General features: G+C 40.9%; 2 protein-coding genes across 3 annotated transcripts; both read left to right on the top strand.

The window, feature by feature from the left end:
* Positions 1-1127: 1127 nt before the first annotated feature.
* LOC122401322 (dnaJ homolog subfamily C member 9) lies at positions 1128-14610 on the top strand. Of its 2 annotated transcripts, XM_043403394.1 has the most exons (4): positions 1128-1302; positions 1422-1736; positions 1811-1977; positions 14138-14610. In XM_043403394.1, exons 1-4 carry the CDS (start codon positions 1209-1211, stop codon positions 14384-14386), a joined length of 825 nt encoding a protein of 274 aa, XP_043259329.1. In that variant the 5' UTR covers positions 1128-1208; the 3' UTR covers positions 14387-14610. The 2 variants fall into 2 exon arrangements, with proteins under 2 accessions (XP_043259329.1, XP_043259328.1); XM_043403393.1 differs by lacking the exons at positions 1128-1302; positions 1422-1736; positions 1811-1977 and adding an exon at positions 2594-4639 and having other exon boundaries at positions 14138-14273.
* Positions 14611-32413: 17803 nt separating this feature from the next.
* LOC122401304 (sonic hedgehog protein A) lies at positions 32414-107719 on the top strand. Its single transcript, XM_043403369.1, has 3 exons — positions 32414-32797; positions 102367-102628; positions 107040-107719. The coding sequence occupies exons 1-3, from the start codon at positions 32414-32416 to the stop codon at positions 107717-107719; spliced, it is 1326 nt and encodes a 441-aa protein (XP_043259304.1).
* The last annotated feature ends 590 nt before the right edge of the window (positions 107720-108309 follow it).

The following is a 108309-nucleotide window of genomic DNA, read 5'->3' as shown; positions in this document are numbered from 1 at the left end:
GTAAACCATAAGGTTTAGTATCTTATTTGTTGTGTTGGGGATTACTAAATCCATGTTATATAATTTTTTTTTAATATAAACGTTACATTTAAATTCAAAACGTCTTATTTCTTTTAAACTTATCATGGAACGTAGAATTCAAAAATATTTATTGAATGCATGAATCGTAATTATATCTATTTATTTATTGGTAACAGGAAATTATTTACTATATAAGAAAGTATATTACATAAAATATTAAACTAATAAGACGTTGACAAGCAAAGACCCAGCAATTCGAACAATAAAGATGCGTTTCGATGATTCTATAAAAGAAAAAAAGTAGGACGTCGCCGCTAAGAAGAAGCGAGACGAGAAAGAAATCGTGCGCCTGAGGAGATAGACGTTTAGAAAGCTCAACCGATTCGCAGATACAAATTAGGCTTGTCAGGAATACGGAAACGTTCATTTCGTTTAAGTAGTGTCGTATAGATACACGGAATACAATTTCAAAATATCATATTAACGCGTTACGGTTCGAAATACTTTTCGTAGAAGCAATAGTGGACCTCTATGTATTAATAAATTACATTTCATATGTTTAATACTATTTTGCAGGCAAATAAATAACTTTATAATATAGTCATTAATTAGATAGCAAATAATATGAGCTAATGGCTGCAATGTTCCTCGTCTAGTTTAGTATAAATACAGCTTCTTCATTAAATCCAAAACGATCAATACTTGGAACTCCCACCACATTTAATTGTAACTCTTACAGTCGATAGCGTTATAGATTAATTTCATTTCCATTAATCCGTACAGTTTTTATTCTGTTAATAAACAAAAGAATTTCCATAATTTCATTTGCTACCATAATAAGCGCTATGATCTCTTTCTATAACCTGTTGGTAATATTGACACGGAAATGATAATGGGGCTCTAGAGCCCCAAAGAAATAGGCCGAAAAAATACATTGGATACTTATTGATCTACTTACATATTTCGTCTGTGCTATTTGTTGAACTTCAAAAAGTTATTGAATATTGATATTGTAGACACTTCTTACACGTTGGAGAGATTGTAGATGTCGCACTCTATCCATCTCAAGTTAAATGGAAACTAGATGAAAATAAGCGCCAAACATACGTTCTGTGCTTGTCATTTCAGCTACTCCGAAACAAAACTTATCAGTATTTTATAAAAAATTAAAAAAAAAATTAAAAACTATGGCAAGTTTGTTAGATCTCTGTGAACAGTACTTTGGTGCACGCGATTTTTATGAAGTTTTAAAAATTTCAAGAACTGCAAACGATAAACAAGGTAGGCGTTCATAACCTGTATGTACGAGTTACTTTTACTGGATTTAATTTTAATGTATTGCATCTATTAATTGCAATAACTGTTGTACAGTAATCTTACAATATCTTTTATGTTATTAGTGAAAAAGGCATACCACCAACTATCTTTACTTGTTCATCCGGATCGTGTTGAAGAAGACATCAAAACAGAAGCAACAGAAAAATTCAAAGTCCTTGGACGAATTCATTCAATTCTCAGTGATAATGAGAAGCGCAAGATTTATGATCAATCTGGCCAATATGACGAAGAAAGTGAAGAGGTTATGATGAGAAATTGGGATGATTATTGGAAAACATTATTCAAGAAAATAACAGTAGAGGACATTAATAATTATGAAAAGAATTACAAAGGATCCGAGACAGAAATTAAAGATTTGAAACGTGCTTACATGGATAGTAAGTAAATTAATTTTTTTATAATTATTATTCAGTAAACAGAGCAGATATATAGAGTTTAATGACTTTTGTAGGCGAAGGAGATATGGACTACATTTTGGAATCGGTTCCATTTACTAACTGTGATGATGAACCAAGGTTACATAATATTATTCAAAATCTCATAGACAAGGGTGAAGTACCGGAATACACTGCCTTTACCCAAGAAAATGATAAGAAGAAACAACGTAGGAAGCGTAAGGTAAGTGATAGTCCTAGAGTCACAGTAAAACTGTTATTTAGAAAATTGTTTCGTATTGTTTGCAAATCCTACCACAAATAGTACAGTTTTCTTGAATTTGTGTAACTGTTTGCATTACAAATTTTTAATCCAATACATTACTGATGACCGGCATTTCGAATTTACAATGATCGTTTACAATGATTACTAATATTTGTAAAATTTTCAATAAAACTAGTGTCATTGGAAATAATTCGAATAATTTCTCTCACTAAAAATCAGCGTCAAAAAAGTGGGATTATTTAGTATGCTCGACATTAAATGTTTTTATCGTATGTTTCCCCTAATTTTACAACATTGAATATAAGAAAGGTATCGAAAGTGCACAGACGGCGATGGACTCGTAAATTCGATAGTAATTTCTCCCCTACCCTTGCGTCTGCTACATATCGCTTCGGAGATCTGATGAGCAAGCGTGCTGTGCGCTACGCTAAAGCTTCTCTATTTTTATCAATAGATAGTACTGCCTCATGATTGGAAGTAGTAGTAGGAGGCGGACTTATAGTACGAAGAGCAGAGGAGGGGGAATGCTAGTAAATAAGTATGGAGGGAACGCAAGAGCGGATTCAGTCTACAGAACAATTAGACCGGGTCTAGCCCACTGCTAGACGCACTGTAATTTTCGGCTAAAATCCCTACCACAATGACTGTAAACCATTGAGTTAGTTGGAGGATGTGCGTACAATAATGATACCTGCATGCCACGATAATATCGTAATAAAGAAATTTTACAATTGATTGCGCGATTTTAATAATAATTGAACGATCCGATGATTAAAATGGGTGCCATTGTCGGACTGTTGCTATTGACTCTTTTGTGTGCCAGTGTCGGTAGAGTGCAAGGCGAGTGCAGATACGTGGAGAACAAGGATATGGTAGAGTACTCGTGCGTAGGTGGTCAGCTCTCCGATTTGAACGACCTTCCGAAATCTGTTGGAAAGATTCTCATTACAGACATGCCAATTTCTCTGATAACTAGAGACACGTTCTCAAGGTTTCGCTCCAATCTCTGGGTCCTCGGTTTGTCCCATTGTGGGGTAACTGATATCGAGCCGGACGCTTTTCGACATTTCTCGGATCTCCAGCAACTGAGTTTGGAGAACAATCACTTGACCACCGTCAAGGAATCTTGGTTCAGGGGCTTGAATTATTTAACGTACTTGGACTTGAATTACAACCAAATACGCACCATCGAGGACGGTGTGTTCAAAATGTTGCCCAGCCTCATAGAGCTGAGGCTCTCTGGTAACCGTCTGGAATGCTTGAATATCAAGGCTATGTCGCATATAAAGGATCTGAGGAGAATATTCCTCACCGAAAACACAGAGTTCAAGTGTCCCAACGCTGTAAGCACCTACCTCGAGAGCCGCGGGGTGCTCTTCGAAAGGGACCCTGAATGGAATAAAATACCCGACGACTTGATCGAGGTGGAAGCCCCGATCGAGTACAGTATCGAATACGAGGATGTCACTTCGGCTCCAACAACGCCGTTACCCACGCATCGAGAAAGACTGCATCCCACGCCACGGACACCGCGTCCCTCCATGGAATCGACGCCATCTTATCCACTGCCGAGGTTCCACACTACCGAAGAAGTCGTCTATCGTCCGGATTGGAGAACCGTAACTCCGGATTGGAGAACCATGCAAAGACCATCGACGATCTCCTACGAAGACGTTCAACAGCATACAACGATGAGACCACCGTACGACCCGAACAGTGTCTACGTTCCCCAAAGAGTTGTTCCACCTGTCGATACAACAACGGGTTCGCCACCCGACGTGAGACAGTACGACAACTTGGAACCAACCTGGAGACCTTGGCCCAGATTCCCAGAAACCACCAGCGCCACGTCCGAATTCCCGCTTTATCCGTCCCGTGAAAACGAGGACAGACGTTTCAAGCAACCGTATTATCTGAGCGAAACTACAAACCTGCCCCCATTGGCACCTGGCCCGGAAGATCGTCACGAAACGCCACCTTTCGTGGAATCTAATATCGATCACACCGCCTGGCCCGACTACAGACCCCCAGAGTATAGGTCCCCGCCAACGGTCGCCCCAGCGTTTACGGTCAACGTTCGACCTATGTCGCCAACGTCGCCAGAAATTAATCAATCGGTTTGGCCAGCTCCTCAGGATCGCTCGATGTCTTTAGAGAACAGTACACCTAACCAAGGAGTAGCCGCAACGGGAGTCCCGCCAATTGAGACGACCACCGACAAACCATTACCTCATTGTCCGAACAAGAATCTATCCTCGTCGTTGGAACGGTCGTTCGTCGTGCTGGTCGCCTCGGTTCTCCTGGTTTTCCTGGAGCATGTCTTTGTGGAGGGATTTTAGCTAAAAATTTTTGTTTAAGTTCACGTTAACGATAATAATTCTTCATCGACGAAATCACCTCGTTAGCGCGAATCTGCACGGGCATTTACGTTTAACGTTGTAACACGAATCGCGGTGCTAATGGAACGTTGACTGACGCTTATTGAAACGATTGATCGCGGTAATCCGAGTGGGTGATTGAAGTGCAGCTGGTTTCATCGTCTTCGATCATCTTTGATCGCGAACCAATCTTCATCCAGTATTGGTTATCCGGATACCACAGAGCCTGCAATATACACAATGTACGTATATGTACCGACCTATAAGAGGTCATGACCCGGGTCAGTGTTTTTCGTATGGGGAACTGAACGTAAAATGTAGAGTATAATTTTGGGATATTTGTTGGTCAAAGTATTTACTTAAAAAATTGTTTTAGACATTTATGTGTGCTTTGCCTAATGTTCAGATGATTTTTAACTATCACGGTAGCTTGAAACGCCCGGTGTGAGCGTCTGAACTATAATAACATCCGAAAAGTTTGGGGTTCGAATGTTTCAGCTGACAGACATTTGTAATTACATTGACAATAAATTTTATAAATACGAAGAAAGATAGGAAAATTTAATTTTAATAAATATATTACTTTAATTTCTAGCAGTATAATAATAATAACAGCTACACTGTTGTTAAGTCTAACTTATAATCATATAGAGCTGTGATTTCTAAACTAGGGGTGCCTTACAGTTTATTGTTGGAAAGTGTGAATAATTTAAACACATATTTCTATATTGATTTAACAGCTGTAAGAATATATTTGGTATAGAGAATAATTACGAATTAAATAAAGAAAGAGAAAAAATTGTTTTATAGCTTAAGTTGTGTGAAGATTTACGAACGTGCGTTATTCGAGATGAAAGTTTTAGCCGCACGTTTAAATATGAACACGTAACAGATTAATATAGAGTAAGGTGCAGTATATGAAGAATGCATATCAACTAGTGAGACTAATTTAATTGCATTCCATAGATCGTTTTACCGTAACGATGTAGCGGTAATTACGCAGTCTTCTTCCAAGCAATCACATGGGTCAGTCTTATGAAAATTTCATTTTATTGCCTTTTTGTCGATAAAATACACTGTATAATAAATTCTTCTTGTCAATAACAGTTTGATAATTAATTAAGAATACTTATAGATTTATAAGAATTTATTACTTTCAACTGTTGGTAGTCGTAATCTACATAATAATAGCACAGGGATATAAATAAATATACATATCTTGAGCAACAGCGTGAATATTAAATTCACAACTGTAAAATCAAGTAAAAAGAGGGTACAAATTAACACTAGAACTACCAAAGCAGTCAAAATGACCCATTCATAATTTTCAATAAAATTTGTAAAAAATTTACTCGACTGAATTTCTGAAAATTTACATTGCATTATACATTTCTTCGCGTATCTATCGTTTTAATTTCTTTGGTACAAATAAATACACTATAATTGTCGGTAGTTCTAGTGTTAAACTGCTGTTAGACAGGATTTGAACCTCAGCCACTGGACTGATAGTTCAGATACTCACACCACATTATGGCGATCGAACATCAAAAGTAGTATTTCTAAAAATTTACTTTCGAGAAAAATTTTTAGCAAATCTGCTATGATAGTTATAATATATTCTGTTATTATTTTAGTAGAAATACATCTAGTAATTTGAGCATAACTATTCTAGTCAAACGAAATAAGCAAATGAAAGGGTATTTGATAAGGAAATAAAACAAAACCGATTTTTTATTAAGGTTTTAGAGTAGAATAATTCCTTAACTGCACGAATTAAACATTCTCCACGTAAAATCACAATCTTTCCGTGAAACGTACGGCCATCGTAGCGTCGAATCATAGTGTTAGGGATTAAGAAGAGGGTGGGGTATGAACTATAGCTACTCCATTGGTTAAGTGGACAGAAACGGCGATTTTTTTCTAAAAACAGTTTACTCGCTAAACACATTTGAAGTTCGGTTCCGCCCAGAAGGCGCGCGCGTTCAGGGTTGCGACCCTCGTCGGTTCGAACCAGTAATTAATTAACCAAGTCCATAAATTCGCGAGATCGTTGATAAGAACGCGGCAGAACGTTGTGCAACGTTGTTTGCGAATTAGAGGAGCGCCGAATACGATTTATGCGACAGCGCGATGCTGAATATCAATTGAAAGTAACAAGCAACGAGGGCCGCGATGTATCCGGCGTGGTAATGAAATAATTACTAATGTCGTCCAATCTAATGGGTGTTATGTAACGACCTTGACCAGCGCATCTGATCAAGATACCCTGGTTTCTGCGATACTGCGTTTTGTCAGCTAAACCGAACAGAAACGTACGAATGCGCGCGCATCGAAATTGTCCGATGTCAAGTTCGCGGGGCTTTTCGTGTTCCCGCCCCGGCAACAGGTGTACCATTTTCATCAGGCGCCCATACCAACTGTAAATAGCAGGCAGGAATTCGAACGACCTCGCGGGAGTCTCGAAGCGCACCGATTTAAGTTCGTTCTAGGTTTGGGACCACAGCGTGACACACATTTACACCTTTTTTTATTATAACTCTCACATTTTGTAATAAAAATTAAATTTTATACGATAGTGGCGCACAGAGTAAACGAATCTTTTACTGCTGTATTTTCTTACCTAAAAATATTTGTACAGTTCGATAAGAATGTACTATAGTCGAGGAAGCAGAAATGTTCTTTAATCACGAAAGGACTTGTTGCTCGAATAATTACAAGAATATTAAATGGTGTCAATTTTATACAGAACTTAATCGATCGTTTATAACGCGACATTTTGTTGTATGATTCTCGACCATCCTTCGAGTAATTTAAATATTTCTTTACAATAAAACTCGTCGCTTTATTCATTAACGAAAATCCAGATTGCGTGCACGTTTATTTCTTCGGTGTTTCTGGACGATTTTCCCATCGAGAGAATTATTCAATGTACGGAATAAGTAAAAATCTGGTCGAGGAATTCCAACCAAGATGTAACAATTCTTGTTCGGTCGTTAAACATATATGTATAGGGTGGTGGAAAACAATTCCTTTTCTAAATACGAGTGACGGCCATCTTGGTGTTGAACTTAACCTAAAAAAATATAAACGATAATCAGATACGAAGCGACTGTTGGTTGTTAATAGTGAACCATAATGGAGTATCGCCTCGAAGCTTAATTCGCGCGAAATTCCACGGCGATGACACGGTACGAAGGGAATTCGTTGCGCAACAATTGCCTCGAACCCAATGGACCGTTTCAATTATTTCGTGATTCGGATGATTTCCGGAGCGTCAGGCTCGCCGCCAGATGTGTCGCTGAGTCTGGTCAGCGGGAGACGAAGTAATTCAAGGTTGCGGAAGCACATCGATCTGTCGATCTTACGCGCGTATGCACGTGTGTGCATACCATTTGCACGCAGATATTTTGGCACGTCTCTGGTTCGTAAATAGCCCGTGTTATAGAATACAAAGCACGTAACGTTATAAGGGGGACGAGGAGTCAGAAACGAAAGATAAATATCACGGAATTAGATTCGCAAGGAGAGGCTTACGGTCAGACATGAGCAAAATCTTGCTCTAATAATAGATTACCAACAAAACGAACGATTGATCAGTAATATTTTTAAACATTGTGCAATATTTCATTCTGTAATTGAAATTTTTATTCTTATTCGTCGGGAGAGGAATAAATTCCATCCCTTATTCGTTATTCGAAATTTTAGGTAATTTGCCTATAATGCAACAAAGTGTAATCTAACGATCTACGATTATGATTACAGAGTTGTTGCATCAACTTGTACAAGATGGTACGTTATAGATTCCGGTTGCTACGTATGTGCAAAATATTAGATGCAATAGATAAATAATCAAAGTAGTGTAATTTTAAAAATTATTAGTTATGGAACATTTTTTCTTTCACATACACAAAGTGTTCCCTTCGACGTAAGCATTTTTTATGTATCAATTACTTTTAAAGAGACGAGATAAAGTCAAAGGACATATTTTCTTCTTTTAATAAGTAAACTTCTCTTCAAGATCGTCATTTTCTTCATTGGAATGACATATATTAATTAACACACTGATGTAACCCGTGAAAGGAGGTAATCAATTAAATAGAATATGTTGACCTTCAAGTGACCTTCAACTATAAAAGTCAATTTCATGTAGGAAAAGAAAAAGTACAAAATTTACGTGTTTCGATGTAAATATGTACCTATTTTATTTGAAAAAGTGAGCAAATTTATTTTATTTTATTTTTGTTATTAATTGCGATTTTCCACGAAGCACAGCCTGGGAAACGTTGATATAGACTAAGAATATCAATCTTTGTCATCGAAATATCCGTGGTGCAGATGCCAGAAGTATGCAGTTTATATGTTGAGAGGTTTCTTTTGAAATCGTCATAATGATGTGTACAATGTCGAATCGTTGACATAAATGTATTAAAAATATCGAAAGTATCGTACTTGACCCAAATGTATCATAATTCTCTTAGAAACAGAGAAATATTTTTGGCAACAGCTTTTCAGGTGCCGTTAATAAATGTTGTGCAAAAATGTGTCAGTTTTTATTTTTAACGTAGGTTTCTCACCCTGATTTAATCAGGATTGCCGAATAATTATTTGGCGCTTGGCAGCTGATCGGCGACTACACTGAATATTAAATGATAAATACACGAAACAAATGATACTTTTAATTTATAAAACAAAATAAATTCTTATTTTATTCTCTTATGTCTTTTTACGTCTTGCTCCCCGAATCTGAAGAATTATACATTTCTTGTATTTATTATTTAAAATTTCTCAAGCAAAAGAATGAACTTATCTTTATTAATTTACATCAAATGTTTCAATTCAAATGGCACTTATTTTGTTATAACACTTTTTGCAAAATTAATTGTTTTTAATACGTATGTCAAGAAGGGGATGATTCTACACGAAAAAAGCAAATCGAAAATAAAAAATAAAATTCGTTTCATTTGAGGCTTTGTTTTCGAGAATGCGACATACTCTATCAGATAAAGTATGACTTGGACATTAGCGCAAGTAGAAACAGTGAGTAATGGACAGACGCGCCAGGCAAATCATACGTATATCGCATGCGTATTCGACTCAACTCATTTGTTCATGGTTGTACTACGAATACTGTCACATATTAATCACATTAATTTTTCGAATGAAGTAAATAAGTGTGACAACACAAGCAAGCAAGTAGTTTTACGTAACTTCAGTTTCATTGTGTCTTGTGAACGAATTAAAGTGTTGAAAATGCTAAAAGTATTCTCAAATCGCGAGTATACAGATATTCATTTCGTATACAATATGAAGTCAACAATAAATTCAATAGTACGCCGATGCCAAAAATGTCTCAACAAAGGCGAGCCTCACTTTGATATGTAAACATAGGTATATTCAACATCGTTTACATCACATTTCATATTTCTGTCATAACTTCTTAACAAAGCATTTATGGAGTTTTTATTATATAACATTTTAGTCTTAGTTTTACTTGTAGAACACATTGCTGAAATGTATACAGAAAATAACTTAGGAGGTTGTTTTGTAGGCCAAAATAGTAATGAGAAACAAAGATTTTATTTTTATCATATTTTAGCCCTAAACTGTTGCCCAACTGTAAATAAATACTGTGTATATTTGGTGGACTAGATTCAAATTATCAAGCACATAAATTGCTCTGTTTATGAGGTCAGCGCCCTGAACATATTTATAACACAGTTTGTATAGCAAAATATGCAGTTTAGTTACTTATCTTTCTAAAATTAGAAATATAATAAGCACCTAATATTTTCATGTGGTAACCAAGTCTTGCAAAAATAGATTGAAGTGAAAGTTCAAACTAAGTCTTTCCTTTGTGAGTGTAACGTACAATTTTTAAACCTTTTAGTATAATAATAACGTGCATCTAAAAATGATTTGATTCAGTGTATATCGTTCGTATTAATTTAAATTGTTAAAATCAATTTTTCTTGATTTATTACGATGGTGAAAGTATGTTGTCTAGTATAGAGTACTTTTTAATTATTAGGCAACTTTATTTATTCCTCCTTTGTGTTTATTTGTTTTCTTATTAACAAATCGACGACTCGGAGAATTTTAACGATATGCAGATCTCAATTCTCTATGAATTGCATGCTGGAAATAATTTACTGCCCACTAGAATCTTGTAACAGCGCGTATCTTAAACTTGGAAGTATTTATTATACGATGCTTCGTGTTTAATATGTACACCATAATATGCGACTGACTGATGCAATTCAGTTGACACTAACGATACGTCAGTAATAATTTTGCATTTATACAGCTACCACGTGGCAACAACGTATTTCTTTACGAACGGAGGTTGTCGCCGGTGGATAACTCACTTATTGATCAATCCACGTGCGGGAAAAGTTTATTACTTGGCGTTCAGATCAAACTTGCTATCTTTTATTACTTTTCGCAAGTTGAAATTACTTTACAAGTAGAATTGATCAATTTTATAAGTACAGAGTGTCGACAAAATTATAAAAACAATTGTACAAACCTAAATTTAATAAGATGTATGATACTTCTATTTAGAAATTAAATGTCAATGTCAGCTGAAGTAATTACAAGTAATTTTACATTTTATATTTTGTTGGTAAATTTTTAATTAAATATAAATGAATTTATTTGTACTGAAATTCAATACTTTGTGTTATTTTGGTTATGTTTATCAATCGATGACTAATAAAATAGCCAATCATTGCCCAACTCTTGAGACGATGTGAAACTCGTGTCGTGCAGACTCTCGGTTTTGCCCTCGTGACTCGAAAACTAATACAGCGAATAAAGATTGTCATCTCGTGACTCATGAATTAAAGAAACAGCTTACAGATGACACATCGCATATCCGTCAACAATCGATTCCTAATATTACTCTCTCGCCTTGAAAATCACCAGCATAAACAGGGCGTTCAAATGTCTTCGCGCTGAAGGGTTAATAATAGTTCCGTCGGTGCTTGACATTTGGACCGTATAGATCAAAGCTCTTTAAACTATGAATCGCGATCAAACCAGCGATTGCTACGAGGAAATTTTCTCGTTCCTCCCCCGCTCGTTATAACCAAGCTCAACTATATTTCCCCTAAAAAAGAATAAGAATATATCTAAACGTAAAATAACGAATTAGCAATCGTCAAAATTGCGCGGTAAAAAAGGAATAGATTTGTAGTAAAACCCATAGTTGATTGTTTCAGAATATTTTATTGCTAGTACGAAATATTTCGCGCGAGAAACGGATGCTCCCGAAAAGTTCGGGGAAATGTTTACGCGCGCTTTGGTCATCCTTCGCGTAAAAGAGATTTCGCTGTTCACGTTTGCCGATGATGTTCCCTATTCCTTGTGACCTACTCCATAATCCGGCGCTGAGGAAATTCCGTTATTTATAATTTCTGGCAAGTACGTCTAAGAGGCATCCTAATGTTAGGCCCGTTGCACAACGCTTCAACGAAATTCTGAATGCACCCGATTATTAGAATCACGTTCGATCGAGCAAAACAGCTTTTTCGAAGTCGAAGGATCGATACCCATCGTTCGACTGTGACTCGTTCATCCTGTTGCAATTCAGCGGCATCGAAACTTAAGCGCGATTTCAAGAACGCTGGGTCGGAGGAAAGTTTATTCTCGTTGTGTTGGCATCATTGGTATTTTCAAACAGACATGCAAAGCAATTTATCTTGTTAAACGAACGCACGGCATCTCGTGCCGAACTGTGCTCGCGGGACGATATTTCGTTGGACACGCGTGAGTGAATGCAGTTTAGTCTTTGATCTAAAAATACGATCTATAACCGTGAGTTTTTAAGGAAAGATATTCTACAAATCGTGAAACCCTCTATTAAAATTCGAACATGTAAAATATTAATGGTAAATTATATACTCGGTTAACGATTTGAATGATTTATATCAATTATTAACTTATACATAAAATAGACACAAACATTTTCTATCTATAAATCTTGGGTGTAGATATTCTCCTTTTGTAGGAGGACGTCATCCAAAATCTTTTTGTTTTTTCTTTTCATTACCATAGTAAAAGAGTTCGGAAATAAATAGCACCATTTAATAAAATTGAAATAATTTATTTGAGAAATCACAATATCTTTCTCGTCATTGGTTTCTGTACGAGCGATCCATAATTTTCTTTTCGCGAATAATGAATACACACAATGTTTAAAAACTGTATACTGTAGATTAAGATCGTTTAGTAAATCCCAAAAAAACGTAGAAGAAACACATTGTTCCACGCAGCTATATTATTTTTTTTTTTATGAAAGCACCATTTCTGCGTCTGTTCCTATATACCTATATTCCTGTATACCTATAATTCTCGAATACCTTGTTTGATACGAACTATTATTATTCAGTAAGTTATATTAACAAAAAATCTATCTTATCAACGGTGATACTTTTTATGTTTGTTAAGGTAACCATATTTTTATTGTAATATTGTAAATTGCTCGAACGAATTGTTGCTCGTTTCTAGCATACGCGTATTTGACGTTCGTGCCTCGATTTTGACGGACATGGAAATAGAAACCGGCGCGAGAATCCATTGAATCGTGGAGTCGAGCGTTTATCGTGTTTCATTATAGATCGCAAAATGATATGTTTGGCACGTTGCCTTTGTTACTTTAAACAATACGTTAAAAAAACGTCGAACGAACATAGGGCGTTGTCGAACGTCTATGGAATCTGCGAGCCCTCGTTAAAATTAACTCCTCTTAACCGACGAGTTGCGAGTTTAGGAGCCTCTGATGATAATCTGGAGGATCGGCGTATGGCTAAGATCGAAAATAGAGTTACGTGTGTCACGAATGTGGTAGTGGTAATTAATTACGTTAATAAGGGCGCCTGCGAGCTGCACAGCCGTTCGTCCTCTGATTTATCGATCTCTTCATGTTATCTGCTGGCTAATGATCGAATTCCTTCTTCATCTAGGTCAAGTGTGGTGTTAGCTTATCGGACGGAAAACAGTCTGCACGAGTTTCTACAATTTCCAATTACAATAATAGCAACCATAGACGCAATGATTTTTCATGTAATAGTTTGTATAAGTATTCTTGACACTACTGTTTGAACGATCATTATTTTCTATTGCAAAACTTGTCGTCGTACGATTATCATTGCGATTCGACGTAGAACTGTGATTACCGTTCTTAGATCATAAGAAATTAGTACAAAAGTCACTCTTGTACCGTCTATTGGCAAACATTTAAAAGTGTACATAAATTAATGTGTGAAATTCATTACATAACTTGCACGTTTAGTTTTTAAGGTATTATACATATATAACCACTGAATCGTGGACAAATATACATAAGTAAGTAAGTCATTTATACATAAAAAATTGAAAATTTTATCCCTTACTTCATCCTTTTATAATTTAAAAATTAGCCAAAAACTCTGTTACTTTTGTATAATGTTGTGTTTAAGGTTTCATGTGCTTGATCAGGACAAGAAATTATAGTCAAAGTTTTGTTGGATTTTTCCTACTACCAGCTAACATTGTTTTTTTTTTTATTTATTTACACCTCAATACTTATAAATAAATTCTTCAACGATAGAACAGGAAGTGTCATCACAATATTGACAACTATGTATCACGGATCGGTGTCGGTTAAAATTTTGTAAATAAACTAGTTTGTCCCTAAAGAGGTTCCTATAAAGGATCAGTGTATGGTACATTAGCTAATCGAGTAACGTTTTCTTTTGCAGTGGGCTAAAGAGGCACAAGAAGCTGAACGTTTAGAAAAAATGCTAAAAATCGAAAACGAGGAAAACGCAGCTGCCAACAATTTAGCACTAGTGATTCAAAGTCGCAACGAGGCTCGAGCAAGTCAGTCCGATAAATTCTTCGACTCCTTGATCGACAAATACGCAAAGAAGGCGGAAAAAGCAACAAAGAAGAAATCCTCGCCCGCAAGAACCTCAAAAACCACAAAAAAAACAAAAAAGAAGGCATAGAATAGCGCACATTTATACAGAAATGTCCCTCCACATCGGAATATCATTGCGATTTTTGTAACTTAATTATTACTTACCATAACATGCGTATCATTGTGTATAATTATTATTTTTATGAGAAAACGATCATATTTAAGTTTTGTAAATTCAACTAAATACATCGATAGTGAAATTTATTTGTAACAACGTAACTACTTAATGTTCAAATATAAATCTTGAATACACAGAATTTCGAAGTTATTGTCTGGTAAGTCCGAGAGTTCGATTTTATTTTTGGGGAATTTTTAAACAATGGAAATGGAACACGCTTTAGTATTTTGGACGATGATGCATTAATCTTTATTACCTATAACTTCTTGTCATCTTACAGGTCCTTTTTTTATTCGGTGTACAAAAGAACACCGTTTGTGACGCAAAAAAGCTGACTTCTTTTTTGACCTCATCTTTTTTATTATTATTCATTTTTTCCTTTGATACAATTTCTAAAAGCTAAAAGTAAATGATAATTACTGGGCGTAATATTACAGTCTAGATATATGAGTAGACCTTACACCTTATGGACTTTCGTGGTCCAATTTGACCGCCATACTGATGTGAAAATTCGGTGGTGATTGAATACAAAAAAAGAATTAAACAACATTTCCATAGAGCGTCAAACAAATTTTTAAGAAAAATCGACAGGGAGTAGGTGGACAAATTTTTCGTCAAAATTAAAAAATTTCGAATCGTTCTAAAAAAATTATTTTTAGCTGCAAGAGTCAATTACAATCATTTTTTGAGAATGGACATACCCCCGAAATCCTATCCACTTTCGAGAAAAACATTCGAGTAGGTGCGTAAATTTTTCGACGAAAAAAGAAAACTCCAAATCGTTCTAAAAAAGTTATTTTCAGTTGCGGAGGTCAATTACAATCACTTTAGGTGAACAGACATACCCTCAAAATCCTACGCACTTTCGAGAAAAAAATTCATTACCGAAAATCTAATTTGAGTCCAGAAATGTTACCCTGAAATTTCATGTGTTTGTTTAAAACATCATAACTCCTGAACGGATTGGACGATTTTAATGTTTCAAGAAGCAAATAACGCGTATTTTGGTGACGAATATTTAGAAATTCTAAGAATGTTTGAAAAGTGTTTATTCTATATTTGTTTTCATATTTTGTTACGAAGAACAATTTGGTACCCGCTTGCATATATCTTGCAACAACATCCTGTATTACAAAAATTCGTATACATAGAAAATTGATATTTCTTAATAATTTATCAATTTTATTTTAAATTAACGGTTTTCTATTCAACAATCGATATATAGAAGTTCTTTTTTACCATATAGTGATAATATTTCCAAGATATTTCTGTCTTACCTACAGTTTGAAGTAAGATTCCTGTAATACCATGGTAAAACATTTTCAGTGGTTCTCATTCGTCCACCTAAAAATGCATGGACAATGAAATTTATTTACACAACCGTTGATTCACATGACAAATTGCAATAATTGTACCAAGATACAGACTACGATTAAACCAAAAATACATTAGATGCTATAAAGTTACTCGTTAAAATGTAAGCAATCGGTATTGGAATAATAATTATACTTTCATCAATGTCGTTAGTTGTTAGCTCATGTGTCACGTCATTAGTCGTTTTACCACTCACCATACACTCAATATGTATATAGGAAGGAAAAAGTGAGCATGAGAAAAGAAGAAAACCCACGATAGAAAAGAGAGGGCGCTAGACTCTATATTTTCTCGCCCCTTTTAAGGTTGAACATAAAATGATGTGCAATAAACATTTCAAAATGTACAAAACCATATAAAAGTTATAATTCTGAAAACTACATGTTACGAAACGTGAAACCAATGCGAATCACTTCTAAAAGAAACATAAACCAAAACGAGATTGGAAATCTAAAGTATCAGTCCACGAAAATTTATATTAATTGATTACGAAATATCGTATTAACGATTGAGTGTTTATTCAAATTTTTACATAAGAATTTGTCTTGTAATGTCGCGAACGTAATCGCAACGTTTCGTTTTGGCGCGAATTTCGAACGTATCGTCCGTTGCGCGAGTGATCGACGGTGCAGTATCGCACAATCTTGCGAACGAATCCATCTTATTACGATCGGTCCGCGTAAACATAGGTAGCAGAACGTAAACCACCATCATTATTAACAATACGTGTTACAGGAGGCAGGGCTCATGTTCGAGAAAGAGTTGAAACACAATGGGACATTTGCAGCGCAGCTTGGAACAATATTTCCCTACCGCCGGCTAAACAGCAATTAGATCCAGCCTCGATGTTATACTTACAAAAGGCGAGTAATTCGCTGGGCAGTCGATTATTTCACTGTCGTCGATTTGATCTAAATGGAATTACGAAGCGAAACAGGAATGCCCGCGCGCGCAAAACATCCTGCAGGGAACGCTCGACCGAGCAGAAAATAAAACATTATTTCCATTAGTACCATTACTAATTCGCGGGGAAGTTAATCAAAGACGAATTTAATACTTTTGGAGCCATGCAGAATTGGAGGTTCCGGATGAAAGCGTAAGAATGGTTCAAGTGATTGCATTTTAGCGATCGATCGCGTGAAATTGTTTTAAATCGCTTAATTTTTGTAGCATCATCTTTGTTCTTTGTTTTCTTAACGGACAGCTGTTTCAATAATTATTTATTTATTTGTATCAGCAGTTTATTGTGCAGTTATGTGGGAGGAAGCAAGACCAGGTCGTGAGACAATACGGGGTTAGTATTTATTTCAGAGATAAAAAAAATTGATATATGTTTTTTTTATATTTTAGTTCTATTTACACGTTTCTTTTTAACTTTTCTTGTGAAACAGATATTCTAGAACTTTTGATAGAAAAAGTGTCATCATTAAAGTTTATGAAACAAGGTTTATTCGGATTTAGTAAAATTTAATAGAATTTTATCGATTAATAACTTTTTAACATAACATAAAAAAAAGAACTACATAAGACTATACACAAACTGTTTTTGCATGAAGAATTACCCAATTCTCGGTTGTTTTACGGTTTTTGGGGCATCCGATATATCACGATTGCTCGTTGCTGTTGATGGTGTTGGTCATAGAACCTGTTAAAAGATATATTAGTTTCTCGGTGTACGATAAATACACAGTAGCGGCACGAGACATCAACGTTCGTCAATCACAAAACAGTGACAAAATTATGTCAGGTTCGACTAAGGAGTTTTTGTCATGTAAAGTGATGTAATCAGCGAGCTATAAAGAATTCACGGTCGTAAACCATTGTGCGTGTCTCACTCAACGTTTAACTCTCTTGTGATTCGCGCGTAGTTTCTTGTTTATGGATCAATAAATCTGACGTGGCGGAGAGGAATGGAGGAATAAATGAAATCTAACATCGGCCCTGACATTTAGTGAAGTCGCACATTAGAGGCTATCGGTACAATTATAACATTTTTTCCCCCCGTCGCTTTAACTGACTCTTTCGTCGAAGTCTATTTTACTCGCGGAGCAAACAACTCAATTTGTGGCCAACAAGTGTACATCTTCACCATTTGTCATCGTTTAATGTTGCCTTTTTAATTAAACAAACTTCACATCTATTCTTTTGGTACATTTGGATATAATAATAAGTAATCAAATAAAATCGTTTGCCCAGTGCGTGTGCAACAATTTTGTAATATAAAAATATTTTATGCAAATAATTATTCCACAAATATTATACAGTGCAACAATTGCACGTTGAAGAGTGTTCTAAAATGTACCATACGACGATTGATTTGAAATTATAAATAATGGAAAAATATATCTCTCCAATTATATTAAATACATTTCTGTAAATAAAGATAGCCGAATGGAGGTTTAGGAATAAAATACCAAGAAAGTTCTCGAACCCTGAGGATTTTAATTATTCAAAAAAATATATAGATAAAAGTTCATTGAAACGTTCAGCCCAAATTTGGGTCCCAGGGGTTGGTGGTCCACGCGTTGAACAGCGGAGCTACGTTCGTAACGTCGAACGTAAACGAGCATACGCAACGAGAGTTTGGCCGAGGCAATTCCCAGGCCCGGGCCCCGAAAGATCTGCTTAAAAAGATGCACAGGAAGAGCAACAATGCTTAGCAGAGGGATCAGCGCGCCAATATTTTAAACCCCGAGCCTTCGCAGGTCCTCCTTTTCCCATATGCACTCCTAATCACGAGTCGCATCGGCAGATATAGCGTGTACCACGATGCACCCCGTTAAATCTCGGGAGGGAATCGAGAGGGAGAGACGGCGAAAAAGGGAGGAGAAGGACAGAGCTTGAAAGACGGGGTTGCAGCTACGGGACGGAAGAAGAGAGGAGATCGAGAGCCCGAGGAGGAACGGTGGAGCAACGCGAGAGGAGGTGGCGGGTCGTATCGGAGAAGGCGGAGGAGGAGATGGTGAAGGAGCAGAACAGAAGGAGAAGGGGAGAGCGACATTCCAGAAGGCGGCGGCGGCGGTGGTTCTCGTGGGAAACCAAAGAGAGAGAGAGGAGAGAGATCTCGTCTCAAGGAGAGGTTGCGAGCCTTAAGGCACCGTTCTCATCTCCCAACGCGCGACAAGACCGCGAAGACTTCTGGCTCAGGTGCTGCCGACAGTCCACGAATTTATGAATCTGCGTGGACAGTCCTCCGGGTGAGAGTTCGATCATGAACGCTCGATCCTTTTCGCGGAGGGGCCCCCGAACGAAATCTGGCTACGCCGTCCGTGGCATCGACTCCTTTCCGACCGCTGGCCAGGGCAATAGGATTTCGACGAGCGACGAGTGGAAACGCCGTGTAAAGGAAATTTGATACAGCATTGTTTCCAAACGCGTCGACGCGCACGAGTGTATTCGATACACGAACGGCAACAAATGATATCGCGTACGCGTATCGAGCTTTTGCGTGCGTCGTCTTCTTTTGTTTATGCTCGCGGCGTCGGCTACTGCATTATTTTTACTCGATAAAGCACCACGGTAATGCATCGGGGCCCGTGTAACACGAATCCCTGCAACAGAATCGATAGGTGGCGATCACGATAAACAGATAGACCGATCCTGTCGACTCCGTACGCTGGGGAGAAACTTGTTGAAACACGGTTCTGGATGGAAGAATTTCTGCTGAAAAATAGAGAAACGGTCTCCTTCGACGACCAAAACCGATAACGATCGCGTGAATTATCGCGAAGAATTTACTCGAACGGAATCTCACGAGATGCTCTGTGAATCAGCCCTTAGGGCGAATCTTCACGAAGCTAGGGACAAGTGATTTCAAGCCCAACGAACACACGAGGAGAGGATGATGTTAAACCCACGAGGTTTTGGATCATCGCGAATAACGAAAGCTGACTCGTCTCTGAACGCTAGGGACGTTACGCCCTTCGATAGGGAATAATTAATAAAATTAAACGCGGAAAGGAAGAAATATAATTGTACGTACTCGTCGCAATTCGAACGACCGTGTACTAATTGGGTACTTAAAGCGTTCCTGTGGCAGCGTAAGCGACCAGGACTTTTCGAGCGATAATCTCCTTATCTTTCGCTCGGTTGCTCGCCGCGTAACGACAGCGCCAACGACAATGGCTTGTCGTCGTCGTAGTCGGATGGTATATGATGGCAATAAAGTGTCTCATTATGATTATTACCATCGTAAGTTAGAGCAAGCGTCCGAATGCACGCAGTTATAACACAATAATCGCTCAGCGTGCGCCCGGTATCGGGAACACCGTACACGCACTTGGTTCCGCAAAAGGATAACGTCCAATTAAACGGCTCTCAGAAATTCAACACCGATTCACCGACCAAGTATATCCATTTCTCTGACCGCTAACGGCGCACTATCGTACTCCGAGTCCTCGATCCTTACTCTCGTTCATAGAATCGCTCGAATTTGAGAAATTTGATTGATCACGACGACGACTCTACTAGTTCTAGAAACAATACGTAAGGATTTCAGTGTTTACCCTAGTGTACTAACAACTTTGAAATCCTTACATTAAACCACAAGGATGCTAGAATCTCCTCGGAGGAATCCATTTTAGCAGATTGCGAGTATTTCTAAGCTCGGTAAATCCGTGCTACGTAGAGTTTGTAATCTAGAAGTTTCGAGGGTTAGTAACCCATAAAAATGACTCGAGAGTAAGATTCAACGGCTTTAAAAGTCTAAACTATTAATCCCCTGTGGCAAAAGAATGTTCAACGGGCGTAACAGGCTTCCCTGACGGAGCATCCATAACACCCCGTCGGATCCCGAGCGCAGGAAACCCATCGTAGCGCCAGCGGGACACTTCACCGAGGACAAAGGTGTGTCTGTGATCGCGCGATGAAAATTTTCGGCGCGGTTAACAGCAGTGCACACTCACGTCGGGAGGAACACCCTGTATAAGTCAGGGGGCAGAGAGGCACGCCGGTTCGCGAGATGAGAAGAAGAAGGAGGGAAGAAGGTGGAGAGTTAATTGAATCCGAGCAGCGTATAAGTGGAATGGCCTATTCCTCCTCCGGTTCGCTCTTCTTATTCTTCTTTCTTCCCGCGTGCCTCTTCTCCTCCCATGCCCTCTTCCTCTTCTGCCGTGTCTCCCTTGCCTTGCCTCGCGCCGTCCTTCGTAGCTCCTTGTACCCCCTTCGGACGGGGTACCGAGGTGGATCGGTAGGTGGAAGGACGCCGGAGGATGGAGGGAGGAAGCATTCCTTTGTCTCTGCGCGCACGGACCTAGATCACATAGTATATAATGTGTATAATGTGCATGCGGATGTGCGACTACGCGTATAGGAACAGACATCGGTGCATTACGCGTGCCTTCGTGCATTAGGGGGATAGAGAAATGACCAGGAGACGTTGCAACAAGCCACAGAGAGATTCTCCCCTTTGTTAATGTCTTACAGAGTTATAGCTCGACAAGTTTAATAAGATCACCAGAGGTACTTTCAGAAGAGACGAGCAGGGACGTGACCAAGCTAGATTTTGAAGAAGCAAAGTTGCGAAGATTGAGAATATTAACCGACAGGTCTGACCGTGTAACTTCATTATAAGTATGTTAAAGATTTGTCGTAAGTCGCGTCCATTGTGTCAACCGTGTTTAGATATTAGCTACCGGTTTATCGGTGTTATCTCGTTACGGCGTCAACTTACATCGGATAAAGCGTTGACGAAGAATGTAAAAACGAATGGTGCATAATATAAAATGATCGGTCGCGTACATTACCAATTAACAGAAATTTTATACTCAGTCGTAAGAATGGTCCAAGACGCGCGTGACGCGAGTCACGTCCGTACAGTCGAGTGGCGTGTGCAGCAACAATCGCAGTAGTGCACACGTGCCAGTGCGTAGGCTTTAAAGCTGTTCCGTCGCGTTACGTCCTGGAAGAAATCCTATTCTCGCTTCGCGGCGTGGTTCGACGCGAATTCGTACGATCGTAACTCATTTTCCACCGTCGTGGTACCACGGCACCTACGTGGTCGGCAAAAATCCTCGTAACCCGACGCGAGATGATTTTTGCCGATGACAGTCTGGTGGGTTCTCGCCGCGGGTGCTCCGCGTGCACCCCTCGCACACACGCTCCGCGTATTTGCGTACCCCGAAATAGCTGTACTCTCGTCCCTCCTCCGCGAGACAGCGGGAGGACGAGGATGAGGACGGTGAAAACGAAGACGAAGGGACGCAGAGGGCGCGGGGAGGGAAGGGGAAGGGAACGGAGCATGTATACCGCAAAACCAGTTCGCTGGTGAGTAAACAAAAAACGAGAAGGAGCCAACGCCGCGGCGCGGCCTCGTTGTCCGTTGCGAGGGGAAGAGAATCGCTGCTTTATTGCTAATTCGAAGACATTCGCCCGGCAGAAATGAAATTTTATAGTCTCCCCGCGGGGGCAGGGGGACAGGAGACGCTGCCCGCGTCACCGAACATACGTAGGAGCCGATACAACAGGCGCCCGGGCCCTCGGGTACGCTCCTGCCGGGACAAATGCCTCGGCTGTGTTCGAGCACTTTGAGAATCCTTCAGGTTTCTAACCTCTTGAAGGACTCGCCAGTTTTCGCGTATATACCGGCAGGTGAACGGTTCGAAGATCACGAGAGAAGAACTGGTACAGCAGTGACAGTGTTCCCCGATCGGTTGTCTCTCTGAGGTCTTGGTAGAGTTCAAAGTTCGAGGCGCGTCACGAGTCCCGTTCAGGGTATCGTGAAAATCCACGAACGCGGCGAGATTACCAAGACCCAGAGGATGGGGGTTTGAATTACGAGGGGCGGATTACTGAGAAATCTGGCGATTATTTTCTCCGAAATCGTTCTCGGTTCCCAGCGCGCTCTCGTGCTACCCAGCGGGTGGCTCGCGTCACAAGAATGCAGCTCGCAGCGGCTCATTACGGTGGTGTGCGCGTAAGAATTTCGTACGTGGGGACCGAGTCGGTCGGAAATCTTTAAACGTTAAATGGTTCCGACTTGGAAAAAGAAAAAAGAAGCAACGTCGACGAAAGGAATGCTGTAGCGTCGCGCGAACGTCGCGGAAAAAAACGGGACTCGTTTAAATCGCGGTCGGAAGATCGCATGGAGATTACGTCGCGTACGGCAGCCGCTCAAGTGTCGCAGTTGCACGTCGTTAATGTGAGGCAGGTGCTAACGCGGAGCGAAAGGGAAGACAGGGAGAAGGTGGCGGTGAAGGAGAAGAGAGAAGATGCGCCCGGATCCCGTCCTCCCCCTAATTGACAAATTGGAATCTTATTAGAAGCTCGTGATGCCGGAGGTACCCGAGGCAGGAGGAGCCTCGAGGGTCCACTCGCTTGGGCGAGAGAAAGACAGAGAGAGAGACAGGTAGCGTGAGTAGCCATGAAAGACAAGGAGAGAATGAGGGGCATAATGCGCGGATGGTACGACACTAACAGGTTGTACGGCCCACGGTGGAACGAAGAGAAGAAATACCTTACGCTTAGCCTGCCGGCCGGCAGGCGAATGCCACCCAGGAAGCGTTCGCGCGTGCGCGATCTGTGTGGCCTCGGCTGGACTCGACCACCGGGCCCAACCGAGGACGCACGAGCTGGCCCGATTCGGCGCGAGAACGCCCGAAGCCGACGTGTGCTGGCCCACCCGGTAGAGCGCGCGCGTGCCGCGTCCTGTGTGGTCTTACGCTCGCTTCTTCGCTCTTCCTATTCTCCCTTACTGCTCTTCTGTTCCCTTTCTTCTCTCGCTCCGTCCTTTTCTTCTACCGTCTCATGCCCGTACGTTCTCTCCATCCTTTTTCCTTACAGGCTTTTTTTTTCTCAGGGCATTAATTCCGTTTTTCGTCTACCGTTTCCCGGTTCCATTTCCAACGAATTTCACTGCGTTTCCCCGAGATTCGCCGTGATTCTCGTGTACCTTTCCCCCTTTTTTCTCAGCTTTTTGGTCTTCTCGACGCGTCCGCTCTCCGGAGGCTGAGCGTCTCTGCTTTCTCCTGGTCGGAGCGCAGTTTCCTCCACCCTGCATCGCCACAACACGGTCCGTCTCCTTGCCTCTGTCCGGGCCGCGAAGATGAGGTGGCCCAAAGACGAACAGCAGAAGGTGAAGGTGCTGACAGTGGCGTAAGTAACGAAGGATCGTGTAGATCGCGCGATATTGCCGCCGACAGGACCGCGAAATGGAATTCTAATTAGGCGACTGCCTCGTTACGGACATGAAACGGGGAATGGCTGCACTTGGGAATCCGACAGACCGGGCAATTTGTACGCGATTCTCGCGTCTTATGCTTTCCCGTCGCCAATAACGCGATTTTGTATCTTCTGTGTCGTCCGTTCGTTGGAAATGGAAGCCATTTTATCGTTAATCGGTCGGGTATACCTTTCTTCACGCAAGGCGTTTGGTTCTGGCTACTTTTATCGGGGACCGAGACGCCAGACGGCCGCCTCAAAGGGCCCCACGCCTCTCCATTATTACTATTCGTCACGAAAACAGTCTCTGGTGTCACGTTCACGAGGGCCACATAGAATTTTATCTACGTCAGTGGCTAAAGAAAGGAGATGCGGTGGTAAGCCCACTCGACCCGTTTCACCTCTCCTTTCCCGCTTCTCGGTTTCCTTCGCACGGCTTGACTCGACCACGTGCTAACTTACGAGCTACGATCTCTGTACCCTTCCACTTTTCTTTCTTCATCGCTCGTCCCGTTCCCCTTCTTGTCTTTCTCTCTCTCTCTCTCTTTCGCTCTACGACTCTGTTGTTTTATTTTTTTCCTTTTTATCCGCGGTTGTCCTTTTCTGTCTCCTACGGTCTCTCCTTAGCCCGATTCGGCGCAGCGTCGTCTCGCTTTTTCGCTTCCCCTCGAGTTCTCCACGGATTATTAATCCACCGACGGGAAAGGATCCGTAGCGTTCGCGGAGATTACGGGCCCAGAGAACGGCCAAGGTGCTGCTACGTTAACAAGCATCGATAGGCCGACGGGGAGAGAGATCACGGACACTGCGACTCCGAAGATGAAAGATCGCGCTTTGTTGTCTCTTATCCGCGGTACATCTCCGAAGGAATCGAACCAGGAGGCCAGAATTTTGCCAACGCGACGGAACTGATAACGATCCCGCCGAACCTATACCAAGGTACCCTGAAAATCCTTGAAAGCTTCAAAGACACCGATCTGTCAACGTGTTCGGCGGACACCGTAGGTTTCGTAACAGAATTTGGCTAAGTGGGAGCATCGTTTCTTGAAAGGGAACTCAACTGGATTAAGATCCAAGGCTGTGACTATTCGAAAAATTGCATTCGCATATTTCTGTTTCAAAATAATTATATAAGATTGTGTCATAGAACGTTGAGCTTGTTTTAATGCCAACTAAAACTTTGCATTGTGAGAAACAAATGTTAATATGCAAAGGAACGTCGATGACCTTGGAATGATCTTTCAAACGTTAAATATCCCGAAAGATCTGTTTTAGTAATTTTTAAAAAGTATATTTAAAAAACAGTTGATCCTGACTAAAAATCGATTTAATTTTAATGTAATGTTTGTTTTTTGGTTGAAATTTACATAACTTTTACGACAAACATTACACGTAAAATTATAGTACTGGAACAGATTTTTAAATTCAGCTTCTAACAGACTACGTCATAAACGTATTTCCTGCGAAAGCGAGTATAAGCGAGATATCAGACATTTTCTAGGTCGCGTCATCGATAACCAACCCCCTGAGAAATATTTTGCGACGTCATATAGCCGATGAACTTGATCTACTTTAAAGAGACTTTAAAAATTTCATCGCAATCTCATCAGTTATATTTCGAGATAAACAAAAGTACGATTACAAACAAAAGTAAAATTCTATCCGTAGCTATCCATACCAAACCCGGAACGAGCAAATTGACGTTTAAAAATTCTAAAAACATGTAATTCGGCTTAGAAACCATACAAATTACGGCGTACGAGTCGAGATCGTGAAAAGATTGTACGATCGCAGAGAAAAGTATAATTTTATTTATATACGAACGAGGACGGTTAAATTGTTCGAATAGGGAAAAATTCGTCGAGTAGTTCCGATCCGAAACGCCGTAGGTTGCGAACAGATGCATCCCCAGTATGCCAGGGGCGATCGTTGAGGCGCGATCGCGCATTTATCTCAATCGCGAAAACACCGTGCGCGTGTGACGCGAAACTGTCGGGTGGGGGTGCGATGATTGGGGCCCGCTGTCCGTAAAGCGTATTTTCGCGTGTAAAATGTAAATGGCGCGCCGCTTCGTGTTCCTGAGGCCGGCCAGTTTCCCGCTGGTACGTGTGCGTGCGCGAGGAAGACGGGTGGAACAAGGAAAGGAGGAGGAAAAAAAGGAAAGAATGAGGCGAGCAGGGTTCAAAGAGCCGACAGTGGTTAAAGAGCCTTCTTCCTCTCTCCACTTCGACACGCACAAGTACAAGGCGCAACCTTTCGAGCTACCCAGAAGAGTATCATCCTTCTACTTTGCTCCGTCTCTCGCGCTGCACCGTCTTTGTCGCTGTCCCTCTTTTCTCCCCGGCACCTCGATCCTTCTCGTTCCATACTCCGTCGGCAGAGCAAATTTATTTCACGTTCCTGCCTTTTCTGGACCTTTCACAATATTTGGCCGTGCTTTGGCATCCAGCACCGGTCGCGGTGGGCACCGGTCACCAGAAGATACGGCTTTGAGCCCTCGGTGATGGATGGTTCGCTCTCCAGCCCGCCACGAATTGCTGCTTCTACTCTTTGTCCCTCTCTTTTCCGCTTTACGCATCTTTTTCCCTCTCGAGCGTGTCCTTTCGTCTCGCTCGCGCCGATCGCCCCTTCGCTGGCTCCTCTTTCTCCCTTCGGAGGATGCTAGACTGCCGCTGATGGGGCCCAGGGCCGGTCAGTCCCATGGTATATACACGCGAAGTGGTTCCTCGTCGGGATCGGTTCGTCTAGCCGGCTCGGAAAGTTCCCAAGATATCGGGCTTCGAGGTTCGCTCTTCTCGCCGGGCGTGTTTACGCCTCAGGTCGTCGTCCTTTCGATCGAACGCGAGTTGCTTGCACCCACCACGTGGCGCGTTTACGTCGCGAACGCTTTCCGCGATCGTGTAATCGCGGATACGGGGATCTCTGCGCGGCGATAGGTTTCCAAAGGCCAGCATCCGGAGGAGCGGCCCGAAACGAAGAACACGAATCCTCGAAGAATGACCCCAGCATTCGAGTATCGCAGCGAGCCGTCCCTGGGTCCGTGGACCCGCAGCCCCGGGACCGTTCCACCGAGTTCGTGCAGGTATATAAATTCTGGTGCTATTATTGGGGTTTGTGCCTTCTCACAGAGCCCTCTGGGACCCGCGGCGGCCCCTTTGAGCTACTCGTTCTGCCTCTCTCGTCTTCCTCGTCGTCTCCCTCGCTCCGTTACCTCCACTGTTTCTACTCTCTCGACTCCCTGTCCTCTCTCCACCTCGACCTTATCCTACCACCGCCTCCTTCCCCTTGTTCTTCTCATCCTCCTCCGCCTCCACCTCCGCCTCACCCTTTGACTCCTCCGCCCTATCCCCCTGTCGTCCCATTCTCCACCTCGCCGACGATCCTACACCGCCCCTGACTTGTTTGTTTTCCCTCGCGTCGTCTTCCGTTTGCTAAACGCACCTTAAATTACGCGGCCGATGATAAATATTTGAGCCGTCCATTACGCGAAAGGGCCACCCCCTCTGGACCCCTGTCTGACCGGCGTTACCTCCTTGAGCCGACGCAGGTTCCTCGTTGGATCGTGTTACTTCGAAAAAGGGACACCCGAAGGTGAGCTACACCGAGCAATGGTGACCACCGCAACCGGGGATTTTTTCCGACGATCACCGACAACGGAGGATCTTCCCTTGCCATCTTACCACCTTCTCAACGTTCCTTCATCGCGGCGCGCTACTCCACGGATGGGAAATGGGCATGAAGGCCCAATTACACGTACCCAAAACACGTACTCTGAGTACTCCTTTGGCAACCGAAATAATACAAACGCTTGAACAAAATCAATTTAAAAAAAGTGAAGCATCGTTTGATTCATAGACCCCGTACTTACTGAATATAACATTTTGTTAACATTAGAGCTATGTAAGTTCTAATTGTCTAATTGTATAAAATGTTGCATATACGAACGAATCGAAATGAACTTGAACAGCATACGTTTGAAAAATCGCGTGTAATTAAATCGTACGTCGAGGGATTAAGGAGATCGGGCCCCCGAGTGGTCAATTTGGACCCGATAATCGATAAGCGTAGGATCTCGCGTTTCAAGCACGCCTCCTCAATGCGACACGGGATGGCAACGCCGCGCTATTACTTGCACCTCGATAGCGGAGTTTTATTTCCGCTCCACGCCGCCGCAGCCGCCACAAAAGTCAGAGTGCCTCGTAACAGGATTATGAAATGTTCCGGAGTAGCGTTCCGCAGATGTTTACAGCTCGCGAATACTCGTTATCTTTTATTGCCACGGGTGTTTCAGCGATTCTGGCATCGGCTCCGTTAACGAGCGACGTTTATACGCTCATTGGTCAGTAACTCTCCCCCACTCTAGATTTCGCGTACAGAGCACATGGACCATAATGCAGGCATTGTTTTCCCGCGACACTAGCGCCAAATCTTGCGCCTCCGATAGGCTACCCGCGGATACAGGGAGGCATGGAGCTTTCCTTTTTACAATTCGAGCCCCTCTTTGGACCAACGCGTTCCTTTATCGAATGTCGCTGTGATTATGAAAGTGGACCGAGCAAAAAATTTGAAAAAATTGCATATTTAACTTATTCTAATATGGAATAAAAGAAAATATTAAAAATGATAATGACATATTAGGCGATTCACACACATGCTATAAAAATTCTAGCCTGAAACAATATCTTTACTCATGGTTAACCACTATGACGTAATGCGAAGACTTTGGTGATAATTCTTTATTTCCCTTATACATATACATTTATTATATAATAAGCATGGATTTCTTTCTATTTATTATTTCTTTAGAAAAATGGTCTGTCGCTATGTGGAATTGCACAACTGTATACATTATCCTATTGTCTTAGTACATAATGGTTCAATGAACTATAGCTTGTAAGAGACGAAATATGATACTAGTCATAAATATGCACGTAGTGAAAGTGCTAAGAAATCGATAGTTGCTTGATAAAAATTTATTTTTTAGAAAATGGATTCTGAATCGAGCATCCCTATGCTAGGTATTTACTTCGGAAGAGAAAGTTCTTTCACACGAGCAAGCATTAGGGACACTATTCTGGCTCTTGCTTCGACACTTGCATATCATTGTGAAAGAACCTCACGTGAACGTACGAAAAATAAAATATCCTGTCACTCAAAAATTAATTAAAACGATAGCTTTACTGTTTAATTTTTTACTTTCATTGCTTTAGTAAATTTAGTCTCGATACTGTATTTTGGAGAAAATCTAGACTCTCGGATGGGATCAAATAGGGATATTTAATTTCGAATTAATTGTCTAGAAAATTATCCTTTTTAAGGTGACTGTCGATTTTTCACATTTTCGATAACCAGCATGGCGGTCAATGTCCCATCCTGTAGCGCTACTCGACTCGTCGGCGTAGTTTTGTTTGACGATCGCCGTTTTTATCTCCGCAGGTCAGCAAAAGTAATCTCCGATTTTTCTGCTCGCTTGGACTTCGGTTACTCCATCGCTCGGATCATCGAGCAACTGCAATAGAAGACAATTTTAAATATCATTTTCTTTCTTCGAATGATTATGGTTCGTGCATATAAAATTTAGTAAATAATTGCCACCGGTAAAGGTGCCCTACAAAACTATTACTATTATACAAATATTTCTTCATTAGAATTTCTCCAAAACGCGGAGATAAATAAATTAATTCCCACGTAACGCGCATGGTTTATGCATAACGGTGCATCGTTCCATTTCAACCTGATAGCCAGACGCTTCTTGAACGAACGATATTTTAAACATGGATGGGTTCTAAATCTGCTAGATTTTTATTTTCGTAACTGCTCGAAAATATTGGTTTATTGAACATTATTTGGACAATTTTAAAGGTTGGGGAGTTACTGTTTAAACCGAAATCACACGGTGCGCCGCTCTTGGATAGGAAGAATGTTAAAAGAATGTGTTTACACTATAAATTCACACGATGTATGAGATCTTCGATAGAAAATTGCAAATGTGGTCGGAACAACATCGAAACGAACATTCTTCGAGGCTCTGTATAGCATTTGGACAGGATTCCAAGAATGTGTTGACAATGATAGTCAAATCTATTTCTTGAAATAATGCATTCCGTTTTGTTTCTCCGAAACAGTCACTTCCATCCAAGTTTCTTTTTTTCAAGCATCTCTTTTTCTGATTTTATTACTCGTTATTGACTATTCGAAGAATTTACATAAAATCGTTGATTAAAATACTCCGATTCAGCATGGTCCTGTCATAGGTGTCGATAAGTTGGAGCAAAAGTTAACAGAGAACACAACGAGACAAGTAGGTACTCCGATATCGTTTGCAAAAAATAGAGGTTCTCTTTGTGCCGTAAAATTAGGATTGCCTCCGGAATTTCATGGACTCCGGCTTTGTTTATACCGTGTAAATTGGGATGTGTCAATGATAGATTGCCCACTGGCGGAGTGGGGCCGACCACGCATTCACAAAAGATGTTTATTATCAGTAAACCGTACACTTCGGGTAGGCTCTCCGGTTTCTCCCCTCCTTGTCCTTGGACAGACCTCGACTTTCATATCAGTTGGCTCGTAGCTGTGACTGGTGGCGTTTCATCGCGTGCCGCTACTCGTGTCGCGTACCTTGCACAAAAATTCCCCGGCCCGCTTTCTTCGAAGCGTTTTTCATCGCGACGATCGACTGTCAGGTATCGATACGCCTAGCGTCGCTCGACGATCAACGTTCGACGACTTTGGGAGCGCGTAAAGCATGAGAAAAGAGGGAAATGCGGTTCGAAGGTGGAGCACGAAGACGTCCAGAGACATTGTGTTGGATAAAATTCCCGGGGCTCCCGACACAGCGTAGGAATGCGATAAAAATGGTAATCGGGGAGCAAACTCGCGGCAGAAAAAACAAAATCGTAAAGAAGAGCGAAACTTGACGGCTGCCGAAGTCAAGGTCAGCCCACCCCACCGCCAGGTTAGGGTACGCGCGCTGGACTCAGGGGGTAGACGGTCATTGAGAATCTTCTCGCAACCGCCGCCTGGTACTTGGCGTAAGGATCACGGCGAGGAAATCACCAGAAGTAGGAGGTAGGGGAGGGAGAGGGTAGTAACAAGGTAAAACGTTGTAACGACGACAACGAAAACGACGAAGAGGAAGGATCAATCGGTTGCGAAGTGGGGGGACCGGGTGGACGCGTAAAAGAAAGAGGACAGACGGGGCAAGGAAGCCCGAGCGGACAGAAGAGATTCGAAAGGGGAGCAACAGAGAGGCAGACCGATCGAACCGAATCGAACGAGGAGAAAACTAAAAAGGTTTTCATCCTCTCCCTCTTCGCCCTCTTCCGTCTTTCTTCATAGCGTCTCTGTTCCGCGTCGTGCACCTGTCCTCGTTCACCTAGCACACGCCCCGCCCCGACCAATGGAGTCTCGAGGGGCCCGGTGACGTCAGCGTCGGGTACCAGAAGGGCCGTAGTGGTGGGGGGCAGGATCGTCCACCACCACCTTCGGAGGCCGTGAGAGCCCCACGGGGGCCAGCAGCTAGCTGCAACCAGCGCCAGCAGCCCGGCCGGCCGTTGGCCACGTTGGTGGGGGCAGGAAGAGGGGCACCCTGGACCCAGACCAGGCCAAAGGAACAACGTAGGGTACCCACCGAAACCCATCACGCATTTCCCACCACCGACTCGTCCGGAAAACGTGCACTAGAGAGCTTCCGGACCGCGCTCGCAAATATCGAGTTCAGTCAAGTGAGTCAGGTCCGATCGCGGGTACACCTCTCCCGGGAAGAGTCTGAGGCGCGCGCCGGTCACGATCTTTTTGGAGAACGCCGTCGTTTCGATAGCGTTCATAGCATCCCGACGGTAGGGAATCGCGGTGACGATCGCGCGGCGACGATTTATCCGCGGTCGCTACTATGTAGGGAAGCTCCGTTCGACAAATCGGCGTTAAAACGACTTTGATCGGACACCGGAGAAAGGGGACCAGAAGGAGAGAGATTCTCCTAACTCGGCGGGGTCTTACAGCGACACCGTAGCATCGGTTGACGGTTCGTTCACCGTTGATCTCGATCGCGCGATAAGGATCGTTAGCTTACGCGGGTGGCGATACGACGACGCAGCTACGACGGTCGCGACGGTGATAAGAGTGCGTGCAGGGGGGGTGTGTGATGCCCTGGTTATGGTTAAGCGTGAGTGAGGTCAGTGGCAAGAGGAGGAGAAGAAGGACTGGCAGAGGCAGCTCGTCGTCCAAGTCCGCGTCGTCTGGGTCATCGTCGTTGTGTCAAACGTGGAGGAGGAGGATCGGCGGTGGTGGTGGCGAAAACTCGCTGGTACCGTCGACGCGTTCGACGACGACGGTTGCAGCAACGTACACGAGGATCGCGGACCAGTGACCAGAGCAGGGTCGTCTTCGAGCCAGAGCCGCGTGATTATGGTGCACCATCATCATCGTCGTCGCGGCCTTCAGGCGAGCCATCACTGCGTCCTCAGGAGACGAGGCGCGACGCCCTCGCTTCTCCAGGTGCTACTGCTGATACTAGGTCTCTGGCTGCCGGTGCTGGACAACGGCGGTCTCGTCCTCGCCTGCGGACCTGGCAGGGGCGGCGGACGCCTCCCGACCCTCAGGAAGATCACGCCGCTGGTGTTCAAGCAGCATGTGCCTAACGTCAGCGAGAACACGCTGCCGGCCAGCGGGCTCAGCGAGGGACGCGTGTCCAGGCACGACTCCAGGTTTCGGGACCTCGTGCCCAACTACAACGCCGACATCATCTTCAAGGACGAGGAGGGTACCGGCGCTGATCGTCTTATGACACAGGTGAACCAATCTCCGCAACTTATTGCTTCTTTCAGAGTATCTTCGCTATCGCGTCATCGCCCGAACGTGTAGCGAAGAGCAAACCCAACCGTGTATTGTACTTGGCGAAAGAAAGGCGCGATATGTTTTTGGTAATTAGAGCAGCAGGGGCAAGATAGCTTTTTTTAATTGCAGCGAATACCCGTTGAAGATGCGCATAGGTAACACGTGCTGATTTCTCGATCATGTTGCACGAATTTTTGAGTTGGCGAACCTTCAGTGCATTCGTGAAGTGATCAAATTCAGGTGTACGTATAACGTTGGTTGATGAGCGTGACTTGAAAATTGGTTATTTTTTATTAGAAATGGGTGCAAATGTTGAGTCACGACCACCATTGTATGTACACATGCCAAGATCGCATCTCTTTGGGAATGTATTCGACCGATAGCTTTCCAATTATGGCTTTAAATTCGGATTACGTGGCCGAGATACCAGAACGTTTTTATCTAAATTCAACGTTACCTAGAATCGGGCCACGTGACGGCGATCGAAACGTTAAGATACTCGTTATAATATACGTTTTATTGTTTATGTTGCTTCGATTAGCAAAGAAGTACCTCCTTTTATCACTATCTTTTTCATTGTTAATTTTCCCAAGACGGTAATATATTTTACAAATAGTTCGATTGTATATGAATAGAAATTTCATCTGTTGTCCGAGGCCACTTAATGTTTGATGAATTTGACTGTGAAAATCAAATGTTTCCATTGATCGTCTAAAGCGGGTTTTATGTTTGGTATTCTGTAACACGAGTAAGGTAAGACAAACGACCCAATTATCGACACATTTTGCGCCAATCGAAACTTCAGTTGCGCCGTAGTCTAGGATTACATAGCTCTTTACGTTCACGGTTGAGTTGACGCAATATTTAATGAATTTCGACGAAGTTTAATCTTTACCAGACTAGATATTAGCATAATATTAAGTGTAATATTAAGATAAATTCAGTAAAATGTGGGAAAACAGAGATATTTCTGTATTCAACACTAGAAGTACAATAGAAATCCAAAAATTCGGATACCAGAAATTCTTAACAAACTTATTAAAAGATATATCATGAAACGAAACATTATTTTTCTACATATTCTCGTCTATAATGAATTCAAAAGCGACAGAAGTCGCGAAGATTAACGAATAGATATTTGCTTCTCGTTATTCGTATTTTGCAACGTATCATACTATTTTATAAATAATTAACTTCGTTCGTGTATACGTCAGTTAGAATATTCTCGTTGACATATAGTCGTAATGGGGTATAAATACTTGTGCAAATACTTGACAGATACGTTAATTTCGTACGAAATTTCAATTTTAAAACAAGATATGCGTACATAACGATAATTGAGCAATTTGTACTTCGCATTTCTCATTTCCAAGAATCAAAATAAAATTTTGTTTGCCTTCTGATTTTTTTGTAGGCAACAGAAATATGTTAGGTATGCGGTTTTACCCTACTTTTCCCTATATACAAGGTGATTCGTGAATCCTCCACGGTATTTAAGCGATATAAACAATTTGTGAATCGTACTTTGGACAAAAATTAAATTATTTATTGTGAAATGGGAGTGCAAACTAGACTTGAGCATCTTCAGGTCCAAGTAGCTGAATTTTGTTTCTAGGTATAGTTCCTACAGCAACACCTCTAAACTTAGAACCATTAATCAGATCTAACAGTATCGTTCTTGAAGATGAATCATCTTCTTAAAAGTATGAGCTGGATGTTAACATTCGAAGTCTATAGAAAAAAATGAAGTAATGGTCGTAATATAGCATAAACTAGAATAGAATGCTCCAGTATTGTAGTAACACCCCCAAATATCGCATCATTAATCAGATTTATTAGCTTCGTATCTGTGGATGAGCCATCTTCTTGAAAGTATCGTTCACAGCAGATGGACGTATGTTCGATACCAAAGTCTATCAAAAGAAATTAAATAATAATACTAATAGTACAACGCACAGCATTTCTAGGGTAAAATGTTGTTTTCAAGTATAATTTCTTCAGCAACGTCTCTTAATATAAGATCACTTGTCAGATCTCTCAATTTTGAATTCAAAGACGATTATTAAAAATTAAATAATAGCAGATTGGATATCTTCAGAGCCAAGAATCTAAATATTTTCAGATCTATCAACTCCACGTTCGAATCATCTTCTTGAAAATTCGCTGGAACTATTTCGATATCCAAGCCCATGAAAAAACCCGCAATAAATCGGAGGATATCAAAATCATTGCTACGGGCAACGTTACGTGTCCCGAGCGCAAATCGCGATCCTCGTAAAACGATTTACACGCGACCAAGGGTAAAAGTATGGTTGACAGCGTCAACGTCCACCGCCTTCACGGTTTCCTCGAGGCTTCGTTCCTGGAGGATTCGTCATTTCTCGCGAGGGTGTTTTCGTGGAGTGTCAGCGTAGCGGAAGATAGAAGAGCCCAGACCCGCGATAAAAACGGTCGTCCTTGGAGTCGTCGGTGATTCATCGCGATATTTCGCCAACGGTAGCCCCGGGGTATCGTCGAGTCCGATCGATTCGTCGATCCTGATGTCGAGGTCGTCGCTGTTAGCGGACCCTTTAGGGTGAAACGCATTCGCGAGGATCGCTCGTAGCTTTTAGAACGCGTTTCACGTAGGAGTAAGGAACTACAGGATTCTAGAAAGAGTGCAGTCAGTGACCTTTACATCCGATTCCGATAATAGTACGGTGATTCACGCGCGAACAATATACCCAGAACCCCCTTGGTTTGTGTACATCAGCGTACCGCGGGCGTTTAGGAAATCAAACACGTCACAAAAATTGGTTGCTCGTTCGGAGCAGCGATTCTTAACCGACGAGAGGATAATCGTATCGTGCCACGAATGTTTAACGTTGGGTAACAGATCCTATGAAATTTTTCAATGTGTAAACCTGTTACAATTTTAGCACACCTGTGTCGCTATAAATTTTTAATAATCTCAAATCGAATCACTTTATCATAGATTAACGAAATAATTTAATATCGGGTACTGGTTTTCTTGAAAAACCTTGTATTTGTATCAGTGTTATTTATAATACTCGATATATAGATATGAATGGACTATACTTAGCAAATCACATTTTGAGACCTCGAGAAAATCGTCTATTTATTTTATTGATAACAAGATTGTTACAGTTAGTCATTGGTCGATTCGTACGGATAAGAAGAGGAATTTTAGAATTCGTTTAATACCATTGCGTAATGACCTGATTACTTTGTAATGCTTAGCCACAAACCAATCGTTGGCGCTATGGTCGATACAGATCAGTAGCTGTCAAAAATTTGGACAGATTCATCGATAGCAAAGATGAACGAAATTCTTATCTATAAATAGATAAAATTGTTGAGTAACGTGTCGAACACGGACAAAAATTTGAAATATGAATTTAAAAATAATCGTTTCAAACAACGGTAATTGTAATTTCATAAATATATCTAAATAAATGTAGTAAGTAAATCGTTGTAGGATGTTGTTAATTGTCTTTTATTCTCACTAGTCGAACAACGTTTTATCCATCTCTGATTAATAAAGAACGTCCGCGACTTTAAACAGACCGCCATTGGGTTTATTATTTCAACAACGAAAGAATTTGACGCTCGTCACTGATCTTTCCGAATTTCTGCGAGCTTCTGATAATCAATAGCGTAGCCGGGACGAATCCGTCAGAATACTTCTCACCCTGCTTCTTCCACATACATTTTGCTTTTTTTAAGATTATTGAGGATGAAAAGAAAAAACGGTTACCATCTGTATATTTATATTATCTGACGTGCATCGACAACAATAAGTTTTGTTAACAAATAGAATGACATTTAGATAATAAGAGTCCAGGAGAAGTTCGTTAAATTATTGACAAAAATCCAATAAACGGAGTCTACTGTAATGGAGCAATTACACCGGATGCATCGCAGCGGTTAACGATAATTTACGAGTACGTCTCGTAGAAATTAGAATGTTAGAACGCCGGGGGATCTTTGAGATTCTTGATTCCGAAAAGATTGATTGCGTTTCGCGTTTAAAGTGCAGCCTGACGGGCGCGTTAACTGCTGCGACGCGTGTTATTACTTCAACGCATGTCGCCGTGCTCCGCGGCCGTATGACAAATTAGCTACCGCGTGTCGTTAAACGTCGTCAGGTGATTCGCGCGAAATACTATCCGCCCCGATAAGAGTCCTGATCGCTCCTGAATACGTTTCGCGTGCACAGGACCGACATTCGAAACCCGTACAGGTCAAACGTTTCGCGGGGAAACCGCCATTGCGTGTCTGTCTTATCCGTCCGACGCGGAACCAGATTCAGTCAAATTTTTCATCTCGCTTTTGCCTCCGATCCTCACGTGTCACTTATATTTACCATTTCTCAGGCCTAATTTTGTATTTGTCGTACGACTATTTATTTATTCCGAACATATTTTAGCGGCAATTATACTGTTAATAGCCGTGCAAGGTGTTCAACAAGTAAAGAAATATGAGTTAAATATCCTTACAATTGCCATTTCTTTTAGTTTCTTTTCTAGAAAAAAAATGTTAATATTAAATTAGAATTTGATTTCTGTAGAATTCTGATCAAGTTATGAAAATAGAATGAGCAGACCCAGTTAGTCCACAGCCACCATTTTGAAGCGCGGAGAGGGGTCCCAGGAATGAGATCGAATGGGAAATCGAGAAATTAGGAGACACGTTTGAATAAAAGAAATGGAAAACAGTGATCTTCTGTTGTCGCCACCTGTACCAGTCTATAGTCGTTCAGAGTACTCCTCGATATTTATTCCCTGTCCATAGAGCGTCCATTAGTGCTTTATTCATGCAGTTTTTATCGATGTTTGCCTTCCACTTGGCGCCTCCACGATGCGTGAAACGATTCTCCTAACTCCGGGCCCGTTGTATTCCAATTTGTAAGTCCCACGTTCGCGGCGAACAAAAGGGCTGCGCGCGGCGCCGGTTTCCGCTCGTAAACCATCCCCGCTGAAGGATCGCCAGCCAGGCGGTTTCCCTCGGTTGGGCCCGCGTGTTTACCCGCGTTTCGCAAAAAACCGGTGGTAGGGGCAGGGCCCCGCTTCTATCGATACACGTGGCCGCCACGGATGAACGTTGAACCGGCGCCGAATCTCTATCGCCCGCGACGATGGGTTTTCACTCGTTCAAATATTATTTCAAGATTTGCCGTTTCCCGCCGCCGAGGTGCGGATAAAGGTCATCGTAGGAAAATAAATCCCGAGTTTCGCGGAAAAGTACTTTTCGCGAACGATTATTCGATATAAGCGATCGACAGCTGCGCGGTCCTCGTCCAAGTGTTCCGGTATTTTTAGTATTCCGTGGAAGAAATTCTTTTGCGCACATTTGCCATCGAAAAATATACAGGCGAAATTAAAAATCGTTGAGTTAACAGTAATATCTATCGAGTATGTACAAAATTTCATGAGAATGGTAAATGTGTATATATGAGAGTGAAAGTATTACTTTTATTAAATTATAGGGTCAGTTGTCCTAATATGGAATACTTTTTTTTTATACACATGTTTCACTTACTTGCAGAACTTTTATAAAAACTTAAATATTATGAATTTATAGGAAAATGCTCTTTTGACTGGTAGCAAATTTAGTCTTTAGCGAGCACTCATAGTGCTTGTAATATGGAATACTATATTTATATATATTTATATTAAACTAACACAAAACTGTTGCACTTACCTTATTATGTATAATATTAGGTCAAAGATCACCTTGCAAAAACTCAGACTGCGATATTTTCTTCAATATTCTTTTACGAACACGTGTTGTTTCCGTGTAATCGATTGCATTCGTCGCCAATGTATTCCACATTAGGGCAACTGACAATCAATTTCTGTTCCAAGTTGAACGAATAAAAACTCATTTGTTTACTATTTGTAATTAATATTAACATCGACAGTCACCGTATTAATTTTTGTATTTCCATTTTTGCACTTGCAACTGTTGAAGTAAAAGCGCACAGATTCTTATGCAATCATGTAATCGGAGTTAAACTGCTCCGAGTGTCATCGGTGCCATGATGGATGACCATCCAAGTCCCAGATTCTCGAAACTCTTGTTTGCTGATGGTGAATCGGTGATTAGAATCTCATTTATCTTTACACTAGTCTGTTTGTATTAGTTTCTTCGAGTAAATTATACTCGACGGGAATATATAACTAATCGTCTTGAAACAGTCATCTTTAGGTTAATGAATCGATGACAGTTAAATTTGTGCCCGTTTTGCCACGAAATATTTCATTCCGTGATCGAAATTTTACTTTTCGTTTAACGAACAACGAGCGAACGGCTGTTTTCATTCGATATTCGATATTTTAGTTGGCTCGCGGGAGCCATCAGATCGAAGCATGCGCGACCAGGCGTCGATGTCTCCCGGGCGAAGGGATTCGTCGCTGACTTGCTGGCGCGCTCGTTAACGCCGTGTTTTGCGAGCATGAATCTCGTGTCAGACGAGAGTACGCTTGATCCGTACGATCGTAAAGCGACGGTACCTCAGCCAATTAGCGGGTAGCTCGCTCACAAATTCAACCGCGACGCGAAACGCAACGTTTTTGCAACTTTCGAGTCGTCGCGTCGCAAAAACGTAAACGACGCTTGGAAATCGGATGCGTTCCAAAAGTATTCGCGTCGCGTTGATTTACGATCGAGAATAACAGTAATAATAATAATAGCAATAATAATAATACGTCTTCATCGCACACAGATACGTATCAGTCGCAAGAAACGCGCAGCGGCGAGGGGAACAAAATGATAGAGAAACGAAGCGATGACAATGTCGTTTCGATATTCTGCCATTATTTAACTGGAAAATAATTCACATTTATACGTAAAGCTTATGATTTTTGTATAAACTTGAGAATAGAATATAATCTGCTCGTATTGCTTACTGCTGTTTAGTGTTAAACAAACGCAACAAGCAAACAATTATAGTTATGGGGTTTGGCTGAGAACAAAATTTAATGTTTAATTGTTTCGTGTGGAGCGCTTATTGAGTATTTATATCTTAGGTTGGCATTAATTCGATGCTAGGTGGAATCCAGAAGCAACCAAGCGATAAGGAAAACTCAGTGTTCGATATTTTCCTTTTCTACTTTGCGCTCCTGTTCCCGTAATCGCTGCACAAGTAGCCCAAGTCGCGCGGAATAAATAGGGGAAAAAGCGCGTACCGCGCGCCAGCTCTAAGTGATTGTGGGTAGGTTTATGACGGCCATAACCGGTGTTTGGTTTGGCGCGTTAAAGCTCCCCCAATTACGGCAAATAAACCTAATGGCCGTGCTTCTAGTTCTTTTCTTACCTTCCTCTCTCTCTCTCTTTCTCTTTCGTCGACCGACGGTGATGAACACCGTCCCGAAGATCCTCCGATTTCTCGATATCGATCGTGGCTGTCGTCGAAATCGATCGCGCGTTCCGTACCGAGTGTGCCGTTGCTCGTTTTTTATCGTGAGAAAGTTCACCCGGGAATCCCCGGAGTGATAAATGAAACGATAGCGTCCGACGATCGATCGGAATTCGATACACAACGCGTCCATCTATCAATTATATCGATCCGTCGTACTGTAACGAGTTAATTGTCTGTAATTAAGATTTACTTACGAACGCCCGACCAAGGCGTTGAGCGATCGCAAACTAAATACGTTGCTATAGTCGCCACGGTAGGTACTGTTGATAGATTTTTAAATTGGTATATTTTTAATAAAAGAGTTACGATGTTTAAACGTAATCCTGTACTCGTGATTAGGTCCGTATATTTCGATTGTTGATTTTATAGGATACTTTCTAAATACTCGTATTTCATTTTTAGAGTATCTTGAGAAATTTAGCTAAGTGGTACTTATCTGGGACATGGGTCGAATAATGAGTAAGAAGAAACTCTGGGTGGCTAATAATCTTCGTAGATATTTTCGTATCTATCTTCTGCGCTGTATACGTTTATTTAGGACCTAGATATTTACCGAGAATATCAAAACATCTGCTTGTTAGAAACAACAAAATATCGAGGCAATAAAATGTTCCATGTATCCGTGGTCACGGGACAATTTGCCCAAAAATATTATAATCCTTAAGTGGATTATTGGGGCCGCTGCGGCCCTCCGCAAGTTTACATTAATAATTATTTAATACAAGTTAATGTAATTATTTGATAATTTTTGTAATCTTTAAAGGAAAGTTGATTTCTATTTATCAATTTGGTAAAAGTCACCATTAAGTAAAATAATTCAGTTGACATTGAGAGTTAAACCTCGTACTTATGTAACTTACAATATGACGAAATTGTTGACGTACTATAATTTCGACGAGCGTTGATCTTTTAAAAATTATTTTATACAAAAAGTTAACCTCCATATTTCAGACAGCCATAAAAAAATTAATGAAAAAATGGCACTATGTTCGGTCCGACAATGAGTTTCGTCGTTCTTACGCCGCACGAATGGCGCATTTAGGATCGCGAAGAGTCGAGCGTATCGTCGTCGCTGCATATCGCCGTACTTCGTCTTTATTTACGCTGATCGACACCATTGCTCGACAGCGCCATTTCGTCGAACTTTCGCGCCTTTGGACGCCACTGATCGGTTCGATCCCGTATAAATTACGTAATTTCTATAGGAAGTATTGCGACACGGACTTTTTCACGGCACTCGAGGCGTGCTCCCGGATGACTACCCCCTTCAGAGCACCGAAAGAAAAGATCAGTTCCTTCATTTCCATTGAATGGTCGTCAGGCCGCGACGCGACGCGCTTTAAAGTTGCAAACGAGTAGCTCGATGACTGAGCCGATTGCAACGAGATAAGGAATAGCAGACTGAGGCAAATCCAGGTTGCAGCCGGTCGCAGTTACTTACAACGGGTGTCCGATGACGGGCAATGACCAACCGGGTAACCCGATAAGCGCACGTGGCGCCACGTGATACGTTTCTGACCACGCGGGACTAACAAGGGTACCTTACCGTCGTGGAAATTGCTTTTGAAAAGATAGCAGGTGCAAGGTATATTATACAGGGTATTCGGTCTGGGAAAAATTTTAATGGAAGATTCTGGAGGCCAAAATAAGACGAAAATCAAGAATAACAATTTCTTGATTGAGGCTCCGTTGAAAAGTTATTAAAAAATTAAATTTAAAAGTTTCAAATCATTCTAAAAAAATTATTTTTGCTTGCCGGGGTCGATTACAATCATTTTTGGTGAATAGACATACCCCCGAAATCCTACGTACTTTCGAGAAAAAAATTCAGTAGGTGGACAAATTTTTCGGTGAAAAAAAAAATTTCATATCGTTCTAGAAAAATTATTTTCGGTTGCAGGGGTCAATTATTACATAGGTACCAAACTTTAAATGAAAGTATCTCGAAAACGAAGGCCCATAGTGAAGAACTCTATTGGGGTGTTTTGATACTAGGTATACTACATACTATAACTCGCACCTACTATCGTTCCAAAATCAATTTCTACGATTCTAAGGTCTCCTTGTAAGTAGCCAGCAATCATGCCTCACCGTCGATTACGACGTTATCGTTCTCGTCGACGGATCGAAAAACGATAGAAGCAAAGTCAAGGTGAACTTCGCGAGGAATTTGAAACCGTGAAGTCTCGATCTACGTAGGAAAGTGGGGGAGTAAAACGGGAATGCCAAACTGCTTTCGCTTAAATTGTGACTTCGCGAGATTTGCGGTTGACTCGGCTCTGAAAATAACTGTTTCATAACCGACACACGGCGAAGTCGCTCGGTTATCGGTACAGGTATACACAGTAAGGAGCATAACCGAATCGATACATTAATCGTTAGTAGTTTGTTTACTTTAACCGTCGAAAATGACAGTTTATTTGATAACGCTTTATCTTGCAAGGTGGATATTTTTTACTTTAGAATAGAACCTCGATATATGCATGCAAACCTCGTTCGTTGTATTGTGGTGACAAGCGGAAGGGACAGTCGCACGACAGGCGTCTTCCATTTGAGACAAAAGCGAAAGACCGAGGATTAAAAAATTTCACGCTTCCGTGTACATTTTAATATGCCTCGTACGCCGTAAGCACGTTGCAAAGAAGTTCGATTATCGTCTCGTTAGATCGTTATCGATTACTCCAATTCGTAGACCAAATATTTTCTGCGACATCGCTCTCGTGGCTGTCGGTCTTAAAAGACAAACTTTTTTTTTTAATATCTTGTCATGATTAATATAAAGTAGCCTGTTCGGTCAATTAGATAAATTTTCACGCGTATACAAAATTTTTTCGAAGTATGTTCAGCCGTTCTCAAATTATAATAAAACTGATAAATTCATAAAGTTTGTTAACTTTTTGGTGTCACTTTTTTTGGTATTTGAAGAATCTTAAAATTAAAATTGGAATTGTTAATGATTAAAAGCTATAACTAGGTGACAAAATGGAGGATTAATTTAGTTTCTGTCGTTGCAATTTTTGATCAATTTTAAGAAAGTTATGGAAGCTTGTAGTTCGACATTTGAATAGTAATCCAGTATTTGTTTTGTGGGTGGTGTATATGATAAAAATCCAACTTAATTCTTCCCTGTAATATTGGATTACAGTAATGCACGACTATATGCAAAAGTTTTGCCCGGATATATGCAACAGTATTATCCCCACCACAAATTTTTTTCTCCGGCCGCGGAGACCCTTCGACTTGAACAGTCGGCAGCTGTGTAAACAAAACCAGGCTGGTCGGAGCTTCAAAGCGGTCGCCGCGGGCGTATCCGGTGACAACCACTAATGCAAACTAAAAACTATTTTATTTTTCATTGTATCTCCGTGAGAGTATTATTAATGGATCGGTGAAACTTTCTCGATTATAACGAGACTACGCGCGACCGTATTGGGACTATTTTTAACGCGTTTAACGCCATGTTGGTCCCCGGGGACCAACATTATACTCTCCGTTTTGGCGGCGATGGTCTTCGTGGACCAACAGTATCGAATCTAAAAAATATCACCTCACAATTCGTATACATTTTTTGAATGAATTTCATCAAAACATTCTAAACAAAATGCTCGTTTTAAACAATCCATAATTTTTGAAAATTGTATAACAATTATCAATTAATTTTTGAAAGAAGTATTCAACCGACTTTTTTCGACGGATTAAAATTTTTGTTTATATTTCACACGTGCAAATAGTATATAAGAACGCGCGTGCAGTACTACAAGTGTTGAGTTTCGCTGGATAGTAAATATCGAGGACTTCGACTCGAACGCCATTCGTCGTCCAGGACCGCAACACCGTTTTGTCGCAATTTAATTCGACAACGGCTTATTAATCGCGATCTGTGTCCTCGATCCGCGCAACCGCGACAGGCGATGAATCACTCTTGCGAGAGGAAAAACGAACGTCAGGAAAACTAAACGTGCATCGCGTCGTCCGGGACACGGACGTCTTGCGGCTCGTGCGATAATTTATGACGTGCATTTAATACAACCGATTGCACGTTCGGACTATTTATTTTCCAAGCGGAGACCGGGCGAATAGGTGTACCAACGTTGTCCGCCGGACAATCGCCTAACGATTTATCAGCGTGGCGTAACGCATTGGCAAACGCGACCGCGAGATTTCTCGCGCCCGCGATTGGTCGACAACGGACCCTCTGTCCCGCGATCGACATAATCTTGATCGATGGGAATCCAGAACGTAACGATATATTTTGCGCAGTTAGATGTGTCAACCGATCAGCTAACCGCGATTGGGAAAGATTATTACCCTTATTTTGCGGATTGGTTTCTACTTTGCCTCGCATCGGTCGTTGTCAGCGTTGAGTTATGGCTGAAATATCGCAACCCAGGCGCCGTCCGGTGATGGTTGATATCCGACAAGGGTACGACACCAACCGTACGACTTCGATTTTAACGTGCTTTCGCAGAATGATAGTTGGGCGATCCCCTTTGGCGATTCCCGATATATTAGGTGTAGATACTCGACACTTTTTAAGATATGATTAATCAAAGGACAATTATAAGTTAGCTCTGTTCGACTTCGATTTTAACCCTTAAATGGATTATTGGAGTCACTGCGGTCCTCTACAAGTTTAAACTAATAATTGTTTAATATATGGACCGTTCATTTTGAAAGTGGTGTAAGTCCATTTTTGAAAAGAATGAGATATCACGTAATTCATGCTTAATTTAATGTAAATTTTTTATGTATAACTAGTCCGTGTTTAATTTCTTAAAAAATTCCCATGTTTTGTACAATTTAAAAATGATTGGTAAATGAAATTGCATAATCATCGATTATGAAAGTGGTGTAAGTCCAATTGACAGAGGTAGGTGGCTTAGCAGATGGTTGCCGATGGTTATTATGATTATTTTATATATTTTACATGAAATGAAACGAGAAAATTTCGTTTCAATAAAAAATCTTCAAAATGCGATTAAAAAACAGATAAGAAAAAACACTAATGAAGAACAGGTAAATTGGTTGCAAATATGTTGGATGAGATTTCTTAAAAGTGCACCATACACTATTTTATATAAAACATCGATGAAGGACAAAGAATTTAAAACTATAAATTTATTACCTACACGTCATGGAAGACCGCTAAAATTTGAAAAAATCGCCCTGTCGCCTTTGTACCATGATGCCAGGCCTATAACTTATGAAAAATATAAAGACATCAAACAGTTATTACCTTATATACCTCCGGTGCATCATGCATATTTCGAAACACCGCCACATGCAGAGCATAAGTAAATACTATCAATATCTTGTAATTTTAACAATGTAATTAGCGTCTAAAATTAAAAATACTACTTCTATTTTATGTCGTGTCATTATTTGAAAACAAAATTGGATTAATATGAAGTATATTTTAAGTGATATTTGATTTTTCAAAATTGAAATTAAACGACTTTTACAATTGTCTAATTTTGAAAGTGGTGTAAGTCCATTTGCAGCCCGTAAGTATACATAATTTTAGTAAAATACGCCTAAAACAAATTTATATAACCAAATTACATATTGATAAAACAGTAGAAACATTGCCAGACTTCATATAATTTGCCTAAATTTTTTAATTAACAGATATGTTAACCTTTAATTTTCTCGAAACAAGAGAAAATGGACTTACACCACTTTCAAAATAAACGGTCCATATGTCAATTTAGCTATTTGAAAATGTATGTAATTCTCCATTAGTTCATTATTTTTTAAATGCTTTAAAGGAAAGTTGATTTTCATTTATCAATTTGATAAAAGTCAACATTAAGTAAAATAATTCAGTTGAGATTGAGAGTCCACTTAAGGATTAACGTGCTTTTGCAGAATGATAGTTGAACGATCCCTTTTGGTGTTTGAAAAATATTAGGTGCAGATATTCGACACTTTTTAAGATATAAATCATTAAAGTGGAACAATTATAACCCCATCTATTCACAGCATATCTCTTAAAATTCAATATCAATTCAGTTTATAGATTTTGGTGTATATTGTGCAATGGGTCAAATTATTTGAAGAGTCCCAATTGTTACAGTATTGCAACACCAATGAACTCCTACTTGGTACATATTTTCCCCCAATACAAAAATACAGAAAAACATGCAAACTGAATTAATGTTAAATTTCGCGAGACATAGTCGGTTGTACAGAGCCAACTTATAATTGTTTTCAGTTCTGGCACAAATAAATGGCGTCGTATATAGGATGTCGTTTCAGCACAACTGGTTGAACGATCATCTCTCAGGGACCGAGGCTCGAAATGCTCTCACTTCGTGATTTCTCTTTATTCGGTGATCGATCAGGCGAACCGGTCCGCGGGTGAAAAGTCAATACTTGATAAATATCAAAGAGGATCCTGAAAACGCAGTGGCTCGTCGATCTTCGACGATTAATAGTACTCACAATATTGGTCCAACAGTGGAGCCAATTACGATGCTAACACGAGTTTCAAGCTATCACTCTTCGCTTTTAACAAAACCTTAAACTGCGTGTTTATTTTAGAATATTCTTCGTTCGTTTTTCTACCCATTCGTGGCTGGTATTTTTCGCCCATTTTGTAAATAAGACGTTTATTCCTAGCAAAATTTAGAAACATTCGCTCTTTTACTTTGACGTAGAAATTATATTCGAAGTTGCGATGTCAATAAGTCCGACCTTTTAGACGCTCTGAAAAGATTAAATTTTTTAGCTGAAAAACTGGTAAGACTGCTTAGTTTCTTCAACGATTGAATAATTCTTGGGCTACGAATCGGTAATCGATAGCTGGTCGTGATAAATATTAGCTTCCTATTTTTTCCCAGGTCTAGTATGAAATTTATTGACTCTCCGACTACTTTTAAGCAATAATTGCATAAGTTTTGCAATCGAGAGCGTACATAGGTAATAAAAGAGGATTCTGAGAGTGCAGTGGCCGATGTTCCGACAGTTAACTTATTGCCCGCCATTCCTGTCGCGTTTTTAACGCGCACGCGCAGAATTAGCGTCGTTATCCTCGAAGATGTCGCATCAATAATCTTTAACTTTTTAAAAACTCTATAAAGTTTAACGAAAGTACCTTTCCTGACAATTAATGATCGATACGGAAAATAAAAAACAAATTTACTTTTATCTAATTTATTCGTTTCTCTACCCGAGAAACGGGAAAGTCTCTCTAAATTCTTCAAAGGATAAATAATCAATTTTTAAGTTAGAAAATAGCTGATCATAATAAATATCGACTACGCAAGTTTTGTCGGAGTTAGCATGGAATTTATTAACTATTCAACTACTTTCGAATAGTACTGTGCACAAATTTTGCAATCGAGAGCGTGCATACGCGATAAAAGGGGATTATAAACGCAAAGTGACAGATATTTCGATGGTTAACTTATTGCCCGCCATTCATGCCACGTTTTTACCGCGCATGCGCGGGATTAGCGTTGGTTTCAAATCCCCTTTCGCAGCTGTGTTCACTTCGCTGCTCTGACGCAGCATTATCTTCGAAGCTGTAATGTCAATAAGCTTCGACCTTTCACACTCTCTAAAAAGATTACATTTTTCAGCTACAGAACGGGAAAGACTACTCAATTTCCTCGACTGAACGTACAGGCTAAAAATTCGCTGATCGTAATAAACATCGACCACGTAATTTTTGTCAAGATTAGCACGAAGTTTATTAGCTCTCCAACCACTTTCGAGCGGGCAGCGCTCATAAGTGTTGCAATTGGGAGCGTGCATACGCGATAAAAGGGGGATTCTGAAAGTCCTGGGACCGATGTTTCGACGGTTTACTCATTGTACGTCATTCAGGTCGCGAAAAATTCCTTAGAAACTACGTTACGTTCGTTCTAACACTGTATTCGAAAATATTGGGTAACAATAATCTTCAACTTTTAATACATTCCAAGAAATACTGGTACATCATCGTATGTCGTCTTCTTGCCAATTAGTGATCGATACATAAAGCAAAAAATGAATTTACTTTCATGCAATATTTAGGAGAGAAACTTCGATAGTAATAAATATCGATTGTGTAATTTTTATCAGGATTAACACTAGAACTACCGACAATTATAATGTATTTATTTGTACTAAAGAATTTAAAACAAATAAGTGTTTATTCATTCTCTCATAGAAAATTACATTACATTTTGACTGCTTTGGTAGTTTTACTGTTAATACGAAGTTTGTTAGTCCTTCGACTACTTTCGAGCAGTAGTACGCGCAAGTTCTGCAATCGAGAGCGTGCATACGCGATAAAAGGGGGATTCTGAAAGTACAGTGGCCGATGTTTCGACGGTTAACTTATTGCCCCGGCGTTCATACCGCGTTTTTAACGCGCACGCGCGGGATTAGCGTTCGCCTTAAAACCCCCTTCGTTTCATACTCGCCATGGCGCGCCGTTATCTTCGGAGCCCGTAACCTCGTAAATCCAGGGGCATTTGTTTCCCGAGCTCGGACGTCGGGGTTACCTCCGTTAACCTCGATGCGATCGTTCATGCGTTTACAGCAACAAATCGCTGCCTCTTTCTCGTTTCCTCTCCCGGGCAACCCTCTCGGATCCTCTCGCTTCCGTCCTCTTTGTCTTTCGTTCCACCGCGGCACCGCCCGGGTAAGTCGTTTCGTTGTCTCTCGAAACGATCTCGGACTTCATCGACGCGACACGAGCGATCAGCGAAGCCGAGAGTCTCCGGAGGATTCGTGGAATATCGAGTATGCTCGATAATCTCGTTTGATACAGAGCCTCCGTACCTCGACGATCTTTGCACGGTTTAACCCACTTCGCGTACCCTCGTCGAAACTTTGATTCCTTCGGTGTGTGTTAGGCTTTTTGCAACTTCTTATCTTTCACATTCATTGTTCTTTCGAGCACTCAGATACGATCTTGTGTTGGTCCATCTTTTCACAGGTTTGATAAGTCTCTTCTTTAAATGGTATCGATAATCATGGGTACTAATAAATAAGAATTCTTTTGTAATTATGAAACGAATCGTAATCGTAAAGGGCGTGGAATTAAAGGGAACCCCAGGTGATTCGAAAGGAACGTTCATGCTTTTTCGTCCGAGGATCGCACGTCAGATAGGGGTTGGGCCGACAGGCCCAATCATGAGTCATCGTACCTACGAAACAAATTCGTAACTCCCATAGCCTGTGTACTATGGCAATTTCTCGTCGTTAGTCATCGGTCGGATCCAGAGGTGTCTCGGTACGAGGCATGCCTATCTCGATGTGCACGATGCTTAAAGTAGAAACCGCAGACCAGGATGCGTATAGACACCAAAGGAGCACGAAGCGAAAGCCTTCGTATATCCTTGCCTTTCTTTCTCGACGTTTCTCTCTCTTTCTCTCTTCCTTCGCAGCATGTTCGATTATATGTGGGATAATACGGTGAGAACAAGAGAGACAAAGAGACCCACGGGGCGAGGAAGAGCCGATGGAAAAGGGACAGAGCGAGGGCAGAGAACAAGTGAAAAGGGGAGAGAGAAAGAGAGGGACGTAATCTGGTTGGTCCACCGAGTTTCAACGGGGAAAGGATGAAGGAAGGGCCGAGGGCCTCGAGGCGGCCGCCATAATGCATCGTGAGAAGTGTGCATGGGGTCAAACGGGTCAAAAGAACGTCATGGCGCAGCTCGTTTCTATGGCGGACCCGCTTCCAAGCGTTGAAACCCTCGTCGATGTTCGCTTTTAACGTCGAACCCCTCGAGTACGTGACGGCGGGACGACTTCATCGCGATTACGCCGGACCTTGAATCGTAAAAATGGTCGACGCTCGCGGGTACTCTGACCTTGCTTCGCGGTAACACCCTTTGCGTGTACCATGGTAACACCTTCGAATCGTATCACGCTGTACGAACAACGTCTCGAACGCTATTAGCATTGCGAGGCCTGAGAACACGCGTCTGTAGAAGGAACGGTTGCCCTAATTGGACCCTCGCCTACGCCGACCAGCGTCGTAATTCGAGATTTTAGCAGTTTTTGGTTGGTTAGCGATACAAATTGCGTATACTGGACGGAAAATGAATAGTTAAACCTCGATTATTGCTGAAAACAATCCAATGCAATAATAAAGGTTCTGCTGTATTCACTTCGATATGGTAGCCATTATTAGGAGTCTCGATTTGACTGTCACCTACGTTGAACCAATATTGTAATTTGAAATTTTAGGGACAGTTCGTTTCAGGTGATGACACAAAGTACGTAGGGGAGACCAGGGTCAATAGTAACACTTTGACTTTGGAATGCAATAACTCAAAAAGTATTACTACTTACATAATTTCATTCAAAAGGACGAGACTAAAGATCAAGAGAAAAAAGAAGTAGTCACTTGCACGAGGAATATTTATATCATAATTTTAACGCACTAAAGAACTACTATTTTACGACGTCGAAAGGTCATTTCGTTCGATATATTTATTTATTGAGTAACTGTATTGCTAAGGCACGAATACATGTACTTCAATTATAGTATTGTATCATACATATTGATCTTAAATTATTTAACATGTTACAATTGCCCCGTGTTACTATTAACCCCGGTCTCCTCTACGCTAGTAAGAAGACTATGAAACTACTCGTTTCGTTCCGGTAGCCATTATTGGCGAAGAACCACCTCAATCGTTCGTATCAAATAATTAAACGCTAGTTTATTAGGGGATCTAAAATTTGTATTCGTTATTCGAGAATAAAATCTGCCCAATCGCGGTCAAATCGTCGAAGGACGACGTTCCGTACGTTCCTCGGTCATCGAAGCGCGCCGCGAAGAGGACGAGGTTGTTGTCGTGAATGGGGTAGGCAAGCGGGAAGAAGAAAGTTTTGCAAAATATGGGACGGTCTTCGCTGTAAAATGATCTTCCCGACCACTTCCTTCCTCCCGTTGCGACCGGGGATCCGATGACCAGTTTGAGGTCGGCGATGACCGACGTGGGAAAGGATCGTCACTGCCTGGTCTTCCTTTGGCCCTTGTGCTCTTACTACTTCTTTTTTTTCCCCTTTCTTTTTCATCCTTCTTATTGTTTCTCCTCGCTCGCTCATCTCCTTCCACCTTCGTCCTCTTCTCGTACTACTGCTCGGTGATTGTGGTCGTCGTATCTTCTTGGTTACACGTTACCTTCGTATAACTTATTAATTTCTTGCCATTATCGAGTCCCCACCCCCCTTCCCCCTCCTCCCTTACCGTACTTTTGTTAATTTTGCAAATTCGTCGGTCCCCTCGATCATTCTGTAAATCGGTTCCTCGATTGATATTTATATTTATAACGGCCATTACTCGCGTACCCATAAAAATCGTCGTTCTTGTTTGGTTATCGGCCGACGGCGATCTGCTCGCGATACTTAACGCGTGCAAAAGCAAAATGAAAAATCGTCGGCTCGACTCGCGACGAAGGCGGAACGTTAAGTGCAGTGTTTGGAGAGAAGGTAATAGAATGTTTCATGCGGAAGGATCGATCCCCGGACGATCGAAGCTTTTGACGCGTAATAACGGGCTATAAAAGCTCGTTGGAAATTGATCGGGAAGACAAGAGTTTCGCAGAATTTTGTTTGGTCGTTGTCGCGCCTGGAACGCCAACGATTGCCACGGTGAAAAATTATTAACAAGACGCTATCACCGGGCACGGCGAAAATTTCAACGTTGATCGCGATTTTCTTCCTTTTTTTTCGACGCTCGCAAATTACGCCTGCGTCGTCGAATTTGAAATTCATGCGCGCTGGCGGGAAGTGGCGAGGCGACACCTCTTATTTCTTCCGCCCATCGTTCGCCGCGCCGATGACGTTCGTCTGGATCTCGGAAAAAATGCTATAGTAGGTGTAAGGAAGTGGTTAATTTCTACGAAGAGATCGCACGATGCGTTTGTTCGAAAGAAAAATGGTGAAACGTACTGTTCACGCGCAAAATTGAACTTTCGTGTTTTATGCATAGCCTCTTTATCATTAAATCGATTTTTCAAAAACAACACTGTTCAAAAGTTCAAAGTGGAAGAAGTTAAATATTTCTCGAATTTGAAATTCGTGTGTTTCGTGGCAGAAGAATCGAGCAACGCCTCTTATTTCTTCCGGCCATCGCTTGGAGCATCGCTGACGTTCGTTGGGCTGAAAAAATTCGCGTCAATGCGATTTACGCTCGGGGGTTCGACGACATTCTTGCGAAGTATGTAATTTTCTTGATATTAAAATGTATTTCCGACAAATTACTGCGACGGGCCAACGTTGATTTTACCAACGCCGACAAATTGATTCCAGCCAGTTTGTCTCGACGCACGTATTATACGAAACGTGGGGAAAAAAGCATTTTATTTTGGAATAAAAGTTTAGAGGCGTTGCTTGGGTCTTTTCGTAACTTTTTCTATTATCGTTTAACCCATTTGTGCCCAAAGTAAAAATTTGAGATTTAAAATTCAAATTGCTATATTTAAAGAAATTATAACGTAGACGTAAACAATGTTGATCACTGCACAAAGACTCTGTGTATGTATGAATGCAACATAGAGTCGTTCTTTTTGCGAAAGAAAATTTTCTATAAATATTTTTTTTTAGGACTGGTATGTAGAATGCGAATAATAAATTTATAATAGGTTTTACCGTTATATAAATATGTAAATATCGAAGGGAGAATCTTGTTTGTAATATGTAATGTATGTATAATATACAAATCTATTTTCGAAGTAAAATTTACTTCTGAGATTCACAGACTCGTCCAAAAAACAAATACTTAATAATTTAAATTGTACACTATCCTATATTTTTATATTGCAGTTTAAACAATCGAATAATGTTAACTTATGATAAACACGAGATGGTTGAAATGTTTCCCACGCATAAAAGAGTGAAATATTTATTTTTATTTTGAATTTAATTTAAAAACAAACACGCGTTTTGTTGACTGGTGGAATTTCCTTCACCTCTCGGTAGTGAAATGCTGATCTACGTCTATTAAACGTTTTTCGTACATATTTCTGACTACGCGCCTTTTCCACCATTTTCGTAGATCACACGTCGCGGCAATCGCGTTCGAACTAATGGATTCTTTTTAATAGGACAAAGCGCCGGGCCCCGTGGTTAATAAATAAACAAATAACTGTATAATACACGGTACATGCCTATTGTGCATTGTACAGAAGGCAACTCTACTCGGCCGAAGCAAGGGCCCTTACAGTAACACAATGTCCTATCTGTTGCAATGCATTATGGCCTGGGGCCCAGCACGCTGGCCCCGGGTATGCGTATTACACGCAGCGCTACAGGTACGCACAGAATTATTTGCATTATGCGATCGTTATACAACGCGCACGGGAGTAGAATATTCGTTGAACGGGGAACGGATTTCTAAGCGTTTCTCTTCGGCCAACTCCGACAGCAGTATTGCACGAAACATATTATCCTCTTCGGAAACGAAAAATAAATAAAACTCTATCTCCCTGACCGTGACGTTTGCCAATCTCGCGATAATTTTGCCGGGTATATTACACTCGGTGATTTCCACGTTACGATATTTCACCTCCCACTGCACACGAAGTCACTTATGCAATTTGTTTTGTATATTATTAAAAATTGCTTTGTATATTATTGGACAGAAATTGTTAGACCACATCAAATACTATTAAAAAAAAGTAAAACATAGTAGAAACCAATATTTAGCGACACCGAATGTAACTGGAGAATCTGATGATACGATATTACTTGTTTTATTGAAAATATTATGTATTCTTCTAATAACGGTTTCAGGAGGAATAATTTTTAAAATGAAGCGTTAAAAAATAAATTAGAATCATAGGATGAAATCTGATCGTCACAATTTCAAGATTTCCAGTGATATTTACAGATTTGTAATTCTCGTCGACCTGGAATTTTTATAAGCTCGTTTCACTTTTGAAAAGTTTTCGTAAGTTTACGACGTATACAAATTATTAAATATACCAACGCTTTAGCATTTAAACAATTTTCGAAGTTTCTTTGGACTTCTTCGGGAAGAAAATGTATAACTTTTAATTATACAAATGGTTCCACATCGTTGGTTAAAAATTTCGCAAGGAGTTGTACGATGGATAGATCAGCATTCGTTCGTTTTCGATAAGAATTTCGCCAATAATTTCGACGATTCCCGTCTTCCGTGCGCATGAAGCGTCCTGTAGAAGTTCGATCACAGTCTCGGTTTATGGCGCGCGCGTGTTCGGCGTAGGTGGGCAAGTAGGAACAAGCGGCGAACAACGCGCTTATTCAAATACATTCAATTAATTTCCATAGGAAGACAACAATGGCTTCCACGGCGTGTAATCGTCCTCGCCGATATGGCTCGGCTGGTATATGCCTACGTTTCGTGGGACCGTACCTAACGGCATTAAATCTTCACCGTCTTACTTATCTCGAATCTGTTCGCGAAATATTATCCCCCCGCTCGCGTCAATAAACCACCGACCCGCGTCGTTTGTAACTTTGTATGACACGGACGCCGAGGGAACGGATATTTTCAATTTTATCGCCCCTCGCGAATCGCCGCGGAATTTACGTGCACCAGATTGCCTCGCATTATTTTTAATCCCGTCGAAACAAATGCACGAGGACTACGCTGGCCATACTCGATCAAATCGCGATCGAGATCGATTTCATTTACGGCGACTCGGCGATTTGGTCACTTTTCCCAATTTTTACTGTTTGACTTTATTTTATTTTTTATTTTATTAGCGAAACGGAAAAAGAGTTTTTGTTGTTCCATTAGAGGGGAGGTTGGACAAATTATGTTTGCATTGCGATATTTTATGTGGAGCTCGACGTATGATAAACGATTCTACTGTAAAACGCGTTTTTTAATGTTATTTTTGGTATTTTTTTATAAAGAAACTACGGAACTTTTTGAGTCAGCGTTTTGTATATATATTTATTGCTCTTTTAGAGATATTCATACATTTCTACAGCGAGAAATAATCAAAATTAGTGGCAGCACAGAGCCTCGTATGCAATCGCGTACCGAAAAAGTGTTTTGATGGCTTCCGCGATTCCAGCCGTTCTGTTTGTCTAAATCAAACAAATGAAAAAGTTTCTTAACCAGGATATTATATTGTTCTACAGCAGGTAGCAAAAGGACAGAAAAAGATGGGTAATTAAAAATTGACAGTATTTTGAAGTTGAAATATCGATTTTTTTGGTTGTTTTTAGCTTCAGCAGGCTAATAAAAGATAGAAAAATAATGATTTTGACTTCATTGTGCCGCGAGTTATAGCGACACGTGTTCTGAAGATACATGTGTGTTAAAAGAAATATTGATTTTCTCACAATTTTTTGAGATTTTTCCTTCAATTTTCAAACCATTTTATAACAAATAATTATTTTTTAAAATCCGTACATGCAACCAAAGCTACTGTCTTATAGTTTTCAAAAATTGCATGATTTCTTGTTTCAAGCCACACGTTTCTAACAAATTTTAGGAGGTCTCACACTGGTTCCTATTATGATTATAATAATTAATATCTTTGTACAAGATTTTTACAAGAAGTAGTTCAAAAAATGTACTTTCGAAAACATTAAACATTTATCAGAAAAAGTTTCGATAGTTACGTCCAAAAAATTCTCGAAAATTGCCTTTATTTTCAGCCGCCACAGTGGTTTCCCCTCCTTAAATTCTAGTACAAAAATTCTGCACAAACTTATAGAATGGCCTAATAGTATAGACAGGGGATGACCACTTTAAGAAAGAGATTAAACTGGTTAGTACCATTTAGATGGAATTCTTAGAATTAGAACGTGTTTGTACAAATTAATAGATTATTAAAGCTATGAAGGGGGGGGGGTGACGATGAGCGCGAGTAAAGGGAGGAACGAAACGAAAACTAAACGAGATTCGACAAGTACAACAGGTCGAGTGTCCCGGTTTACGGTCGACGCGCCGATTGGCCGCGTAATTGTAGGTAATTCGTAATTAACTCCCTTTTTCTCCGAGCCCGGCCGTTCGATATAATTAATCGCTCGTTGGAACTATCCCGAAGGTATTCCACGGTACATCGGGACGGTAAAAGGAGGAAAGCAGAGGCGAGGACAGAAAGAAAGAGAGGGAGAGATATCGGCGTAGCAAGCTGTGAATGGCTGCGCCCTTGATGGAACGAAAGAGGAGCAACGGGAGGGGAAGTACAAGAGGGGCGGTTAATTAATGGGGCGGCAACCGACCACTTCCCTTGTGAATTTTCTCCTTCTACCTCTTTCCGGCTAGTTCTTTCCTTTTCCTTCTGATTAGTGCTCGGCGGCCACTTCGATTTTCGCGTTCTTCACACTCAAAAAGCGACGACTTCCGATCAAAAGTCAATTTTTCAACTTTCGTACCTTGCCAAATTTTTTCCCCGTCGAAAAAATTAAGATCGTTCGAAGATTCGGATAATTGTAGGCTCGAAACCTTTCTGATAACTGTATGATCAGCACTAGAACTACCAAAGTGGTCGAAATGGCCCATTCATAGTTTCCAATATAAATTGCAAAGAAGTTACTCAACTGAATTTTTGAAAATTTAACGTAGTCTTTTTTATAAAAAAAAATTAATAAACATTTATATCCACTACATTATATATTACTTCAGGTATATATCGTTTTAATTTCTTTGGTGCAAATAAGTACACCATAACTGTCAGTAGTTCTAGTATTTAGTGATTTAAAAACAAAGCTATGAAATTGAAATTACAATAAAATATTTTAATTATTCATTAGACGATACCAAAATCCAAATTGCTACGTTTAAACAAGTGTGAGAACGTATATTATTTGATGATGGTAGAGGCATATTTTAAGAGGCAATGTAAACTTTTAAAAGGAATTTTTTTAACTTCTTTTGTAAACATACAATCATTTTAAACACGATATCAAACATGTAAATACGTGAAACAGATTTTTATCGTAACTGGAAATTTCCGAATGGAATCAACCGTTTTACATAGTGTACAATGGTGGACAGTTTGTAGGTTTCAAGGTAATGTCGTGACAACAGTCGATGATTAAAAGTATTAAATCACTCTAAAATTGCGTCTTGATTTATCCGGTTACTTTCGAGCCTCGTCTTCTTCGTGCGTCTACTACCCTCGAAGGTGACGCCTACGCTGACGCCGTCGCGTCGTTATTTGTCTTCGAAGATACACCAATTACTCATCGAGGACAAACGATATTAAATCGGAAGATCCTTCTTCCATTCTACGCCATTCTACCCTGACAAGTACTCTTGTATTGCTTCGTATAATCGCCCCTGCAATTTTTAATTCAAAATTGTACAACAACAATTGAGCTATCCGGCAGAAAACAGGCACGTATCATGGTATTGTAAATGTGTAGATAAATAAGATTTAAACTGTAATTTTGTCAGTACTTCGACTAGAAGAATAGCAACTAATCTAAATTTATATTATGTTATAAAAATGTGTTCGAAACTGTTTTATTAATAAATTCTACCATAAATGGATAGAAGAAATATTCATAAGAATATTCATAAGAAAAAAGAGTAATAAACCCTTCTATTTTTCTTATAAATAAATTATAAATACATGTTCCTTTTTTACTGACGCTGGTAAAAAAACAAAGAAGAACAAATTTAATTCGAAAAACAACTTTGCTGATTTCTAATCGAAATCCATAAACAATTGTATAACGTTCTTCGTAATTTCAATAATTAAATACATTCTGCAATTTCCTTAATAAAAGTCGTATACGTTATTAGGTAGAATTGAAGCTGCTAAATAGTAGATGAGGAGGACTCGGTTAAAGATTCATTAATATTTACGATCGCCGTTAGATTGGTCGATATTGCCCGTCGTTTCCTCGTAAAATGTATCAAAAATACATTTCCCACGTGATACCTAACCCAAGAATGCTTCTATCCGGTATCATCGGACTCCTCTAGATTCTTGATAACGCCTTTGGAATCCAATGAGCGGTAATTTGTTCCAAGATGACTTCGAAGTCTATCGTTCTCGGTTATCAAACTCATCCGCGATGACCCTCCGGAATCCGTTGAATTTACATTCTTTCGAGCAAACGGACACGTCCATCGGGACCGTCGAAGATTTATTAAACAGTTCACCAACAGCTTTCATTAACTGTTTTTCCAATTGTCCGGAGGATCGATGCCAAATATTGACGTTTACGCTCCTATTCTCTCCGTAACGTCGTATTTTACTTCCGATAACCGCGAATACAGAAGATAAGAAATTAGCCATGTTCTTTGAAATCCGTATCGTTCAATTTTTCTTGGAAAAATCTGTCCTTATTTCTGCGAGGTACAGTATTGTCTAGCATTTTTCTAAAGTTGGTACAGTAATAAAGAACGCTCCAAAATCGACCTACCTCAAATTCTGCTCGTACAAGTTTTCAATTTTGTATTTTTACCTTGTTTGTCTTCTTTAATTATTATTGTTTCTTTTTAAATTTGTACTTTAGTTTGTTGAAAACTGAATTGTGGATATTAATTTCACAATTTTTAATATTATTAGCGAAGAAGAAAGGAAGTTATTGTTGAACAAAAAATTACACACGATCTAAGGAAAGAAGAATTTTCTTTTGACTGAGAATTAGGAAATTAGTATGTTTAGTATACCAACGTTTCGACCACTGTGTCGCGTGACTCTTTTAGAGTTACAAAACCTCAAAAAATATAAAATATAAAAAGTCATCTAAATACAAATATCTTTTGAATTATAAGACCGTACGTTTAAAATCATTAAAATTCTCTAAGATACAATGCATATGAGAGATTATAACTAGTCGAGAAATAGTATTACAATATTATCACAATCTGAAAAGTAATAAAAGGTGTTGTATGATGGGGATACGTAATAAATCAATAATATTCGTTTGGGTGAGGTTAATAACAAAGTATTATATGTCTGTTTGATTAATTGCACAGTGATAAAAGTCATTATGTACAGTTTTAAAAACCGTTTGGGGCGAAGAGGTCGCCTCTCATCTTAGCGAGCATTTAAAAAGCAGAGGCAGTAAAACGTATTTACTGTCGCGAGCACACTAAAAATTTTGGAAAGGTGCAAACGAATGAATTTTATATTTTTTATTGGCGAATTTCACAGAATTTCTACAGATTAAGTTTAACGGGTATACTGTAAACCACGTCTACTGTAAACCACCAAAAAATGCACAAAAAAGTTCACGTATTTTGTTCACGTGTTTAAAATTTTCAACTAATTAACGATTAACTATTAACTCGAACAAACTTTATTAAAAAGAAAGAATAATCAACGAAAACTGACGAGTCTTTTGTAGGGATTATTTAACTTTTATATCACTCGTCTTTATCGTCCGGAAACCCTTTTTATTCTGTTGTTTTCTTTTCGTGTTCTGGTATCCAGACAACCAACTCGACCACCTTCAAAGGCCACATCCAAACGTCAACGCCAACCACTCGCACGTTTGCGTTTTCGATGACATTCTTCACATCGATTAAATTTAAGTATCGATTAAGGCTTACATGATTTTATTTATACAACGTGAAGTGACACGAATGTCGGTAATGAAGATTTTCTAATGATTTACGACATATAAAATAAAATAAATGAAAGATACATTCTCAAATATAAATACAAGTGCAAAGGGTTAAATGACAAAAATTGAAAATTTTAGGGTGGTTTCATAGTTACGACGCGCAGTGGACAAGTATATGACTTTGGTCAGTGAGACCCTCCAACGTCAACGTTTACCGTTTGTCGAATTTCCGTCCTCGAGGACGCTTCGGAGCGCCGTGGGTCGACCTCGTCGGTGCCCATGGAAAAATCACGGTCCCAGGGTGCCGCGCGTTCTCCAAGTTTCTGGTCCGCGAATTCTCGGCGCGCTTTCTAAAAACCGGCCGTATTTTTCGCGGTAGAGACGCGATACACGGGGCCCGTGGACGGCCTGGAATTCCAGGACGCGAAGCCGCCGGGCCCCGTGGGGCGGTTTTTCCCCGTTGACCGGGGGCCCCTTTATTCGTGTTGTCCTAATTCGAAGCGAGTCATCGGAGCGCGGACGGGACTGGAATGCTCGTCGGCATGCGGTGGCACTCGTTCTGCCCTGGTCCCTTCTCCTTTCTGGCGCTGAACCTCCTGCTCCCTCCAGCTGGATACCCACCTCGGAACCCCGGTAATTAATTTAACTTCTTGCCCCGACGATGGCGGCTGCTAATGGTTTTCTTGTACCCTGTGCGAAACTCTCCGCGTCGTCTCGCCTTCGCCTTGCTCGGCCACCGGCCGCTGCGACAACTTGAAATATTCTCCGCGGGCTCATCGCTGTCGCGGTTCCTCTCGGTTTTCGGTGCGTCGGAAACGATTCGTTGTTTCTTTTTTCTTTTTTTTATACCTTCGCGTGGCTCCGTCAGGGGCTGCCCACTGGACATCGAGAGTACGATGCGTATTGACAATTCCTAACGAGTTCACGATGGGCTTCCGTCTTTGAGCCAGAGAGCAAGTGGTAGAATCACCTTTATTTTTTAATTTAGAGGTTCGCGGAATAGCCAAAATTAAACAATTTTTATGAGCAAAGGAGGGTGGTAAAGATAGAACAATTTTAATCAGGGTATGATCCTATAATTCCTGAAGAATATGAAATAGGGGAGTTCCCCTAGTACCGGGCACTTAAGGTTTTTGTTGGTATAGAATTTGAACAGATCATTAGGTGTCCCCTAGTACCGGACATAGCATAAGTTTCAATGTAATTTACAGTGATGGTAAACATAGTTAAATTTTTCATACTTTAGTGTCAAGTATATTATAAAAATAATAAAATTGTGGTTACGTAAGTGTAAGAATCGTCAACCTATGCACCTACATTATGTTGGCAATAAGGAGCAATGTTTAAATGTTTGACCAAAAGGTAATATTATTTGATTTAAAAATATTTAAAAATATACATATTTCGAGGAGTAGGTCATAACGATCGAGACTACCATCTTGGTAACTAATTCGACATCTTCGTTAATTAATTACCGGAACTATAAAATAGATATTGATCCCCAAAATGCCATATTGATTAAAACTCAAATACGTTCACAGCATTCAAACACTGTTAAATATTTATATTATATTATATTATAACTAAAAATCAAAATGGATTAGAAAGTGTTATTAGACATACATGTGGATGTAGAATTGACGTTCTCGCGCAATAGTAACCTTATAGTTTTTTGGATATGCTCGAACCACGACGAACTTGCCTGTTGAATTTCTAAATAACTGATTCGATGATGGATCATCATCAGAAAAAGAAAATATCGAAATACATTGTGTAACTTTCATTTTTTAAAGTTTAATGTGTTATTGTATTATTTGAAATTTTGGGCAACAAAAACATCTTAGATATGAGGTTTTACCCCACTTTTCCTCACACAGAATCCCTTTTTTTGGTGGCACACACGTTTCAAAAATTCTGGATGAAGACTTCTGCGTTTAATATAAAAAATCGTAGCTTTCTCTATTCCATAAATTCTGACCAATGTTATATCTGTCGTGTACGAATTTTCCACCGACGTTGTTCGGAAAGTTAAACCCGTACTTCGCACGCCGACTTAACTTTGTGCGAATATTTTATGTTTGAAAGTGGACTGTATTTAAACTTATGATGGATATGCAATTCGGTGACTCGAAAAAATGAATACTTGTCGGTTTGTTGATGCTCCGCAAAATTCTTGTTGAATCCTTTATTTCTGAGCGAGCGTCGCTCTTTATACAGTTCTATTTGGGCGGTTACTAATATGCGAAAAACACTGATAGGTTACAAGATTTTGTAAGGCGTGAACGGCCAGCCCCGGCAAGAAGGGGTGGTGTGGGTGTCACCAAAATTTTCTGTTTTTGGCTGTGTCGGTGGTCGCGCGAAAGTGATATTGTATCCTTGAAGGTTGACCGTGGCGTGCATTAAAACTAGACTCCTAATTGCTGGAAAAAACGTTTGTAACGGGCTTGACGCACAACTGCTAGACATCTGGTGCGCAGGTATGGAAAGAACAAATTTTGTTATATGACGGTATTTACAAGGCTCTTTCTGAGTTGGGCTCGTTTGTAATTTGACGGTCATACGGAGGGCTCGCGACGCGACAATATCCTCTCCAATTTATGAATTTTTTCGTGTGTCATTTTTGTCGTTGGCCCCACGTGATTCTACTTTAACGCTATTATTAGGTGTGAACGCATGCATCGCCGGTTTTATGCTAAATTGTGACGATCAGAATTAGTTTTCACCGTTATAGTAGAGTGTTTCCGTAGGAGAAGGGATATTCTACAAGAATATACTAATCGTGGTACAAGGTCGACTAATAGAATCTTCGTATAAGAGGGTATTCCGATGATAGAACGTTCGTCTAACAAGGAAGACTCTTCTGTAATTTGTGCGATACAAAATCCTGATTAATGGCGACAAAAATTGTATTTTCAAAGATTCTGATACAATTAATCTAAAATTTAAATTTCATTAAAGAGCCGTCTTCATTAATTCTTCAATACACGCGATAGACCTAGTCTGACTTGCTTTAAAATAATTTAAATATAAATAAAAAATGTACTTTGTACCACCTCTAAATATCACAATGCCCATAAAACTTAAAATCTATTTGATGATCACAATTGCATCCATTAAATCGCCATCAGATAGTCTTAACTTACTAAATTTATTAAATATCAATTCTTATATTCCACAAAGTACGTTATTTATCTCAACATTTTCATAATATATCAAAACTGTCCAAAATTTCAGTAGACACGGACGCCATATTGGTTACAACCAACATGGCGGTTCAGTTGCCTACATCCGCAGCGTCCTCTATACAAACCGATAACTTTATTAAGAAAATGACTTTATTTATTAAAATCGGTATCAATTTTACTATTAACATGTGCACTATTATAAGAAATGGTCAAAAATTGAATTGCAACCCTCTTGATCGCGTATCGGGGCTATTAAAGACGAGGACATCGAAAGAAGTCAAAAGGCGACCGAAACGAAGTCTATGAAATATTTTCCACGACGAGAGAAAATCATCTCCGTATCGCGGTTTCCCCTCGGAACTATTCTCTCCGTGTTCCTGCGCGTCTGAGACCTTCACCTTCGACGAGGGGGAGGGAGAGGGCCAAAGGCGGCCGGTAAATAGCTGCGTGTGCAACGTCCGCTCTGGCCGCGAGGCGTTAACGAGGCGGGCAAACACGAAGAGAACGAGGCCCCGGAGAGGGTGGAAGAGGCGCGCAGGAGGATGGACGAAGAATCGCCGGAGTGTGGAGAGGCGAAGAGAAGCGAAAGGGAGCGAGAAACGCGAGGTGGAAGGAGATCGAAAGCGCGAGGGAAGAAGGATCGAAGAGGGATCGAGGCGGCCCGGCGAGGTAGGATGAACGAAGAAGGAGACAGGAATGGAACAGGGCACGAAGGCGCCTTTTCAAGGCGAGGTGTGAACTCTGCCGCCCTTCGGATCCCTCTATCGGTCTCCTCTTCGTGCATCAACCGGCACGAAAGCGCCTCTTTCCACCTTATTAAGACCCCCGACCCTGCCAGCGTACAACAACCGGACTCTCTCAGGACTCTCGCTCGCTCGTTCTCGTCTTCTGCTTCTTCCTCTTCTCGCTACGCCTCCTTTTCTTCTTCTTCCGTCTAGTTCAAGTTCCTTTGAGCTTACACCGACCGATGTACGTACCGGTGTACCCGCCGAGATTTGTTCCTCAACCGATCTTCCACCGCTAGACGGACATCGACAGTTACGTTACAAGTCCTCGTTAATCCCGATGTGAAGTTAGGTTTTCGTAACGCTTAAGTTCAACCTTCGTTAGATTGTGGATTTGCCTAGTTTTTCTGAGACTGTCCCGACTTTGGAGCAATATAGTCCAGAGTCCAGGGACAGAAGACCACGTATCCCTGTAGACGCCATTTTATATGGTCCAGGCAGAAAGTAAGAAAATTGAATCAAGTATATTATTTTATTTGTAAATTATATTATATTTTTCATTATTTGGTTAGACTTCAACGGTCCCTCTGTGATATGATTATGTTACAAGTCCTCGTTAATCTCAGTGTGAGGTTAGGTTTTCGTAACACTTACGTTTCATCTTCCTCCGTTGGACGATGGTTTCACCTATTTTTTTTGAGACTGTCCTGATTTTACATTGGAGCAATATAATCCAGGAACAGAAGACCATGTACCCCTTTCAACGCTATTTTGCATGGTCTAGGCAGATATGCTCTTGAGGGTAAAACAAATTAGATCCAATATTTATTTTATTTGTAAAATAATACTGCTTTTCCAATAGTTGGTTGCGTTACATTTTTGTTGTACTACTTGATATTAAAAAATCAATTCCTCTCATAAAACAAAAATTTTATATATTTCTAATATTTCATTTGTAAATTATTATATTGAGACTAATATTGGACGTGAAAATTTGTTTTAAGACCCAGAAGATCAACTCTTGTTTACGACAATAACGTAAAACGTTACATACTGTTGCGATCTACATTATTATAAAATAATCGATCGAGTCAGGTTAAATAATCCGATCACTTTATTCCGTCGTTTTAAGAAGGGTACATTTGTATTCGATAAGTTAAAAGTAAGAGTACGTTGTTTTATCACTTCAAAAGGAGTACACGTTCTTTTAAAAGACGGTTGGTAATCTTGCTCCACGGCTCCTTTGTGAACCGGAAATTTGTATTGGCTCCAGGGTCTTTCTTATCTCCGCGGTCCGTTTAAATAGGCGTCTACGGAATGTTCTCCGTTTTCGTCGCGAGACTCTTCATAGACGAGATTTCTTCTTTTCTTCTCACCTGTTCTTTTTCTGTTTGGACACGCGGTGAAACGGAGCCAGATGAAAGGACGCGCTGCTTTCACGAGTAAACGTTATTCATCGAAACGAGTGATTTGAATCGAACAAGAGAAATTAGACTTTTCAATACGTTTCATTTATTTAAAACTCATTATGTTAATTAAGTTACCAATGCAATCTCATTCGATTAACTGTTTTATAAATAAAACTTGAATATCGATACATAACTCATGGATAATTAAAGTTATTCGTCAAAATTATCGTTGGTTTAACCCTGTGCCCTACAATAAAATCTATGATAAGGTTGAGTTAGTAAAATTGTCAAGTAATGAAGTAAAATTAATTAGATTGAGGGCTAATAAAAGTCAATACTTTTTTATTCAGAATTCGATATACTTCTATATTTTGATATAAAAAATATAGCATCCTATTTAAAAAACGCCTCCATCTATAAAAAAAGTAAATGTACTACATAATGTACTCCGTTAAACCATGCAATTTTTCTATACAACATTTTTTCGTGCACAAGTTGCATGGACCACCCTCTATATTAAAACCAACACATTTTTACATTGGCGAGGTATTCGTAAAGCAAATCTGTTCTTTATTCTGGTCACTCCTTCAAGAACAAATTTAAACAAAATTAAATAATGTACATTTGAAAAATTATATGAAATTAAATCCTACGTCAAGGGATTAATATGTCATAAAAGAAATTTATCCTAAGAATTCTATATCACAATACTTTATAATTTCAGTTTTCCTGGAAATCTCAACTTTTCAATTTTCAAAAATGAAAAAATATATTTTTGCTGTACGTAGCGTGGATAATAATGTGTCAGAGTCGAAAGCTTAGCTCCGGGGAGTCCGAAGAATTCGTCCACCTTTTATTATTGGGTTTCGTGGCCCGGTCGGATTAATCGGAACGATCGGTCAGCACAGGAAAATCATTTGTCTCGTCGGTTAATCGAAATAAAAATTCGATCGATCCGGTTGCGTCGCGTGAAACGAACACGCGGGGATGGAAATAAAATGAGTGGAAGTCGATAGAGGGTACGAGAGGCGGCGAGCAGCACCTTGTTTATTTTAATCGGGTCTCGACGTGCCTTCGAGATTGTTTCGTCTCGCGGCACCACGATGTTTAGCTCGCCGTTTAATCGCCGTTAACGAGCGGTTATCGTTCACCAACTGGAAACACGACGATGCTAACGAGGCGATCGGCCGGAAGCACGAGCCCTTTCGCGTTCGCTCGCCACGCAGGATTCTTCTTCCTTTTTTCCCCTTGTTCCTTCCTCCACATTTGCATCCGTATCCTTATCGCGTATTCAGCGTTAGTACTTCGTTCCTTCCACCCCTTGGAAAGGCGTTTTATTTCTTCTGGCAATGGACTAAACGAATCTCACCAACGTTACAGGTTGAAAAATTGTATTTTAAAGACTGTCAGCCTTGCTAATTCTCTTGCAAACAATGTTGAATAGCTTCGATAACTTCTTATACATATACAGGACGTTCGACCACCCCTGGGAAAAATTTTAATGGGAGATTCTGGGGGCCAAAGTAAGACGAAAATCAAGAGTACCAATTTGTTGATTGAGGCTTCGTTAAAAAGTTATTAACGTTTAAAGTTCCGCTTGTAGAACCACAATCTGCTAACAGCTGTAGTGGTTTTCACTCAGCATGAGAAACTCTACTTACTGACATATCGATAGCCTTATACATTAATAACTTTTTAAGGAAGCCTCGAACAACAAATTGGTATTATTGATTTACGTCTTATTTTGGCCTCCAGAATCTCCCATTAAAATTTTTCCTAGGGCTGGTCGAACACCCTGTATAAACAGAAAACAAAGGGCTGCTGCCTTAATTTTTCGTTTCCAAAACCGAGTATAAAGTCTCGTTACTTTTTAAACTGTTTAGGAATTATATAAAAAGAATGTGAACAGTATACAGAAAACAAATACCAACAAATTAGGTAGCAATATTATTATCCGCCATACTTTGGTATTTGCTCACCTAATCTAGAAAAGATTTAACCTAGAAAAGGTTGAACTTACTTAACGTTTGAACCTTTAAAAAATTAAGTCTTTTCTAGGGTTGGGTTTACAGAAACAAGAGTAAAACGCAAACGTTTGCATTTTTAGTAAATTTCGTTTAAAAACCAAGCGGACGAAGGTGCCATGTTTGTTTTTCTTTCGAAGGAGCCTCGTCCCTTGTCAAAAATTCCTTTTAAGGACAACCTCCCGCCTTCTGGCGCGTACGTCACGGACAGCTGACCGATATTCGAAGGTTGTTTTTGTGCCCTTTCTCTTTCAAGGTTTGCAAAACAGAATTCGCGCCACTCGGTCGCAGAAAGGGGCGCCAGGTCGGGCTCCCGTTTCAACTGGATTTTCACTCGCCCGTTGTTGGTCCTTCGTCGAAACACGTGTCGTAAATCATGGAAAGCGACTGTTAGGGCGATTTGTTACGGAAAACAGTGGCAGTATTGCCGGCAATAAAGGTGGCACGGTTGTAAGAACAGCAGGGGTGAAAAAGGAAGTCTCTGAACGAAGCATTTATGTAATTTACATAAATTCTCTTTGAAAGTCTACCGCTATGATCGTCATTTTCTTACAGTCTTCCCTCCATAAATAAATAAATAGAACAGGGTTGGAGGGTGTATCTTCGTAGATAAAAATAAACGCTGTATTTCTTAAACTTTCGATCATATTTAAATAAATATCAATTTAGGTAAACTTAATCTTATAAATTATGTATAGATTCAAGTAAAGTTTAAAAGAACAGTCACAAAAGTATTCTTACTATTAGTATTTTTTTAAAATGTGTACGTCGATCGAAATCTTGATTAATCCAATGCACACGTTTTTATCGATAGGGTCACAATAACATTTATTATAAAATATACGATAATAATAAGGACAATTCTACTAATACTTTATAGACAGTATTTGACGTCGTAAAATGTTAAAAACAATATTGACACGAGAGTTTCGTAAAAGCATAGGATAACTACAAATATGAGAGTTACTACGGATCGAGATTTACGACTCAATCTGTCAAAAGCGATACGATGCACACACATTGTCCCCAAAATTCTATTTATCCATCGACGTTTTTATTCGTCTATTTACTTACTGTGTCGCAGACAATAGCGAGCCCTTTTCGTGCAGCCACCGGTTAAAAAAAAACAAAGTCTGACGGAAAAATCGCGCGCCGTGACCGACGCGACTGGTCACGGGGCCTTTTTCACGGTCCCCTTTCGTTCCTGTGCGCTTTTCGTCCTGGGATTCTTCTTCTTCCTCTTTAACAGGCACGGAAACGTCCGGCGTCCGTTCCAATCGGACGCGCGACTAATCGGGCCGCACAAATATTTAGGGCGACCCGGACGAAGGTCCCCGCTTCTGTTTACCGTTTAACCGGCCGGTCGCACAGTAGTTGGGCCTTTTCACCCTCGACGAGGCCCGTACCGTGAAGAATCGCGAATCTGATTGCGTCCACTCCGCGCCAGGACACCATTCTGAGGCCCGTGACGACTTCCCAATAAATCTGCCTACCCGGAACAACCGCTTCCGTCCTGCTGCCGGAATCCACGAATTCGTTTCACCTCGTCGACGAACACTCTACAGACTTTCGTTTATTCGGTCACGAGAGTGCAGTGGAGGTCAAACTTTAGCGCTGAGACTATTCGAATATTACTTTTTTATTTGATTAATCTGAACAGGCTGTCGCTCGCTTATTTAAAATGGAATTTCGAACCGTTTGACTTTTAAAATCTTAAATGATCGCATCAGGTCTGTTATTAAATCGAAGATGTCTCATTTTATTTAGAGGTAGTAAATTAAATCCATTAACCTTAAAATTGGGATATATAAGGATTTTGCAAACTATTGGTTGTAGAAAAATAGCAATGCCATTAATAATAAAAAGCACGATCGAAAGATTCTATGATAAAAATGTTTTTTCACTGCGTAACTTATTCTCAGAAAAAAGTGGGCATACACTGATTGGCCTCTGAACCGTCCACATTATCGTGCACATTTCTTTCTTATATTTATTTACCAGATATTGTACAATTTTTCGATTCAATTTAATTTAAATTAGTAGCAGTGAGGACACGTTGGGGTTTCTCCACCATTTTTCATGCTGTTGTAGTATAGCTGAGGCATTCAACCTATTTAACAAAATCCTAGTTTCATCGAATAACTGCGGACGAAAGATCCGTTATAACGTTCGTCGCTTTCCAGAAGAAAAAGTGTTTCAGCGGCCAAGTCCCCTGGCCTCTTCGAGCGCCAGAAAAAAAAATAAACATTTTTATTTATCCTCGTCCTTGGTAATGTTTGTCCGAGAGACACGGTCGTGAGTAGATCTCGAGCCTAACCAGGCTGAATTTACAGAGCCCCCGGACGAGACCCGGAGCGCAACCAACGAAGAGAGGTCCCCGTAGTCTTTGCCGAGCTGTCCAGCCAACAATAAAGCCCCCGGGCCCCGTTATGACCGCTGTAAAATCTTATGGCGATCATAACGCGATCATGATGTGCATAACAGCCTCACCCATTTCGATCCTTTGCCTCCTTGATCCTGTTTAGAGCCATCATCCTTTGTATCGCTGTTCCTCGACGACGTTGCTCCGAACCGTAACTGCGTGGCGACAGTCGCGTCTTGATTAATCATTAAAAATGTTACATCGGCGACCGAATCGAATTCACGTCTCAATGAAACGACCGTATCCTCGTGTAGTATCCACCTCGTAAAGCATGGAGATTAATCTGTCCCCGCCTTTCGCGTAAATCAAATCGCGCGATAAAATCGACTACGAGTTGCTTCGCTGATTTGTTGCGTGCTTGTGGATTCGCGTGGAAGAAAAGCGGAAAAACAGGAATCGTATCCTACGTACTGCAGTACCCAGCCTTAAATAAGGCGTTGGTACAAAGGAGAGAGCCTCGAACCGCTCCATTGACGAAAAAGATCCACTGTCTGAATTTTAATCGCGCGTTGAATTTAGATTTTAGATTTCTGGAAGTGGGATTTTGGAATTCTTGAAACCTCGAATTTTCGTTAGTCTCCCTCCTCATTGTAAATAACGATTTATTTTTATCACTTCGTCTCTATAAACAAAAACTAAATAGCAAGAAGATGGGAATATAATTATTTTAAGTATAGTAAGAGTGATCCTAGAAAGTAGGGATTCCAATTTGAAAATTTCAATGTGGGAATTGAAATACGTAAATAGTAAATTCTTAAACCTTCTTTCGTACAATTAAAAATTTGTTTCTAATTTATTTACTGATTTTCTAGTTAGTCTTCCCTACAACTTTTGCTTCTGAAAACTTATGATATATTCCAGAGACATATTACTAATATGAAATATGTACTTTTTGTTATGCACATGTTTCACTTGCTTGCAGAACTTTTATAAAAAGTTAAATAGTATGAATTTATAAGAAATTTTATGCTCTTTTGACTGGAAACAGCCAAATTTTAAATATAATAACGGTTTAGGAAATGTTTATTTTTTTTTATTGAGCTCCTCATTTTCCACATTAGGCTCATAGTGCTCGTAATATGATATATGTGCCTACAAGTTACTATAGTGCCTGGTTTGCAACAAATGACAATCGTAATCGATTGCATTCATCGCCAATACATGACAAAATTCTTTAATATTGGGATGTTCCAAATTAGGAACGTATTCCATATTAGGGTGACTGACCCTAGCATAATCCATGGCCAATTACCATCGAACGAATGAAACCAGTCAGGTGAAACGACACCATGCGGACACGGCTTCACGACAATCAATTTTTCAAGGAAGATTCTGGGGTTCGACGTCGGAGGGGTTGCAAGTTTCGGGGGGCGGGGAGGTACGACGAATTTCTCCCGTGGTCGTCGATCCGGCCACACGACCGTCATTTTTTTATTTACACGTACGTCACAATGGTCGGGCTGGCAGGCGTGATAAATCCCGGTAATGGTCGGTCATCAATCTGGCGGGAATTACGCGCACCGCACGTTCCCTTCGACAATGGGCCCACACCGAGCTAGTACGAGAATGGGCAACCGCTTCGACAATGGGCCCTATTAATAAACCGGCATTATTAACAAACAAACATGGTCCACCGGTTATTAAACGTCTCAAGAGCGTCTGCCACGACCCACGACACTATCGATCTCTCATTGATTTGTCCGACCTTTCCTCGAGGTCTTAATACGTTTCGTTGGCGTTACGAGGCTCCTACGATCTACGTCGATAGATACCAATCTTCGGATTCGCTGAAACGGAACGACGATTTCGGGTGTTTACGGGCCGAGCGTGTGTCCCTCGTTTATGAAATTCGATATTTTGGTCGGTGTCATTTTTGTGTAGGCCGATGGAATCGTTTGAGAGAGCCCCGTTGCCTCGTTTCTGTGAATTCCGTGAACAGCTTTCTTAAAATGTAAATTTACTTTCGAATAATTGGGCCCGAGAAACGAAAAGAGATTTAATGAAATTTGACAGTGGTTCGACATTTAATTTTATAGAATCGTTGATTGCGACTCTTAAAGACAGAAATATTGTGTAAATATTGTGACAGAGAAGGAAGGCGTTTCTGAACTTGCATTCGTATAATTATCATGCACTGCGATCGTTGATCTCAGAATCGATCTGTATAAAGAGATCGTGTAACGACTAGACCGCGAATTTTACGACTTCACGGCGTACAAGTTAAAACTATATGCAAAGCGTATGCAAAATGCACTTGTACAAAATTAAATATTGATATTTAATATTAATTTATGAAATATTATCTGCATACTATTTGCATACGTTTCCCTTATTAGCATACGCTATGAATGCACAAATTCTCGGGCCCAATTATGACGTAGCGCAATAACTCTCGAATGAAATGGAAACGAGTTAACGCAAAGGAGCTCTCAAATTAACATAATTCCATACTGTAATTAACTTCTCCCAACTAACTCAAATTCAATCAATACGATTAACTTAGAGGATTCGAAAAATTAATTTAAGGCAATTCCTTAAGATTAATCAATTATTCGAGGCAAATTAATTTCCCAAATTAACTTCATTTTTTAATCGTTTGCACTATCACGAAATACTGGTCATTTTTAAACGTATTTACAATCTAATGGGGCTCGATTATCACTAATTTTGTCTTCTTTCCGGTTATCTATTTTATTACAACTACTCGGAACGTCGAAACATCACACCGTGCGATTTCAGGGGGAAAAAAACTTGGCCAATTGTTCGATCCAACAGAGTCTCCAACAGCTACTCCAGCGATATATGGACCGTAACGCTTGACTCGCGATCTCCGGGGCACTAATATCGGAATTTTATTCGAAGCGTTCGAGCGTTTGTCAAACATCCGAACAGTCCCCCTAATCTAAACGCCTCGTTCTGATAAGACGCTTCTTTGGATCCTCCTGGCGGCGTACATTTTAGAATCGAACGAATTCCTCCGGTTCGAATTCCCCGTTCGCTTTTGGCGTATTGGTGTGCGTGCGTGCGCGTTCCCTGGCGTGTCTCTCGCGATGTTATTGGCAGTCGATCGATCCCGGGCTTTACCAGTGCCGAATGGTAGCCCGTTGGCCAAGGTAGGAAGCTCGACGAGCAAGGGACGCGGCGGGTAGAAGCAGGTTGCAACAGGGGAGAAGAAGCATTGGCCTGGCAAAGTGTTTAAGAGCGTTATCTTCCCGGCTATTAGTCTTTCTTGGTGTGTGGCCTCCGGTCTCACCGGTCCTCCTGGCCTCGGAGAGCACGAGCTCGAGCAAGGGTTAAGTTTAAGTAGCCCCCCTATCTTGGCTCACCATCTACACCCCGAGAGATTCATGGAGAGGATCAAGGAGGCCCCGGGAGAGAATGGACGGGACGAGGCGCGAAGATCGACGTGAATTCCGTCGCGGTCCCCGTGCCGGGGATGCCTTTACGTTCGATGAAAATTCGCGGATCGCGGCACCATACGCGCGGAATGCCTGAGAAATTAATGGCGGTGCACGGACGTGGAACGTTAATCGATCTCGATCGATCGAGAAGTTGGAGACTGACTTGCTGAGGTTCTACTGTAGAATTGTGTTTTTTGAATGAAAGTATTCGTAATAATTGAAAATACAATCGTACAGTATATAATTTGGAACTATCGTATACAGCTTGTTAGGCCACCCCTGGAAAAAATTTTAATGGAAGATTCTAAAGACCAAAATACGACGAAAATCAAGAATAGCAATTTGTTGATTGAGGCTTCGTTAAAAAGTTATTTAAGCTTAAAGTTCCGCCTGTGGAACGGCAACTTGAGAACAGCTGCGTACGCGCGATAGTGTCTCTCACTCAGAAAGCTGTAAAACTGTCGATACGTCAGTGAGTAGAGTCTCTCATGTTGAGTGAGAACCACTATCACGCGCACGTAGCTGTTCGCAGATTCCCGTTCTACAGACGGAACTTTAAACGTTAATAACTTCTTAAAGAAGCCTCGATCAACATATTGCTATTCTTGATTTTCGTCTTATTTTGGCCTCCAGAATCTCCCATTAAAATTTTTCCCAGGGCTGGCCGAACACCCTGTATATCGCGTATAGGGAACATGAGTAATTCCTTCGCAGACTATGTGTCCTCCTCTGATCTAAGATCTTGATATAAAAAGCTGGTTAAAGACTGTTTTTCAAAATATGTACGCTCCATTGAATCGTTTATACCGTATAACAAGCTTCTTTACCTTGAAGGTTACATTTTGATGATGAACTCCTGACCGATGACTTGTCAATTGCCAATTGCTTTCCTGAATGTTTCAAATCGGAAATGTTTAGATTTAATGTTCCTTCTAGAATACTACGTCGTTCTGAATTATTTCACATAGAACACCATCGAACACTTTATGGCTTTTATAACCCTTATAATCGTTTGTTCATTCACGCGAATTCTGCACATGTTAATCGATGTTTCGAACCATTCAACTTTATCATTTAAACGTTCTTTACTTGACATCTCCTTATAATTATTCACAGTCAATCTCATACTTCATATCATTCAATTTTGTATTTCTGTTTATCTTTGTTTTGTAACTATTTTCTGTACTTGCGTCTCTTGGGTATTTAATCCCGCGAATAAATAAATAAATATATCGCATGTAGGGAATATGTGAGAATAACATGTAAAAATGTAATTGAAATCATATAATACATATCCGAGTTAAAAAGACTTTATTAGATATAATAGCCTATCGTAGGTTACAAAAGTATACGAGGTACATTTAACATTAGTTAAAAACATTAATTGGACCAATTAAACGTTTGGTATGAAGTTGGCCCACCTTTTGCTGTTATTACAGCCTTAGGATAGTTTTCCAAAGAAAATACTAACTGCCATATTTCAACGATCTTCTATTTCAATTCTTCTTTCGATGCAATCATTGTATTTTTTATTTTCTTTCGAATAAAAACATTTTTCTTCGACAATCGATCGTCAGTGTTTATTGTACGTTACATGTACATATTTTAAATATTTTAGAGAATCTAACTTACGCTATCAAACTTACAAGTACACTGAATTACGGTTGCAATATAGTATAATTCCAAAATTATTTATTCAATTTTGAAAGTCTAACAATATATGTAAGTCATCGTTACGAGATTTTTTTATATTCATTTTTCGCGCGTCGGCGATTCAATTACGCGTTCACCGCAACATTATCGCCGCGAACGTTACGTCGTGTTTGCGCACTCAATTCGCGGCGTTCTTTTAATTACGATATCGGAAAGAATGGCAGGAATTTCGGTGGGCAAACACTGTCCCACTGTTTCTGCGTATTCTAATTGGCCGGCGGCGTGCCAACGCAATTAGCGCCATCGCTGGAAACGCTTAAACGAAATCGATAAATAGTCGAGTTTAGAGGCGTTCTACGGGGCTACCGTACACGGTACACTGCATCGTTGGTTTCTTACACGGTAGCTTATTGATCGCGTCAATTAACGTCGTATTTGAAAGTAAATCTCGGGTCCATTAATGATCAATCGATTCTGTGAATCCACCGTCGCTAAATCGACAAGCGACGCCCAAGCGAATACTATAATAGAAACGCAAACGTAGCACGAAACTAATTAAAATAAAGAGAGACCGAAGGAAATTTGAATGGCAAAAAGGTTCTCTGGCTTATTAAATAATATTTAGGTATATTAGAGTATATTAGAATATATATTAAAATAGCCAGAGTCAGTCGATCATTAATCCCATGACCAACTTTGTTTAAATTTGTTTGTAATGGCCACGAAAAATGTAGATTTGTTTTACGAATACCTCGTGAATGTAAAAATGTATTGATTTTAATTTATTGACATCAAGAACTTGTGACGAGTCAGACACGTCATTGTATGGCAAGGGGTTGATGGGCCCGAGATTTACTTTCAAAGACGACATTAATCGACGCTTTCAATAAGTTATTAAATAATAAGCCAGAAAACTTTCTGCCATTCAAATTTCCTTCGATCTCTCGTTCGAATACAGATACGAAACGTCTGGAACTAATAATTTTCTAAAAGTTTCTGCCCCTCTTTCGAACAACTGACGCAATTATGCTCGGTCTCCGGTTCGGAATATCTTGCTGTGGATCGTATTCGGCGACTTCGTTTCGCTCGAACTTTAATCCGACCTTTCACAACATCGACAGTTGGCGCTGTTCCCGTGGCTTCGTTATAATTCGCGGAGGCCGTCGCGAGCGGCATTAATTCAATTCTTCACACTTGTAACGAGCAAGCAGGTAGGTAGTCGCGTGTCTTGTCACAGGGAATTAAGATTAACATTCAGAAGTACCGTGTATCGGAGGTCGTTAGCAATATTTACATGTATGTACCAACGAGCAATAAACACGTTGCTGCAGTTATCCCGTGCAACTGTAAAGCAATAATCGAGTCGTTATCCCGGTTGTAGGCGAGCGACCCCATCCTTCGTCGACGAGGATCCCAATACCTTCGAGTGTTCGCGTCGGCTTAGCTTGGATTACAACTAATCGCAACTAATCGAATAATTTAATACTCGAATATTTTTTTTCAGTCGTTCGAACGCTACGAGCGAAGATAGGAACGGTCTTTGGTGTTTTTTTTCTGGGAGAATCGGATTATTTGTTCTGCGTTTCAACCGTGTGAAATAAAAGGTTCGCTCGAGATAAGGAATCGCATTGATTCAGAGAATCGCCTTAACTTAATTAATTAGAAGAATTTACTTGAACGGAAAAAGAGAAGAAGAAAAAAATAAGAATCATTAGTATAATTGTGTGACAGTCGTATTGCTAAGCTAAGATAATTTTATAACAAATATTTCTTGATTCAACGCTCGAAAAGTCCTTGGCGCGTCCACGTTCTAAACTTGGTCGCCCACAATAGCAAAATTCATTGCTTTGAATTGTTTCTTACGTCATTCAAGTATGCGTAGATCGGCTACTATGAAACGAAATGGAAATAAACTTTCGGTTTCAACGGAATCTAAAATTATTTGCACGCCCACTTTGATGCCGACTTCAAAGGGTTACTTACAATTTAAGGCAATTTAACGATAGTTGTTTATAACTGAACTTCTTTTTTTTATTCGAACGATGGTCCACTTTTTGTTTCAATTTTTTAGAATATCAAGAACCTGTTTTAAATCCTGCTGGATGCAGATCTATAATAATGATACAAATGCGAGCTAACTCAATAAAGCGAAGGCTTCTATAGCAGAATGGCGCAGGGAAAAAATGACTGTACAATATGAATAGATACGGAACGTATGTGATCATATATAAGTCATAAGTGACCATATCTGATGTCATATGTGCAATAATGCAATTCATATCCGAACGTGCATGGTCGTTTACTATCGTCCACACCATGTCTGATCGTAAATGACAATATATGGAGCTGTATATTGTCGAATAATGTCATGTATGAACTCGTATTATCGCCCACGATTATTATACAGATCATATTCAATCATTCACGTCACCCCGTGCATACGTGATTACATACGCAATCCTACCTATACCGTAATTATATATCACTTGTACTTGCATCATAATATATTTTATTACGAATTCGTTTTCGATCAGTTATTTATGATCCGACATAATTATATCTGATCATTTAAAATAATATATTATCATCTAGAACTCAAACGTAGGCAGGTATCATATTTTATGAGCACGAACGAACTGATATGTATATTATTTGACATAATTGTACATTGTCTTATAACGTCAATTTCCGTATCCGATAGTCACGTCGATTCTCAGTTTTTCTTTCGAAATAGCGATAACGTGACACACTCACAAGTCACTGCGTGTCGACAGTGACCGTACATTTCTATCTATGAACTTCCTTTGCAAGGAACTATCGTTAATTTGGATCCAAATTTTGTTCAAGAATAGAAGAAGACATCTTTAAATCACAGAAAACAATTCTTTTTAATATGTATTAATTGTAGAATCTCGACCCCCGATATCATTCATATTAATTGCTCCAAAAGAGAATTCTACCCAACATTAAAATTAAAGTGTCTTCCAAACTATCGATGCCATTTAATAAAACAAGACTGTTTATACAATATTTTCTTATCATCTTGTACAAACGTTTCTTCGGGGAATACGAATAACAACGAGTCATCGACTAAATAAAATTATGACTTTCGTAGCTTATTTCGAATTCGAGGAGAATCACGGGGTCCTCGTAGTTTCGTGTGTTCGAAGTACACTCGGGAACAAAGATGTGAGTCACTGTGTATCGCTCGTAACTTCGCATTGTAAGGAACAGCGAGAACAAGGATGGCTATCAAAGCCACGAGCGAAACCACGTTTCGCTTCGGCCGTACCGACATCGTTCGTACTGTACAAATACAAAAGCAACAGGTGGCGAATGGCTTTGGGTTTAGGTTACCGGTTCAGCTATTCAGTTTTATTCATGACTTCAGAGACAGACTACCGAAAGAGGAGGGAGGGAAGTTTGAGAGAAGGAGAAGAGGTCGTACATAGAAATCCACGTCTGTGAGCCACTCGACCCCTCGAATTCCTTCCTTGGCCGACCTTCGAGGTCCCTTTGCAGGTTGTGCACCCTGTTGTCCCTTCACAATGGACTTAACGATCAACTTACAACTTTCGAGTGCGGTTGACATTACGCGAAACTCGTGTGAGCAATCGATACCACGATTGTATATACCCGTTTTCCTCGCCGTTCAGGATCACCAAGAGTCGTGAAGGGGTTGAAATTCAAGAAGCATGATTCTCGAAACTTTTTTAAAATACGTAGGTACGTTATTTTTTGCGAATATTTATTGCTTAAAACTGCGCGAAGAACCGTGGATCTACTCAAAATTTTATTACAGTTTTATTTATACAAAAGTCCGCGTGGAAATTTATTTGGAAGACTTGCAGTGTACGCATTTATTTTTTTTTCTTTAAATATTTAATAAAATTCAAGCGTTGTTTGGGTGCAAAATATTTTTCATAATTACGAATAGATAATACTGGACTTTCTAAACAACGATTTGCGTTACATTCGCCTGAAATATTAGGTCGAGTCATAAGTAATTTCCGTTTTTTTATCAGACATTTATTTTGCTCTCATTAAATAATAAATTATATCAATTTATTATGTATTCACCACTATTATCTATAACCTTCTCCCATCTTCCTGGCAGTTTATCAATTCCTTTCTTGTAAAATGTGGTTGGTTTGGACTAGAAGAAGTTTTCGACAGCCTGCCTGACTTGCTCTTCAGAGTTGAAGGTTTTTCCATTCAAAAAGTTTTGTAAGGAACAGAAAAGGTGGTAGTCTGTCGGGGCAAGATCCGGGGAGTAAGGTGGATGTGGTAAAACAGACCATTCAAGCTCAAGAATTTTTTCTTGAGTCACCCTTGCTGTATGTACTCGAGCATTGTCGTGTAAAAGAATGACGTTTTTGCGAGTGGCGAGTGCAGGACGCTTTTCATGGAGTTTCTCTTGCACTTTTTGCAACTGCTGAACGTATCTATCCGCAGTAATCGTTAAATTTGACTTGAACAACTCGTGGTGAATTATTCCTTGACAATCTCACCATACACGCAATAAAATCTTTTTGCCATGGATGTTTGCTTTCGGATCTGGTAGGGGTGGTTGATCCTTATCAAGCCACTGTCTTTTGCGGACTATATTGTCATAACCCACTTTTCATCGCCTGTTACAATCCTGTTTAAAAAAGGCTCAATTTTTACCCGTGAGAGCAGACTTGTGGCGATTTACATGCGATCTTCTTTATTCCGTTCACTGAGATTGTGAGATACCCATACTCCTAACTTGCTGGCTTTCCCTAATTTCTCCAGGTGGCGGTTAACAGTTGATTGTAATGTATTCAACCTTTCTGCTATACCTCTTGTTGATTTACGTGGATTTTGCTCCAATATTGCCTTTAAAAGGTTGTCGCCAAAGTCGGAAGGACGTCCCGCCCTCGGTTCGTCTTTTAAGGTCGTATCTCCAGAACAGAATTTTATAAACCAATTTCTAACTGCCCGATCAGTTATTAGCCCTTCACCATATACACTGCATACTTTTTCAGTTGTCGCCTTAACACTGTTGCCTTGTTTAAATTCCCAAAGCATTACATGACGAATATGTACTTTTTGACTCTCCATTTCAGAGGTTAAAAAAAATAGTTTAACGTAACTCGTATCACACCAAACAGTTGACAAAAGACTAACTGAAGCCTCGTCTATATAGTGAAAACAAAAACTTGTTGTCATGGTAGATTAATAGATTCTACTTAGCTGCATCGGAAGTTACTTATGACTCGACCTAATAAAAACAGGTCCTTTGACCTCGTAATATTTAAAAGCTGACCACGAGATAGAAACGGATCGAAAGGATGAAACGGTCCAGAAAAGTCCGACAGATTTTTCACGATAGGCTCCCAAGTGGCCGGTTGTAATACGATCCACGGTCGAGACATAATTAAAGTCTTCCATCACCGCTATCTCAGACATCGAGGAGCGCCGTTTGGTTTTCGTAAATCCCGTCGAATCGTCGCGATAGTCTTCGTCGAACGGTACCGTTCTTTATTTTCGCGGTGAAAATTACCGGATCGCGTCTTCGCGCGGAGACGAATCCATCGTAATTGCACGGCCTGGAATTTTATGCTCGAGATTAACATATTTATGCGGTGTTCCATTCACGCGGCCGGCACGAGCAATTACGAACGCATATTTATTGTTACAATAATAGTCGTACCGTTAACCGAGGAAACACGCGCATTATAATTTAATCGTTCATTATAACTGCACCGTGAATAATGGCCGACATCACAATGAGCCATAAAATACATCGGGAACTATACGCCCGGAGAAATGCTCGATACATTGTAACGTACTGCTAAACCGCCCCCCTCCCTCTCTCCTTTAAAGACAGGGGTGCGCAACCGAGGTTCCGTCACGGTTTAATCGCGATCGTAATTGAATTTATGGCTAATACGGTCCAGCGCGACTCACGAGTACAACTGGGAGTTCGCGTACGCAGATTCGGAATAAGATTGCTGGTCTACGTTCAGATCGGACGTGTCAAACTCATTTTTGCACAAGAATCGATGCGAGCTTTGCAAAGGGATTTTGACAAAATCGGTTTAAAAATTGCAGGTTCGATTTTTTTTCTAAATTATTTACGTTATTTTTTTCTACGGGCTGAACTAGTAAAGGGGCGAAACCGCTCCCCCGTTCACCAAACAAATCTATTATCTATACTTTAATCGTTCCAAATGATTTTTTTAGCAAAATTTTAATATTCCAATCTCTGTTTATTATTTTCAGGAGTTGAATTTTCGAATCTTTATAACAATTTTTAATTTTTATTGTTAGAATTTACTTCTCATTTAGCGTTTCAACCCTCATTATAGACTCTCGTCAGAAGACGTTTCCGTCAATTGCATCCAGAAAAAATAATGAAAACATACTTTTCCCCTAACACTATTTCTAATTCAAATTAAATAAAAATATCTAATATTATACGTTCGCTCCTTGAGTCGAAATTGATGATTTTCAAAATAATTCACGATTAACTTTAACGCTGCATGAAACATCGTTTGAAAACAAACACGAGTATGTACCAATAATATTTATATCAGTTTTTCTAAACGATAATTAAGATAAAAATTGAAAGATGTACGTTTCTCGAGATACTCCAACTGTTCGATTTAATATTTCACTGTTCCCTGTTGCGTCGTACGATCGTTCCTCCGTCGGTATTGAAAGCGTTTCCGGTGATTCAATCGTAGGAACAAGCAACGATACGCCGATACGTGACAGAATTCAAAATAACGAGGCGATTCGAATCGGTCTTTGTATCTAGAATTGATCGCGCCGCCCCGTTTGAAGCCTTCTCGTATAAACTTTCGGCTAATGCTCGTTAGCAAACACGATTAGGGTCGGGAACGGTGCACGGACGGAACGACTCGCGAACTCGAATGCTCGATTACTTGAACGATCAAGAAACTGACTGTTCGATCTGCACTTACCACTGTTTAGCAGGTAGATTACACGGCCGATTAGAGGCACCCGCTGTCTTCGTTCGTTTCGCGCGCGATCGCGATAGACTATCTTCCATCTCGATGATCGATCGCGATGGAACAACAAAGAAAAATGCACGGGAATAAAAAGGTACTGCTTTCGACCTAAGAAGTTCCATCGAGCGCGCATTAAAGGTTGCAGACGAATAAATAGCCCTGGCTCAACGCTCTTGCGGACTTACTAAAGAAAATAACATATTTTTATACTAAAACAGTGTATGAACTAATTTATAATCTTCGATTTTTATGAAACTTTTACTGAAACATCGAACATGTATTTTTCTATGGATCGGTATTTACGTTTAAGGGACGAAGAAAAATTTTGCAAAATTCCTCTAAAACTTTTATTTGTTATAATTAGACGATGTTTATATTACATACATTTATATACATGTTTATATACATTTATGGAGAGTTTTAATTCTCAAAGAATTATTTGAAGCAAGATAGGAATTATTATATTTAGGGGTTGTGACAACTCTCTACGAAGCTCCCATTTCATTAATTCAATTCACTAGTTGTAATCAATAGCAGGTCCTGAAATAAAATTTCAAGTTCATCGAAATACCAGGCGTTTTCTTAATTTCTTCATTCGAAGACAACGAAGTTTTCTGATCATTTTTCGCGAACATCGTCGTAAATAATCTGTGTGGGTCTCGAATTCTCGATTTCGTCGTCAGGTCCGCGGAAACGGCGGTATTTTTGTCGACCTAAGATGAGAAACGACGTTGCTCGCGCGATGACCTGACGTTTTTCTTTCCTCGCGCGTCGTGTAAGAGCAAAAGAGTTTCCACGGGGCAGCGGCCAACAAATCACACGGGGTTTTATAGTTGCCAGTGGAATATGCGAGTCGTAGGCGGACGATTATTTATCTTGTCGTTCCTGTAATTACTTCGTGGCTATGGGGGCCCGGTGGTTCCAAAGCAAAGTGACTGTGAATCACGACGGTTTCCTCCTCCGGTGTCCCCGGATCGACGCGAGCCGGGGACCGCCGTGCACCGGGAATCGCGAGTTCGAGTGTCACATCCGAAGCAGACCCACGTCCACTAAATCAATCAGCCGTCTCGCGGCACGGCCATGCTAATTAACGCTAATTGACCGCCGGTCGGGGCCAGTCTTGGATTCCGTACGCCTCGCCACGTTATTTTCGTTTCCTGTTGCTTGCACGCCCAACGTCCCAGATAACGCCAGCCATTAGATCCGCGATAATGATTAGTATGCAACGGCTAAATATTTTTTGCAAAAGTTTGCAGGCATCGTGGGTAGATTCCACGATGACGAAATTGATTTTGTGACGCGCGTCGTGGATAGCGGATTGAGTAATTCACGATATCCAGAGAAACTGGCGATGATATAGCGATCGAATATCGACTTGGAAATTAACTGATCCAGGTAGAAGACTCGAACGTCTGATACAATGGTCGCGAACTAATGATTCCAAGACCAAATGTCTCTTCGATGAGAATCGATTGGAGTTCTGAGACTCGTCGAATAGGCGCGACGGTAATAAGACAGAATAATAATTACACTGTCGGATGTTTTAATTCTCGAAAAACTGCAAAATGCATTTAACATTAAAACTACCGACAGTTACGACCTATTTATTTGTGCCAAAGAAATTCTTTAACGAGTTTAGAGTCGCATCAACAACAGGGGTTATTAGCGACTATTATTGGCCCGATTTATCTATCTATGGTAGTTATTTGGTTGGAAACTTGTGGAGGAAAATCTATAGGATTAGCGAGTGTGGTGTCGTAGTCTTCATAGATTATCTAGAATTTCGATGGATTTGCAGAAAAATAGTAATATGTTCTGGAACACGGGTGAAGTGGTCGCCTCTGTGATATTGTCCATTTTCAGGCCTCTTCTGACTTTATCGTACTTCCTGCAATCGAGGATGATGTGGTTAATAGTTAAGGGTGTGCTGCCAAAGAAATTAAAACGATAGATACTCGAAGAGATTTGTAGTGTAATGGAAATAAATGTTTATTCATTCTCTTATAGAAAACTACGGTGAATTTTCAAAAATTCAGTAGAATAAATTTTTTTAAATTTTTATTAAAAATTACTTATTATTGAATATTTAAAGGAAGATTATATTTAGGGATTGAGACAACCCTCTACGAAGCTCCCGTTTCATTAATTCTGTTAATAAATATATTCTGTCTAATAATAATACAGGGTGCAACGTTTCGAAGTCTTGAATTAAAATCAGGACATAAATATGGCACGAGAAATTTGACTAGAAATACAAAGATGACGAGTTAATGCACGAACCGTGATCGGATGACTAAACAATCCTCGATGTTGATAATAAAAAATGTCAGCAAAAATTCAGCAACTGTCAATTAGACATCGGTTTGGTGTAATATCTATTATTAATTATAAAAACGAACTAACGATTTCAAGTCTGAAGTGAAGGTAATAACACAGGGTAAACGAGACAGAGTAGTAAGACAGGATGATAACGCAGACGGTTGCAACACGATACCTTCAAACACATTGTGACGAAATGCAGAGACATCGATTAAGGTGCCCGAATGATGAAACTCGGTAGTCATGTTTCAGTGCTTGATACATCGCTATGAGAATGACCTATTACGCAGAGAGTGTATAGTACAATACCGACGTAGGCGTAAATTAACAATTTGAACGTGTATCACGCGAGACCTGTTTCGAATTTTCCAGATTCGAAGCACACCCTTTGGGACGACACAGGGAGAGACCGACTCAACATGGAACATTCGCCTACGTGACCTGGCACGTTACGAGCATATTTACTTAATAATTATTATAATTGTGTATATTTGAGCGCGAAACGATATTCTGAAACGTTCGGTTGAAAATTGCCATCGCCTTCAGCTACGAACCCCGAGAAACTCGGTTAATGGTTCCGATTAAGTTCAGCGAAAGGTCCGCGTGTATCATCAAGTAAACGACTGCATTAAACGCAGTCGGTGTTCCCGGTTGTTGCACACCATCGTTTATTCGCGCGAACAAGAGTCGCTCCCGGGCAATTAAGACGTCAACCATCTTCCACGGACAGTTACTGTCCTTGTATCGACCCTGCACACTGTCGCGACTAATTAGCTGGCTACCGATTAATCGTTCGGATTAATCGCTCGTTAATTTCTGCGCGAAATCGTTCGAGATAACAGTTTTCGAGGAAAACTCGCGACGGGAATCTGTCGAGCAGTCCTCTGGTTCCATCGAACCGAGATACGTAACAATTTGTAAAATATAATATTTTCTGGCTGTATTAGATGTTTGTATGTTCCGTATTGGATGTAGCGAGGGCGGCAGAACGAGTGTCAGTAGTTCAGGTCGATGCATCGTGCGACGTTAAAGGGCACAACATGTTTGACGTACGAAATGTGTATCTACTTGCGTGTGAATTAATGTACACGCTTCTTTTAGGGGAAAATTGGGCTGCAAGGGGGTTTATTAAAATTTGACGTATTATCAGGTGCTCAATCTCAGTGACAAAAATCAAATGAAATGTTCCTCAAACGCAACTTGAATCTAAATGAATATCAAAATGGTATCCAAAAATAATCAGATGAGTAACGATCTCGAAATGGCTCCCTGCTGATGAACGACATCGACTAAAAGCCGATTATTTTCTCAAGCCCCATGAACAGCGAATTCCTGCTATTTCCAGATAAACAAACTTTGCCATACACCGCGAACAAGATACAGGAATAAGGCAGAACTGACCTTTGTCTTCGAATGGATGCCATTGAACGAAATCATTGGCTTTGACCTTCCACGAAAGAGAACCTTACGAGCATTGATCAAATCGCGAATTTAGAACAGGGCATCCGTCAGTATTCGGTTCTAAATATATTCTATTTATACGTTTCCGCTCTACCTCTGCTTCGCGATGTAGAGGTTCAGTCAGATCTTTTATCTAAAAATCGACGTTAAGTTTACATTGTCCCAGTCAGGAATTTATGTAATATATTTATAGTTGAATAGTTGATCACTTTCCATGTTTAAAAAGTTTCTATTTTCGTTCAACGAACCACAAACGACCATTCATTAGTAAGAAGCTACACTGTAGGATGCAAATTACACGAATATCCAAACACTCGGTTAATACACAAAATATTCCAAGAAAAGGAGACCGGGGTCAATAGTAACACAGGGCAATTATAATACATATGATACAATACTATAATTGAAGTACATATATCCATATATTAACAATACAGTTACTAAATAAACAAATATATTGAACGAAATTACTTTTCGATGTTGTAAAATAGTAGTTTCTTAGTGCGTTAAAATTGTGATATAAATATTCCTCGTGCAAGTAAGTACTTTTTTCTCTTAATCTTTAGTCTCATCTTTTAAAATGAAATATTAATCGTTAATTAGTATTACTTGGCACACAATAAAGTAACGGCGAGCGAATACTGTCAGATAATTAGGTAACATTTTCATATAACAATTTTTATTCCAAGTGTAATACTTTTTGAGTTATCGTATTCAAAAGTCAAATAGTTACTATTGACCACGGTCTCTCCTACAATATAAATTTGAAAAAAAATTCGATACGTAGACCCAGTCTAAGCGTGCATAAGCTGTTAATAAAAGAAGCAGACACGATTCGTGACACGTTGTGCCACTTATGACCCCCCCCCCAAGAAACATAATTGAAGATTTACAGTGTATAGAATAGTCTCTATAAAATGTCGCGTGTCTCTTTCGCTCAGGCTCAGTTTCGTTGCTTTCTTTTTCGGGTGGCTCGAAAGTGACCAAGATTCGAGGTCTCGTAATTTCCGTTAGACGACGGCTCGCGTTTGCTGCAATTAATAACAGTCATCGCGCCAATCTACAAGGAGAAAACACGCCGATTACCCGCTACTTGTATGCACTTGTGATTCGATTAAATCGTCTCGGTACGTGCATGTAATTGCTCGGGTAGTTTTATCGTTCTGATTTGTGGAACGATTATCCTGTTAGGGTACCGATGTAAACGGCCCGTTTTTTGTTGCTGCCGCGAAGCACTCGATTAAATAACCAGTCAATGCAGAGCCGGCCGATATATCGACAAGCAAGACTGTTACTTTCACTGGAACATTGATTTTCTCTGCGCACCGAGTCGCGGTTTAAATGCCATCGTGTGTAATTTGCAACCTTGCTCTGTTATTTCCACGCTCGAAACCGCCGGAGCGGCGTAATCCGTAGAAAATATGCAGAATTAGTTGTGCATCTTATTCGATCGACAATAAAAAAAGAATTTAAACGACACGACGATGTTTACTGTCGACGCTATTTCGTTTTCTCTAGCGCAACTGCACTCTCTTTTCAAAACGACACTGTGGCGTTATATTTCATTTTCATTTCCATTGGGTGCATTGCTTCGTTACTCTTCGTTAATCTTTCTTGATGTCATCTTTTATCTGATCGTTAAAAACTAAATTAAATTAAATTCAAATTCAATAATAGATATTTAACAAAAGTGCTGAGAAAATAGATGACGCGTGACATGATAGAACGAACACTGAGATGTTTAATTTTCAGCATCTCGATTCGAAGCATGCAAAATTAGCTACCATTTCAAGCTACATTTTATTAACACCATCGCTTTTAAGAGCGCTACTAACGCGATTACGTTAAATATTCACGTCCCCATAGTTCGCTGAAAGAGTATCATTCTGCAGAGTCGTTGAACTATTCCCAAATAAGGTCGCCGAACTCTCGATATGCGTGCAGCGAATCGAAGCGTTGGGGGGCCATTTTGTAAATCGCGAGGATCGAGCGGTAAGGACGAAATTCGTCCGACCGACAGAAGGGAACACGGACCGGGGATGTAAAACAGCGTGGGAGGGTGATATAATTTTCTGATTTAGGGGCACGTGACACCGTCGTCACGTGTCGGTGGACGTCGAAGACGACGATTAAAAGCTCGTTAGGTCGGACGCGCACCAGGCATTCCTCGTGCTACGCGATAGATTTAAGGCTCGTTCACAGGGTAGGTCCCCGGGGCTCGACGTAGCGGAGGCCCCACAGAGATAGGATCAGGCTGCTACATCCTACAGGATCGTGGCGAGCCAGCCCCGGCCACGGTATCTAATCTGGCCACTTTCGGAGCCGCGGGTAGCCGTGTTTTGGCCGGGGATCGTGTTAAGGGGATTTACATTCATTTCGATCCTAATAACCCGATCCCTCTCGGATCCCGATTTGGAACACGATATCCGTCCTCTCCGTGTACGTATGCCCGCCCTTTCCACTTCTTCCCGTCTCGCTTTCTGCCCGTTTGTTCCTTTCCTTCTCTAATCCTTCCTCTCTTCGTCCTCCGCGTTCACCGTGGTCAGCGCGACGAGCTTTTAAAGTTAAGGACACCCGGCGTCCTACACCTTTCACCCACTTGCGTGAGTTATTTCGTGACTTTTCGGGGCTTCCTACGCCGCCGAAAGCTGTTGAAAAGGCCGGACGTTACGTCAATTTTATTTATAGACACCCCTTCTCCCTTCTTCACGCGTGAAATTTCAAGTTTAAACGCTTCGTCGTCCCGATAACTAACGTCTGCGATCGTATTAAATATATTCGAGGCAAAAGGAATCAATGGAACTGATCTCGAAACACAGTAGAGTTCCGATTATCCGGCACCCGGTATATTTACCCCGACTATTCATTCAAAGAAGTCACAAACGCATCCATTCAGTAGTGATGTCGATACTAAATAATTGATGAATAAAGCGTAAGAATTTTATATATTTTATTTTTTACTACGAAATTATACAATTACATTACCCATGGTTACGTTTATTAAGAATGAAAAACGAATTTTTAAGAAAAATTCACAGATGGTAGGTGCTGAAATTTTTTGGCAAAAAAAATTTTTTCAAATCGTTCTGAAAATATGATTTTTGGTTAAAGGAGTCAATTACAATCACTTCTAGTGAATACATATACCCCCGAAATCTTACGCATTTTCGAGAAAAGCATTCAGGGAGGTGGACAAATTTTTCATTGAAATTGAAAAAATTATTTTCAGTTGCGGAAGTCAATTACGGAAGTGAATAGGCATATCCTCGAAATCCTAACCACTTTCGAGAAAAAAAATTCTTTAGCAAAAATATAATGTGTGGTCAGTAATGTTTCTGCAATTTAATTTTCTGTCTCACTTCCTCTTGTGTTCATTTCTGTAACCTGTAACCTGACTCAAAAATGATAATGCAGCTCTAGAGCCCGAGAAAATTGGGTCAAAAAAATACATTGAATCTAAAATCTACTCATATACCTCGTCTGTGATTATATTCCTCGTTTTTGTCACTTCATATGTAGACATAGTCCAATTAACCGACATATATGATTTTCGGCATTGCCTCAGTCCTGCGTATGCTGAATAATCGGAATTTTACTGTACAGTAATTTTATTTTGCTTCGAACGTACGCATTTATTTTTCTAAACACTCTGGTCATCTATCTTTAATAGAGTCTCGACGTACTAGGTCGACGGTTATTTTCTTCTTAAAAAATTTAATTAAAAAACGTGATGAACGAAGAAAGATAAATCTGGGAACAACGAATCGCAGTCAGCGTGAAACGCGACGAACGTGTTCGAGTGTTTTCACGATTCGTAAAGCTGGATAGAACTGTTCGTCTTGTCCGAGACATTTTGATGAAAAATTCTAGCTGATGATGTATAACTTCTCAGTAGTTAATCACGAACAGTGTATTAATAGATAAGAAACTTGACATTGTGATCAAATGACTCGTTGCTATTTTACGATACTTGGTTTCAATATACATCACAGAGATATATCCATGAGTTGCTCCAAGAATATCTTGTTGGGATTTGCATACTTAAAATAAGTTCAGCCGATTCTATCGATTCTCTAGGGCCTATACGGCTTCACCAATTTCCCTTATGTGTTTGAAAACTATCACTTCCATGTAATCGTTCTATGACGTTAGTCTGACGTAAATTTGCCTGAATTATTGTCCTCGAATTTTCTTTGGCTTCTATCAATGAATCTAAACAAGTTTCTAGGTAGTTTACGTCCAATATACCATAGCTTGTCCTCGTTTCTTTATTAACGATGGAAATAATTTACAGCTTCCACTAAACCTTGTTACCCAACCGTTGCGTTTGATATCTTGATTCTGATTCTGTAAACCATTTGCAAGGTCGGTTACCAATATAGCTATTTCTTGACCAATATAAGTTCCTTTACTAACAAATCTGGAGGATTTATACGTTAAAAAAGAAGTGTGCCATTGGTTACAAAATTTACTAAAAATTAGAACATTACGATTCTAAAAGCAAACAACTTACATGGGTCGAAATGGACTTTGGGTGAGTCGAGAAAAAAAATCTTCGTTGGTAATCTGTCCGTTCCATTGATACAGAAAATTCAAATTCGTTCAGCACTCGGTTGGAACGTTAACACTGAACTCCAGGGCCTTTCGAAGCAAAGACGGTCGTCTCAAGAGGAAGATTGATCTTAAGCGCGACGCAAAGGAAAACATTAAAGGTACACAGTAGCTTCATCCTCGCATGCAAACGTTATCCGCAATTAGCGTCGAGTGGACACTTCATGTGTTACAACCTAATGCTTTCTCACGGTTGGCCTCATTCTTCTCGTCCTATTCGAATTCCTTCGCGTTTGAGCATTGTGCCTTCGACCTTTAACCTCGGCGGCGCCGTTACTTGTGTCAATAACGTCTTGGCTTTCTTCGGGAGAATGCAAAAAACGCTCCGTCTTTAATGGTCTTCTTGTGTCCGCTTGTTTCGACTTTATTGCTTTCCTCGACATCTTCCGCGTCTGTTTAGAGTAGGTTCCAACTCCGAGTAGTTGTTCTCGTAAATCTATTCCACTTCGCGATAATTCCTCCTGCGTTCTGCCGACCCGGTGAAAGTCTTTCGAAGAAGATGCGCGCAGTAAATGCCTTCTCGCGCGAATAGTCAATAATGACTGAACGTTAAAGACGTTTTAAGTGTGCTTGACGTAATTGAGAGAGTTTCTGCGTCGACGATTATTTGCATCAACTGGAGTAATCGCAACAGTCGACGGCAACGTAGCTCCGAATGTTTAAAGAATTATTTATAAATTAATACCGTGCCGTTTATTTATTTTCAGAAATAGGGGGACCATGCGTTTTATCAATTTTTATTTTTCGGGAGATTAGGATGCGTTTGGAAAAACTGCCTTCACGACACTACTCTGGTCCGGTACTTAATATAACAAATTTTGTGATAGAACATTTAACAATTTATCTCTTCTTTAAATCGTGTTTTACTCGAGAAAAGAACGAACGCGATACTGTTTCTTTATTATAAGCTCGGGCACGTTCCACTGGTATATTTTTTTGCGAACAAGATTCATTTATAACGACATACTCGCTCGGAAACCATCCGTCGACTCTAGAATGGAATTTTTTAGATATTGCAGACTTTACAAGGCAGTATGAATATACAAATAGAAAGATGTAATATTTTTTAGATAATTACTTATGAGAGTTATGAAATCTTAAAATTTCTTACTCGTTTCATAAATGTTTCTGAGCGTTACAAATAAATTACTAATAAAAAAGGAAAAGCAAAGAAGAGAAGAGCCTAATAGAAATAAGAGTCGACAATTCCCAAATACTTCCCACGATAACGTTCGTGTAGAGGATCCAAGCCAGCGAACGTTAACGATCACTGTGCATAGCCTTCTGAAAGTGATTTAGAATCACCGTACGAACGTTCCTATCGAATAGGAACGTTCAGAGCTCCCGAAATCTATCTCGTACAAGTATCGTCGTGTGAAAGGGCTGTTAGGGTGCCTGGTTCGTACAAAAATGTGACGGGGAAAAAAGGACGTACGAAACGCTGGACGATAAGGTCGAGGAAACTGTTGGCGTCGAAACATCCGGCTCCGTTTCGGGCCCGGTCGGCGAGGGGCCCATCGTCTAATGCGACTCGATGAGAAATAAATGAAAAGGTCCGTCGAGGAAGGAGGAAGCTGCGAGATTGAGTGCCGAGGCACTGGAAGCGACGAGGCGTGCTTTGATCGCGGTGGACGAGGCTTCATCACCCATGGTCGCCTTCGTGGATCCTGTCCTGTCGACGACGGGCGTGATGTGCCCCGGGGCCAAAACAACACGCCCCTGTTCTCTCCTTCTCTCGTCAATCTCCACGCCAGCTAACTTCGCTCGCCCTTCGCCTTCCGCCGCGGTAATCCCGTTCCCACAGACAAAAGGGCCTCGCGGCCCGTCGACTTCGATCTTCTTCCACCACCTCGGCTTGCGTACCCGTGATCGTGTCCACCGTGCAGGTATGTAATAAGGATGTAACCCGAGCTCCTCGGGACACGGGACCGACTGCGATCGGTTCCACGACAGGTTCGAGGCTCCCACACGATCGCGTACCGATCGATCGCTGTTTCTAGGAAAACCGCCGCGCCGGGAACACCGAGCTGAAAATTAGCCCCCGGTCTCCTTTCGCGGCCCCCGCCCCTCCCCTTCTGTTCGGCGATCGAGCCCCCAGAATTATGGGCCCGACACTCCGTCGATGATCCACGGCCAAAATGCTATTTCTCGATGCAACGCGGTTCGAACCAGTTACGATCGGTTAAATTAATTTTAGAAAAATTGACAGGAAACGATGATTGCTAGACCGCGGACGTTTATGCAAATGCATGTGTTTCTAGGGAATAGATGACAGAGTGAAAACTAAATAGAAGTTTGTTTCGTCGGTAGAGGTCCTTGAAAATATATTTTGTATTTTTCATATGGTATATGTTTTGTATATTTTTTACAAGAACATATGTCATATGTGGGCTTCTGAATATCTATTTCAATTTACTAATTCAACGTTTGTATACAAAACATATGCAGTTATATTTATACATTTCGTGTTTACCTATAGTGAATCATCAGTGGTTATAATATTTAAAATTAGTGAAAATTTTACGAGGTCAGATTGGTAAAGAACCTAAAACAATTAAAACATGCTACTTCAGTAAATTCAAATATGCCCCAATCACGTCTTATGATGTTGGGCGTTCGTTCTTAGTCTATAAATTGACTTCAAGCTATAAACGTCATCAACTAAACCTTGACAATATTGAAAAAATACTCGTAACATACTGTAATTTAAATTATAATTGATTAATATTATGCTTAAGTAATAAAATTATTTGAACATATTTTGAGTATATTTTGCATAATCCTGTATATTTTGCCATATTTTATTGACATATACGTCCCCAGTGTACTGATTACAAAACTGTCAATTTCGTTTTAATTTTAGGTCGTTCCAGCTATATTCTGTTTAATCTTTGTACTTTGAAACATTCTATTTTATTCAAGATAGCATTTCTGTGATTCAACCCTTACGACGTAGTTTGTTTTGTTTTGGAAAAACGTGAAATTTTGGTAAATTGTCACGGTACATAATTCGAACCTGGTGAAGTTAATTCTATAAAAATTAGCAGGAAACGCTGATTACAAAACTGTCGACTTCGTTTGAATTTTAGATCGTTCTAGCTATATTGTGTTTAATCTTTGTACTTTGAAACATTCTTTTTCGTTCAGAATCTCATTTTTGTGATTTAACTTTTATGGCGTAGTCGTTCGGATCTTTTTTCTGTTTTGTTTTAGAAAAACGTAAAACTTTGATAAACCGTCACGGTATATAATTCGAACCTGGTTAAAATGAGACAATGAATGCCTCCTTCGCGATGTTCGAAATCGTTCGAATGGCGTCCACGTTACCCACAGTGCCTGTATTACCCTGAATTCCGTTGTGCAACGAGGATGTAACCCAACCCACGGGCTGTCGGAGTGCCCGAAAATTCCACGCGTAGATTGAAATTCCCATCGAGGGCTTCCAGGAAGTGTCGTCTCGCTGTTCGTTTAATTCGACCGCGGAGAGAGTTCGCGCCAGACCGCAAATTGCGACAGCCTACGTCCTCCCCGGGCCAGGTTGTTCGAGCTTCGAACGAACAAAAGAAGCGATCGCGACCCGCCGTTCGAGGTCCACCGTGTTTGCACTGCTGATGCGCGGCGGTCGTGCACCGAGCAAATGAATGACTGGGAAAGAGAAGAGACCCCGAACGAGGCGGAATGAAGATGAAGAAGCGTGAGATAGGTCGTCGAGGCTCCGGGGTCGCACTCTTCAAGGCACGCTGGGTCCCATCTAGAGAGCTCGATAAACACTCGACGAAGCTCGCGTGATTCTTCTTCAAAACACGGGCCCCATTGTTGCCGTGTCATCTCTTCGGGCCCTGGGCCGTTGTCCTCTGACGCGTTACCGATCCTTCGATCACCTCCCAGACTTTCAGACACGAAATAGATCGCTTTTTAACTCGTCGTACAACAAATGATCCAGCTTAAAAAAAATATTCGTGGACGAGAGCCTTCGCGGACAATCCCGGAGGCGACAGTTTTACAATTTGGAATTCGTACACCGTGCAAGGTTCCCTGGGCTCTGCTTCGGGCGTAAATGGGTTAAAGCCTCGCGTGGAAAAAAATCGATCCGAGACATCTCACTGTCTGAGAATTCGAATTCCCGGCGATCAGCGGCCCGATAAAAGTCGACGTGTCGCAGAGGTGTCGAGGGATCCGTTTCCATCGAAGGGGAAGCGACTTCCTGGGAGATCAGCTGACGCCTGGGCGGTTCGTTTCGGGGCCCGGTGAATGGAATATCAAGAGCAGAGCAGAGGTGCCCGCTCTCTCCTCGGGCCCCGAATGTGGTCAGTACGAGGAGGTGACGAGTGTGAGATGGTGGGGGGACCGCAGGGGCAAGAAGGAAATAGGAGGGGAGGGTAGAGGCGAAGGAGGAATCGGGGAGAGGGAGAGGAACGAGCACGTTGAAACAAGAAGAATGGAATAAAAGGTTGGTCTGGCCGCGAAGGTGAAGCTGAGAACGGGACGGGGGAGGAGAAGGACTCGAGATGAAACCAGCGGGGGCGGGGCCCGAACTCTGGATGCTGGGATGGAGCCCAGTCCTCCTTCACCATCTTCGTTCATCTCGGACCCAACCCCCTTTTTCGATCAGAAGGAGGCCCATCTTTCGCTTTCTCTGCGCCTGCTGCTGTTTCTTCTTCTTGTTCGACGTCCTCCTCTGCTTTATTCTTAACTTCTTCCCTTGACCTTCTCACCTTTGCCCGACGTTTCCGAATGTCCGCGTCCCTCGAGTCGCGGCGACGTTCTTTTCCCCCGTGGATAATTTTCGTGGACGTGTTCCAGGCTGTTCGATGGCCAAACCTTAGGATTATTTGCTCGCCGATGGAGGAGCCCTTCTTGCGATGCTCTCGCGAATTTTAACGCGATTAACCTTTAAAGGCTCCGCTCTGGTAAAGAATTTCATTTTCATCTTTATTTATTTATCGTTGTTATAGTTTTCGTGCGTTACAGTTCGACGTCTACTGGTATTTATTGTTCCATAGTAGTTAAAAGAATAGAAACATACAAATTGTTTAAATTAGAAACCATGGAAGAAACGAAGACAATGGCGATGAAATTAACTGTAGCGAAATCTGGATTAAACTACTTTTAACGCGATTAACCCTTAAAAGCTCCACTGTGACAAAGAATTTCGTTTTCATTGTATAAATAAATAAATAATATGATATTTATTGTTCCAGACTAATGAGAAAAATAGAAATATACAAACTGTCCAAATTATAAATGGCCGTAATTTATGGCGATGAAATTAACTGCAGCCAAGGCTGGATTAAACTAGTTTTACCAATGTTAACTCTGTTTTTATTCTCATCAATATTTTCTCCAATATTATAAAAAAAAAATCGTCTACCGTTAAGGATTAATTTAAGACGATAAAGATTCCTGAGTTATGCTGGCTATTACTGGCTCTACATAAACGCTTCAGACAAGAAAACAGAAATAGATTCGCCGAGGAAATTTAATCTGTTGCCACAACTATTTGCGAGATTGCATAAGCTGGTAATAGGATCGGTACGAACAGGTTGAAGAGAGTTTATGTTCACTTATAACACAAGCGAATGCCTGAGTATTATTTCTAACGCTTCATGTTTATTTTATCTCTATCGAGAAACCAAGTGCGAAATTTATGGTCGCAAAGTAGTCTAGGTTAGGTCAGACACAGTCCTTCTATCCTCCAGGCTACGAACCCACCAGTGCGTTGCAGTAGTATAATTATGACCAGACACCGACATTTAATAAATTCCCAATAATCATTACTGTCCTGTTTCGACGGTTATCCAAGTGATCTAGTAAAATGTTATGATATTTTTGCAATTGTATTCAGCTGTGCAAAGTAGTTGTAACACGTTCATTTTATAACTCTATTATTTGAAAATTCTCAAGCAAAAGAACTCGTTGTTAAATATAATCCTTATACGATCAAGTACAAAATACTTCTACGACCAATAGGTTGAGAAACACTGATCCAGACTATATAGGTCGCATACAAGATTAATTAAAGTCCTAATTTTTCGACTACCCTTTCACATTTGTCTCAAGAATGTTAGACTTCGAATTTCCGAGGAACCCCGTCTCGTTTCGTACGAATTTAAAATATCCAATTACGAACATGGTGGTCTGTCCCGCGCAATCCTCGCGGTTCGTCACATAGAACGTTAAATATCAATGTTAATTATGTCAGAATGACTCTTCGAGTTCACTTAATTCATAATTATCTTTGACAAACAACCTTTAAAAATAAGTAGTTACGTTACGTGTAACGGTACTTCCGTGTATTACTCTAGAAACGATACGAACAAAAAGATTGCGCGCTAACATTTTAAATAAATTTTATCCCATTAAAACCTTGGAATCGTATAAATTGTGTAAAATCGAAACAACGTTACGGTAGTTATTAAACCAAGGGATGTCCCACGAAATGATTTCGGGGGTCTACTATACAGAATTGGAAAGATGATTAGCGGGACGGCATAGGAGCAAGAGGGGTACCCAACAAGGTTCAACCGTTCCCCATCTTTGACACGCCTTTAACCACCACCGTTCGGCCCTTGATGATCGTTTTGACCAATAATAAACGACGACTGGAAATATGTATGCACAGAGGCGTGATTAATTCACCGTGGCCAATCGTACCCCTATTCGATAACCTCTCCAGCATGTTAATACTAACGTTGAACTAAATTGGCGCTCCGTTAAGACAACTAAAGCTAGAAATTCGTAGGGATTTTAACAGATTTGTTAAGATCGTTTCAACGAAGCAGGCATTTTTCTTAAAATCTATACAGAGACAAAATAGTTTGAACATCCTATTGTTCGAATACATAAAATTACGAGTAGGGTATTTGACATTTTCGATTTTTGCCGCGGGAAAACGCGAGATTTCGTCGGCTCCGCGACGTCGCGAACACGAAGAGGAATGGACGCTCGTTGGAAATACAGAATTGAAATTGCTGGTCGGTTAAGAGGCAGCTGCGCGAGGATTAACACGGCCGGTTACTGAACGAGATAAGATACGGTGCATGTAAACGAGGTGTAAGTGATAGACGCTCGATAATTAACGGGTATCGAGGTGAGAGATGAAGCGGAGATAGGCTGCCAGAGCCGGGAGGACATTATACCTGTCGCATCCAGTCCATCATCGGCCAAAACTAGTTTGCTTTTTGCCTTTCATCCGCCTTTCGTGACGTCCGCCGGCGGAGGTGAATTCTTCCTCGCCGTGGGCTGGAAAATACTGCGCTTTATAGGTGCCATAGGCGCAACGATTTATTGCACGATGACTCGTCGAGTTGCAATCGTATGCGCCTCGCTGCGATCCAACGCGGGCCTCGTCGTGCTGTGCAGGTTGCACGGCCCCGCGCGCTTCGAAATTATCGTTCGTACGGTCGTGTGAACCAAACGCGAACGGTATTCTTATCTGGATAAAAATTTCGAGCAACGAATAAAAACTAAATGACGCGAAGCCTTAATAAAGCGTGTGGAAATTGTCGATTCGTACGAGCCGCTATCGTGGAAAAATAATTTTCTGTAAATCCATCTTGCAAAAATACTCTTCCAACGAGAAAACGGGAGACAGTTTTTCGTTATGGCCAATCCTCGAGTTAATAAAAAATAATTGTGGATACGATTCGTGAGTTTCGATAAGGTTAAAAAAATAAGTGGCGAGAAAGCAAAATGGGGGCTTTTCTCCAATACGAAAGTCGCTCACGGTTTTGAGGAAATTTCGCGCGCAGCTTTGTGTCGTGCCCTTTTTTTCATCCCCGTCTCTGCCTCCCTTTCGCCCTTGTGCCCCTAATGGATTACGGACCGGGCCATTTTTCACTCGAAATGGATTTTCATAAGGCCCCGACATTCTCGACTTTGCTCGACCGCGCGCATTCTCTGCCTATTCTCCGTTTCACTCCATCTCCGGTCCGCCAAAATGTTTGTAAATAGATGTAAAGTCTGGGAGGGGCTCTGGGGATTCCCCGCTGGGTGAACAAGGCGCCCCATCGCGCACCACGGTCGGTAAGTACATTTCTCGGGCTCTTCACCATTCTTCCCTCTCTTTATACGAAGCTATATCGGCCAACCTTTGTATTTCTTCCACCTCCTTTTACTTCGTCTCACTCATCCTCCCACTCGTCTTCGTTTCCGTTCGTTCTTCTCTTGTTCTTTCCCGCGTATCCTCCTCTTTTTCTTCGTTATTAGTCATCCCGTTTTTTTTCTTCTCGTTTTCTTCTTACCCGATCACGCACTTTGCGTGCTCTAGACTTCGTGCAAAATTCGACGACAACGCAAGCAATTTATTTCGGTTTCGTCGTTGTAGAAGGAAATTATTTTTCAACGTCTGGATAATATGGCGTTGGTAGTAGGAGAATATATTCTTTGGAAAAGAAATTTTCCATATCGATAAATCAAATACCAATTCATTCTCTACGTCAACGAATTGAATAGACTTCCGTTTACAAATCGCAACGCGAAGTTTACGGAACGTAAGAATATAAATTCTGCGAGCGAGGAAAGCGAACAAAGTGTTCTCACCCGAGCGAAATCCTCCATTCTTTCTTTTGAAAAATCAACTGTTTCCCTATGTGTTTGACGACGTGCTCTAGCATACCTGATTGTTAGCCGTGTAAATTATTAACACCCGTTCAAACACCGACTCCCTTCGGAAGCGATGATAAATCATCGGTATGAAAACACATTGTGTTTGCCCTGTGCACATCTTCGTTGAGTAAATTTGCGCTGGATCTCCGGCCGGGTACACCGTGCATACGCGAATTCGCTGGAAATCGTCGATAACTGTGAGAACGAAGTTAATTTCTAACGTCGACTGCGCCATTAAAGTCGCGATTCATGGTGACAAATCGGTCCCTAGGGTATCGTGGCTCTTCCGTGTGCCGAATCGATTATCATGCGGTGACGGTGCAACTATTCAGAAACGTGTAATCCGTTCGAACATATGGCACTTCCAGTTTGTCAATGGAAAAGGGAAACAATTCGGGGACAAAATGGAAAACATTTTTAAAACGAACTTGAAATCCTTTTAACGGTTGAAAGATATTTAATCTGTACGTTTCGAGAATTCGTAACTCTTAAAGCAATACAATGTATATTCTTTGCGTATACAAATTGAGTTGATTGAATTGTAAGATAAATGATATAAAATAAAGTTTTCAGATTACCTTTGTTCATTTTCAATTTATCAACCTTAAAAACCTCAATTAGTAGTGTAAATAATAGAATGTTTAAAGTAGTTAGAAAAAATGGTGGTAATATAATCTACTAAAGTATGAAAGTTTGATTTTAAAATCCAAATAAGCTAATATTTTTAATGGAACTATGACTGTAGCCCTGGTTCAAACAGTAGCCATTGTGATCACGTGGTGATTCTGCGCAGTGCAGCTGCGCAGTCGCGCCGGCGTGGGCCGCGGGTTATAAATTCGACGAAAAGACGTCGAGAAGGCAGCGAGGGAGAATTATGGCTGTCTATTAAACGCGATACCGCGGCACCGCGGTTACGGTGTCGTTCGCAGCGTAACGTTCATTCAGAGGCTAACCTTAATGGGAATTCATCCGACAGCCGACGGGCGTGCGATCGCGTGCACGTGACCGTGACACCGCGGAACGGACTACGGCTTTTCACCGGACGAGGATATTCGAAAAGGGCGGGTGCGGGGAGGGGTGAGGCAACGGGGGAAAAAGAAAACGCCAAGAGAAACACAACGAAGACGGAAGGAAGAAAAGGCGGGACCGGTCCCTCGAGCTGTCGTGCACGGCTCAATAGGGGCTAATTGCCGCAAGGAGAGCTGCAAATTCGTGGTATTGTAAGCCTCGTTTCGTTTCGTGCTCGCTGTCGAACCGAGTCACATTGTCGGCGTTCGCGGGCCCCGCGAGAGCCACGCTCGCCGTGGCTTAAGGCGGAGTTTCAATGGAAGGACGCGGGGCGAAATTCAACGTGGCACAATGGCACGCCGGCCAGGGAATTAACGAGCGTGCTCCGCGACTTCGCAGGGGATATTGAGAAAGATTCGGACGGTGTACGATCTCTTGGAGAAACGGCGACTGTGATTGGCATCCGGGATCGAGCAGGTGTTCTATAGGGTGAAAATTCGTCGGACTGAAAAATTGGTGGAAGACACGATGGATAAATTTCTAAATGAAAATATAGATTCAGACTTCGGTCCTTACTTGCAATAGTAGGTGAGACTGGGGTTAAATTATTCCGACGGTTGCATCTTTAAGATGAAAAAAGATAGCGTTGTGCTTCAGTTATTATGAAAACTAATCACGCCACGCTGTAGAACAATTTAATAGCGTCCATGACAGCTTCGACTAATCACAAAAGAAACGAAAATCTTAAAATAGAATAAAGTTAACAATAAAGTAGTCAGGAGTGAAAAAAGTAACTACATTATTTCCTAGACATTTTTTATGTTTTCTCGAAATTGAAACTTCTTGCCCCGGTCTCTCCTACTTGGTGTCGCGTCGAGATTCAGAAGGTGTCGTTTAAGTACCTATTGCGATAGGAGTGCTGGTAATTCTGGATCCGAACCTTTGATGATGGGAGAGGCCAAAGGGTGAATAATGTTCACAGAGTGTGGGTTAACTTGAGAGTCAAAGTACTCCAAGAGCTGGAGAAACTGAACAATTCTAGATGTCTATAACATTTTATGCTAAGAAACTACCCCTTACGCAGAGTCAATTTATCCAAAACCTCAATGATAGCAACATCGATGGCATCCCATCTGACTGTCTTCCCTGACCGATGTCCTCTGCTGTCCAACTATTCCTAATTCTAATTCTTACACTGGGAACTACCCCTCGCGCAGAGTCAATTTGTTGGAGACTCAATGAAAGCAGCTTGAATGGGACCCCATCCGGGTAGTTTCCCAAACAGCGTTCACATTTCCTGCTCGATGACCGATCGACCGCAGAAAAATCGTTTGGACTTGAACACGGTGAAAAGACCGGGGCCGGGAATTAGCTTCTTCCGCGCGCCCGGTCGAGAATAAAGCTGGCGAGAAGGCGGCGGCGTCAAGGGAGCCGCTTGTACGGGCTCGTCGAGGCATGACACGGCCCTGCGTGGGCGATTACCCCTCGAAAATCAACTTAAACACGGGCCCAGGACGGCTCGAAGGGATCCCCGACAATGCCGCCGCGGGTCCGCTGAATGGGGACCAACCGCCGCTTTGGGCTTCTCGCGCCCTCGATACGTAGCGTTCCGGATTAAACGGGGTTTACACGGGATCCGTGCTGCCTCCCGTGACACGAAGTCAGAGAGTATCCCTGTTGGTCCGTGTTTCCTCGCGCGCTGTATTGACCGGTGCCCCCGGGCGCTCGCGTATCCGCCAGGTAGATGGCCAAACAGAGGCATCCGGACGGAGAAAGAGAGAAAGAGAATCCGAGAAGAAAACGAGAAGAGGATCGCCGTGACCGAATGATCCCCCGATACCGGTCGTATTTATACTCCTGTTTGCCTCCTGATTCGCCACAGCCTCGACCCTTAAACAGCCCCCTCGACGGTCCTACTGTCCGTCCTGGTCACCGGTCAAAACACGCATCCGTTTCCACGGCGTCTCTTCTCGTTTACCTGCCGGTGACCAGGTTTACGCGCCGGTACCTTTTTCCGCGCGCATCCGCGTGAAATCGTCGGATTTTTGTCCTGGTTCCCGACTCTGACTCGTCACCCCCCGGGACAAATCGCGTTAAGCGGAACTTTGAAAAACGAGGACCCTGGTTCAATGGAAAAGGCGCCGAAGGACGCACCTTGGTCCGAGAAACGAGAAACTCATCGAGGACTCGAGTTGCACTCTGGTACGAATCTCGAGAAACGCCTTAAAAAATCGTCACGCTCATATTAGGCTTCGTAAGTTCGAGTTTCGTACTAGAACTTTCAGCAATATTTCAAACGTACCACGAAATTTTATATCGTCCTAAAATTTAGTTGATTGTTCGTACCTGTTGTTTAGTATCATGATATTTACAAATTGTTTACGAACCAATGTACGAGTGTACAAAGTAGGCGTGACATTTAACCGTTATTAATGCATTTATAAAAGAAATGATAGATCACAACTCCTATAGGACTTAAATTTTCTTTCACATGCAACCGTGCATTAATAAATAAATAGCTCAACTTACGGTTAGCCACTGTGGAACCAATTAGTATGTAAGTTCGGAATATAACTGTTCTCTGTATCTTAGGATGATTTACCCGATTTTACTAGAGATTTCCCAATCATAATCTTATTAATTAGTAAGCTCCGTGACCAATCATTAAGTTCTCTGCTTAAACTCGAAGAGTATACTTGGTACTTGCATAATGGAATGATCCTTTTAAGTCGCTGGTATCCAACTGCCTAATCACGGTCTCGTTATGAATTCAATAACCTCGGAAGTGATATGTTGCAGAGATGCAAGGAGAAGTTGAACACTCTCGCGATCTCGGTAATGAATCAATGGCCGGGGGTGAAACTGAGGGTGACAGAAGGATGGGACGAGGAAGGGAAGCACGCGACGGATTCGTTGCATTACGAGGGACGTGCCGTCGACGTGACAACGAGCGATCGGGATCGCTCGAAATACGGAATGCTGGCGAGGCTCGCTGTCGAAGCTGGTTTCGATTGGGTCTACTACGAGTCCAGGTCGCACATCCACTGCTCCGTTAAGTCTGGTCAGTATTTTCGATTATGTTTTTTATATTTTACCTAAGCTCCGTTACGAAGAGATGAGGATGAAAACAAAGCACAAACAGGATAGACTCAAAGATCTACCAAAAAATGAAATTTCTCATAGACCTCGAAAATTAAAAAATAAGATTCGATAAAAATTGTAATTACAATGATAATTTAAAGTTAAACAGTTTGAAGATAACATCTTTCACCAGAAAACCCCTTCGTAGTCCAAGAATTCATTTTAATAATAGCGATTAGCGATGTAATCTTATGGCGCCATAGTAGGGAATTAAAATTGTTTTTTATCCCAGAGAAATTATCTGTTAATCTCATTTTATGGAGATCTTGTCATCGATAAATCATATTATCGCTGCTAATCCGCATACTTCAAATGTGGCGTGTTTTCATTTCTCGCCTCGTCATTGTTGCTTTATCCATTATACGTCGAAATAAGTTATACTAATAAGTTGGTAAGTCACTAAACGAGTCACGTATTGATTTTATCACACGCCTTGTTGATCGCCTAATTTCTCTTTAAATCTCGCACGATGTTTGCGATGATTCGTCGTAGATCGTGAGCAGATATCGCGCCTTATCGACTCTACACGATTACGATTCTACTTAAATTTGTGAAACCAATGTCAACGGACTCTCTTTTTGCATTTTCGAGATTGGATTAAACAGTTTACAACAAGTATTGAAATTTTAAGAAAAGTAAAATAGAAAGATAATTAATAAAAACTATAATATTATTCTGATGCTAAACATTGTCACTATTCAGTAGCAAATCTAAATAACCCTAACAATTAAGTAAGTAATTAAATTTTAAACCCCAAGTTTTCCAACATTTCATTGATCGTTTGTATACTAAATTAGAGACTTCGACAAGTATCTCAGAATTTGTTCAGATTGTTCCAAACTCTAAAACAATAAAAAGTGACGTCAGGAAATGAAAGTTTAATTAAAATTTTTATATATTTAGTTAAATATTGTTTACCGGCTCTTTGCAAGGATTTGTGTACCATGGAGCACCACTGGTTCGCGAAAATTCTTTGCTCGGCGCGCTACTAGCTCCCTCAGTCACATAAAGTGTTCTGTTTTACCGACTTCCATAGATCGTCAGGGTATTGCAGAAAATGATCGCGTTGTTGGACGTAATTGTTCCACATAGTAAAATACAATTTGAGATACCAGTCTCTCGAAGATAATAGGGAATTTCGTAACAGCGCAATTATCTTACACATTGCCCGATCATTAGCAGTGGATGGAAATATTTTCTAAAATTCGAAATCAAATACTGGTGTTCGGCTACCCCTGGGAAAAATTTACATGAACGATTCTAGAGGCCAAAATAAGACGAAAATCAAGAATACCAATTAGTTGATGGAGGCTTCGTTACAAAGTTATTAACGTTTAAAGTTCCGCCTGTAAAATGGCAACCTGCGTACAGCTGCGTTCGCACGGAAGGTTACGGCAGGCCAGTGCTAGTGGTTCTCACGCAGCATGAAAACTTCTACTTACCGACGTTATCGATAACCTCAGATTTTTGTCTACTTATGGGAACGCGAACACCTTACGTTGAATAAGATTCAACCTGTCATATGTAAATCCAGAAGGGCATATCAAAACTCGCCCGACGAGATTTTCACGGAAAAAGGGTGAATGTCACTTCCAATACACAATGTTGTGCACAAAAATCACCCACACGCGATCATACACGCCCCACGATCGTCTACGGTGTCCGCAAGTGTCCACAAATAATCCTTTCAGACACTAACCACTATGCAATTAAATAAATACGCACCGCGATTATATTATTCGTGACTGTCTATGTGTACGTGTACCACGATTGTTCCGAGTTACTTACGAATAGAAATGTTCTTAATTTTTCAAATACACTTTAATTTAAAAATATAAAAAGGAATTCAATAAGTATTCGCTGACTGTTTATATTACTGTATTTCTTACATGCTACTTAATACATAACTGAATGAAATATGTCTAAAATGTATCTGGCATGCCGCAACCTTCCGCGCGACCGCAGCTGTAAGCAGGTTGCCATTCTACAGGCGGAACTTTAAACGCTAATAACTTTGTAACGAAGCCTCCATCAACTAATTGGTATTCTTGATTTTCGTCTTATTTTGGCCTCTAGAATCGTTCATGTAAATTTTTCCCAGGGTTCGCCGAACACCCTTATAATACTTTCAAGAATAATGATTAAAATCGTCCATTCTAATAGTGAGTGATTTTAGTCATCTGTGATAATGTATTTTCTTCAAAAATATTACATATATATTTAGATATATTTATTCTATTAATTTCTAGATTATTTTCTATTTTGCTACTTTCAATCATTTTTGTTATAATATTAATATGTATATACTAATTTTATAGAATTTCCTTCTTCCTCTACATTCAATAAAATAGATATTTCAATAGGAAATAGGAGCAGTTCATATTGATTCACGCATTCTTTCAAGGCTTTCCATTAAGAAATTATTGATGATGCTATTATGACACGAGCTTGACAAAAATTGCTGAAAAATGCTGCGCACGAGCGATCGGCTTGTCTCGTTGGCCGGTTAGGGCTCGAGTTTCAAAATAAATATCAATAAATCTAGGCGCGCCTGTCGGCTCGAATTAGATTCCAACGCAACGATCGCCGCGAAATCGATACGAGCCGAAAAAATGATATTCGGAGACGAGGTTTGGTCGTTGGACGCGAGTCACGATTTCAACGCCTGGTCGATTCTCGATCTTCTCCATCCTCGAACCCCTCATCGATCTCGTCAATACGAACGACCGTGGAAATCTCGTCCCGCGACATTTATATTGGAAAACAAGTTCGCTCGTATTTTCACAAGGGCGTAAAAAGCACCGATAGGGGTAGAAACATTTTATCGTCGCGTTAGGTCACTTTTCTTGTAAATCGTTTCAAGAATGTTGCCTCCGTGAAAACAAAGCCTTAAACGCGACGAAGAAACATTCGATGGTTAAGCCGGATCGATGGCGTCGCGCGACGGGATTTAAATTCAAATGAGGCCCGCCGTCGCTCGATCTCGTCAACGTAAAATGGTTCCCGAGGGAAATCGCGTCTATTCGCGGGAAACTCTTGCACGAAGTACAGCGCTATGTCGACGTCAGGTCCCAGAGTCGCGATTACCATGAGTTTCCCATGGTTATGGCTCGTTTCACACGCAGAGTGTTTTCGTCCGTGATGCTCATTCGTCTCGGCGACTCTCCCGATCGATGACGCCGCGTCGGCAGATACGATTACACGATCCAGCGATCTTGATCCCTTCCAATTCGAAAGCTCGTTCCATAGTTATGGATTTCATTGTTTCGAGGAATGAAATTTACGTAACGAATTTTTCACAAATTTTATAAACAATAGCATCGTCTATCGAAGTAACCCAGAAACCTTGCTTGGAGTGGGTGAAACACGACATATTCTTGAACCATACGTTCTACAATTTAAAATTTGTTTATACATCGCTCGATAATATCTATATCCAGTAATAGTGCAAATCTAAAATTTATTTCATATAGTAGAATTCCGATTATCCGACACCCGGTTATCCGGAATGTCCGAATAACCAGCATATTTACCACGATTATTCTTCGGTAAATGGATTATATTTTACACAAAGAAACAAATCAAATAAATAAAGGATAGGAATTTTATATATTTTATTTTTTATTAATACATCGTATTACTACATAACCTACTAATAATTGTGTTTATTAAAAACGAAAAACGAATTTTTGAGCAAAAATCGACAAGGGTACGTGCCTAAATTTTTCGGTGAAAAAAAATTTATTCAAATCTTTCTGGAAAAATTATTTTCGTTTGCGGGGGTTAATTACAATCATTTTTGGTCAATATACATTTTCCCAAAATCCTACCCATTTACAAAGAAAAAATTCTTTACCAAAAATATAATCCGTGGCCAGAAATTCTCTAATTTCATGTTCTGTCTCATTTCCTCTTGTGTTCGTTTCTGTAACCTGTTGAGTGACACGAAAATAGCAATGGGGCTCTAGGACCCGAGAAAAATGGGTCAAAAAAATACATTGGATGTAATGTCTACTCGAATATCTCGTCTGTATTTATATTCCTAGTTTTTATCACTTCATATGTAGGTATAATCCAATTATCCGGCATATTTGATTTTGCGGGCATTATCCCAGTCCCGAGTATGCCGGCTAATAAGAATTTTACTGTAGAAAGTTGTGTAAAATAAATAACGAATGTATTCTTCTAAGATTTCATAAATTTTGTGGTGGTGCAATCTTGGAATAATTTTCTCAAACTCTCAGAAACAGTCGTCTACTTTCACTCATTGCTAGTGCATCGCTAAAAAGTTATCTCAACCAATGCCTAATCAACCCTTCGTCCACTTTCAGAGTCCTCGTCGGCAGCAAAATCCGGGGGTTGCTTCCCAGGTAGAAGCCTGGTGCGGACCGAGGACGGGTCCGCGAAGAGGTTGGACCAGGTGCAGCTGGGCGATCGGATCGCCGCCCTGGATTCGCGCGGGGACATCGTTTACAGCGAGGTGATCGCGTTCCTGGACCGTGGCCTGACAGAGAGGAGGCAGTTCGTTCGACTGACCACGGAGACCGGTCGCGTGTTGACCTTGACGCCGGCCCACTTGGTGCCCGTGGAGGGCAGGTCGTCGATCTTCGCCGGCAGGGTGCAATCGGGCGACAAGATCCTCGTAAGGGATCCCGCGGACGAGAACGAGGTGGAGCATCGTCTGCGGTGGGACAAGGTCGTAGACAATCGACTGGTCCTCGAAGAGGGCATCTACGCGCCCCTGACGACGGAAGGCACTCTCTTAGTCGACGACGTGGTCGCGTCCTGCTACGCCTTCGTGGACAGCCAGGAGGTCATCCATTTCGCTTTCCTGCCGTACAGAGTCTGGACCACCGTCAAGTCTTTCTTCGCGAGGATCGTCGTCGAGAACACGAGGCACCCGGACGTCAGGCAGGACGCTAGGACGATAGAGGAAGGCATACACTGGTACGCCTCGTTCCTGTACTGGGTATCGTCGTACGTCACCCCCACCAGGATGCTTTATCAATGAGGGTCGATTCGGGAGGACCGAGAAATCTAGCTGTACGAAACGGACCGTGAAACGCGTCCGGGCGTTAGTCTCGTTACGTGAACGCTTCGAAGGACGAAGAGATTCCGTGCGTCCTGGATGAGAAGGGTTGAACGTGTACAGAACAAGCAGATCGTGATTCGAGGAGACGCGAACTCGTCTTTGGACAGAATGTCGGAGGCCCCTGCGCGTATGCAGTCTCTGTTGCTTCGCGACGGCTCGAGTCGGAGCGAAATCAACTGGCCGTTCAAGGACACTCCCCCCACTACGAATCAGACTAGAAACTCCCACTTTTACGGCACAGCGTCGAGCAAACTTTAATCGAAACAGCGATCAACCGATGGTTGATCGGGGAAAGTAATTGTTAGTGGTTTGCGACTATCGTTGGGTAAAGTAATCGTTACTCTTCGAACCATCGAAAACTTCTTACAACTTTCTTTTTAACGTGAATTATGTTTTAGAGCTATATTGCAGGAAAGTTTTTAAAAATAATATGTTCATGATCGTATACACGTTGGCAACGTTTTAGAGAATTTGTGAATTGAGAATTTGAAACGACCAAATTTCAAGAC

This window comes from Colletes gigas, unplaced genomic scaffold (assembly GCF_013123115.1).
Source record: "Colletes gigas isolate AHSC1104 unplaced genomic scaffold, ASM1312311v1 Colletes_gigas_Sc00023, whole genome shotgun sequence".
Classification (NCBI taxonomy): domain Eukaryota; kingdom Metazoa; phylum Arthropoda; class Insecta; order Hymenoptera; family Colletidae; genus Colletes; species Colletes gigas.
Note: the sequence above shows the minus strand (reverse complement) of the source record. Positions and strands in the feature narration are given on the sequence as shown.

Coding starts and splice junctions, on each gene's coding strand:
- LOC122401322 (XM_043403393.1), top strand. CDS start 2,787: ATGATTAAAATGGGTGCCATTGTCGGACTGTTGCTATTGACTCTTTTG.
- LOC122401304 (XM_043403369.1), top strand. CDS start 32,414: ATGGTGCACCATCATCATCGTCGTCGCGGCCTTCAGGCGAGCCATCAC. Junction 32,798..102,366: donor CTGATCGTCTTATGACACAG/GTGAACCAATCT, acceptor GATATGTTGCAG/AGATGCAAGGAGAAGTTGAA. Junction 102,629..107,039: donor CCACTGCTCCGTTAAGTCTG/GTCAGTATTTTC, acceptor GTCCACTTTCAG/AGTCCTCGTCGGCAGCAAAA.